The sequence below is a fragment of the Neoarius graeffei genome, chromosome 10, assembly GCF_027579695.1.
Source record: "Neoarius graeffei isolate fNeoGra1 chromosome 10, fNeoGra1.pri, whole genome shotgun sequence".
Classification (NCBI taxonomy): Eukaryota; Metazoa; Chordata; class Actinopteri; order Siluriformes; family Ariidae; genus Neoarius; species Neoarius graeffei.
Genome location: NC_083578.1, coordinates 93,400,320 through 93,544,498, shown reverse-complemented (window position 1 = coordinate 93,544,498; position 144,179 = coordinate 93,400,320). Strand labels below are relative to the sequence as shown.

Here is a 144,179-nt window from a genome sequence, read left to right as displayed (position 1 = left end):
CTAACCCTAACCCCTAACCCTAACCCTAATTTACCCTATAACCTAACCCTAACCCTTCCGAACAGACCCTAGAGCCAAAAAACCAAATGGTCTGATATGGTCTGGGCAGACATTTACCTTATTTACCCTATAACCCTAACCCTAAATTATCAGTAAATAAACAGGCTGCTCGTTGAGCCGAGCATTAGGTCTAATAAAATATATCCAGGGTATCTGCACATTTTTCAAGTACAAATTTAAAGACTTTTAAGACCTTTTCAAGACCTCTAAATGGAAAAATTATGTCTGTACCATGGCAAAGAAAATGATAAATACGACAACTTAAAACTGTTCTCTGCAATAGTTTTTTTTTTTACTAACTTTAAGAAGAATGCACACAATTGGTGAACAACAGGGTGCATCAATGGCAACTGCTAGACATGCAAACAGCTGAAGCAAAGTCGTGTGTTTTGGGCCTGCAGAACTACTGTAGCAGCAAGGAGAAGACTGGGGTTTACTGGAGAAAACACCATGAATCATTCCAAAAACGAAAACAATAAACAGCAAGTAGAACCAGCTGAACAACCTTAGCCGGCATTATTTCAATCCCCAAAGATTATCTTTGATGATGTGTGATTTTGTGTCCGACAGCAAAATCAGTCTGAGTGTCGTACAATATACAGCTGGCTGAGGAAGTTCTTGAGTATCTCTGCATTATAGCAGGTAACAGCATAAACCTGTTTATGCAGTCATACAATCATCAGAGCATTACATTAAACATAGAAAAACAACTGTCACCTTTCATAACCATTATCAATCAATGTGTTGTAATAACTGTAAACTAATTATCATCAGTGCAAGTGTTATATCAATGTTCATTATTCAAAAATAATCATTAATTATTATCTATAGAGGTTTTCGACCCACGTGACCGTTGCCATGTCAACAAGTAGCCGGCGCCATTTTGACGGTCACAAATATGGCGACTACCAGTAGCGATACACTGTTGATCATGACGAAGTCTCATTGTCGAGTATTTTATCCGGCCTAGATGACGCGAGTAAGAAGCGATATCACCAGAAAATCAATGATGCTGGTGTACGTGATCCATACACGTTACCAGGCTATCTTTTTCTGGCTTTGCAGCGCTGCAGCGTGGGTGATCTTCCTGACCTGCAGTCAGGCGTGTGGGGAAATACCAGGGAAAAAACATAAAAGAAAAAGGAGCGAGATGCAGAAAACACCTTCACTATCCAGCGACGTAGGGCATTTACAGGGCGAGCAGAGGGAGAGGTATTTGCAAAAATTGAGGTTAGCAGGCTTAGAGAACGACGTTTACCTGCTTCCACCAGGATTGTTCACTGACGTACGAAAGTACACGAAGCCCTCGTCTTTACCTGACTTCGGCCCACATGATCTGTATACCTATGTCGTTAAAAACCAGGCTGGGTAACATGCCTACATCAGTGGGTCATCCCTGGAGCCGGTGGTCGCCATCTTATTACAGCTAAGGTTTGTTCACATTTTCATTTACTTTCGGTCCTCAGGATAAACAAAATGTTATTAAATGTCATTGAAATAACTTCTTAGTCTGTTGAGACATGGCCCGTTATAAATTTGCTGTTACCAGGCAATGACCAAGAACTGTATTATTAGGGTCGGTGTCTGTGTTGTAGCAGTTTACTAGCAGCTAGCTGTTAGCACTAGCTAATGTCAACAACATCATAGCTGGTATGTTACTGTAGCAATGTTTACGTTCAGTCATTTGGATGACTGTTAAAACCTTTCAGTCTCAAGTTTTTCCTTTACTGTATTTACTAGTTTACCGAGCTAGCGCACTCGCTCCCAGCCTGCCCGAGCACGCTAGCTCAGTAAACTAGTAAATACAGTAAAGGAAAAACTTGAGACTGAAAGGTTTTAACAGTCATCCAAATGACGGAACGTAAACATTGCTACAGTAACATACTAGCTACTGTTGTTGACATTAGCTAGCTTGACCTTCAAAATGGCGGACACCGGGACGTCACGTCACCTGTGACGTCACGTCAAAAACCTCTATAATCCATGAATAATTGTTTGTATTAATAATAATAATAATAATAATAATAATAATAACAACTACTTTTTAATAATAATTTTTAAAAAATTAACTCAATTTTATAACATTTTACAACCCCGATTCCCAAAAAGTTGGGACAAAGTACAAATTGTAAATAAAAACGGAATGCAATAATTTACAAATCTCAAAAACTGATATTGTATTCACAATAGAACATAGACAACATATCAAATGTCGAAAGTGAGACATTTTGAAATTTCATGCCAAATATTGGCTCATTTGAAATTTCATGACAGCAACACATCTCAAAAAAGTTGGGACAGGGGCAATAAGAGGCTGGAAAAGTTAAAGGTACAAAAAAGGAACAGCTGGAGGACCAAATTGCAACTCATTAGGTCAAGTGGCAATAGGTCATTAACATGACTGGGTATAAAAAGAGCATCTTGGAGTGGCAGCGGCTCTCAGAAGTAAAGATGGGAAGAGGATCACCAATCCCTCTAATTCTGCGCTGACAAATAGTGGAGCAATATCAGAAAGGAGTTCGACAGTGTAAAATTGCAAAGAGTTTGAACATATCATCATCTACAGTGCATAATATCATCAAAAGATTCAGAGACTCTGGAAGAATCTCTGTGTGTAAGGGTCAAGGCCGGAAAACCATACTGGGTGCCCGTGATCTTCGGGCCCTTAGACGGCACTGCATCACATACAGGCATGCTTCTGTATTGGAAATCACAAAATGGGCTCAGGAATATTTCCAGAGAACATTATCTATGAACACAATTCACCGTGCCATTCGCCGTTGCCAGCTAAAACTCTATAGTTCAAAGAAGAAGCCGTATCTAAACATGATCCAGAAGCGCAGACGTCTTCTCTGGGCCAAGGCTCATTTAAAATGGACTGTAGCAAAGTGGAAAATTGTTCTGTGGTCAGACGAATCAAAACTTGAAGCTCTTTATGGAAATCAGAGACGCCGTGTCATTCGGACTAAAAAGGAGAAGGATGACACAAGTTGTTATCGGCGCTCAGTTCAGAAGTCTGCATCTCTGATGGTAATGGGGTTGCATTAGTGCATGTGGCATGGGCAGCTTACACATCTGGAAAGACACCATCAATGCTGAAAGGTATATCCAGGTTCTAGAGCAACATATGTTCCCATCCAGACGACGTCTCTTTCAGGGAAGACCTTGCATTTTCCAACATGGCAATGCCAAACCACATACTGCATCAATTACAGCATCATGGCTGCGTAGAAGAAGGGTCCGGGTACTGAACTGGCCAGCCTGCAGTCCAGATCTTTCACCCGTAGAAAACATTTGGCGCATCATAAAACGGAAGATACGACAAAAAAGACCGAAGACAGTTGAGCAACTAGAATCCTACATTAGACAAGAATGGGTTAACATTCCTCTCCCTAAACTTGAGCAACTTGTCTCCTCAGTCCCCAGACGTTTACAGACTGTTGTAAAGAGAAAAGGGGATGTCTCACAGTGGGAAACATGGCCTTGTCCCAACTTTTTTGAGATGTGTTGTTGTCATGAAATTTAAAATCACCTAATTTTTCTCTTTAAATGATACATTTTCTCAGTTTAAACATTTGATATGTCATCTATGTTCTATTCTGAATAAAATATGGAATTTTGAAACTTCCACATCATTGCATTCCATTTTTATTTACAATTTGTACTTTGTCCCAACTTTTTTGGAATTGGGGTTTGTAATAATCGCTACTTATTAGCTATATTAATTAATAATAGAGTAGCAATTATTATAATTCAGTATTATTAATTGCTACTTAATTAATAAGCAGTGATTATCAAAATGTAATTTAATAATAAGTCGTAATTATTATCAACTACTAAATTATACTAATAAATAATAAGTAGTGATTATTAAAATGCTATAAAATTGAGTTATAAGATTAGTTAAAATTATTATTAAAAAAGTAGTAATTATTATTAGTAGTAGTAGTGATACAAACAATTATTCATGGATTATAGATAATTTGTTTTTAATAGTGAACATTGATATAACAATTGAACTGATAATAATAATAATAATAATAATAATAATAATAATAATAATAATAATAATAATAATAATTGTAACGGCCAAAGTAGAATTCATATAAATGTGAATTACAATTTATGTTACATGGTATATATAATTTCATTTGAGTGTGTAATTTCATACAAGTAGTTTATTTCATGATTAAGATGATGAATAATATGTGGCAAGGTTAAAAGAATCAGAATTCATATGTTAAGAATTAGAACTGCCTCACGCTTCTTAAGAATTCATATGTGAAGAATTAGAACAAGAATTAGAACTGTCTCACACTTCTCAAGAATTAGAATTAGAATTCATTCAGCTATATAAGAACGGTCTCGCGCTTCTCAGGGGAGATCTCGAGAAGCCGTGGAAGCGAACAGTTTTTCTTACCTGACCCTCTGACCCTCTGACTCTCTGACTCTCTGATATTGACTCACCGACTCTCTGTATCTTAGAACCTTTGTAATAGTTAAACGAGGATTAAAGTTCAACCAGGCATGCAAACTGGTCAGGGGTGAAAAAGGTGAGAAGGATGCACGGGGACACGGCACGCGCGCAAAAGTACATTTCGTAGTCTACGTTACAAAAAAAATTGCAACCAGTGACATCTTGAATTACATACAGTACAAAATAACTTTCCATAAACGTGTCTTAATAAGTTACTGTTGAGTGGCCGGTAAATTGTACCATTTATTTGTCAGTGGCCGGAAAAGTTTGATATTTTGTGAAGTTAATTTTCACCCCTGTGTACAACACAGTGGGCTATTTACAAAAAGGTATATATTACTGCCTGTGCTATCTAACAGACGTACCCCAGAGGACACACCTGGCCAATCCCTGTCTGTCGATTTTCTTAAAGACATCACCTATGTGAAATCAGGGGCGGATCTAGAAAAATATTTATGGGGTGGCAAGAGGGGGGCAGGAATTTTTGAGGGGTGGCAGCGTATTACAGACATGTATATATACTGAATTTAATCACAGTTTGACGACAAATAGTATGTACACACTACAAAAGGGCACAGACTGCCATTTACAAACTCATACAGATAAACTTAATCTCATGCCTTTATTGTTCACGAAGAACACACATTCTCAGATGAGGTCTATACCGTTTCTGGACAGTTTTATACTGTATATGCAAAAGAACAGACACTAAAAAACAACAATAACAACACTGCTTCAAGTTCAGCATGATTTAAACCATTTACACCAGTGTCACATTTTATAGTTTTTTTCCTCACGCTTTGTAAAGGCTCACCAGTGAGCATAACATGAACTTGTCATGCCTACAACAGCTGAATGCGGCGATTTCCATGTTGCTCAGCAAAACGCTTCACAAATTTATCAAGATCTAATGCTTTTGTGCACTTTGATTCAATGCTGAGTACAGCCAAACTTGATAGTCTCTTTTCTGTCATAGTCAACCGCAAATAAGTCTTTATGAGCCTGAGAGATGAAAAACTTCGTTCACAGGATGCACTGCTCACAGGCAAGACAACCGCTATTTTACACAACCTGAACAACTAAAAAAAAAACAACATCATCATCTTGGTATGGGTCCAAAAACAGTGAACTCCATGAGAGTGGTAGGACTCTCCTGTTCCCCCTTTTTTCTGTCTAGTACTCTCCTCGTCTGATGTAACTCATGTTTAAGATCCTCAATATTTGAATCATAAGCTTCAGCCAATAGCAATGTTTTCCTTGACAGACGGTGAATCAATATTAACTTTTGTGGCCGACTTTACACAAAACTAATGTCAGACCTAGCTAACATTAGGCCAAAAAAAAAAAAAAAGTGTGTTTCAGGTAACATGAAATACTAAAATAAGGTCGGTAGGTAGGAAATTTTTTTTTCTTAATTTGTTTTATTTTGTTCGAAAAAATTAACACAAGTAAACATCTTACAAAATAGTATTTTGGCACAGAATCCTTTATACCACACATCATAATAAAATAAGTGTTTTAAATCTTTAAACGAATAAAAAAAATATCGCAAGAGTTCGAGTTATGATCTGCGGAAGCGTATTGCTGCCACACTCAAAAAAAAAAAAAAATGGCTTAGACTCAAGTAATTACGTGAAAAGATATTGTTAACAGAGTTATCACGTTTTTACAATATATTTATCATGTAATAACAACACGTAATTTCATGATATTTTCATGTGATAATGTGAAAACACCTTATCAAGAAATAACGTGAAAATATGGTTTAACGTCCTAGGCTAGGCTACTTCCATTAAAAGCAGACGGCCTCGCCTAGCCTACTGTAGAACTTGGGTTGAGCAAAAACACCGAGCAAAAACATGGCTGAATCCTGAATGACTCCTATTTGTATAACTAGGGGACTACATAGGCGGCAAAATGTAGTGTTTTTCCCTGCCATGGAAGTGCACTTGTATACTGAAGAGGAAGCAATTTGCATTACAGCCAGGAAGGCTGATAGAAGTGGCAAAACATTTTACTTTTTATCGTTTCTTTCACAACTTGAATGCGTTGAAACAAAAAAATTATGACAAACTAACGCTGCTTACACTAAAATATCGAGGGAAATTTGTAATAAAAACTTTACGGTCGGCAATTTCGACGCGGAAATTCTCGATCGGTCGGGTTACCGGAAACACACCTTTTTTTTGCCTTACATGTATAGTTAGCTAAATAACCTTCTCCAACCTGATTTTTATCCTCTCAAAATCAGCATCGCAACTATGCTAGCACTGTTCATTCATTATAATTTCATTTTTTGATAGATAGTTAATCAGCTTTTACCCCTTTCCTCCCGTGTCTCCTTTCCTCGCGACTCCTGGCTCCCTCGCTTCGCGCCTCTCAATTTTCCAAAACAACCAATCTCTGGCGGTATCTCGTGCTGCATTCGCCGCAGTCGGACATTGGAAATTCGCGCACGTAAATGTCAAATTGGCCGTAATTTTTCTTTGAATTCGTCGCTGCCAACTGGGGTAGCAGCAGGGGTGGCAAGGCTTTCTTTTAGAGTGGCATATGCCACCCCGGTAGATCCGCCCATGGTTATTCACCCCCGAGCGCGCTGGAAACTGTTCCATTGGTATTCAGATTCAGTCGCGAGATGAGGTTGCCAGATCTCTCTATAAAAAGGTGACTTTGCGGTCTGAATCTGTGGAATATTCGTAAGCGAGGACTGGCAACCAGCAGTGGGTTGTGCACCAGCTGATCAGAACTCCAATGGAAAAGAAGCGTGTTAGTAACTGTTTATCTTGATTGGCTGTAACCTTGTAAGTGAAATGTTTGGCAACAATAGCGTTGTAGCCTGCCTACCCCCCAAAAAAATCTCTTCGGATCTACACGATTCACACAAGTGACCTATTTTGGGACCAAAACGGCGAATTTCGCCGAAAGGTGAGGAGTTTGCATGTGTGTCAACTTTCAAGACGTTTCAAGTGGATTTATTGCAAGGCACACGGACACAGAGTGGAAACAGTTACTTTGGGTCAGAGACTTTGTCAGCGTAAGCTATAGCACTTTTCTCAAGGTCTCACTACGAACGAGCCTCTACAATAATAATAAGTATTACTAGTAGTATTATTGTTTATTATTATTAGTAGTAGTATAGTTATTTTATATCAATGTTCACTATTTTAAAAATTTATCTATAATCCATGAGTATTTGTTTGTATTCTACCAATTACTACTTTTTAATAATTATTTGTAATAATTTTTAATAATTTTATAACATTTAATAATCCCTAGTACTTATTAATCACTAATTCATAAGTAGTAATGATTAATAATCAATAATAATTACTACTACTACTAATTATTATTAGTGGTTGTTAATATTATTCTTATTATTATATTAAAAACACTGTTGATAAGTAATAAAACTAAAAAACTTTTTGTACAAATTATTTATACTGTACTATATTTAGAATTATTGTATTTTCTGGAGTTCTTTTTAATTGAGTTTTGAAATAAAGGTTGTTTATATATTTATATTAAACTTAGTGCAATAAACAATGTTAAAGGTGGGGTACAAGATTTTGGAATAACGGTTCCTGCAAGCCATAATTTGAAAAGAAACACGCTTGCCCTCGGGCGGCACGGTGGTGTAGTGGTTAGCACTGTCGCCTCACAGCAAGAAGGTCCTGGGTTCGAAGGTCCTTCTGTGAAAGATTCTCCCAGAATTGTGATGGCACTAATTTATTTTTCCTCTCTGTCAAAACTGAAATGTTTTTTTATTATTATTATTTTATTTTTAATTGCAGTGAGGTGAAATTTAAAGACACGTTTTTCACCAGCTTGGGAAAATAATACAAATCCTCTTTTTCTTCTGGTGGTGTAGTGGTTAGCACCGTCACCTCACAGCAAGAAGGTCCGGGTTCAAGCCCCGTGGCCGGCGAGGGCCTTTCTGTGCGGAGTTTGCATGTTCTCCCCGTGTCCGCGTGGGTTTCCTCCGGGTGCTCCGGTTTCCCCCACAGTCCAAAGACATGCAGGTTAGGTTAACTGGTGACTCTAAATTGAGCGTAGGTGTGAATGTGAGTGTGAATGGTTGTCTGTGTCTATGTGTCAGCCCTGTGATGACCTGGCGACTTGTCCAGGGTGAACCCCGCCTTTCGCCCGTAGTCAGCTGGGATAGGATCCAGCTCGCCTGTGACCCTGTAGAACAGGATAAAGCGGCTACAGATAATGAGATGAGATGAGACGCCCGCCCTCGCCATGTTCCCCCCCCCCTTATAAAGCCTGAGAAATTGGAAAAATAGCTCAAACTTTCTCATTTAAACTGTGTTTTCAGCCCCAATTTTCACTCCACACACATAATTTTCTCAAAAGTAGTAGCCACACTTGTCCTGATTCACACAATATGTCTACCTACACGATAGGACTTGCAGTTTTTGAATGAGAAGCCTGAAAGTGAGGAGAGCACAGCCGCCCAGCCCACAGACTGCCATTATAAACTTAGCAGAAAAGTCACTCGTTTTTAACTCGCTCTAGTGATCTAATTTTTTACACTACAGACAAAAAAAATACATCAGTATGTTCAGGAGAGCCTTGTGGCGCTCACTGTGAAAGAATTTTGTGAACATCTCCTTCCGTTTTCGTGTAAATCCCCGTTGTTTGGAGGGAGCCGCTCTGAGGGAAGACTGCTCTTTTCGTGCGCATTTCTCTGTCTCGAAGCGCAGCGGGTGGGGGAGGGGCTACTCGCAGGCTTCAGTCTGATTGACGTGTCAGTATCCAATCATTTTGAGGTGGTACCTCGATATGATTGGATGGCGTTTTTCCTTTATTTTACACTGTAGACTGGATTAAAATATTTCGTTTTGGGGTCAAACCTTCTATTGTACTGCTTGCAACATGGGTGTGAGGAGCTTTTCAAGCAATATGGAAAAAAATACTCCTGAAAAACATCTCATACCCCACCTTTAATTATGTAAGAAAATGATGCTAATCACTATTATTAGTATTATGTCCTATAAGTCCCATTTTCCACCTGACTCTTGTGCGCATGCGCGAACCCCCCTGCGTTTCACTCCGGAGCACTTGACCTCTAACACGCGCGCGCCTCGTGTCCATGAAAAACCAGTTTCCCAGTCCGCCGTGGCCCCAGCGCCGCAGTACCGTCTTTAAACACATTTGTGCGATCCAGCGCTTTTTAATCGCAAACGATTCTTCTCCTTATTTTGGGGGTATTTGTCATCCCCAACCACTTGTCGTTAAACAGACATCTTCCCATAATTATCAACGCTTTCTAGCGCCCGCGTAAGCTACCTGCGCATCTCTCACTCTTCACAACTACCGCACTGCACCACACCGCACCGCACCACACCCACACTGCCTCCACCGCACCACACCCACCGCACCACACCCACACTGCCTCCACCGCACCACACCCACCGCACCACACCCGCACTGCCTCCAGTAGCCTCCTAATGTTAGTTCTTGGTCTACAGAATGCACAGAACGCACAGAACCAATGCTGCCCCCAAAAGGTACACTGGTCACTTTTAAAATTACGGTTAAAAAAATACCCCAAACCGGATGGAGACATTTCACTCGTTCGGTCCAATATTAAATTTAATACCTCCCTTTCGAAAATTCCAGTCATTCCAAACAATCTAAGACGTTTTTAGGCCTTGAAAACCGAAAGTTTAAGACTTTTTAAGGACCCGCGGGAACCCTGAAATTTATCGCTTCCAAAGCCCACATCCAGATCTACATTTTAATATTGCACAGAGGTTTCACACTCACCTGATATCAAATGTTCTCCACACACACACACACATCATTTTTATCATCCAGTCTTCCTGTTTAACTGCAACTCGCCATTTTTCTCATCTTTCTGGGTTCGCGGGGAAGCAGTGAAAAGTTAAACCAGGTTCATCTCCCCATCTGTCATTCAGACGCTCCAGGATTTCGCGATGTTGCGATTTGCAACTTCAACACAAATTCAACCAATCCCCGTGAATTCAGGGTGGTGTTGCAATTATATCCAATCACCACAACCTTCCCACAAATTTGACCAATCGTTGGCGTCATCTTGAGGTGATGTCGACAAACTACCTTCCGCCTTACTTCCGTGTTTACGTTCAAGAGAAGCAGCATGCGCAGTGTTGCCAGACTGGGCGGTTTCCTGCCTAATTGGGCGGTTTTAAGTGCATTTTGGCAGGTTTTGAACATATTTTGGGCTGGGAAACGTCAGCAGTATCTGGCAACATTGCACGATGTGCGAGTCAGTGTTTATGTAGGCTTAAATTCGGTTACTGAAAGTGTGTTATGTTTACAGTGAAGGACTGTGTGCACTTTACATTTTTTTACTTAATACAAGAAATTAATGGATGCCAACATTTTTGCCAAAATGGTATTTTATTTTCCATTGTTTAGGCAGCTTCAGCATCATACTGTGAGATTCTGTTCAAATTGTTTTTTTTTTTTTTTTGTTCTATGAAGCCTGAGCTATTTATTAGTTTATAATTATTGTTTAATTTAGTCTTCAGGAGAGACTGCCTGCACACAGTACTAGTATTAATAGTTTTTTTCTTACATGAAAGCTGAGGCATTTATATTATATTTTAAGGTAACTTCATGTTGTGCTGTGAGGTTCTATGCACTTTAACTTTTGAACCAACAGGTGCAATGCTGTTGTTTATAGGACCATTTCTTAGTGTCTTTGTTTTTTAATCAATAGTTTTTCAGTAATAACTTAATATTTAACATATCACTCAATTTTAATCACAAAAAGAGAAAATCGCAACAATTTCTCGCAACTTTCACTTCATCCCGCAATGTAATCGCAACGAAAACCTAAAAAACACCGCAACTTTCATCGCAATTTTTTGGAAAACCCCCCGCAACATCAGACATTTTAGCCCGCAACAATCACAAAAAGGCCCGCGGAATCCTGGGGGGACTGGTCATTCCATCTAACAGCACTACAGGTCTCTGGCATTGTTCTTTTAGCTGGAGCTTCTACAGATTTATCTGCAGATGTTTACTGAATTGAGCTCAAACCACTCGTGTCCACTTGTGCTGGTCGTTGGCAAACACAAAGCTCACCAGGCAACATGGCCGTGTAAACAAACCCGCAGTTACGACGATGTCGCGGGCGCGTGCGCACACAGACAAAGGTGGGATCAAACAGTTCCTGTTGCAAGCGGAGGGGGCGCAGCAGGGTCACACGCATGCAGCAGCTCTGCTCAGTCAGTGTGCTGCATGACGTCAAGCTGTAAACACAGGGACCTGCGCTTTATGTGACAACGTGCACGTGTGCATTTGCGATTTTACTCCGGACCAAACATACAATTCTGTGTCAAACTCGAAGAATCATCGGAGATCCTGGAACTGCGTCAGCGGCACTGAAGCAGTGAACTGGGTGAAGGGTTCGGAGTGGCATTCAGGCGTCAAGACGAGCTGAACCTTGTCCCCCACTGTCGTCCAGCTCCTTCCGATGCGCGAATGAAACTCCTCCCCCGCTCATTGCGTCACTGCCATCGGCTTGCTGAAGCATTTCATGGATCTCCGTTACCGATCGCAAATGCTCGCACATTGCACAAACGCGTACAAGCACGTGGTCACATAAACGTGTCCAACACATCTCGCTGTCAACAGCAGGACCTATCACGTGGTATACTGACTCACTCATCACCCTGCGCACGCACCCTGTTAGTTCACAACAGGAACAGTCCCAGCACTTCCTGTATATCCCCAGAACAGGGTGGAAACCTCTCAACGCATCTTCATGTCATCTCAGGGACATTTTCAACTACTCTCACCTCTGCCTTGCTCAGCAGGGAGCTAAATTTACATCCAGATTACTGTACAGCTGCTTTATGACAATATCTACTGTTAAAAGTACTATATTTTACTGTGGGTTAATAAACCCCCAAGTCATATCTGCTTCGTACTTTACCTCTGACTGTCCCTTTCTACGGGTTGTTGGGGGTTATGGGTGCCAATACTTTATGCAGTGCAACAGCAGAACTACAGTCAGTAACTACACACCTATAAAGGGCCATGTTTAATATGGGGCCTGATGTGCCAAAACACCACTCAAGCCTTTCCAATTAAAAGGCAGGTGTCAATATTTAGTTTTATTATCACAATATCAAGCTAACCCTTTAATTGCAGTACACATCAGCTGTAGACTGGATACCTTTAAAAAAAAAAAAAAAAAAGTTGAAAGGTCGAGTCAAAGCAACACTTCTCTCCACCACATTGACTTTTACTGAACTCTTGTCCAGTAAAGAAAATTAAGAGGCTTTATCTGAAAAGTTCAGCCTTCTCACAGGAGCTCAGCGTTTTGAAATGTCCATGACAATATTGTACAAGCAAAAAGGTATAACTGATGATCAGCACATGCCTTCCATGAAAATATACACAAATCCATGTAAACACAAGACCAGGACACAAAGAAAGGAGCCAAATAATTTAGTTGTCAATATATAAACAAGCATTTTTGCCCAAACTATGATGTACAAGCTAACAAAAGCAGTGTAAAACAACTTCCTAAAACGCAGAAGCATTACCAAAGGTTTGTATAAATAGAATAACTTACGATTCTATCTGTACTATGAGTTCGGCACCCCTCTGACAAAGCATAAAACAAAAATTTGCAAAATATGAAAAGTCACGAGAGGAGCTGTTTCATGTGAGCACCTTCGGCAGGAGTGAAGCTACAACAGTCCTTTTGGAACCATTAACAGACCCAAATATCAAAATAAAACAATTGAGGCACATGGTAGTGATTTAAAAAAAAATATATATATGATATGATATATGGGTACATCACAAATTCAGCATTACATGGAGTCAATGCTACAAGAGACAAACACAGGAGTGGGACAGACAGAGGCAAAAACCTGGACTTTTCTCAGAGTCTTTCACTTATAGGTAGTTTGCATTTGTCTCTGATCAGACCGGTGGATTATTTATTACTCAGTCATGGGAAAGGTTCAAGACAGCAGCTGATGTAAAGGGGATCAGTGCAGGAAAAAAAGCTCCCCTCTGTAGGAGCAGTCAGCACAGGTACTCTTCAAAAGCAGTGATGTGTAATACTTATGGGGGGATTAATATAATGTTGAGCTTTACACTGAAGAGAGGCCAAAGTCTCTCATCACGATGTGCTGAAAGAAAAACTGAGGAAAAGGCAACAAAAATGCAGGCAGAGGTCAAGGCCACATATGAAGAGTTCAGTGTCAGTGTGGAACACGTAAACCATGCTGAAGATGATGGTGGACATGATGCTGTTCCTCTGAGGTTTTAGCGGCTACACATCCAGTGGACCATGAATGATGCTCCTTTTATTTCCTTTTTCTTTTTTTTTCCTTTTTTTTTTTTAACAAAGTTGGCCTTGCAGGATAAAATGACTGAATTAAAACAAGGACGGCCCCTGCTGGTTCGTGTCACACGGATTAGGGTTAGGGTGGGTGAAGAGGGGGAGGGGTTAGAGAAAGGGGTGTTTATCATAAAAAGAAATAAATGAAAAAAATGTGATATTGCAGGAGACCAGGAGGTGAAGCAGAGGCAGTTGCATGGCCAGAAAATCCTGTACAGGTTTCTCCACATCTCTCTAATGGCCAGCCAACCAGGAGGCTTCCAAAAGATCACATCACACACTCATGGTCATGGAGGGAGAGTATTGCTGTGGAGGGAAAGACAGACACTAATTACAAACACACTGCTGCTGACAGTGAAGTTAAAATAATAATAATAATTCCACATTAGTCAATTTCACATTTTGCAACTATTTAAAAAAAAAAAAAAAAAAAAAAAACCATAGACTCCGAGACATAGCATCCATGAGCGCTATTCCATTTTCAGGAAGAGCGCTCAGCCCCACCCTCCTGTTTTCTATTGGCTGATATAGCCAGGTATAGTGAATTCACAACCTTACAAGATGAACCATTTAGTGGAATACAGTCAAAGCTGATTTCAGTGACCAACAAGAACGTTCTGTAATCAGACTTTAGGCTTGTAGAGCCCATCTCTACTGAGACGGAAGGTTTAAAGGACTGATGTGTAAAACAGGCGACTCACGTTTTCATTCTGGAAGGAGTGAAGGTAACTGCCTCCAGTATCATCGTCTCTCGGGGTTCCCAGGTTGTTGCTCATGTTGTTCATGTTATTGGGTGAATTCTGTACAGAAAGATGAATTTAGCCAGTTGATAGTTATTGTTCTGTTTCTACAGTAACAGACAAATTCATTAATTATTGAAAACCATTTCACGATCAGAGATGATGTTTGTGAAGCAGAGGTTCTCAAATTCCTCAACCATTTCTTACATTAAGCACCTACATTAGTTACAACCCAATATTATATATTTATATTTTATACTAAGCTATTTGCCATTTTCATACTAACAATTTTGCCAGTTATATTATAGTTATAAAATAATATTCATCAGTCAGAGACACTGATCTACCGTAGATGTGCTTCATGGTTAATATTAATAACAGAGGAAATCACCTTTGGGAGTCCATCCAAGTCTCCAGAACCTAAAGTAGTGAATAAAAACGTATCTTAAATGGACTGGTTCAGTGTCTCATGTTTAAAATACTCACTCTAAACTGTTTTAAATAAATGAATGAATGAAGTGATTTTACCCCCGTTCATGTGCATGGGGTCCATTCCAGCCATCGCCCCAAGGGGGCCCTCTGAACCCGGCCCAATGGGAAACTACACAAAAGCAGGACATATCAAGACCGTGGCAGTGTAAAAACACACTGCATGTTGTACCTCTGTGTGTAGCTATTAAACAGGTGAATGCGTCAAGTGGAAGACTTCAGCGATATGAGATTTATTCTTTTCATTACTCCTGCTTCTGTTCAGAACTATTCCACATCACATGTCTGGTCACACAGTGGCCTCTACCAACCAATCAGTGGACTTTTCCATTTGTGTGTTTGAAAAATAAATTTGATTACCATTATATTTAAGACTAAAAGACTATGATCAGGAATATTCGACACTGCAGTGTCTCCTTACGTTGGTTCTCCCTCCTCCACCTGAGTTCATCATGGTGTACAGGTTTTCACTTGAATTGTTGGAGTCTGAAAGGAAGACGCACATTAGTCTAGCTTTGCTGTTTTTAACTAATTAGTGTTCAGAAGTGATTAGTGATGGTGACAAACACCTGCAGGGCTTGGGACAATTCCTGGGGTTCCTGGGGGTCCACCTCCCTGAGGGCCCTCGAGAAAACAGCACAAAGTTCCAGTTTACATCCACAACATCCTGAACAAACTTGGCTTTAAAATAAATAAATAATTTAAAAAAAAAAAGTGCTTAAGAGTCACTTAAATTGCACACATTAGATACTGAACACGAGTCTGTTTATTTGGACTAAAGGGACACTTTTGGCTGAAAATTCTCTTTACCTCAAGGATTACAAATCCAAAAACAAATGAACAAAAATCCTTAAAATACTGCAATGAACTTTCTGCCCCATGACAGGAGTTAAATCTGGAGTGAAGCGTGTGATAATCACTCACAAGGCAATAGAGATTCATTCACTCACCCCATATGCACCAGGAGACGGTGAGGAGTACGGCATCTGAGAAAGACACACACACACACACACACACACACTTATGACCAGGTTCACATCAGTGGATTCTCTCTTCTTTGATGGCCTGGGCATATTCCGGGATTCTTCGGGTTCAAAAAGTGTGTGTGTGTGTGTGTGGGGGGGGGGGGGGGGGGGGGGGTGCTTCAGGGAGCATGAGGAATCATTTTCCCAACCCTAACCCCACTGAAAGTCTTTGGGATGCTGGAGAAAACTTTAGAGAGGTTTAATTCTCCCATCAAGACAAGAGCTCAGAAAAATTACTACAACTCTGGACAAAAATAAATGATGTTGCTAAAAAGTTTATCAAAACAGTGCCATGGCAAACATGCACCATAAGCAAAGCGCAACGCATTCCAATAAAATATTAGTGTTTGCAACAACGTTCCCACACACTGTTCTGTTGCCACTGCACTGTCAATTTATTGCCCTGTGTATTCACTGTTCTGTGCACTTAAGGCCTTTGCATGCTCTTGCGCCACGGCTTTCGCAGATAGCTTTTCGCAGACAGTTGTAATTTATCGTTGAGCGGGGAGTAATAGGCGTGCGCGATGTTATTCACCGCCACAACGCAAGGGGGCATGAAGTCGCGAAATCGCTAGGAGTAGTTGGTGGGTGTGGTTAGTGGAGTGTTTATCCTCCGGTTACTTATAATGACTAGAACTGGAGTCGTATAGATGTACGTACTTCCTCACTTCCTCGATCAACCGCTCTTCGTGCTGCTCCATCTTCGCTCGTGTTTTTAAAAATGGCGGTCGTGAAAACAAACCAAACCGGGAAAGTAGGGAAGCGGAAGTGCGTGTACAGCGGATGTAGAGTGGACCAATCAGAGCCCTCTTGTCTGCGAGGCTTCTGCGGTGGTCACAATTTTTGGGAGGTGCGCGCAGAGTGTCTGCGAAGGTGGGGGGGCTACGCAGACGCTATCTGCGACACCGTCTGCGAGGACTACATTGTCAGCATAAATTGGCCTTTAGGCCCAATCATCCTCCCCCCACCCCACCCCACGTTTCAGAGTGCTTTCAACGGAGTAGTGGCCCTTCAAAGCAGGGCTACAAGGGGTTGAAATCTTTGCTGAGGAAGTAGGACACCACTCGTTACACCTTCAGTGGCATACGTTACAGAGGTTTCCACAATGCTGTCGCAGATTCCACTATTGATAATAGCAAGGAATCATGTTTACACATCAGCTATTTCAATGTAGTCCTACGCCGATATCAGATGAGTGGGGAAAGTGTAGAAAATATGCTGCTGGATCATTTTTTAAGCTTCATAAACGGCCATGGAAATAAATACCTACCATGTTACTCAAATTGTCATTTACACAAAGTTCTATTGACAACATGAATAGCAATTTTTCCTGAAATGCTCATTAAAGCAGTCCGATTACTTTGCATCTACATGAAACCAAGCTATTCCAATGGATTTTTAAATTTTTGCAGGAATATTTACAAAAATATACATGTATGGGCTTCTCTCCCTGCACCGGTAGCCACATTGCATGTTCCACTGCTTCAGGGGAATTGGGATTGGGCCTTATTTGTCTCGCATTTCTCTCACACTAGGGTGTTTGCACTTGGAGTCTCGTGTACTGTCATAATGAAATGTGTGTTGCACTGTGGTCCTGTAAAAAATTACATCTCGTTCTGAGGTATACCAGCAATATAGACAATGACAATAAAACCCCACCTGACTTGAGGTACGGATTCTCAAAATCTTTCTGTAATTGATTACAAAAGGCTTACAGCTGATATATCAGGAAATATTCAATTAAATGTCTTATACCAACATTAAACGTGAAACAGGAAGCGGACTCACGTTGTTGGCGTTGGGATTCGGCCAGGGTGGTCTGCCGTTCCCCGGACCCCTGAAACAGATCATGAACGTGAAAGAGGATTGCTGAAATTCAGACCTTTAATAACAAATGTTAATTACGTAAGAGATTGATGAACAAATCCAGTTTCCTTACATAGCAACTCCTGGCATTCCTGGACCCATTGAGTTGTGTGGGGGTCTCATCCCACCCCCGAAATTCTGCAGGAGAAATTTACACCACATTTAAAGGAAATACTGAGCAGAAAGTGAACACTGCAGATTTAACTTCACTCGCCCAAGCAAAGTATTTGACTCGATACTCACCACATGTTCTAAAACACACTATATTCACTAGAACTGTTTTGTGAACCATACTGATGCTTTATACACAATCCCTATAATGCCCTGCACTGTGCATGTGAAGGGCCTAGAGTACGGTGTGTGTATGGTGTAGGACAGGTCCACTGTAAACTGATGACATGGTGTGTGTGGTGTTTATGGATGTATTTCCAGAGAAAAGGTGTCAGGAGGTGGGACAGGAAACAAGACCAAGCTTCAAGAGGCTGTGGTGGTGTTACCTGGGGTCCAGGACCCATAGGTCCCATTCCTCTGGGAACATTCATCCTTTGCATCGGTCCTAAAAATAAAGAATTAAAAAAAAAAAATTATAAAAACACAAAAAAAAAAAAAAAAAAAAAAAAAACCACACTTGAATGCTAACTTTATATCAGAAAACACTCTGATGTTAAAGAAAATCCTTGAGAGAGAATGTGCGTGTGAAACTGAGCACAGTCACCCTGAAGACGGGGGTCCATGTTCGGGAGCATAGGCTGCGCTGCAGGGACGCCACCTGGAGGCTGGAGGAGGAAATTACATCACTTGTCAAACAACAGAATTCTGAAAACAAGTCTCCAAAAACTAAAATATTTCCCACACTCTGAGATTAATACTGTCATTTTATACATGGTTGATTAATACCATGTTAACATTCTAATACAATTATTAATACCATGGTGACATTATAACCTGGTGATTAATATTAGGATTATGTCCAGGTGTGTCGTCTGTTACACAATATTTGTAATAAACAATATAAATGTCTAGAATAAATGGGTTAGGGTTCATGAGTTCACCTGGTTGCCCATTCTGATCGGGGGTCTCGGTCCTCCACCAAAACGAGGAGACATGAACGGCTATGACAGAACACCACATGTTAGAACCTGGTTCTTTACTGTAAACCCCCCCACACACACACACACCCCAAACTTCAACTCAGAGAGAAAAGACAATTTCATGAAAGCATTGTCAGAGTATGTGGAGGATCAAACGCTTATTTTAACATCTGACACTGCTTTGCTTTCAGAAAACAAAGAGTGAGAGAGACAGAAAAAAAGACAACACAACGAGTATGCAAAAAGAGAGCTAGAGGGAGGAGGAAGTGTGCAGGGAGGAGCTACCTGGCCATGAGGTCCCATCATGCTGTTAGGAGGCTGAGCGTGAGGAGAGGACTGCGAGCCAGGAGGGCCCTGAGAGAGAGAGAGAGAGAGAGAGAGAGAAAGGCCAACAGACAGAGAGATAGACAGACAGGAGAAGGAGGTGGTGGGGGGACGGTGGCAATTTAGGCACAGTGAAAAGAGAAAAACAGAAAGCAGCAGGATTTCAGCCAAATCCACAAGTGGTGAAAAATGAAACATTGAAGCAAAAACACAACAGCAAGAAAGATTAGTCACCCAGAACTGATTTCTTTCACACACACACACACACGTCTCAGTACATAGTAATAACATATCATTCTTCACAAAAACTTCAAGAAAAATCACATTGACCACATACTAGTATTATGCAAATTAGAAATCTTTCAGACTCCACCCTTTCAAACCATACAGGCCACGCCCCTTCACCTGATAAACCTGCACTGTAATATTGAACTTCACTTCTTTTCAGATTTGATAGCACGCATTTACAGTACAGTGTGTGTACAGAGGACTAATGTCCATATACACTAGGGAGCAAGTCAGAGTCAAAACAACAAATGTATGGCAGTTTTCCAGACACACGTTAAAATTTTAAAAAGCTTCTTTGCGGCTCCTGTAATCAGCTGTATCTGAAAATCATACAGTTAAGCTTCCGAGAGCGTCACTGTGTTTCTACGAGCTTCATATTCCCTGTTCACACATCTTGGGTGAAGTGGACAGCTCCAAGTAAAGGTGTGAAGGGGGCATCCCAAAGACATACTGGGATCTCATTGGGAGGTCGTCCCCTGGAGCAGAGAAGGTTAAGGGCCTTGCTCAAGGGCCCAACAGTCACAGCTTCTCACACCCAAGGTCACTTTACAATGGGGGAGACAAAAAAAAAAAAAAAACACACAAAAACTAAACGAGAGTCCTCCAAAACCTGCTGGGATCCAACTTCAGCAGAGTGCTCCGGTTTTCCCCCACAGTCCAAAGACATGCAGTTAGGTTAACATGGGGCAGCCTTGGGCTGAGGTGCCCTTGAGCAAGGTACCTGACCCCTGACTGCTCCCCAGGCGCTGTAGTGTGGCTGCGCGTGCATGTTCACTGCTTCAGATGGGTTAAATGCAGAAGATGAATCTCACTGTGCTTGAAGTGTGCATGTGACAAATAAAAGATTTCTTCTTCTATATCTCCAGATCAGACCTTTGCTCAGATGAGTTACAAATACAGTTTATTAAATTTAAATATACACCCTGACAGAGGTGGACAGTAACGAAGTACATTTACTTGAGTTCCGTACTTAAGTTCACTGAGCATTTGTACTTGAGTATTAATTTTTTCGGCAACTTACGACTAACTTCACTACATTTGAAAGATAAACATAGTACTTTTTATTCCACTACATTTCTATCAAGGTCCTCGTTAATATAAAGCAGCTTTAAAAGTGGATGTTTTTTTTCCCCTTTTCTTTTTTAAAACGTGATCAGTTTTTCACAGGGGACACCGAGAGCTGATCAGTAATCACAAGGGTCACGTCTCATCCATAGACTGGATAAAATCAAGTTCAGTGATTTCTCAGCAGAATTATTTAACACGATCAGTTGATGGCAGAATGGAAGGAGGCAGTTCTTCTGGGGAATGCATGCACCCACGGTTCTATAGCTAGAACCCATGTTTCAGTTTTCTGAAAGGAATAAAGTTGTTTCATTTTAAACATTTGCTTTGTTTGCTTAAAACGGAGCACATCACAGCCTACAAAAACTCAGACCTGCAGAAGCATATTGAGGTCTGTAAACATTTTATTCCAAGAGAAAGCTTGCAATGAAGTTGTGCTTTTAGAGCTCGTGATAACGTTGCAATAGCTGTGCAGTCTGGTTAGTCAAATGACTTTCTATGGATTTGCCCGCCAGGTTGCCATTGCCATCTCCATGGCTAACGTTAATACGTAGCTAATTAACTTGGACACTGTTAGTTAGCATGTAAAAATGGAATTACACTAACATGAATAACATTAACTTATCTGAAGTGCTTTCAGAAACGTTTTAGCATAATCTTGCCAAATAAACAAAATGTAGAAATCTTTTCTAGTAACCCTAGCTACCCAATATGATTTAGAGTTTGCTCACACGTCAGGTGGAGCTTCACTGACTAGCTTCCTTAACATTAAACCACCATGATTCCACAGGCAGATTCATATGTGCATGAATACAGACGCGCGCGCGTGTGACCTGTAAGATGGACAGTACTATACTAGTCAGTCACAACAAATTGCTGGAATTTTGTGTTTCGATGTCAGATGATGGTCTTGCATTTTTATTATTTTTGTGTCTTGCTTAAAGCAGTGTTGCTGTTGGGCAGTTATTAAAGGATATGGGACATGAAACATAAAAGCACGCTATATCAGTTTCTTTCCATTAAAAATATGAATTAATTGCATCAACAAATACAAAATCATCTATTAAATTCAGCAAAATCGTTATATTCGTGATTATTATATGGCATTTCTGCTCGACTTCCGATATGCATTTTTTGCAACCGGAAGAGCCGCTGTCACGTGATCATACGTAACAAACATTGGGGCACAGCACAAGCGGGTAGATGAATAGAGAAGTGGATGACAAGAAAATTGTCTTTATAGTCTTTAAAGTACATTGGACATCATACATTGGACATCATGGTGTATTGTGCTGCTTATGGTTGCAATAATTCCAATGGGAAATGCCCTGGAGTAAGTTTTTTTGCATTCCCCAAGGACCCGAAGCTGAGGAAAGTGTGGGCTCACCTGCGCATGCGCAGTAGGCTTGGCGCATGCGCAGTAGGCTTGGTAGGACAAATCCAAGAGGTAGGATAACTTTACAGAACACCTGTTGAAAAAACTTTGCACCTACTGTTTCCCACAAACTGTGTTCGGACCATTTCACTGAGGATTCTTTCAACATTAATACTCCGGTACTGAGCGATATTAATTCATGAAACATGAAGTATAAGGATGAGGAAAAAAACAGTTTAAATCGGGAAGCTGCGCACATTTGCGCCAGGCTGCACAAATGTGCGCAGCTTCCCGATTTAAACTGTTTTTTTCCTCATCCTTATACTTCATGTTTCATGAATTAATATCGCTATTTTTTTTAAAAAATCGGATCTGCGCGATTCAGCCGTGAAAAAGGCGGCATCCGCCGAAAGGCGCGCTGTTTGCATCCCTGCACGGAGGCCAGGGGACAGGGCAGGAATATTTTTGTTGATATGAGTGATCCGGTGCGATTTCGCGACCCCCCTGTTGAAGACCTCTGCGCTAAGCGACTGAAAGCCGAGGTAAGGATTAGTATTATAATTTTGGGTGTATCAATTATTGATTATCATAATTCTGACTCGTTTCGCCATTTTGAATGTTTTCATCTCGGACTCTGGAAGCATTGTATCTCAATCAATCTCGAAAAATATCAGCAAAAAAAAAAAACTAGCTTGCAACGGACTTTAGCTAGATCTATGATGAACTTTCAATGTATGATGCAAAAATAATACTTCTTTCAACAGATCATTAGCCTTTGAGCAGAATTGTTTTTAACTTACCAGGAAGTGTTATCGAGCCGACCGCTTTCAGTTTCATGGGGATTGAATGAACTCTCACTCTCACAATCATCTGACCCGTCAGAGTAAAGACAAGATCCATGTTCATGTGAATTTCCAGCTATCGGTTCGAATTGATAGGGTCTAACTCCACATCTCTGTGAAACATCGGGAATGTCACTGTCGATGGTGTCCATTTCGGTAACCTGTTTACATTAGATTCCCAAGCGCTGGCTCCTTGGAAAGTTTTTGTTGCGTCACGGGTCACGTGACCACCTAGCTCATTAACGAATCCTTGTTTTACGCTGATGTATAAAAAAACTTGAATAATGTGATGATTTTCACATTTTTGACACCCTGCAGTGATTTAGATGGCATTTCTTATGTCCTTTATACATAATTATGCCCAGGTAAAAATCCATGTCCCATATCCTTTAAGCTCGAGGTATGGATCTGGGTTTGAAGCAAGTTGGATTGTCCTTTTTATTTTCTGAGCAAGCTGCATTTACAGCTATTCCACTGTCTTCCTGATTAAAGGGCATATTCTGGACCAATTTCATCTCATCTCATTATCTCTAGCCGCTTTATCCTTCTACAGGGTCGCAGGCGAGCTGGATCCTATCCCAGCTGACTACGGGCGAAAGGCGGGGTTCACCCTGGACAAGTCGCCAGGTCATCACAGGTCTGACACATAGACACAGACAACCATTCACACTCACATTCACACCTACGCTCAATTTAGAGTCACCAGTTAACCTAACCTGCATGTCTTTGGACTGTGGGGGAAACCGGAGCACCCGGAGGAAACCCACGCGGACACGGGGAGAACATGCAAACTCCGCACAGAAAGGCCCTCGCCGGCCATGGGGCTCGAACCCAGACCTTCTTGCTGTGAGGCGACAGCGCTAACCACTACACCACCGTGCCGCCCCCCAATTTCATTTGTTTTCTTTATATATGAAAGTATGTCCCTTTACACACTCATCCAGAAGGGTAATTTTGCACAAGGCCATCTGTCTACAGCAGAAAAAAATAAAATAAAACGCGTCTGGAAAAATCCCAAGGGAATCTGGAGCCAGAATCGTGACGTTACCTGCGGAAGCACCAGCAGGCTGCGCGAGCTTGCGCAGTTTCAGTGCACAGCCTGTGTAGACCAAGCGCTCCCATTTCTCTCTCATTGTCAGGTCTTTTGGGAAACGATGAGTACTAATCCCATCATAATTGGTGTTGCTACACCCTCCTACGATACAGCTGTTAACCATTTTAATAATTACATGATAACGTTGAAGAAATTTGCAGAAAACCACCAGGTCGTTTTCTCATAAACAAACCAGCGCTGACGTAGGATTCAGAGGGAGGCGTCCCGCACGCGACGCCACGAAAATCAATGTTTCCCGGGAAATTCAAATGCAAAGTTTTTTCAAAGATGGACCAATTCGCCTCAAATGGCTTGATTTCAACTGAATTTTTCTGGTATTGTGAAAGGTAAAAAAATTGCAGAAAATGCAGAAATGTTACAGATATTTGACCAAAGTTTAATATAAAATAGGAGAATTGCATTGATCTTGCTCCTGAATTTACCCATGATACGCACTTTAACATACACATACATGTGCACACACTGCCAGAGCCGGGTCAGAACCCTACCATGCTGCTTTGTGGGGGTGGGGAGGAGTGTTACAATTTAAAAAAAAAAAAAAAAGGCTCTTTTTCAGTTCAGTTGGGTTTAATTTTGTAATGTTCTACCAGGCGTTTATTCTACAGGTTCTACAAATTAGTCAGTAAATCCAGTTGGTTGCTTCAGAGGCATTAGGTTTTGTAAGCGCTACGGCAATCAAACAACGCATTGACAGAAAATGTACTTCTAATACTTAAGTATTTTTAAAAGCAAATACTTCTGTACTTTAACTTAAGTAAAAATTTGACTGTACAACTTTCACCTGTATTGGAGTAACATTTGACTAGTGGGATCTGTACTTTTACTTAAGTAATGAAGTTGGGTTCTTTGTCCACCTCTGCACCCTGAATACACCAACATAAAAACCACTGCGGGGGGAAAAAAAAAAAGTTTTCACACTCAGACCATCTGCTCCAATTCAGTTTCAGGTGACTTTAAAACAAATCAGAACTTCAATGTTTATACAGCACTGAAAATCTGCCCAGTAAGCAATACAGCTTGACCGTTGTACAGGAGAGAGAAAAAAAAAAAAAAACAGAACAGAAAACAGAGTGTGATTGTGGGGATTGTGTGGTACCTGGAAGAATCCAGGAGGCATCGGACCACCAGGCATGCCATCTCCAGGGGGCATGTTCCCCATCACAGGGCTCGGCGCTGCAGCAGCACTCTACAAACACACAATTTGCCCACATTCATCACACCTCATGAAAATGTGGTGACAATAACAATAGATTTTTATTGACATGAACTCATTCCTTTTCTCATTACACAGTTCAGGAATTTTCAGTACCACAAACTGGAACTGTGCCGTGACACAGGTTCAAGCACGAACAGGAACTCATGGTACCCATGGGCGAGACCAGCTGCACTGTTTTTAATCTGATGCTGTGGGCTTTGTGTAGTCACAGTTACCATTCCAGTCTCCTCCCACTGTGAGGAGTGTGTGTGCGCGCACGCGCGAGCGAGAAAGAGCACAGTGTGAAATACCAAAGCCAGAGGATGCTAACAAGAGTCAAGGCTAACACACACAGGCACATATACGTGTGCCCACATGCGCGCGCGCACACACCCAAGTTACCAGGGTTCATTTGACCTAATCCTGACTTTTGGTTCATGTTGATTTTTCGGTCATTTTTGGCTCCAGTTAAACACTTGATGAACCACACACACACACACACCTTGTAAGATTAAGCCTGTGTCTACCTCTCAGTCTGCTTTTCTGTGGCTTCCTGACAGCCAATCAATCAATCACTCCTTGCTCCACCCATTGCTTCCCCAGAGGGGCCTCTCCCGGGGGAAAAGTCTGAAGGTAACAGCCAATTTCCCCCCCAGGCATCTACCACCCCTTACTCACTCCTTTCCTCCCCCGGTAAGCAGCCAAGCCTAAACACAAGACGCAGACAGGAACAAAAGCCGAGCCAAGCGCAACACAGAGCCTCTTCTGATTCTCTAAACAAAATCAACCCTGCGACCCCCCCCCCTGCAAAAGCACCCCATCTCCACCCCTCTTCCCCCTCCATGCAAATCGAGCTAGAGATAAAGAATATCACAGAGGGATTCGGTTATTTCACCGTCACTTGTACACACTTTACAATTATTATGACTTGCGTGAGCACTCGCGCTTCCCCTCCCAGAAAAATCTTTTAAAAATCTCTCACCTTCAGCATGTTATCGTGCACAAACCGATCTCTACGGTCACACTGAACTCAGCAACAGTGAAGAAACCTCATTTCCTTTCACATCATCACAAAAATGTTAGAAATGCTTGAAAAAATTTATTTGGTTATTAAATGGATGTGACTGAACACCGCTGCTCCCCGAGTCTTATCAGTCTTATCCCATTAACAGTGTACACACACCAAATAAACTGATTACAGACCTGAAAACAAGGCGATCTTTCTCCTGGTTGTTTATACAGTGCGCGTGTGTGTGTGTGTGTGAGAGAGAGAGAGAGAGAGAGAGAGAGAGAGAGAATAATCTGATAACTCTCCAATCACATAAAGATCAGATTATTAGCGTGAAGAAAAACACATTCGGCATCAATGAAAGCAACTCGCACAGCTCATTCCTGTTCAGTCTGATCTGTAATTAAAACCACGCTCATGAGTTGAGATCCGAATCAGAGATCCGAGTCACATCAGACGTTGAAAAAAATCTGCTCCACAGCTCTTCAAAGACAAAATCAATATAATTTACATAAATGCATTTAAGTTCATTTACTTGTTTTTAAAAAGTCTTTGCTAATGTGGTGAGAGAGCTGAGAGCCGAGCAAAAATAAAGACGAGGGAAAATGAAAATGGGTCAAGGTTTCATGAAAATCTGCTGAACAGAATTATAGAATTAAACCTCATATAGAAATTCCCACAATACTGAAACTTACAAAAACCACAGAATCAATCTCTCTCTCTCTCTCTCTCACACACACACACAAAATATACAACATCACTAACAATAATACCATTTACTAAATATCACAATAGGCTGTAGAACTGATCACCACGTGCCTTCACAAAGCGATGATGGCTGCTGGAGATGATCAGTCTGCTCCTCCATGCTTAAAATTTTCTTTCACTGATTTTCAGTAGAAATACTATGATTAAATTTACAGTAAAGTAAACTAAGTTTTTATGAAGCGTTTCTCTCAGCACATTGAAAACAATCCTGCAGTGTAACATCATATGTAACGAAAGTTCCAAAATGACTTTAAACACTCCAGGTGTAAAAACAACCTCACACCTTTTTGGAACAGAATTGCATGCATGACATTTAATTTACTATTTTCAATTAAATTTATTTTCTGACAGAGTCTGTAATTTACACACAGGTAGAAAGTTGTGTTCAAATTCCAAACATAAGGACATTTTTTGCTGTCATGTCTCAAACTTTATGTAAAATAAAAAAAAATTACCATAATGAGAAACAAGTTAGAGTTTAATTTTAATAACTAAAGACCATTTTATATTCCTGCGCGTTTCCAGCTGCTCCTCCTTCTCCGGGAAAATCAAAAATCTGTTATCAGAATATCGTGTTTTTATAAAATATATATAAAAAGTGTGAGGTTCTGTAGTGTCTGCAGATCATTATAACGAACATCTAATCCTGCAGATTTAAAAAACACTTTTTTTGCCTCAATCCTGAGAGCTCAGTGGAACTTCAGCTTCAAGTCACTCCTCCTGCTGAATACACACGAGTTCAAACACTTCAGAAACACTTTCAGTCAGAATTCACTCGATTTATAAATTCATTGCGTGAGGGTTAGGTGTCATTTACCCAGTAAATTTATTTCAAAACATTTTTTCCATATTATTTTCTGTTTATTATTCCTACAGTAAAATACACATTCTGCTTTTCTTGTGTGTAGAAGTAGTAAATTCTAGTACGTGACGGCGCCTCCTAGAGGAGACGATAACCTGACGTACAAGTATAATTACTCTGTGTGAGCCATGACACCCTACCAACTGCAGAGTCTACACCGATGTATAAATCAGTCTTAAGGTATCCGTGTGCGCGTGTGTGTGTGTGTGTGTGTGGGGGGGGGGGGGGGGTGTTTCACCGCGATGAATGTAACACAAACGCAAGCTAGCTAGAATCTGACAACCTGGTGGCGTTAACTGGCATGTGTTAACCAGCACCCACTTGCTCAGTGATGTATGAAGCTCATCCTCACAGTGGAACTGTGAAGAGAAGCCAAGTGCAGTGCTGCTGTGGAGGACAGAAAGTATCCATACTCACATAGTCATGAAAAGCCTTGGCTTCACTCGAATGTTCACAGGAGTCTCTCCGCTCCGGCGCAGCGCAATACAGGTCCCAAAACACACTGTGGGGGAAACACACACACATCAAACTCCAACACCACATCAACACAAACAGTTTACTGACCAACACACACACACACTCACCACCACCAGGAGTGCAGGAACCCAGGTGGATCCCCCAGAGTGATGTTCTTCTCCCATCGAATCTAAACATTAAAAATACGAGGTGAAGAGTCATAATCATACACACTTATTCTACAGTAGTACAACACTGTTAATGCTAGTCACCCAGCATCACAGTACACACACACACCCAGCTCACCTCTGACAAGAACGTCTGAGCCGACTTCTGTGCACCAATGTGGAGCAAATATTCATAAACATACAGAGCCAGCCTGCAAGAGACACACACACACAGCATTACTGTTATATAGAGAAATTCTCAGGTATTAAGAGGCGGGGCTCTGTGCTAATTAGCAGGTATTAGTCTCACCCCTCATTAACATTATCCATCTTTACTGAGCATTTTAATAATAATAATAATAATAATAATAATAAATAATATCTAGAGAAGCTTTTCGTAAAGGTATCCAGAAAACAATGCCAGGAGTATTACTTATGTTTAGCAATTTAACCAAAAACACAAAATTAAACCCCTGCGGAGTTAAAACAAACAAAAATGAATAAATAAGAAAGAACAGTGAATGTCAGGTCTCACACAGCCTGTAGCTGAAAGCAGTCCATGTAAAAACGCACGCTACACACACACACACACACACAACCTCGGCTACATTGTAGCAAACATCAGAGTCTGAATCACTGAAACGCCTCGAGTTCCGCTCACGCGCGGATTAACAGATCCCCGTTTCCTGTAAATCGCCCCAGATTGAAGCGGATTAAAGCGCAGCTGCACTCGGAGAGGAATAAAAGAGTAAAATGGCGTTAAAGCGCAGAATGGCGTCGCTGATTCCGGCTGCTCTCAGCGCTTCATGTGTGCAGCTCTAACAATAGGCTACAGGCACACAGACAAAAACACAGTGAGCCCACAGGCGCCTCGGCGGATCGGAGAGAAAAAGCCTTACTTTTCCCGAGCCTGGCCGTCGGACGGCACCACGGAGCCTTTTCCTTTCGGGAACATGGTTTTCTGCAGGTTTTCCTGCCCGGGAGACTCGCCCGCGTCGCCCTGCTTTACCTCCTTATTCCCAACTATTCATCTGTCAGGATCCCGAACTCTGCCCTCACAACCACACATGCTAACGGGAGCACACACACTCACGCCAAACACACACTGCTCGGCCTCTGATTGGCTCCTTCACGAACCAATCGGAGCGCGAATATTTCTTCTCGTCACGCTCGACGCTGATGTTCCGCGAATCCACAGAAAGAGAAACAGCAGAAAAACAGAGAGATAAAGAACCATAAACAGATAAAGCGCCATTTTTGGCCTTGACATTCATTTAAAGAAAAATAAAAAAATAATAAACAAGAAACAAGGCCAATTAAAAGTAAAAGACAAAATAAATGAAAGCTTCTCCCAGAATTGTGATGGTATTAATTTATTTTTCCTCTCTGTCAAAACTGAAATGTTTATTATTATTATTATTATTATTATTATTTTTAATTGCAGTGAGGTGAAATTTAAAGACAGTTTTTCACCAGCTTGGGAAAATAATACAAATCCTCTTTTTCTTCTGGTGGTGTAGTGGTTAGCACCGTCACCTCACAGCAAGAAGGTCCGGGTTCGAGCCCCGTGGCCGGCGAGGGCCTTTCTGTGCGGAGTTTGCATGTTCTCCCCGTGTCCGCGTGGGTTTCCTCCGGGTGCTCCGGTTTCCCCCACAGTCCAAAGACATGCAGGTTAGGTTAACTGGTGACTCTAAATTGAGCGTAGGTGTGAATGTGAGTGTGAATGGTTGTCTGTGTCTATGTGTCAACCCTGTGATGACCTGGCGACTTGTCCAGGGTGAACCCCGCCTTTCGCCCGTAGTCAGCTGGGATAGGATCCAGCTCGCCTGCGACCCTGTAGAAGGATAAAGCGGCTACAGATAATGAGATGAGATGAGATGAGAAACAGCAGAAAAACAGAGAGATAAAGAACCATAAACAGATAAAGCGCCATTTTTGGCCTTGACATTCATTTAAAGAAAAATAAAAAAAAAAAATAAACAAGAAACAAGGCCAATTAAAAGTAAAAGAAAAAATAAATGAAAGCTTCTCCCAGAATTGTGATGGTATTAATTTATTTTTCCTCTCTGTCAAAGCTGAAATTTTTTTTTATTATTATTATTTTATTTTTAATTGCAGTGAGGTGAAATTTAAAGACACGTTTTTCACCAGCTTGGGAAAATAATACAAATCCTCTTTTTCTTCTGGTGGTGTAGTGGTTAGCACCGTCACCTCACAGCAAGAAGGTTCTGGGTTTGAGCCCAGCGGCCGGCGAGGGCCTTTCTGTGCGGAGTTTGCATGTTCTCCCCGTGTCCGCATGGGTTATCTCCGGGTGCTCCGGTTTCCCCCACAGTCCAAAGACGTGCAGGTTAGGATAATTGGTGGCTCTAAATTGAGCGTAGGTGTGAATGTGAGTGTGAATGGTTGTTTGTCTCTGTGTGTCGCCCTGTGATGACCTGGCGACTTGTCCAGGGTGAACCCCGCCTCTCACCCATAGTCAACTGGGATAGGCTCCAGCTTGACCGTGACCCTGTACAGGATAAGCGGTGATGGATGGATCTTCTTCAGAATCCAGTATGTTCCACATATTTTTCTGATAAAAGACTGAATGGTTTCATGTAATGTGATAAACACTGTGATTTTTTGTGTAAGAGATTCATAGCAAAGCTCCACACTGAAGAGAATCATGTAAAACTTTATCTGATTACTGATGGCTTTTGTGATCGTACCAACGATGAACGTGTCCCACCACAGAGAACCCGATCGTAAGCGCAGGGCAACGTATCTCATAAACGCTTAACCACCGGACAACAAAATGTGTATCTTTATTTCCATGAGATAGACGGGTTTTTATCCAGCGCTTATTATTAATTTGGTTTGTAAAACCAAACATGGGATTATTTACTAACACTGTAGCAGTCCTCAGCATTACGGACAGCAGCAGAGAGTCTCTGACGGTTGCAGATGTGTTTTATTCCTCTTGAACACGAGTATAGTATTGAACACAGGACATCAAACACCATACATGAGCACTGTGACAACTATAAGAAAACAGAATAAAAATAATTAACATAAGATGGTTGTAAACAACTACACAATTTTGCAAAGTAATGTTCACAGACTACGTTCTGAACGTTACACACCTCGCTCCGCTCAACTGAGGGTTCAAACCTCTACAAGTTCACAAAACGTGCACTGTTAGCCTCTGCGCTCAAAGTGTCGTGCTAAACCACAGTTCAACCAGTGCACCAAACACAGACAAAACACACTCAATAAACAGCACACACACTTTACACTGTGCATGAATGACATATCAGGATGACAGACAGCAAAGCTTTATAACATACCATGCTAACCCTCTGATAGAGCCACAGGGGAAATATAAACACAGCAGCAAGTGTCTGTAACATAACAAATACAGCTTTCTGGGCTGACGACTCCACCCAGCACATGAATAATGAGTGACAGCTTATATATATCGGCTTTTAGACAGTGCTGATATATATATATATTAACTAACACGTTAAAGCTAGATAATGCAGTATGCTCATACCCTACACACTAAACATTCAGTCTAAGAAAACACACTACACTTGTACCCTATACACTAATAATACACACTCGGACTCCAAAGGAGTAACTTCTTGTTTTATAACCCAAAATGTTCACCACAATCATTTCCTCCTGATTAGTCAGCATCTGTGTGTGTGTGTGTGTGTGTGTGTGTGTGAATAACTAGGGACAGATCTTCACATTTACATTTATATTCCAAAATACACATTTATATTTTAAAAAAACTCCACAAACTTTACTACAGATGGTCCATACAACACAAAATCATATTCATTAATAAACTCTTCACAATAATTTTAGATAAAGTGAGTTGGATTTTTCAATCTGAATCAAACGCAATTTATTCCAGTTTTCACTCTACAGATTTATTAATGAATAACACTATCAGCATTTTATTTGATGAACTACATTTTTTCTCACAATTAATTAACTTATCCCGTGTCCGCGTGGGTTTCCTCCGGGTGCTCCGGTTTCCCCCACAGTCCAAAGACATGCAGGTTAGGTTAACTGGTGACTCTAAATTGAGCGTAGGTGTGAATGTGAGTGTGAATGGTTGTCTGTGTCTATGTGTCAGCCCTGTGATGACCTGGCGACTTGTCCAGGGTGTACCCCGCCTTTCGCCCGTAGTCAGCTGGGATAGGCTCCAGCTTGCCTGCGACCCTGTAGAAGGATAAAGCGGCTAGAGATAATGTGATGTGTGTGATGTAATTAACTTATTAATTCATCCACTAACTTGTTTAACACAGAGAGTGATGTAAAATCAGTTCCTTTTGTATGTTCTCACCCAGATCATTGATGGTGAATAGGATGGAGAACAGGGAGATCATGGAGAACAGGATGGAGAACAGGATGGAGATCTACAGGAACTCCAGCTGTGATAACTGTCAGGATTAACAGCAGTCCATTAACTCTTTATGTCACACTCTTTATTTTTATTAGTGATACTGATAATAATGTACGTGTGTGTGTGTGTGTGTGAGAGAGAGAGAGAGAGAGAGAGAGAGAGAGAGAGAGAGAGAGAGAGTTATATGTATGTAAGTACAGAGATGATGTACAGTATTTAAGTGTTTGGAGCTGAATAGTGCTCAGCTGTCAAGTGTGAAACGCTGGTAATAGTCTTTAATTAAACCTGAGACACATCCCCTCTTACCTTATCATTTATGATTTCGTGTTTATTTTACTTTTTTGAGGTAAAGTTTAAAAAATATTTCTATTAAACTCTATGATTATACACTGTTTACTTCCCTGTGCACTGTGAGAGACCCTGAAGTGGAATAGATTATCCTTTCACACTCACAGGTGTCTCTTGAGTGTGTGTGTGTGTGCGCGTGCGCACGTGTGTGTCTCAGCTGTCCTAACATAACCAGACCATGCCTGCTGTTCTGTCCAACATCTTCAATTCGATTCAATTCAGTTTCATTTGTATCGCGCTTTTAACAATGGACATTGTCACAAAGTAGCTTTACAAGAATTATATAAATTTTAAGTATAAAAATGTTTCCCTAATGAGTAAACCAGAGGTGATGGTGGTGAGGAAAAACTCCCTGAAATGACATGAGGAAGAAACACTGAGAAAAATCAGACTCAAAAGGGAACCCACCCTCTCCTGGGTGATAAGAGATAGTGTGATTATAAATCTGTACTCCTCTATAACTGTGCGCTGTATCATCAAAAAGTGTGATTGTGTAACCAGGAACTTATGAACAACTTCGAGTCATTTCTAAATTAATTATATTTTAAGCAGGAAGCCTGTTGTGTTGAAGTTGCGAACTGTTCAGTGATGGAAACCATGGCAGTGGGGGTGTGATCGAGCGCCGGTTTGTGAATGGAGAGCAAGGCCAGGGAAGGTGAGTGGCAAAGGGGGCACACCTATGTTGAATTGATGTTTGTGTGTGTGTGTGTGTGTGTGTGTGTGTGTGTGTGTGTGTGTGTGTGTGTGTGTGTGTGTGCATATAGTGAGTGTTCTGCTGAAAAGTACAAAATCAGTAAGTGTCTATTGACATTAAAACTCACCAATAAACCTGCCTGTCTCAGTGTTTCAGCATCCACTCCAATCAGGGAGGTGTTATCCTGGTGCCGAAACCCGGGACGCTGAAGCAAACCGCCATCACTGAGTCCTCAGTGTTGAAAGAGCTCACCCATGCCCTCCTCATCACCCAACAGAAACAGCACCAGGTGCTGGTGGCCATGCACCACGAGCAGGAGTGGTGCGTCGAGGCCTTGCTGCAGGCCCTCAGGAGGATCGCCAGGTGCTCCTGCATCTTGTCGTGTCGACAGGTGCCGCGGCCCCAGAGTCAGTGGGCTTCCAATGCATTACCCTGACAAAAATGGAGCCTCGTGGCAACCCAGAGGCCTTCCTGGTGCTTTCTGAGCGAGCTGTGGAGGCATGGGGATTGCCGGACGAGCAGTGAGCGGCTCGCTTACTGCCACTCCTAACAGCCACACATTCATCAATCCCCTTAGAGTAGCCTATCCCAGTCCATACAAATGAGAAAAGAAAGTGTTCCACAGAAAGTGTCGTTGACGGTTCTCCCCTCCTGTCGGTCCAGCACTGAGTATAATACTCCTGGCCTCCACCCATTGACCCACCTGCCCAACTAAACTTTGGGCACTGCTGCAGTTAGTAGTAACATCATAAACAGTGGCGCTATCTCCATGCCCTTTTACCCAAGAACTACTGCCCATTACCTGAGAGGCATTTAGCAGAAAGTCTTATCCAGAATGACATACAACAGGACCCTGACACACCCAGAGCAGCACAGGGAGCCATTGGGGGTTAGGTGCCTTACTCAAGGGCACTTCAGCCATTCCTGCTGGTCCAGGGAATCAAACTGGCAACCTTTTGGTCCCAAAGCTGTTTCTCTAACCTTTGGGCCATGGCTTCCTTTTCATGGTTTGCCAGCTGGATATAACTTCATCAGCAACTTTAACTATTTTTGGCCCAAGCATGACTTCTGCAGAAGGGACAGCCTCCACCTAAACAGGAAAGGAACAATAAAACTAGTATCAAACATTTCCCATTTTGTTGACTTGTTAGATTTTAACTCTTTCTGGAATATACCTCAGCATGACCCTCTCTACACCTCAGAAAACCTTGTTTGACAGCAGTGAGGGTCCTGCTGTCCTCAACTCCATCCATTTTGGCATATCAATGCAGCGACGTGGCCACTCTGATGGCTTCAACCATCAAAGTCTCTAGGGAACATTACAGTCGTGGTTTCCCGTTGCCTTCTACTGGATTATTATAGAGGTTTTCTCCTCTCAACAATTCACACTCACATTCACACCTACCATTACACCACCATGCCACCGCTGTCCTCAACTATGAATCAGAAAACACTGTTCCTATCATGATTAGGAGGATAAGCTATCCAGCAGGCTCTCCCAATGATGGAATAAACCATGGCAATCTTCAACTATTGGGGAATACTTTACCAAAAGTAAATACTCAGATAAAGATGGCATTGATGAAGATGCAAGATCTGTGTCCAATAAGATATATATTCTTAATGACTTTTTTACAGGGCGGCACGGTGGTGTAGTGGTTAGCAGTGTTGCTTCACAGCAAGAAGGCTCTGGGTTCGAGCCCAGTGGCTGACAGGGGCCTTTCTGTGTGGAGTTTGCATGTTCTCCCCGTGTCTGTGTGGGTTTCCTCCAGAGGTGGACAAAGTACCCAACTTCATTACTTAAGTCAAAGTACAGATCCCACCGGTCAAATGTTACTCCAATACAAGTGAAAGTTGGACAGTCAAATTTTTACTTAAGTTAAAGTCCTGAAGTACTTGCTTTTAAAAATACTTAAGTATTAAAGTAAACTGTGGGTGGTAGAAAAGGGCAACTGGACTTGCTTGAAGATTCTTGAAAACGTTTCACCTCTCGTCCAAAAGGCTTCCTCAGTTCTGTCTGACTAATAGGGAGTATCAGATATTTATCCTCTCCTGGCTCAGAATCAGAATCAGAATTCTGATGACCAGCTCATCTAAGGTGTCACTGAGGCATCATGTTGGTGTGGGTCGCTGGAGGCTGGGTGTGAATGGCGAGTCATTAGGGTGATCAAAGGATTGCCCGTTAGGGTGATCAATGGCAATCTGACTCTCTCTGTCCTCCTGTGAGTCCCCGAAAACAGCTGGGTCCTGGCGTACACCCAGCCGTCTGGGAAGAGTGTCCAAGACCACCTTGTAGATGGTTGACAAATGATGTCTTAGACCCCCACCTCTGTTCAGTGATGGCCGTTCCAGGTTTACAAAAATGGCTTCTTTGACTCCTCGCTCATACCAACGATCCTCTCTGGCTAAAATGCGTACGTCACAATCCCGAAATGCGTGTCCTTCATTGTTAAGATGAATGTAGACAGCCGAGTCCTGGCCTGAGGAGCTGGCTCTCCTGTGTTGGGCCAAGCGCCTGTATAGTGGTTGCTTCGTCTCCCCAATATACGAATTTGTGCAATTCTCACTGCACTGAATTGCATACACTACGTTGTCCTGTTTGTGTCTGGGTATTCTGTCCTTAGGGTGGACCAGTTTCTGCTTCAGGGTGTTATTGGGTCTGAAATGTACTGGAATGTTGTGTTTGTAGAAGATCCTCCTGAGTTTCTCAGATAGACCAGAAATGTAGGGAATGACAATGTTCTTGCGTTTGTTCCTGTTATCATCCTTGTCAGTTATGTTCCTTTTTATGCTCTTTAGGAAAGCCCAGTTGGGATAACCGCAATTCTGAAGTGCTTTCTTGATATGGTTCTGCTCCTTCTCTTTTCCCTCTAATGTTGTAGGAATGTTCTGAGCCCTGTGTTGCAAGGTCCTAATGACCCCCAATTTATGTTCCAGTGGGTGGTGAGAGTCGAAAAGTAGGTACTGGTCCGTGTGTGTGGGTTTCCGGTAGACCTCGATACTAAGGCTTCTGTCTTGTCTAATGTGTACATCACAATCCAAGAAGGCTAGATTATTCCCACTGACATCCTCCCGAGTGAAGTTGATGTTGCTATCCACTGCATTGATGTGTTTCGAGAAAGCTTCCACCTCCTGGATTTTGATTTTAACCCAAGTATCATCCACGTATCTAAACCAATGGCTGGGAGCAACTCCTGCAAAAGTGGTCAAAGCTATATGTTCCACTTCCTCCATGTATAAATTAGCCACAATAGGGGACACTGGTGATCCCATGGCGCATCCATGCTTCTGTCTGTAGAAACTTTCATTAAACTGGAAATAAGTGGTAGTCAGGCAGAGGTCAAGCAGGGTGCAAATCTGATCCGTGGTGAGTTTCGTTCTATCCAGTAAGGAGCTATCCTGAAGGAGTCGTTTTCTTACAGATTCGACTGCTTCTGTGGTGGGAATGCAGGTGAACAGAGAAGTGACATAGTAGGAAACCATGGTTTCATCTGAATCTAGTTTGAGGTCTGCAACTTTAGAAGCAAAATCTTGGGAATTTTTGACATGATATGGTGTATTCCCAACCAGAGGAGCCAAGATTGTGGCTAGGTGTTTAGCAATGTTATATGTGACCGAGTTTATACTGCTGATAATAGGTCTGAGAGGAGCTCCTTCTTTGTGAATCTTGGGGAGTCCGTATATGAGAGGCATGGCTTCCCCAGGGTACAATCTGTAGTAAAGAGCTCGGTTGATGGCTTGGTCCTTTTCTAGTTGTTGCAAGCAGCTAACAACTTTCTTTTTGTAACCACTTGTGGGGTCCCTCCTCAATGTTTCATAAGTGGTTGTATCACTGAGGAGACTGGTCATCCTGGAGTGGTAGTCCGCTGTGTTTAGCACCACTGTGCATCTTGGACACTCTTCCCAGACGGCTGGGTGTACGCCAGGACCCAGCTGTTTTCGGGGACTCACAGGAGGACAGAGAGAGTCAGATTGCCATTGATCACCCTAACGGGCAATCCTTTGATCACCCTAATGACTCGCCATTCACACCCAGCCTCCAGCGACCCACACCAACATGATGCCTCAGTGACACCTTAGATGAGCTGGTCATCAGAATTCTGATTCTGATTCTGAGCCAGGAGAGGATAAATATCTGATACTCCCTATTAGTCAGACAGAACTGAGGAAGCCTTTTGGACGAGAGGTGAAACGTTTTCAAGAATCTTCAAGCAAGTCCAGTTGCCCTTTTCTACCACCCACAGTTTACTATGACCTGGATGATTGAGAATCTTCACAGACAAGTATTAAAGTATATTTTCTGTCAATGCATCGTTGTATTATTGCCACAACGCTTACAAAACCTAATGCCGTTACCAAAGACAGAAATGTGAATTCACAAAATGAACACATGCTGTGCATCATGGTGGTTTAACATTAAGCTAGCTAGTCAGTGACACTCCACCTGACATGCGAGCGAACTCTTTTCAAACTCAAAATCATATTGGGTAGCTAACGCTACTAGAAAAGAAAGATTTCTACATTCTGTTTATTTGGCAAGATTATGCTAAAACATTTCCGAAAGGACTTCAGATAAGTTAACGTTATTCATGTTGGTGTAACTCCATTTTTACATGCCAATTAACAGTGTCCAAGTTAACTAGCTATGTATTAATGTTAGCTGTGGACAAAGCTACGGCAACTTGGTGGGCAAATCCATAGAAAGTCATTTGACTAACCAGACTGCGTAGCTATTGCAATGTTATCGCTAGCTCTAAAAGCACAGACAACTTCAATGCAAACTTTCTCTTGGAATAAAATGTTTACAGACCTCAATATGCTTCCGCAGATTGGACGGCGAGTTTTTGTAGGCCATGATGTGATTCATTTTTGGCAAACGAAGCAAACATTTAAAACGAAACGAATCTTTAATCTTTTCAGAAAACTGAAATATGGGTATAGCCATGAGTACGAGCATTCCCCAGAAGAACCATTTCCTTCCATTCTGCCATCAACTGATCGTGTTCAAATAATGCTGCTGAGAAATCATTGAACTTGATTTTATCCAGTCTATGGACGTGACGTGATCCTAGTGATTACTGATCGGCTGTCTCAGTGTCACCTGCGAAAAACCAATCACGTTTTAGAAAAGAAAAGAAAAAACATCCACTTTCAAAGCTGCTTCATAGTAACAAGGACCTTGATAGAAATGTAGTGGAGCAAAAAGTACGATATTTGTCTTTCAAATGTAGTGAAGTTAAAGTCATAAGTTTCCAAAAAAAAAAATACTCAAGTAAAGTACAGATACTCAAAAAGTGTACTTAAGTACAGTACTCAAGTAAATGTACTTTGTTACTCTCCACCTCTGGTTTCCTCCGGGTGCTCCGGTTTCCCCCACAGTCCAAAGACATGCAGATTAGGACAATTGGTGGCTCTAAATTCAGTGCGTTTACATGCACATAAAGAAAATCGAATTTCTGCTGTTGCTCGACTGAAATCGAAGCTCTAAATGGCATGTATACCTTAGCTAGGCTGAAATTGAACCAAACTTGATTTCTCGCAATCGAGCTACACGACCTAGATTATGCGATTGTAGCCGAGCTACTTAGTGCATGTATTGAGGTATTTCACCTGACGTCACAGGGTCACGTGACGCCCCGGTGTCCACCATTTTGGACGGCAAGCTAGCTAATGTCAACAACAGTAGCTAGTATGTTACTGTAGCAATATTTACGTTCAGTCATTTGGATGACTGTTAAAACCTTTCAGTCTCAAGTTTTTCCTTTACTGGATTTACTAGTTTACTGAGCGAGCGCGCGATGGCTCCCGGCTCGGCCGGAGAGCGCGCGATGGCTCCCGGCTCGGCCGGAGAGCGCGCGATGGCTCCCCGCTCGGCCGGAGAGCGCGCGATGGCTCCCTGCTCGGCCGAAGAGGGCGCGATGGCTCCCGGCTCGGCCGGAGAGCGCGCGATGGCTCCCCGCTCGGCCGGAGAGGGCGCGATGGCTCCCGGCTCGGCCGGAGAGCGCGCGATGGCTCCCGGCTCGGCCGGAGAGCACGCGATGGCTCCCGGCTCGGCCGCCGAGCGCACTAGCTCAGTAAACTAGTAAATCCAGTAAAGGAAAAACTTGAGACTGAAAGGTTTTAACAGTCATCCAAATGACTGAATGTAAACATTGCTACAGTAACATACTAGCTACGATGTTGTTGACATTAGCTAGTGCTAACAGCTAGTTGCTAATACACTGCTACAACTACACCGACCCTAATAATACAGTTCTTGGTCATTGCCTGGTAACAGCAAATTTATAACGGGCCATGTCTCAACAGACTAAGAAGTTATTTCAATGACATTTAATAACATTTTGTTTATCCTGAGGACCGAAAGTAAATGAAAATGTGAACAAACCTTAGCTGTAATAAGATGGCGACCACCGGCTCCAGGGACGACCCGCTGATGTAGGCATGTTACCCAGCCTGACACAAAATATTTGTAGGCATCCAAACTCTTATACGCTTTCAGATCAATACCTGTGTATGGCGATGGGTTTTTAACGACACAGGTATACAGATCATGTGGGCCGAAGTCAGGTAAAGACGAGGGCTTCGTGTACTTCCGTACGTCAGTGAACAATCCTGGTGGAAGCAGGTAAAAGTCGTTCTCTAAGCCTGCTAACCTCAATTTTTGCAAATACCTCTCCCTCTGCTCGCCCTGTAAATGCCCTACGTCGCTGGATAGTGAAGGTGTTTTCTGCATCTCGCTCCTTTTTCTTTTATGTTTTTTGTTTGTCACCTTCCTCGCATTCAAACTGATTCGAGCCGTGCCGTCCAAAATGGCAGCATCACATGACTTGGTCACGTGAGTGAAATACCTCAATACCCTATCGAGCTACGTAGTCGAGCCGCTTACTTCAGCACTGCCCCTTCCGGAAGTGACGAGTGACGAGACCACAAGCGGGAAACACAACAGCCTCGGTCGGCATGACAACGAATCATGACAACGGCATGAATCTTTTCTTTTTGTGGCATTGTTTGCACTGTTAAAATCTAGCTCACTTACTGTATCACCAAATACATCTGTACAGCTGTTGCATAGCTGTGAATTGTGTACATAAACAAGTCATTGTATTTGTGTGTGTGTGTGTGTATATATATATATGTCCAACATCTGAAGAATGTCAATAAAAACAAAACAATTGAACTTTTTGTGTGTTTATTAAGACATAAGTTAAATTGTAAGCAAAAAAAAATATTTTTTTGTAAGCAAAAAATGGACTTTAGAAAAATATTATTGTTCAAAATAAGTTGTCTTACAAAACAGTGGTCTGCGCCAGACAGTTTGTAGTCATACAGTCTGTTAGAGCAAGCCTAACAGCTTGAACACGGAACTGCCAGTGTTGCCAGATTGGGGGGTTTTAAGTGCATTTTGGCGGATTTGAACATGTTTTGGGCTGGAATACGTCAGCAGTATCTGGCAACACTATAGACCCTTCCCACTGACGTCACTGGAAACCGGAAGTAAACAAACCCTGCGCCATATTGGAAGACCAACAAACTCGTGATTAGGGGGAAATAACGGCAGTGCGCGGAATTTAAACCCACGAGGCACTTGATTCATCATAAACCTACAATGGTAAACTTTTATGCTGTGTTAGGGTGTTCCAACAAAGCTGATGGGAAAGGTGAAAATAAGTCTTTCTACAGAATACCAGCTGTGATTGAGACACAAGCAAACCAAGGAGCTTTCTGCCAGGAGACAGAGAATAAGTGCATTACTGAGTGTCTGTGAGCAAAGGAGAGCCTGAACGTTGCAACCTCCCTATTGGCTGTTTATTGGCTGTTTGTAAAAATGTATCAATTGTTGCCCTTCATCGCGGACTCGAGAGACGAGACCTGACGAGTTAGTTCGTTGGTAGCAGAACAAAATGTCTGGACACAAATCGGGTTTTCAGAAAAGGAAAGAAAATAAATGCAGGGTCGAAAATACAAAAAAGGAGGCAGAAAAAGCAAAACAAGTTAAGGTAGGACAAATGGTTACTTTTCTGAGGCAGCCCGCCGTGGCTGCAGGCTTTCAGTTGTGTCATTGAATGGTTACTTTTCTGAGGCAGCCCGCCGTGGCTGCCTGCAGGCTTAATTATTATAGCCCATTTAGTTAAAATAGTTGATATAAAATGTTTATAGTTATAGTTATGTGATGGTTGTCCTCAGTGTTCGAACTATGCCGATATTTTCGGGGGGTCCCTTTTTTTCCCTGGGGGGTGCTTGCGCTTGCGCTTGTCTCGGAGCGCGGATCTCCAAACACGAGAAGCCTATCTTACGCACATATCACGCGGACTCCACAGCTCCTCACACGCATCGCGTCTGAAGTCATAACTCATCAGGGGAAATCGTGTCCGCATTGGCATGTTCAAAAAACAACCTCGCGTCAACAATGATACCGCACGCAAGAAAAAAAAAACAGTCAGGCTACTCAACAACCAACCTGGCAGCAGCAGTCGTTGTCATATCGGTTTATTTTATCTTTGATGTAAACACAACACTTCGGATATGCAAATGCTTCCCGTTACACACGATTGCTATGTCAATAAACATCATTTTGCCAATATTTTAGAGACCCCCCAACATTTCCCAAATCATGTTTTCAAGGGATCTCATGTCTGTTTCAGGGGATCTCGGATCCCCCAAGTACCCCCGTAGTTCGAACACTGGTTGTCCTGATTTAGACTGGTGTGTTTTTTGTTTTTTTTGGGGGGGGTGGTTGTGCGATGTTGCACCCGGGTCCAGATTAGGGCAGAACCGGCCCTGGCTACATTTCAGGTGTAGTTTGTTTTATGTATGTATGTACTTGCATAGATGTGTACTTGGTCTTCCAATATGGCAACTACCGAAATCTCGCGGCGCGGTGATGTCATGCGGGAACCCTCTTTCGCTCTTCTTCATGACGACAACCGGAAGTGTACCAACATGATGGGGCGTGTAGCGCCACATGTGGCTCGGGTGCACAATGCACCTCATAACAATAGCCCGATTTGACTTGTGCATGTAGGATTGGATTTCTCTGGCACCCCTGCTGGGACCCTTTGCTCGATTACCGACAGTAGCTCGATTTGGATGTGCATGTAAATGTACTGACTGACTGTAGGTGTGAGTGTGAGTGGTTGTTTGTCTCTATGTGTCAGCCCTGCAATGATCTGGCAACTTGTTCAGGGTGTACCCCGCCTCTCGCCCATAGTCGGCTGGGATAGGCTCCAGCTTGCCTGTAACTCTACACAGGACAAGCGGTGATGGATGGATGGACTTTTTTACATCCTGGGAAATAGACCTTCTATCCTTAACTGAAACATGGCTTGATATCAACGAAATGAGTCCTCTTGGAGAACTTGCTCCTGCAAACTGTGACTTCATTAGTTTGCCAAGGAAGACGGGACGAGGTGGAGGAACTGTGATGATATTTAAAAACTCTTTTAAATGCCAGGAGCTCCTGACTGAAGAATACTCAACCTCTGACCTTCAGATGATGAGATCTGAACTTGCGAAGCTACTGATTTGCGTTTTAGTGACTCACCCTCCAAAACTTAACTGTACGTCGCTCTGGATAAAAGCGCCTTCTAAATCAAGTCAAGTTTATTTGTATCGCGCTTTTAACAACAGTCATTGTTGCAAAGCAGCTTTACAGGAAATTATAGACTTTAAACAAGACAATTTTGTCCCCAATTTAAATGCCTGTAAATTGCTAAATGCCTGTAATGTAATGTAACTAGGAATTTATTAATGAATTATCAGATTTCCTTTTATTAATTATACTTAAATTCAATAGAATTTTGATCCTGGGTGATTTTAATATTCTTGTCTGTTGTCCTTCCAAGCCTATGGTTGTCGAGTTCACTCAGTTACTGGACTCTTCTAATTTGACTCAATATGTAATGGGCCCTACTCATGAACATGGTCATACTCTTTATCTTGTGCTATCATTAGGTCTTTGTATTGACAGCATTGACTTTGAAGATCTTATCAGACCATAAACCAATTATTTTCAATTTCACATTACTGTGTCAACCTTCTGCAGCCAGAGCCTTGGGTCATCCCGTTCGCAGTATAAACTCCTCTACAGCTGGACACTATCATGCACATCATCGCATCACTTCACTGCAGTTGTTAGTTCTAAATCTAACACAGAGGAATTAGTTTCAATTTTTAATTCTACCTGCTCAGCTATCCTTAACTCTATTGCTCCCTTAAAACTCAGAAGAACTAGACTCGAGTCCCAGCTATGGCCAAATGATAGAATACAGGCTTTAAGGCAGAAGTGTAGGAAAGCTGAGAGAAAATGAAAAAATGACAAGCTGCAAATATCTTTTTGAAAATGTCACTTTCTAAATTTCAGGAAACTGTTAGGAAAGCAAGAACAAAATATTTTGCAAATATCATTAAAAAAAATTCCCACAGACTGAATATTTTGTTTAGCACAGTTAGCCACTCGTGTGGCTCATGGCCCTGAAGCAGCTGCTGAATCATGGGAGAGTTTCTTAAACTATTTTATTGATAAAATAGAAAACATTAGGTCTCATTTCACTTGCCCTGTTACGTACCTCTCTCTCCACCAGGCATGCACAGACACTTTTAATCACTGTGAACCTGTCACATCGCCCTGCCTAAAAGATATCATCTCCCGTATGAAACCTGCCACATCTCCCCTGAATGTAATCCCCTTAAAACTTAAAAAAAAAATTTGATGTCCTGCAGCATTGTGTTTTATCCATTATAAATTGTTCATTGGTTACCAGCAGTGTTCCTCAGTGCTTCAGACAGGCTATTGTCCAAGCGCTTTTAAAAAGACAACATCTACAGTGGTGCTTTAAAGTTTGTGAACCAAGTCACAGTTTTGATCTATAAACTGATCTGTGAACTAAAATAAATTATACACAGGTGACCCGTCACTGCCGAAGTGTAGCTCTGTTCATATCCATGCACTGGAGATATACAGTGGTGCTTGAAAGTTTGTGAACCCTTTAGAATTTTCTATATTTCTGCATAAATCTGACCTAAAACATCATCAGATTTTCACACAAGTCCTAAAAGTAGATAAAGAGAACCTAGTTAAACAAATGAGACAAAAATATAATACTTGGTCATTTATTTATTGAGGAAAATGATCCAATATTATATATCTGTGAGTGGCAAAAGTATGTGAACCTCTAGGATTAGCAGTTAATTTGAAGGTGAAATGAGAGTCAGGTGTTTTCAATCAATGGGATGACAATCAGGTGTGAGTGGGCACCCTGTTTTATTTAAAGAACAGGGATCTATCAAAGTCTGATCTTCACAACACATGTTTGTGGAAGTGTATCATAGCATGAACAAAGAAGATTTCTGAAGACTTCAGAAAAAGTGTTGTTGATGCTCATCAGGCTGGAAAAGGTTACAAAACCATCTCTAAAGAGTTTGGACTCCACCAATCCACAGTCAGACAGATTGTGTACAAATGGAGGAAATTCAAGACCATTGTTACCCTCCCCAGGAGTGGCCGACCAACAAAGATCACTCCAAGAGCAAGGTCTGTAATACTTGGCGAGGTCACAAAAGACCCCAGGGTAACTTTGTTAGGGTTTTGCTGGGATTCGAACCTGGTTCGTTGGTGTGATAATCCAGCAAACCCCCACTAGGCCACCAGGGGGATGACTCAAATGCAGAGGCGTGAGGCGGAAGTAGAAAAAGAATCAAAAGGTTTATTTAAACTATATACACTATATACAGGGCAAAACAAAAGACAAAAAAAAACCAAAGAGTATAATCCAAAGGAAAAGCAAAGTGCAAAAATTCAAAAGCTAAGAAGATCAAAAAACACAGTACAAAGGAAACTGGAGATAAACATAACAGCACAAAGACTCCGTGACAAGAGGACTGAGCTCAGGGGTATAAATAGACAAACTAATTAAGGACACAGGTGAAGATAATTAGGCAATTAACACAAACACAAAACACAGGAACAGTGGCGGCCTCTAGAGGCCAAAATAAACACGACATGAAAAGGAAATAACAGCGGCCTCTAGAGGCCAAAACAGTCCTAGTCCTAACAGGACCCCCCCCTCTAGGAGCGTCTCCTGACGTTCCCAGGGCGATCCGGATGGGCCGAATGGAAGTCCCGACATAGTTCTTTATCAAGGACATCCCGAGCAGGAACCCAGCAGCGCTCCTCAGGACCATAGCCCTCCCAGTCCACCAGATATTGCAACCCGCCGCGGACCCGGCGGGAGTCAAGCAGGCGATTCACAGTGAACACAGTCTGCCCCTGGAAGATGCGGGGGGGTGGGGGGTTCCTAGGGGCAGGGGCATACGTAGACGTCAGTACGGGCCGTAACAGGGAAACATGGAAAGTGGGGTTGATCCTCAGAGTCCGGGGCAACTGGAGCCGGTAGGAGACAGGGTTCACCCTGCGCACCACCTTGAAGGGGCCAATGTAGCGAGGAGCAAGCTTGCGGTTCTCCACCCGCAGTGGAAGGTCCTTAGTGGACAGCCAAACACGCTGCCCAGGGCGGAAAGCGTGTGCAGGTCTTCTATGGCGGTTGGCCTGAGTCTGGTTGGTTCTGGAGGTCTGTATGAGGGTCTTCCTGACCTTGCTCCAGGTCTTGCGACACCGTCTCACATATTGGTTGACCGAGGGCACCCCCGCGTCCTCCTCCTGGTCCGGGAACAGAGGTGGCTGGAACCCGAATTGGCACTGGAATGGCGACAGCTTGGTGGCCGATGACTGCAGGGTGTTGTGGGCGTACTCCGCCCATGGCAGCCAGGTGCTCCACGATGTCGGGTTATCCATAGCCAGGCCTCGCAGGGTGGTTTCCAGGTCCTGGTTGAGCCTCTCCGTCTGACCATTGGACTGTGGGTGAAACCCAGAGGAGAGGCTGGCAGTGGCTCCGATGACCTTGCAGAACCCGTGCCACACTCGGGAGGAGAACTGGGGCCCTCGGTCTGAGACGATGTCCTGTGGAAGACCAAAGACTCGGAAGACATGATTAAACAAAAGTTTCGCAGTTTCAAGAGCAGAGGGGAGTTTGCACAGTGGTATGAAGCGGCAGGCCTTGGAGAATCTGTCAACTAAGACCAAAATGACCGTGTTACCTTGTGACTCAGGGAGACCCGTGATAAAGTCGACTGCCACGTGGGACCAGGGACGCCGGGGAATGGTCAGAGGATGCAGGAGACCCTGGGGACGCTGTCGTGGGTTCTTGGTTCTGGTGCAAACCTCACAGGACAGGACAAATGACCTTACTTCCTTCTCCATGTTAGGCCACCAGAAGCGTCTTTTCAGGAAGTCCAGGGTCCTCCGAGCTCCCGGGTGGGCGGTGAGAGGGGAAGAGTGACCCCACTGGAGAACCTTGGCCCGGGCTTGATGTGGGACGTACAAGAGGCCTGGTGGCCCCGTCCCAGGACCGGGGTCCTGGCGTTGGGCTCGTCGGACAGCCTCCTCAATACCCCAGCGGACAGGGGCCACAATCCGGGACACAGGGATAATAGGCCCGACTTCATTCTCCCTGTTAGTGGCAGAGAACAGTCTGGACAGTGCGTCAGGTTTGGTGTTCTTGGAGCCGGGGCGGTATGAGAGGGTGAAGTCAAACCGACTGAAAAACAGGGCCCACCTAGCCTGTCGAGGGTTCAGTCTCTTGGCTTGCTGGAGGTACTCCAGGTTCTTGTGGTCAGTCCAAACCAGGAATGGATGTTGTGCTCCCTCCAGCCAGTGCCTCCACTCCTCAAGGGCCAGTTTGACCGCTAGCAGTTCTCGATCCCCCACATCGTACCGGGACTCAGCAGGACTCAGGCGGTGGGAGAAGTAAGCGCAGGGGTGCAGCTTTCCTTCCGAACGTTGAGAGAGCACCGCGCCGACACCACTGTCCGAGGCGTCCACCTCCACGATGAATGGTTGGGAGGTGTCCGGGAGAACCAGAATGGGTGCCGTGCAGAAGCGGTCCTTGAGGTCTTTGAACGCCTTTTCTGCCTGAGGAGACCAGCCATAAGATCCACCTGTCCCTTTGGTGAGGTCTGACATGGGTGCTGCCACAGAACTGAAGTTCCTGATGAACTTGCGGTAGAAGTTAGCAAATCCTAAGAACCGCTGAACCTCCTTAACGGACTTGGGAGTAGGCCAATCCCGGACGGCCAGGGTCTTGGCAGGGTCCATTTGGAGTTGGCCTGTCCGTACAATAAATCCCAGAAAGGAGACCTCGGGAACATGAAATTCGCATTTCTGGGCCTTGGCGAACAGATTGTTCTGTAGCAGCCTCTGGAGAACCTGGCGGACATGGTGGCGGTGCTCCTGCACGGTCTTGGAAAAGATAAGGATGTCGTCGAGGTAGACAAAAACGTATAGGTTAATCATGTCCCTTAAGACGTCGTTGATTAGGGCCTGAAAAACAGCTGGTGCGTTGGTGAGTCCGAAGGGCATCACCTGGTATTCGTAGTGCCCAGACGGGGTGTTAAAGGCAGTCTTCCACTCGTCTCCCTGTCGGATACGGATGAGGTGGTATGCGTTCCGTAGGTCCAACTTGGTGAAGACGGTGGCGCCTTGGAGCAGGTCGAAAGCTGTGGACATCAGCGGAAGGGGATATCGGTTGCGCACAGTGACCTTATTCAGGCCCCTGTAATCAATACATGGTCGGAGCCCCCCATCCTTCTTGCCGACAAAGAAGAAGCCGGCTCCAGCAGGTGAAGTGGAGGGTCGAATAAACCCAGAGACCAGGGCATCTTTGAGGTATTCCTCCATGGCCTTGCGTTCTGGCTGAGAGAGTGAAAACAGTCTGCCACGAGGAGGGGTAGTCCCAGGGAGCAAGTCGATGGCACAGTCGTAGGCCCGGTGCGGAGGAAGAACGGCGGCCCTGCTCTTGCTGAATACCTCCTTGAGATCCCAGTACTCTGTGGGAACTTGAGATAACTCGGTGAGATCAGGGGGCTCGGCAGGAGACACAGGAGAGCTAGAGAGCAGACAAGAGGCATGGCATGCAGGGCCCCATTCCACAACCTGGCTTGTTACCCAGTCTATGCGAGGGTTGTGGCGAGTAAGCCAAGGAAGGCCTAGAATAACTGGGAACTCAGGTGAAGGAATCAGGTGCAGGGATATTTCTTCCTTGTGACCTTGAGACTGGAGGAAAACTGGAGAAGTAACTTGGGTGACTCTTCCATCACCTAACGCTTGGCCATCGAGGGCAGACACAGACAGTGGGACTTCAAGAGGTGCAGTCGGAATATTGATGCTTTGGGCGAAGTGAATATCCATAAAGTTCCCAGCCGCCCCTGAGTCTATCAAAGCTTGACAAGAGTGGACAGACTCACCCCAGGAGATGGAGACCGGGATGTAGATTCCTTGGCCAGGGAGTCCGGGAGAGAGGGTAGGCCCCGTCACAACCCTCCCTCGGCTGGACGGGGCGGTCCTTTTCCCAAGAGTTCGGGACATGATGCTCGGAAGTGACCAGGCTTGCCACAGTAGATGCAGCACTTGTCCCTCCTTCTGCGCTCCCTCTCAGATGCGGAGAGGCGAGTACGACCCACTTGCATGGGTTCTGGACAGTCACTGAAGGAGGTAGACGGTCTCCAGGTAGAGGTAGGGAGGCTGGGGGGGCTCAAGGCTTGGTGGCGTTCTCTCATCCTGTTGTCCAGATGAATAGCATGTGAGATGAGGGTTTCGAGGTCACTTGGGCATCCAATAGAGGCCAGACCGTCCTTGATGGGGTCAGACAGACCATGGTGGAAGGCTGACACCAGGGCAGTCTCGTTCCATCCACTTACTGCTGCGAGTGTTCGGAACGAGATGGCGTAATCTGCGACGCTTCCTCCTTGCCGGATGGACATGAGCTTTCGGGCTGCGTCGGTACTGATGTCTGCCTGATCGAAGACCCGAAGCATCTCTTCAGAAAACAGCTGGAAATCAAAGCACTCAGGTCCCTGTCTTTGCCAGATAGCAGTAGCCCAGGCTCGCGCCTTACCAGCTAATAAGGTGATCACAAAGGCAATCTTGCGGCGATCCATAGTGTAGGTGGTAGGCTGAAGCTCAAAGGTGAGTTGACACTGGGTAAGGAACTCTCGGCACTCACTGTGCTTGCCGTCATACCTCTGTGGTGCAGGAAGGCTGGGTTCGCGAGGTGAAGAAGGCAGCATTGCAGGAGGCACTGGAGCAGGAGTGGGAGCTGGATCAGGAGCAGGAACTGGATCAGGAGCAGGAGATGCAGGCAGAGATGTCAGCTGTGCCAGGGTTTTCCCAATTTGCTGAAGCAGTTCCTCGTGGCGAGCGAGGGCCTCACGTTGGCTGGTGAGCGTACGTCCATGAGCGTCCATGGTCGCTCCGAAGCGTGTCAAAGCTGCCATAATTCCCTGAAGGTTGGCCGGGTAGACAGTTGAAGCAGCCTCTGCTGAGTCGGTCATGACGGAGTCTTTCTGTTAGGGTTTTGCTGGGATTCGAACCTGGTTCGTTGGTGTGATAATCCAGCAAACCCCCACTAGGCCACCAGGGGGATGACTCAAATGCAGAGGCGTGAGGCGGAAGTAGAAAAAGAATCAAAAGGTTTATTTAAACTATATACACTATATACAGGGCAAAACAAAAGACAAAAGAAACCAAAGAGTATAATCCAAAGGAAAAGCAAAGTGCAAAAATTCAAAAGCTAAGAAGATCAAAAAACACAGTACAAAGGAAACTGGAGATAAACATAACAGCACAAAGACTCCGTGACAAGAGGACTGAGCTCAGGGGTATAAATAGACAAACTAATTAAGGACACAGGTGAAGATAATTAGGCAATTAACACAAACACAAAACACAGGAACAGTGGCGGCCTCTAGAGGCCAAAATAAACACGACATGAAAAGGAAATAACAGCGGCCTCTAGAGGCCAAAACAGTCCTAGTCCTAACAAACTTCTAAGCAACTGAAGGCCTCTCTCACATTGGCTATTGTTAATGTTCATGAGTCCACCATCAGGAGAACACTGAACAACAATGGTGTGCATGGCAGGGTTGCAAGGAGAAAGCCACTGCTCTCCAAAAAGAACATTGCTGCTCATCTGCAGTTTGCTAAAGATCATGTGGACAAGCCAGAAGGCTATTGGAAAAATGTGTTGTGGATGGATGAGACCAAAATAGAACTTTTTGCTTTAAATGAGAAGTGTTATGTTTGGAGAAAGGAAAACACTGCATTCCAGCATAAGAACCTTATCCCATCTGTGAAACATGGTGGTGGTAGTATCATGGTTTGGGCCTGTTTTGCTGCATCTGGGCCAGGACAGCTTGCCATCATTGATGGAACAATGAATTCTGAATTATACCAGCAAATTCTAAAGGAAAATGTCAGGACATCTGTCCATGAACTGAATCTCAAGAGAAGGTGGGTCATGCAGCAAGACAACGACCCTAAGCACACAAGTCGTTCTACCAAAGAATGGTTAAAGAAGAATAAAGTTAATGTTTTGGAATGGCCAAGTCAAAGTCCTGACCTTAATCCAATGGAAATGTTGTGGAAGGACCTGAAGCGAGCAGTTCATGTGAGGAAACCCACCAACATCCCAGAGTTGAAGCTGTTTTGTATGGATGAATGGTCTAAAATTCCTCCAAGCTGGTGTGCAGAACTGATCAACAGTTACCGCAAACGTTTAGTTGCAGTTATTGCTGCACAAGGGGGTCACACCAGATACTGAAAGCAAAGGGTCACATACTTTTGCCACTCACAGATATGTAATATTGGATCATTTTCCTCAATAAATAAATGACCAAGTATAATATTTTGTCTCATTTGTTTAACTGGGTTCTCTTTATGTACTTTTAGGACTTGTGTGAAAATCTGATGATGTTTTAGGTCAGATTTATGCAGAAATATAGAAAATTCTAAAGGGTTCACAAACTTTCAAGCACCACTGTAGATCACAGGGATTACAGTAACTTCTGACCAATCTCAAAATTCTCACTGCTCTCCAAAGTTTTGGAAAAAATTAAATATTCCCAAAGAGTCCCATTCCTGAACACAAATAATATATTTGAAGTCTTCCAGTCAGGTTTTAGGGCTGTTCACAGCACTGAATCTGCACTTTAAAGATAAAAAAATTATTTACTGCTTGCTTCTGACTCCAGGAACTGTGCCATTTTCATTTTGTTAGACCTCAGCGTGGGCTCTGACCCTGTGGATCATGACGTGCTGATTGCACCACTGAAACGTTATGTTGGTATTCAAAGTGCAGCACTCACTCGATTGGTTTGTCTCTTCCCTCAAAGAACGAGCCTTTTCAGATAATATAAGTGAGTTCTTTTCCTCTGTGGCTGCTATTAAATATGGCTTACCCCAGGGGTCTATTTTGGGACCTGTGCTTTTCTCTATATATTTGCTTCCACTCGGAGATATCATTCAGAAACACAACATCAGCATTCACTGTTATGCCGATGATACTCAAACATATCTGCCATTGTGGTGTCATGATTCAGACTCCCTGAACAGGCTTCATGATTGCCTGAAAACATAAAAATTTGGATGCATAATAACTTCCTGTTTGAGCTTATGTTCAATAACTAAATGACAGCAAATCGGAAATTATTTTATTTGGCCCCCTTAAATTGGCAAAAAGCATTATAGGAAGTCTGGGTTCTCCATATGTTAGACCTAATGCCAGAAATCTTGGTGTCATTCCTGACTCTGATTTTACATTTGACAAACAAATAAATGCTGTGGTTTGGGGTAGCTTCTTCCAACTTAGGACAATTTCAAAAATTAAGTCATACCTGTACCTCTCTCCCCAGGACAGGAAAACACTTGTTCATGGTTTTATTTCATCTCAGATTACTGTAATTCACTGTACACTCAGATCAGTCAGTCAGGGTTAGCTCATCTCCAGCTCGTCCAAAAAGCCACTGCACAATTTTTAACCGGTACAAAGAAGAGGGACCTTATCATTCTTGTCCTGGCCTCTCTCCATTTTTACAAGATTAGGTGATTGTAAAGTTTTTATTAAAGATTAATTATCAGAGGGCGGCACGGTGGTGTAGTGGTTATTGCTGTCGCCTCACAGCAAGAAGGTCCGGGTTCGAGCCCCGTGGCCGGCGAGGGCCTTTCTGTGCGGAGTTTGCATGTTCTCCCCGTGTCCGCGTGGGTTTCCTCCGGGTGCTCCGGTTTCCCCCACAGTCCAAAGACATGCAGGTTAGGTTAACTGGTGACTCTAAATTGAGCGTAGGTGTGAATGTGAGTGTGAATGGTTGTCTGTGTCTATGTGTCAGCCCTGTGATGACCTGGCGACTTGTCCAGGGTGAACCCCGCCTTTCGCCCGTAGTCAGCTGGGATAGGCTCCAGCTCGCCTGCGACCCTGTAGAACAGGATAAAGCGGCTACAGATAATGAGATCAGATGAGATTAATTATCAGACTGTTACTGTTAAACTTTAATTTGGAAAAAATACTCAGTATATTGTTCTTTACTTAAATACGCGTGTTGTGATGTCATGAAGCTTAAAGCGAGTGTTGGGAAGTAAAAGTTCTCCTGTTTGTGTCCAAAACCAAAATTCACTTTATTAATATTATGAATGAATATTTATACAGATATTTTAATTGGGTTGTGTAGTTAAACAGCTGTTATGCTAGTTTGCACAGATTTTATTTTATTTACTTTGTGACCAGCATGTCTGTCTATTGGACATAAACCTCGTATCGGCTGGATTTCACCTGATTTCATCTTCTCTGACAGCTGCTATTTCTGAAACAGTTGAGAGTTTATGGATATCCAAGACATTGTTGGTTTACTCTGCTTCCTGTGAGAAAGAACAGAAAAACAATAACACTGGAATAAATAATATAAACTGCGGGTCTCTGAGTTGCAGCATGAACAGTGTTTAAATTGCATGTTTAGTTTTGTACTGTAGTTTCACATTTTCACACACAATGCAGCACAATTACAAGCCGTCAAGTTTATTTCTATAGCGCTTTTAACAACAGACATTGTTGCAAAGCAGCTTTACAGAATTTGAATGACTTTAAACATGAGCTAATTTTATCCCTAATCTATCCCCAATGATGAAGCCTGAAAACAGCTCAGGACATCAGTGCCTGAACTCTGCACGTTCATTTCAGTGTTATGCAGGTATGTAAGGTACCATACCTGTTCTCCAGGTGTGTAAGTTACTGTACCTGTTTGTCAGGTGTCCCTGCACTGTCTGTGCGTGCCAGCATGCTGTGTGTCGATAGCGATGTGTCGTATCCTCTCACGCTGAGTCTCGCTGAGTCTGTGCTCTTTGTAGTGTTTACTAAAGGCTTTAGTCAAAGCACCATGCTGTCGGCTGAAGCATTTCACTGTCTCCTGCGCCATCATGTTCCTCTGCTTCTCCACAAGGAATCTGCGGTACTTCTGACGGACAAGCTGCACCTCCTGCTCCCGTTTAATTCTCTGCAGTTTGAGTGTTTCCTCCAGTTTGTTTCGCTCTTGCTCCTGCTTCAGTAACATCCTTGTCTTTTGAGCCTCCATGAATCCTTCACAGCGACCTCGGGCTTTATCACGATGATTCTGCACCTCCATCACTCGCTTGGCTCACTCCCTCAGTCTCTCCTCTTTCTCTTTCTCCTCATATACCCTTTCTATTGCCCGGAACATGGCAAGGCTCAGGTGGTCATGGCATCAGCCAATGAGGTGCTTCTCTGCAGTGATGTTAGGTGGGCGTGGCTGTGGGACAGTGGGGGGGGGGGAGTTTTGTGTGTGGAAATGGATGATGCCATCCCGGATGACCAATAATGAGAGACGCATCGCAGTTACGGTACATATTTATTCGTTTCTTTGATGCTGCATGCCATGCGCCAGAAACAACACCCCCACATTTATTACGGTGTGACTCTGCTGGGTGCCTGGTGGACAGCAGTGAACCAGCGCTCTCACTTTACAGCACTACTGTAGAGTTACCATCCAATATTATCGCACATAAGAACTAATTGATATCGATCTGCGGTAGGTTTAGATTATCTAAGACTAAGGAAAGATGATCATAATTGCTATTGAACTGTTAATTACATTACAATACTTATGTTTACACGAGTATGTAGAGTCAGAAATCGTTTAGGTAAAAAAGCAGAAAGTGCAAAGATACATTGCCTGCTCTGAAAATCCAGTAGGACTAAAAACCTTTGGGGGAAAAAACCTACTGGAAAAAATCCTCCGTGACTGAATGCAGCGTGTGAGCTTCGAGGGTTCAAGCTGCAATCTTGATATTTCAAACTTGACATCAAACAGTCGTCTGGTTACAACTGTCACCTGTCCAGGTGTCATGTCCGCGTGCCTCAGACAGTAACTCATGCTGAAGTTTATCAGGACTAATTACCATGAACCTGTTCCTGATCAGAGTGCTATCACAGCTCGCATTTATCAGGACTCTCAGTAACACACAGAGTTTGTGAAGTATACACTCAGGGTTTATTGTATTGTTCATAATCAGAATATTGTGATTGTTTTTGTGGTATTCTATAATGATATTCACTGAGTTTGTCTCCATGGTTACTCAGGTGAGGAGTGTTACAAGGTGGTTTGAGGTCCATCAGTGTCCTGTTGTGGAAGGATCTAAAGCTCATCATATCCTACTGCTGGAGATGGAATGGAAGAGAAGGACAGGATCACTGACTCAGAGCTGCTGACATTAAAGCAATATCATGAACACACACAGATACCAGAATGCGAGGATTGCTGATAATCCTCAATCTTCTCATCTCCCTCACAGAACCCACTGGAGTCTCATTCCTCACTAACGTTTTCAGAGGAACTGGCGCGCCACACAATCTGCCACAAGATCACCATTTATTTAAATATACGTGTGTGTGTGTGTGTGTGTGTGTGTGTGTGTGTGTGTGTGTGTGCACTTTACTTACCCCAGACGTCTCCTGGTCAGATGGCCCCTAATCCACTTCTGGATGATGAGTGTTGGAGAAAATGCAGCCTGAACTCTGTTTATTTCTGAAATTATTCCCTGCAGTGTTTTCACCTCACCTGAATCCTGAAATGAAAAGACCTGTCAGTCTCAGTGAGGGAGGCATGGCCTCTCTGTTGGTCTCATTAAAGGAAGTGTGGCCTCTGTATCTATCAGTCTCAGTCAAGGAGGCATGGCCTCTGTATCTGTCAGTCTCAGGGGAAGGTGTGGCCAGTTTACCTGTCAGTCTCAAAGAAGTAGGTGTGGCTTTTCCCCAAAAATGCCTCTAAATTGTTTCGTCTGTAATTTCTGGCTCCTTTGTATTTTGAGACAGATAACTGACACACAGCGTCATACACAATTTTAGAAAATCAGGACAGGATCACCCGCTCCTCTCATCAGTCTGGCCGTTGCTCAGCTCATATTGCGCTGATTAACACCAGATCCCTCACAAATAAGACATTTATTCTGAATGACTTTTTTACAAAAAACATGATCTGGATTTCCTCCTGCTTACAGAGACCTGGTTGAAACCAGGTGAGAACAGCGCCTTCTCGGAGCTCCTCCCTCCCGGCTGTTCTTTTTCAGCACCCCGCGAGCTGCTGGTCATGGCGGTGGTCTGGCTGCTATATTTAAGGAGAGTTTCAGATGCCAAATGTTAACCGCTAATAATTATTCCAGCTTTGAACTGCAGTTGTTTGTGATCGACCTCGCCTGCCCCGTGTTGTGTGCCACAGTCTATCGTCCTCCCAAATTCAATAAGGACTTTATTCAAGAGTTCTGAGTTTTTGTCTGATTTTATTGCAAAGTTTGATAAATTATTGATTTGTGGAGACTTTAATATTCATGTTTGTTGTGCAGCAAATCAACTGGCTAATAAGTTTAAAAGCCTTTTGGATTCCTTTGGTCTCATGCAGTCTGTTAATGCACCAACACATGAGCATGGGCACACACTCGATCTTGTTATTTCTCACAGGCTTTCAGTTTCCCTCAGAGAAATAGCGGACACTGCCATTTCGGATCACCCCCCCCCCCCCCCCCCCCCCCCCCATTGTTTTCGATTTTGCTGCTCCTCCACCTGCCAATAAGCCTGCTTCCTTAGCTCACAGACGCCGTATTTTTACTTCATCGACAGCTGGAGAGTTTGCTGTTGCCTTTAGGGACTCTCAGCTGCATGCTGACAGTGGGCTGGTTTCTTCCCTTTGCCCAGAGAGTCTACTCTCCACTTTCCATTCTACCTGTTCTGCAATTCTGGATTCTGTTGCCCCTTTTCGGCAAAAAAGCATTAAGACCAAGACAGATCCCTGGTTGAATGACCACACCCGTCTGCTTAGGCAACAATGTAGACAGGCTGAACGGCGGTAGAAAAAGGACAAACTGCATGTATCCCTGGGCTGGTTTAAGGGACAGTTTAGCTGCTTACCAGAGATTTCTGAAGGAGGCCAAGTCCAAATATCTGTCTTCCATTATAGCCAATAGCTCTCATCATCCTAGATTGTTATTTAATACTATTGACTCTGTTTTTAATCCACGCCCCACTGTTCTGTCTGATGCCTTCGCCGCAACCTGTGAAGAGTTTGTCTGTTTCTTTACTGACAAAGTGGCATCAGTCAGACAGAACATCAGGAACATTGATACGTCCCTTGATGATGTGGATGCTCCTCCTACACAGTCTGCTGTTTTCGACCGGTTTGAGACTATTTCTCTGTCGTTTTTCACGAAGGTGGTTAGTGGCATGAAACCCACTAACTGCCCCTTAGATGTCATTCCAGCCAAGTTTTTGATGGAGGTTTTTAATTCTGTTGCGTCAAGTTTGCTTGTTTGTATAAATACTTGTCTTAATTCTGGGTCTGTCCCAGCTGCCTTTAAACATGCTGTAGTTAGGCCCCTCCTTAAAAAAACACATCTTGACCCTTCTGTTCTGTCCAATTTTAGGCCTGTCTCCCATTTGCCTTTTCTTTCTAAGGTTTTAGAAAAAGTTGTTTTTATTCAATTACAGTCATTTTTAGAGAGAAATTCTGTTCTTGATCAATTCCAGTCTGGTTTCAGATCCCGACATAGCACTGAGTCAGCACTGTTAAAGGTGCACAATGATATCGCTCTGTCTGTGGATGCCGGGAATCCTGCCATGCTGGTGTTGCTCGACCTCACAGCGGCCTTTGATACAGTTGACCATGTAGTCCTTGTATCTCGCCTAGAGCAGTATGTCGGCATTCGTGGCACTGCTCTCCAATGGTGTAGGTCATACTTGGCAAATAGGAGCTTCGCTGTGATGATTGGTGACCTCTGTTCTTCATATGCATCCCTCTCTTGTGGGGTGCCACAGGGCTCTATTCTCAGCCCTATTCTGTTTTCTTTGTACATGTTACCTCTGGGATCAATTATAAAAAAACACAATCTGTCTTTTCACTTTTATGCTGATGATTTGCAGATATATTTGCCCATGAGACCCAATGAAAATACGGCGCTTACTAAGTTACTGGATTGTATTACTGATGTAAAGCACTGGCTGGCACGGAACTTTCTGCATTTTGAACGACAGCAAAATGGAATGTATTTTATTTGGCACTTCACCCACGTCAAATGTTTTTACAACAAATTTTGCTACTCTGGCCCCCTTTTTTAAACCATTCGTACAAAATCTTGGGGTAACGTTTGACAGTGGGCTTAAATTTGATAAACAGATTAGTTCTGTTGTTAGAACGAGCTTTTTTCAACTCCGTCTTTTGGCCAAAGCGAAGCCGTTTCTCAGTCGGCAGGATCTCGAGAAGGCAATTCATGCATTTATCAGTTCAAGACTGGACTATTGTAATGCCCTGTATGTTGGCCTCAGCCAGTCTTCAATTTTACGTCTTCAACTTGTACAGAACGCTGCGGCCCGATTTTTAACAAGCACGTCTAGACGTGAACACATTACTCCTGTGTTGTCGTCACTCCATTGGCTTCCAGTCCATTTTAGAATTGATTTTAAACTTCTGTTGTTTGTTTTTAATGCCATCAATGGCCTGGCTCCCTCTTACTTGTCTGAGATTTTAACTATTCGTGATCATGGTAGGGCCCTGCGTTCTTCGGGTCAGCTTCTGTTAGAAGTTCCAAGGTCGAGATATAAACAGTGGGGTGATCGTTCTTTTGCTGTCGCTGCTCCCAGACTGTGGAACAATCTGCCCCCCGACAGTCGCACCACTATTGATCCCGGCCTTTTTAAATCAAAGTTGAAGACCTACTTTTTTAGATTGGCGTTCAATTCTGACTAGGGGAGTCTTGTTTTTGAGGGGTGCTTTGTTTCGTCTGTTTTATTTCATGTACTTCTGAAAGGCTTTTGGTAATCTGCAGCACTGTGGCACCTTCCGCAGTCAAAACTTATGTTTTTATGTGTTTTGGTGTTCTGTTTTATGGCTTCGACGTAAAGCACTTTGGGTACCTTTTGGTTATTGTAAAGGGCTATATAAATAAAATTTGATTGATTGATTGATTGATTGATTGATTGATTGATTGATTGATTGATTGATTGATTGATTGATTGATTGATTGATTGATTGATTGATTGATTGATTGATTGATTGATTGATTGATTGATTGATTGATTGATTGATTGATTGATTGATTGATTGATTGATTGATTGATTGATTGATTGATTGATTGATTGATTGATTGATTGATTGATTGATTGATTGATTGATTGATTGATTGATTGATTGATTGATTGATTGATTGATTGATTGATTGAGGATGAGATAAAAATATGCAGAACTTTTTCCAGACTTGTATTTTAGATAAAAGATTTAATTTTAGCACTAACACTAATGTGATGTCAGACATAAATAAAAAAGAAACAGATAATAAAAGAGGATTCGTGTGAGTGTTTAATGTGAGTGTTAAAGTCACTGTGTTTGCTGATGGATACAGACTAATCGATAAATTTGGCCTCATGGCTTTAAATCTGAGAGGAAGTTGCCAGTTTTCAATGATCTCTTCATCCGAAATCACATGATGGTCCAGGGCCTTCAGGCTGAAGACGCTGTTAATGACGTAGTGTCTGTAGTTCCTCCTCCGACTGAGTGGTGTTTCATACAGCGTTAAAGCGCTCAGAGATGGAGAAGCACTCAGACCTGAGACATCACTCATCACAGAAATATCGTTATCATGGAGAAACAGCAGCTGTAAATCCTTTAGATTCTTCCAGAATGAAGCGTCAGGTAGCTGAGTGATCTGAACACATACACACAAATCTTTAAAACTTAATCTTAGAGATTAATCTCTTAAGATTTTATGTTAAATTGTAAATGTGCCATCTAAATGGCATTTTTGGACTTTATACTTTATTTTTGTAATTTATGCTTTTTTCCCTCTGTAAAAAGTTTTAATGTGTGTAATTGCATAGTAATAATAATGATGTAATATTTATGCACATTAATCAGTGTGTTATTAACCCACCGCTCTCCTGCCTGGACACACTGAGTTAATGAGGTTGTGAGATGAACCTTGTTGCCTTTGAGGTCCAGCTTCAGTAAGTTCACACACTGCCGCAGCGGTTCGATGTCGATGATGAAGTTATCACACAGCACACACGCTCTCAGACTTCTGAACACACACACACACACACACACCACTGAGACTGTGTAACTGGACAGCACACCTCTGCATCACCACGCCATCCTGATCACCACACACTGAGGACAGACAGGGGGAGGAGGATGACAATGATGATAATGAAGATGTGTGTCCATTTTCCAGATTTAAAGACTGATAGCACTTCGGATCCGTCTGATGTTCAAATACTCTGATGTTCTCCATCAACACCTCCCTCATTTTCTCCACACAGAGCCGGAATAAAGGTCAGTTTACAGTCAATGCATCAACAACAACTCTGTACAACTCTACATAAACTCTACACTGCACTTCTGAGTGTGTCTCTGGACAAGGTCTGGTAGTAAATGAACATTAAACACTTTACTGGTCACAGCCTCTGAATCCTGACACCGAACCCGGACAATACAACAGCCATGGTGCGGTTGCCATAGCAACAGTTTGACAAGGCGTTTATTTTTCTTCCGTTTCTTTCTTTTTTTGTTCACTCAAACCTTTTTAAAAATATAACACAACAGCATTTAAGTTGTGAATTAATTACATAATCACAAAATTATCAAAACAAGATAACGAAACATCCGGTTATGAACCAGGAAGCGGAAATGTCAACACGGCAGTGGCGTTTTGCGTCTCACTCGTATTCCGTTAACCCCGCCTCCTTACCACTGATTGGCTAGTATACCTCACACTGCCGTTTAGGATTGGTTCAACGCGAAAACATTCACCAATCGTTATCTGATTTGTCGGAATAGTGGTTGTTAAAAAAAGAAAACACAACAGTGGACGGAAGTAGGGATTCTGATTTACACGGATGAAGTTCGTAAAATTCATAATGACACATTAGTTAATAGCTGATTAACAAATAAATGAAACAAATAAAACGTGTCTCAGCCCTGATTCTTATCGCTAATGATTGATGCATGTCTCTTTGTGCTTATTTGACTTTTAGCTTGCTGTAACTGAGCACAATGGCAGAGCAAAGAGAAAATAAACACAGAAAGAACCAGGAACTGATCAAATCCACCAAAGACAAACTGGATACATTCAAAAGAATAAGGGGTAAAGATCATCACTTTAATGTGTGTGTGTGAGAGAGAGAGATTAAAGGTGTATTTAAAATCTGTGTGTTTCTCTGTGTAATTAAAGGTGTAGTGTTCAGGTGTACTTCGTGTTTGTGTGTGTTCCAGGCGCTGAGGTGAAATCTGGTGGGTTTTGGGACCTGGTGGTGATCACAGCAGTGGATGAAGATCAGAGATGTTGGTATGAAGTTCAGCTCCAGGAGAAGATACGCAGGCGTGAGCTGCCCCTCAGCGTTTATCATGTGATTGCAGATCCTCCAGGCTACAAGATCGGCGAGTACAGAAGCAGAACATCACCTGAAATACTAATTAATCCTGCATTATTAAAATAACGTGTGTGTGTGTGTACAGGTAATGGAGGCTCCACACTCCATGTTCTGCAGCTCCTGAGTGATGAGTATGGAGAGTCTTTGTCCAGATTCAGAGTCCTCCTCATCCACGCTGGTGATCACCTTAAACTCATCACCTGAAACCTCATTCATTATAAACTGAACAATACACACAGTTTCTTACAGAATGTTCCTCAGACTGATGGATTCATCAATTTATTAATGGCTTATTAACTTCAGTGAGGATGAAGAAGTGTGTTAGAGCAAATGATCAGAATAAAAGGATTAAAGGAACAGTTTATAGCCTCCAGTTTACAGCCTCTGTGTTAAATGTGTGTGGCTAACCCTAACCCTCCCACAGGGGCGTCTCCCCACGTGTCCAGAGTCTCACAGAGATTCACTGATGTGTTTTCTCACCCTCTATAACACACTTATCTATAAACATGTGCAAAAGCAAAAAGCCCAGAGAAAAAAACCTTCACAGTCAAAATTACGTTCCACCTCACTCTCAGGTAGGGGGTGTGGCCTAAAGTCTGAAGGTGAAGGTGGTGGTTTATGGATTTAATGTTTATATTTAATTGTAATGATAAAATTTAAATCAAATGTTTCAGGTCAGAGTAGGGTTAAAGCACATGTCTGAGGTGTTGATTTATAAAGTGTCCACAGTGCCACCAGGTGGCTGTTCAGGTGATTAAATTTTTTGGAGAAGCATTTTTCAAACTGTTGGAGATCAGGGGGCTCAAACATTTGCAGCCATGAACTCCTTCCACAGTGAAAGAATTCCCAGATATGCCCTTCATGATCAGAGCACAGATTTATAAATAAAAATAGGGCAAAAATGTCCTGTCATGTTCATTTATTTAAGCCATTAAGCATGCGCACTTTGGTTTTATTATTGTCTCATTCATTCTCATCTCATCATCTCTAGCCGCTTTATCCTGTTCTACAGCGTCGCAGGCAAGCTGGAGCCTATCCCAGCTGACTACGGGCCAAAGGCGGGGTTCACCCTGGACAAGTCGCCAGGTCATCACAGGGCTGACACATAGACACAGACAACCATTCACACTCACATTCACACCTACGCTCAATTTAGAGTCACCAGTTAACCTAACCTGCATGTCTTTGGACTGTGGGGGAAACCGGAGCACCCGGAGGAAACCCACGCGGACACGGGGAGAACATGCAAACTCCGCACAGAAAGGCCCTCGCTGGCCACGGGGCTCGAACCCGGACCTTCTTGCTGTGAGGCGACAGCGCTAACCACTACACCACCATGCCGCCATTTTATTATTGTAATAATTTTAAGAATTATTATCATTATTAGGGCGGCACGGTGGTGTAGTGGTTAGCGCTGTCGCCTCACAGCAAGAAGGTCGGGGTTCGAGCCCCGTGGCCAGCGAGGGCCTTTCTGTGCGGAGTTTGCATGTTCTCCCCGTGTCCGCGTGGGTTTCCTCCGGGTGCTCCGGTTTCCCCCACAGTCCAAAGACATGCAGGTTAGGTTAACTGGTGACTCTAAATTGAGCGTAGGTGTGAATGTGAGTGTGAATGGTTGTCTGTGTCTATGTGTCAGCCCTGTGATGACCTGGCGACTTGTCCAGGGTGAACCCCGCCTTTCGCCCGTAGTCAGCTGGGATAGGCTCCAGCTTGCTTGTGACCCTGTAGAACAGGATAAAGCGACTAGAGATAATGAGATGAGATGATTTTTATATATATATATATATATATATATATATATATATATATAAAATATAGTGTATGTGTGTGTGCAGGTGGATGGAGTCAGCGTTTACCCCACGCCAGTGCTCTGGGGAAGATCTTCATGGCTCTTCCACTGGGAGATCATGTGTATCAGATGTTGGATCTGAAGCTGCTCATGTATGTGGACTTTCCTGCTCACATGAATCCTGGCGTGTTGGTCACATGTGCTGATGATGTCGAGCTCTACAGCACCATCCAGAGGGTGGAGTTTAATAAACCTGGCTTCACCGCCCTTGCGCACCCCTCCCCCCTGTCCATCGGCCAGTCACATGGCGTTTTTGTTCTCGAACCTGGAGATGGGCCGCCTGTCCAAAGCTTGGAATATCGAACCTGTCTCCGGTTCCTGCACAAACCGAGTGTGGAAATAATGCAGAGGAGTGGCGCTGTGTTCAAGAAGCATGATGATGAAGTGGTCTACACAGACAGCACATACTACATCAGTTACGGGACAGTGGAGAAGCTGCTGGACCTGTTTCGAGAAATTGGACCTCTGAGATGTGAGATTGACGCCTATGGGGACTTTCTGCAGAGTTTAGGAACCACTGTTACGGCTGAGTACACCAACAACACTGAGAACGTCATGAAGAAGGAGAAAGATCTGGTGGAGGTCAGAAAGAAGATCTTTCAGCATCTCAAAGGAACACAGCTGAATGTTATAATCCTCAACAAGTCCAAATTCTACCACCTGGGCACCATGGAAGAGTACCTATTCCACCTCACTGTAGATCTCTGTCTACGAGAGGAACTTGGCCTCCAGACCATCACCTTCAGCTCCTGTCCTCTGGACATGTGTGAGAATAAAAACATGTGTATCATCCAGAGCATTGTCCACCCAAGTGTGCGAGTGCATGAGGGCACCGTGGTGGAGTTCTCCAGGCTGGAGGATGGGGTCGAGCTGGGCAAGAGCTCCATCATCAGTAGCTGCTGGGTGGACAGGGGTCTCTGTGTCCCCTCCAGTATCTTCATGCATTCGTTCACTGTGTTCTGGGATGGCAGGACGCAATTTGTCACCGTGGCATTTGGTGTTAAGGATGATCTGAAGAAGACGGTGTCCAGCCGTGCAGACGTGAACAGGTTGGAGGTGTTTGGTGTTTCTGTGGGAGATTGTGTGAGTCTGTGGGGACTGAGTGCGGGGGACATCAGGCTCTCAGGAGATGGGTGTGTGTGTAACCTTTGGACCTGCTGCATGTTTCCCGTGTGTGAGGATATGAAGAGCTCGTTCTCCACCACACTGCAGATGGTCCAAGCAGCTCTTGGAGATGGAGTTGTGAATTTACAAAAACACACACTTCTCTCACTGCAGGACATTCTCCACCACAAAGACCTGGAGACCATGCTGCGCTTCAGAAACGATTTGTATGAGGAAATTCTGCAGGAAAAACAAGCTGCATCACATCAGGAATAATGATCTCTGAGAAAAATACTGGTATCCAACTCAATGGAATACATTCCATTGCTCTGTGTATGCGTTTGAGAATTTACCCTCATGTCTGCATGAGTTCCTTTACAGCAGGTTTAAATCTGTACACAGAGAACTCGTTTCTGCTGAAAACTGCATCAGTGAGTGACGAGGAAAATGACGAACTTCAGTGATTTGAGCTCGAACTGAAGTTTAGACTTTTGAGGCCTTGTCATTATCACAAAACAAATACCTGCTAATCAGATATAAGAGTTTAATATTGCTTTAAGTCTCGATAAAAGGCAGACAGCGTGCTGTGGGACGTCCTGTTGTCAGAGACGGGTCAAGGAAGTGGATTATAGTGAGCATATGGATGATGGAACAGAGACATGTGGACGTCTCACCGTCTCCTCACAGGGTTCTGATTGTCCTCACTCTGACTCTCAGCTTGATCACTTAACATGTTTTAAAGCTCTGATGATGTTTATAAATCTGCTCTGATTCTATCTATATTGTAAAAAAAAAAGTAAATAAAATTCTGTTCTATTCTGTCTGTGTTCTTTAAACTGATTATTATCAGCACACACTTAGAACCACACTCAGTTCAATTCAGTTTTATTTCGAGGGAACAATGGATGCATCAATACAGCTTGTCATTTTTGTTCCTCCCTGTTGTAAGAAAAAGTCAATAAAATGTCTCCAGATTCTGTCGTTCTGTCTTGAGTCACTGCAGAGACCCTCAACCCGCCTTGTGGAGACTGGTGGTGATATCAGTGCCTGCTGGTTTTGAGTTTTTCTTCACAGCTCTCACAATGTTTCTGTCATCAACTGCTGTTGTTTTTCTTGGCCAAACTGTTCACTGGCTGGTTGTTAGTCCACCAGTGGTTTCCTTTTCTTTTTTTTCAGGATATTCCAAATTGTTGTACTGGCTATGTCCAATGCTTGTGCAGTGGCTCTGATTTTCTTTTTTCTCTGTGTCAAAATGGCTGCTTTTCTCCCATAGACAGCTCTCTAGTCTTCATGTTGGTTTATTCTATTTAACAACCAAACTTAAAACCAAGAGCAGACATTCAGAGCAGTTAATTGTTTAAACAATCGATTTAGAATAGAATAGAAAGCCTTTATTGTCATCACACAGAGTATAATGAGATTCAGAGCTGCTCCATAAAGTGCACACACACATAGAATAAAAAGAAAAGGTATATACAAAATACAAAAACTACTATTGAACTACTAGTTACTATATACAGACACATTTGTATAGGTCCTGCATGGAGAATACACCCAAGACAAAGCACAGTAGATAAAACCTTAAGGGCAAGTAAAGTGGCTGATAGTAGCAGCATCCAGTGGTGTGCGACCATGTGTAACATAATTACAGTTCAAGTATATTGGCATTTAATAACAGTATATACATACACACATATGCATACATACATACACATACATGCATACATACATGTACATATATGTACACATATACATATATACATATACATATATACACATACATGCATACATACATGTACATATATGTACACATATACATATATACACATACATACATACATACATATATATATATATATATATATATATATATATATATATACACACATACACATATATACACATATATATATATATATATATATATATATATATATTATATACACATATATACACACATATATATACACATACATACACATATACATACACATATACACACACACACACACACACACACACACACACACACATACATTCAGCTCAAGTATATTGGCATTGTTGGCATATTGTGCATAATTGGCATTATAATAACAGTATATACATACATATATATACACATACATACATATGTATGTATGTGTATGTATATACACACATACAGCTCAAGTATATTGGCATCAATATAGTTAACAGGACACACCTGGGCTATAAGAAACACCTGTCAGTCACATGTTCACATATATTCTTGATCATTCGAAAAATGGGTGGATTCAAACAAAAGGTGCCATGTCCGAAGTTATTTAAGACATCCAGATATCAATATCAAGAAATGAAAGCTGAAGTTCTGTTCTATCATTTCATATTCATCTCTCCATCTCAAACCCAAAAGTCTTCTGTGTGTAGCAATAATAAAAGATTTAGCCTTGCTGTTCCAATACTTTCAGAGGGAGTTGTTTATACAGACACACACACGCACCCCTTCATACTAGTGCATCTGAAACAATTAGAATATCGGGGAAAAGTTCAATATTTTCAATCAGTTATTTAAGAGAGTGAAAATGTAATATACTCTAGACTAAATATGCTAATTTATTTTTTTCGCGGTCCGGTTTCCATCAAATCCTGCGCTCTGATTGGCTGGCAAGCGGGTCCTTATCCTACGATATGGACCCCGATTACGGACCTCTGGGAACTTGCTCGTTCACAACAACAAATGTAGCAATTTTTGTCAACATTTATTTTCGCATTTCTCAGGAGAATAGCATTAATTTTACATCATGGATAGCGATAACGACAGTATTCACAGCAAAAGCGCGTTTTACTACCCTGAGGAAGAAGAAATAAAAGAAAACATTGCAGGAGAAAGCTAAAAACCTGTAACTTCCTAACGCCGAGCAAAAACATGGCTGAATCCTGAATGACTCAATTTTGTATAAATAGGGGACGACATAGGCGGCAAAATGTAGTTTTTTTCTTGCCATGTGTAACATGTACTGTTGATGTACATGTCTTATATTATAATATGTACTTATCCAGACAGGACACGGGAGACACGCTACGAGTCGCTAAACCTCTTTTTATTATCGTTCCCGTCAACCACATATACATCCGTTAAGGGCACACCCACTTCCTGTGGGTCCGTCACTGTATGTGTTCCCTGTAGGTACACTGTACACATATGCCTACGCTACATCTCCCCCCTTTAGTTATTGTCATACTCTCAACAGAACATCTTTTGTTTTCAATATTTGTAAACTTGAACAATTAATATATTTTTAACTTTCACTGTCACATTTTAAATCTGAGTATTAACCATTCACATAATTGAGGATTACTGTCACATATTAAACATTCACATAAATTGAGGATTAAACATTCAAGTCTCCTACTTTTCCTTTCCTTTCCTTTTTTTTTTAAAACATCTTGTTGATATATTCAGTATTCTGATTAAACACACAAACAACTTTTTATATATATATTTTTTCCTAGGGGTCGGGGTAGACTACCCGGGTCCCCAAGCTGTGCAGGGTTTATTTTGCCCCGTGAACACAAAACCACAGCTTTCTATAAATTCAGTCTGTTTGGTGGTCTTACGGTCCGGCCCAGTCTAGTCTCTCTGGTAGTCTCTGGAACCACCCTGATGTGGGATCTGTTCCTCCTGAGAGATCCTGAGGGCAGATCTATGTTATAAGACCTGGGTGTCTGAGCTGGACCACTGACAGTCCCTGTTTCTTTTGTGTCCTTTACCCAAACCATTTGCCCTGGTCTGAGCTCTGTTCTGGCCTTTGTGTTGTGTCATTTGTTGAACCAGGACGCCTGTTGGGGCGGCACGGTGGTGTAGTGGTTAGCGCTGTCGCCTCACAGCAAGAAGGTCCTGGGTTCGAGCCCCGGGGCTGGCGAGGGCCTTTCTGTGCGGAGTTTGCATGTTCTCCCCGTGTCCGCGTGGGTTTCCTCCGGGTGCTCCGGTTTCCCCCACAGTCCAAAGACATGCAGGTTAGGTTAACTGGTGACTCTAAATTGACCGTAGGTGTGAATGTGAGTGTGAATGGTTGTCTGTGTCTATGTGTCAGCCCTGTGATGACCTGGCGACTTGTCCAGGGTGTACCCCGCCTTTCGCCCGTAGTCAGCTGGGATAGGCTCCAGCTTGCCTGCGACCCTGTAGAAGGATAAAGCGGCTAGAGATAATGAGATGAGATGAGATGAGGACGCCTGTTGTTCTTTTAAGTCCTGGTCTTTCTTTCTGAAAGCCTGGAGGTCAGGCCACACAGGTTGCAATTTCTCTTGGCTTACCGGGAGAGGTGTTCTGATGTTACAGCCCATCAGCAGCTGAGCAGGGGATGAGCCGTGTGCCAAGGGAGTGGCCCTATAGGCCATGAGAGCCTTGTGTGGGTCTTCTCCCTTTTTGAGGAGAGATTTCACCGTTCTCACTGCCCTCTCAGCTTCTCCATTACTCTGAGGGTAACGGGGGCTGCTGGTTGTGTGTGTGAAGTCATAGTCTCTAGCGAAGGATGCAAACTCCGCTGCTGAGAACTGGGGGCCGTTGTCCGTGATGACAATCTCGGGGACTCCATGACGGGCAAAAATAGACTTCAGCTTTCCTGTCACGTGAGCTGTGGTGGTAGAGGTAAGGTTTGCTACTTCTATGTAGCGCGAGTAGTAGTCAATACACAGAATGTACATGGTATTTTCCCACTGAAAAAGATCCACTGCCACACGCTGCCATGGTCGTTCTGGCAGCTGAGTTGTCAGCAGTGGCTCTGGTGCATTGTGAGCTTCCCGTGCACAGGTTGCACAATTTTCCACCTTCTGCTTAATCTGTTTGGACAGACCTGGCCACCACATGGATTGCTGCGCTCTGGCCACACACTTAGTCATACCTTGGTGACCTTCATGTATTTTATTGAGCATCTCCTCTTGCAGTGTGATTGGGATGACAAGTCTTTGGCCTTTCATCAGTAGTCCATCTGCCACCAGCAGGTCTTGTTGGTACTGCCAGTATAGTTGCAACTGTGGTGGGAGAGCTTTTCTGTTCTGGGGCCATCCTGTTTGCACCATGCATTTCAGTCTTTTGCAGACTTCATCTGCATCTTGTGCTGCCCTGATCTGCACTAACCTTTGCTCTGATGCTGGCAAGTGCTCCAGTACTGCGTTGATGGAGACCCACACATCCTCTTCCAGCTGCTTGTCCTCTGCTGTAGGTGGTGCTTGAATCAGTGCCCTGGACAGTGCATCCGCTGTGACCAATTTCTTTCCAGGCACATGTTCAATCTTGTACGTGAAGCAAAGCAGCCGCAGCCTGAACCTCAGGATGCGAGGTGGTAAGTCATTCAGTGCTCTACTGCCAAGCAGGGAAATCAGAGGTTTGTGGTCAGTCTGTATCAAAAAGTCCTTCCCTATCAGGTAAGACTGAAAACGCTCACATGCCCAGGTCAGTGCCAGCGCTTCCTTCTCTATCTGGGCATATCTACGCTCCGTGTCTGTCATGCTGCATGATATGAAGGCGACTGGCCTCCACTCCCCAGATAGCTGCTTTTGGAACAACACTCCACCCAGCCCGAAGGATGAAGCGTCCACTGCAACTATTGTCTCTCTGTGCAGACAGTACTGTGCCAGTACTGTTGGTGAGCTCAGTTCCTTACGCAGCTCATCAAATGCTCTCTGCTGTGCACTACCCCACACCCAGTCAGCGTCTGATTTGAGCAGGTCTCTCAGCGGTTGCGTGAGTTCTGCTATACGTGGAGAGAATTTTCCCACGTAGTTGACCATGCCCACAAACCTTTTCACGTCCCCAGCATCTTTGGGCGTGGGCATCTCTGTGATGGCTTTAATTTTACTGGGATCTGCTTCGATGCCCCTCTCGCTGACGATGTGGCCCAGGAACATGACCTTGTTGACTGCAAACTGACACTTGTCGTTGTTCAGCGTTAGGCCCTCTTCCTGCAGCCGCGCCAACACTCTGTGCAGCCTGTGGTCATGTTGCTCTCGTGTCGAGCCAAAAACCAGGATGTCGTCAGCATGGCATACAGTCCCTTCTAACCCTGACAGCATCTGCATCAGCTGCTTTTGAAAGTGCTCCGGCGCTGATGAAATACCAAACGGGAGTCTTTTGTAGCAGTATCGCCCAAAAGGGGTAATAAATGTGGTGAGTGGAACTGATTTTGGATGTAAGGGTACCTGCCAGAATCCTGCTGTAGCATCCAGCTTCGAAAAGACAGTCGCCCCTGCCAGCTTGGCCAGGGTTTCGTCAACAGCTGGTAAGATGTGTCTCTCTCGGCAGATGTACTCATTCAGGTGGGTCATGTCTGAGCAGATCCTTATCTTTCCGTTTGGCTTTGGTGCCACCACCATGCCTGCGCACCAATCTGTAGGCTCTTCTATGGGCACAATCACACCCATTTTCTCCATTCTTTGGAGCTCCTCCTTGACCTTGTCATGCAATGGCAAGGGTACACGTCGTGGCAGTGACAGTGCATACGGTTTGGCGTCTTCCTTCAATTTGATTTTGTACTCCCCTGTGAGACAGCCCAGTCCCGTGAAGACCTTGGGGTACTGGTTCTTCATGTCAACCTCCAGCTCTCTTACGCTGTCGACTACGTGCAGTAGCTTTAGGTCTGTGATTGCTGGAAGACCCAGTAGAGGTGTTGCTAACTTTTCTACCACATACACTAGCTGTCTAGTTGTTCTGTCCTTGTACTTAATGACAGCCTTAAACTGACCTCTCACCTGTAGCGGCTCATTGCTGGGTCCACACAGTGGTATGTCTGCTTTGGTGAGTGGGCCATGCAGTCTCTCTGAGTAGGCAGCGCTTGAGATGACTGTTGCCTCCGCTCCTGTATCCAGCTTGAAGGTAAGATCCTTTCCATTCACTTTCAGTGTTTTTTTTCCCTGTTGCAGGTTTCTTTCCTGTGGACACTGCACCCAGGAACAGCACGTCCTCTTCCTCCGCCTCAAGAACTGCACCTACTCTGCCTGACTTGCACACTGCTGCAAAATGTCCTCTCTTCCTACATCTTCTGCACTCTGCCTCTCGTGCAGCGCAGTTGTTCAGAGAGTGTGGCGGCCCTTTTCCACAATGCCCACAGGTTTTCTTTCCTTTGTGGAACTCCTTTTGTCCCTTTCCGTATGACGTCCGCCCTGACTGGTTCTCTCTATATGGCTTTTTCTTGAATTTTAACAAGTCCACATTTGCCTCTCCTTGTTCTGTTACTTTTGTGTCTCTCACTATGGGTTGCTGTTTCTTAATTTCTTCATGTTGCCTAATTGTGGTGACTGCTCTTTCCAATGTTAACTCACTGTCCATTTGCAACTTTTCAGACAGGCCTTGATGTCTAATGCCTACCACTAGCCTGTCTCTGATCATTTCATCCTGCAGAGGGCCATATTGACAGTGCTCTGCCAGTTTATAAACTGCAGAGATAAAGGCTTCTGCCGATTCGCCCAGCTCCTGGCTTCTCCTATTGGCTCTCTCATATATGACATTATATTTGCATATGAAATATTTGTCAAAAGCTTCCTTGACTGCTTTGTAGTTCACAGCATCATCCGTACTCAGGCCAAGTGTGGACAGAATATCATCGGCTTTGTCACCCATAGCATAAACTAAGGAGTTCACCTGGTATCCTTGGTCTTTCTTGTCCAGTCCCGCCGCCACACGGAACCTTTCAAACCGACGAATCCAGTTGGGCCAATTGGAAAAGTCTGAGAAGTCAAAATTTTCCGGTGGACTTATGGAGAAAAGTGAATCCATTTTCTTCTTTTCTCTTCTTTTATTTATTTATTTATTTTTATTTTTATTTTTTCCCCCCGCCGAGCTGTCCTCCGCACTGTCCTTTTACGTCCGTTACTGACACACTCCCCCGTGGTCTTGACTCGCTACTAGCTTGCTGCACTCAGTTTCTACTGCTGGCTAGCCTTCGCATAGCTTACTTAGCTAGCACTAGAGTTTCCCGCGATTCACTTATACTGTTACAAAAAATAAATATACTGCAACTGACCGGCAATTCCAATCTTGCTATCTTCTAAGGCGGGCTTCAGCACTTCTGACACCATGTAACATGTACTGTTGATGTACATGTCTTATATTATAATATGTACTTATCCAGACAGGACACAGGAGACACGCTACGAGTCGCTAAACCTCTTTTTATTATCGTTCCCCTGTCAACCACATATACATCCGTTAAGGGCACACCCACTTCCTGTGGGTCCGTCACTGTATGTGTTCCCTGTAGGTACACTGTACACATATGCCTACGCTACACCATGGAAGTGCACTTGTATACCAAGGAGGAAACAATTTGCATTACAGCCCTGAATGTGGATTCAAAATAGCGGCTCACCTCGGCTCACCTCGGTTTTCCCTTACGGGCGCTCTCGTTTTCTGTTAGAATTTGGTAAAGAAAAAAAGTAAATCTATTATTTACCAGCTTAAGGTCGGTCCATATGGTGAAATACTGTGACCTCTGCCTTGAATACTGAGCTCGGCCAAGAAGGCCTTGGTCAGTACTTTCAAGACCTCAGTCACGGTATTTCACGATACGGACCTCCCAGCTGGTAAATAACATATATATATATATATATATATATATATATATATATATATATATATATATATATATATATATTCTAGACATGAACTAAATGTTTCAAGCAATTTTCAAATTTAATTTTGATAATTATGGCCTACAGCACAAAAAACCCCTCAAAATATGAGAATATTTCATTTTGAGTTTGAGTAAAATTGTATCAATACCATGTATCTCTCGGTCAAGAAAAGTCGATTCAAGAATTTGGGGAAGTTTCACAAGGAGTGGACTGAGGCTGGTGTCAGTGCATCAAGAGCCACCACGTACAGACGTCTTCAGGAAAGGGGCTACAACTGTCACATTCCTAATATCAAGCCCCTCCTGAACCAGAGACACCTTTAGAAGCATCTTACCTGGGCTAAGGAGAGAAAGAACTCAACTGTTACTCAGTGGTCCAAAGTCCTCTTTTCAGATGAAAGTAAATGTTGCATTTCATTTGGAAATCAAGGTCCTAGAGTCTGGAGGAAGAGTGGAGAGACAGAATCCAAGGGGTTTGAAGTCCAGTGTGAAGTTTCCGCAGTCTGTGATTTGGGGTGCCATGTCATCTGCTGGTGTTGGTCCACTGTGTTTTATCAAGTCCAAAGTCAGTGCAGCATCTACCAGGAGATTTTAGAGCACTTCATGCTTCGATCTGCTGACGAGCTTTTTGGAGATGCTGATTTCCTTTTCCAGCAGGACTTAGCACCTACCCACAGTGCCAAAACTACTACCAAATGGTTTGCTGACCATGATATTACTGTGCCTGATTGGCCAGCCAACTCACCTGACCTGAACCCCAGAGAAAATCTATGGGCAATTGTCAAGAGGAAGATGAGAAACACCCGACCCGAAAACCCAGATGAGCTGAAGGTCGCTATCTAAGCAACCTGGGATTAAATAACACCTCAGCAGTGCCACAGGCTGATCGCCTCCATGCCACACCCCAGTGATGCGCTAATTCATGGTAAAGGAGCCCCAACCAAGTATTGAGTGTATAAATGAACAGACTTTTCAGAAGTGGGACATTTCTGTATTGTAAATCCTTTTTTGATTGATCTTAGAAAATATTCTAATAATCTGAGATACAGGATTTCTGATTTTCATGAGCTGTAAGCCATAATCATCAACATTAAAACAAAAAAAGTCTTGAAATATTTCACTATACGAGTAATGAATATAGAATTTATGAAATTTTACCTTTTTGAATTAAATTACGAAAAAATTAACTTTTTCACAATATTCTAATTGTTTGAGATGCACTAGTATACACACATATGGGCGGGCACACACACACACACACACACACACACACACACACACACACAAAGGTTTGTCAAGGTTCAGCTGTCACACATTCCTCCCAGAGCTGCTGTTTATTTTTAGCAGGAAGTCACTGATCCTCTGCTTTATCTTCTCGTCTGTACTGTGTTCAGTGAGAAGTTGTGTTGATCCCAGTCAGACTGTAGTGTTCAATAACAAGTGGGGGTTATCTCAGCAGCATTGTAGTGTTCAGCAAGGAGCAGTATTTATCAAAGTGACATTACAGTGTTCAGTAAAGAGTAGTGTTTATCACAGTGTTGTGATGGGAAATTATAAATCCAGACCCACGCAGACATGTACAGGTAAAAACTATGAACCCGACTGTGAGCTGTTTATAACTGTGTTTGATGATCATAACAGTGTTCAGTGTTTAATACAGTGTTCAGTGTTTCTTGCAGTGTTCAGTGTTGAAATGTTCATTGTTTGTTGACTATAACAATGTGTGTACATGTTCACTGAGTGTTCCATGTTTTTAACAGTGTTCAGTGAATCAGGTTTGTAAATGATCAGTGTTCTGTGTTTGTGACAGTGTTTATTGTTCGTGACTGGATTCACTGTTTATAAAATAATAAATTTAGTGATAAATTTATTATGGATAAAAATTAGTTCATATGTTTAAAGTATTTATTTTTCTGCAAAGCTTCCTTGATGACTGTTGTTAAAAGCACGATACAAATAAACTGACCTGATTTGTTTAACAGTGTTCAGTGATTATAACTGTTTTTGGTGTTTGTAACAGTGTCCCACATCTTTAACTCTGCTCCGTGTTCAGTGAGTGTTTCACGTCTTTAACACTGCTCCATGTTCAGTGAGTGTTCCATATCATTAATGTTGCTCTGTGTTCAGTGAGTGTTCCACGTCATTAACACTGCTCTGTGTTCAGTGAGTGTTTCACGTCTTTAACACTGATCCAGGTTCAGTGAGTGTTCCATGTCGTTAATGCTGCTCTGTGTTCAGTGAGTGTTTCACGTCTTTAACACTGCTCCATGTTCAGTGAGTGTTCCATGTCATTAACACTGCTCAGTGTTCAGTGAGTGTTCCATATCATTAATGTTGCTCTGTGTTCAGTGAGTGTTCCACGTCATTAACACTGCTCTGTGTTCAGTGAGTGTTTCACCTCTTTAACACTGATCCAGGTTCAGTGAGTGTTCCATGTCATTAACACTGCTCTGTGTTCAGTGAGTGTTTCACGTCTTTAACACTGATCCAGGTTCAGTGAGTGTTCCATGTCATTAACACTGCTCAGTGTTCAGTGAGTGTTTCACGTCTTTAACACTGCTCCATGTTCAGTGAGTGTTCCATGACTTTAGTACTGCTCCATGTTCAACGTCTTTAGCACTGCTCCATGTTCAGTGAGTGTTTATCTTCGTTAATACTGCTCCGTATTCCGTGAGTATTGCACGTCATTAACACTGCTCTGTGTTCAGCAGGTGCTGCATGTCTTTAACACTGCTCCATGTTCAGCGAGTGTTCCTCGTCTCTAGCACTGCTCCGTGTTCAGTGAGTGTTCCACATCATTAACACTGCTCCGTGTTCAGTAAGTGTTCCATGTCTTTAACACTGCTCCGTGTTCAGTAAGTGTTCCACATCATTAACACTGCTCCGTATTCAGTAAGTGTTCCACGTCTTTAACACTGCTCCGTGTTCAGTGAGTGTTCCACGTCTTTAATGCTGCTCCGTATTCAGTGAGTGTTCCTCGTCTTTAGCACTGCTCCGTGTTCAGTGAGTGTTCCACATCATTAACACTGCTCCGTGTTCAGTGAGTGTTCCACGTCTTTAACGCTGCTCCGTATTCAGTGAGTGTTCCTCATCTTTAGCACTGCTCTGTGTTCAGTGAGTGTTCCACATCTTTAACACTGCTCCATGTTCAGTGAGTGTTGCACGTCTTTAACGCTGCTCCATGTTCAGTGTGTGTTCCACGTTGTTAACACTGCTCCGTGTTCAGTGAGTGTTGCACGCCGTTAACACTGCTCTGTGTTCAGTGAGTGTTCCACATCGTTAACATTGCTCCTTGTTCAGTGAGTATTCCATGTCTTTAGCCCTGCTCCGTGTTCAGTGAGTGTTGCACGTCTTTAACACTGCTCCGTGTTTAGTCAGTGTTCCACATCATTAACACTGCTCCGTGTTCAGTGAGTGTTCCACGTCTTTAACGCTGCTCCGTATTCAGTGAGTGTTCCTCATCTTTAGCACTGCTCTGTGTTCAGTGAGTGTTCCACATCTTTAACACTGCTCCATGTTCAGTGAGTGTTGCACGACTTTAACGCTGCTCAATGTTCAGTGTGTGTTCCACGTTGTTAACACTGCTCCGTGTTCAGTGAGTGTTGCACGTCTTTAGCACTGCTCCATGTTCAGTGAGTGTTGCACATCTTTAACGCTGCACCGTGTTCAGTGAGTGTTCCACGTCATTAACACTGCTCCGTGTTCAGTGAGTGTTGCACACCGTTAACACTGCTCTGTGTTCAGTGAGTGTTCCACATCGTTAACATTGCTCCTTGTTCAGTGAGTATTCCACGTCTTTAGCACTGCTCCGTGTTTAGTCAGTGTTCCACATTATTAGCACTGCTATGTGTTCAGCGAGTGTTCTTCATCTTTAGCACTGCTCCATGTTCAGTGAGTGTTGCATGTCGTTAACACTGCTCTGTGTTCAGTGAGTGTTCCACGTCTTTAACACTGCTCTGTGTTCAGTGAGTGTTCCACGTCTTTAACACTGCTCTGTGTTCAGTGAATGTTCCACGTCTTTAACGCTGCTCCGTGTTCAGTGAGTGTTCCACGTCTTTAACACTGCTCCATGTTCAGTGAGTGTACCACGTTGTTAACACTGCTCCGTGTTCAGTGTGTGTTCCACGTCTTTAACGCTGCTCCGTGTTCAGTGAGTGTTCCACGTCTTTAACGCTGCTCCATGTTCAGTGAATGTTGCACGTCGTTAACACTGCTCCGTGTTCAGTGTGTGTTCCACATCTTTACTGCTGCCCCGTGTTCAGTGAGTGTCACACGTCATTAACTCTGCTTCATGTTCTCTGATACTCCTTTTCCACCAAAGCAGTTCCAGGGCTGGTTCGGGGCCAGTGCTTAGTTTGGAACCGGGTTTTCTGTTTCCACTGACAACTGGCTCTGGGCCAGAAAAACCGGTTCCAGGGTAGCACCAGCTCTTTGTTGGACTAGAGGAAAGAACTGCTTACATCAGCGGGGGGGCGGAGTTATTAAGACCAACAACAATAGCAAGACCACGAGAGGGCGCCATTTTTAAATAAGCGATGAGATATCATGGATGCAGTAAAGCAGCAGTTATCCATTATTGTTGTTGTTGCTGCCTCTTCTTCTTCTTCTTCTTCTCCATGTTGTTGTTGCTTCGATATTCGCGCCAAGGTTTATGCAAACGCAGCGACATAACTGACGTATACAGTGACTTAATGACGTGGCTCCCCTTCGCACCCCGAGCTATGGAAAAGCAAACTGGTTCTCAGCTGGTTCACAAGTTGAACGAGTTGTGAACCAGCACCAGCACTGGCCCCAAACCAGCCCTGGAACTGATTTGGTGGAAAAGGGGTATCAGTGTTCCACGTCTTTAGCACTGTTCCGTGTTCAGTGAGTGTTCCATGTCGTTAATGCTGCTCCGTGTTCAAATTCAAGATTCAGAGATTCAAAAATTCAAATATTTTTATTGTTAATTCACTCTATATCCAGGACATATAGGAGATTTGAAATGCTGTTTCTCTCTCCCCTTACTTGTAAAATCGGATAAAAATATGTATATTAATATATAATAGAGCTAAAAATACACTCTAAAATCAAACAATGTACAAAATAGCAGTAGTGCAAATACAGTACTATAACTGTAACGGAGAAGGTGCTTAGAAGAGCAGCTTATGAGGTGTACATGGACAGTAGTGCAAATGAGCAATAGCAGCAGATACAACAATGATGCGAATGATTGTGGTGTGATGTGCAAGCGTATGAGGTCGGGTTCTTGTGTAAGTGAATGTGTTACAGACCAGGGGTAGGTAGTGGACAGAGTTCAGCATCCTGACAGTCTGGTGGATGAAGCTGTTCAGCAGCCTTGTGGAGCGGGCCCGGAGGCTCCGGTACCTTTTCCCTGAGGGCAGGAGGCTGAAGAGTGAGTGTGAAGAGTGGGAGGTGTCACCAGCGATGCTGATGGCTCTGCGGGTGAGGCGGGAGTGGTAAATGTTCGTAAGGGAGGGCTGAGGGGTACCAATGATCTTACTGGTCGTGTTCACTATGCATTGCAGAGTCTTCCGGCAGGAGGCAGTGCAGCCTTCATACCACGCAGTGATGCAGCCAGTGAGGACACTCTCAATGGTGCCCCTGTAGAATGAGCAGATGATGAGGGGTGGGACTTGTGCACTCCTCAGTTTGCGGAGGAAGTAGAGGCGAGTTTGATCCTTCTTGGCCAGCGATGTGGTGTTGTTGGACCAGGAAAGGTCCTCAGCAATGTGCACCTCCAGAAATTTGGTGCTGCTCACCCTCTCCACTGCAGCACTGTCAGTGGCCAGAGGGGGATGCTGTGAGTGACCTCTCCTGAAGTCGACCACAATCTCTTTGGTCTTCCCCACGTTCAGGAAGAGATTGTTGTCTTTGCTCCACTGGACCAGTTGGCTCACCTCATTCCTGTAGTTGGCTTCATCGTTGTTAGTGATGAGGCCCACCACAGTCGTGTTGTCTGCAAACTTGATGATGTGGTTGGTGCTGTAGATTGGTACACAGCCATGGGTCAGCAGGGTGAAGAGCAGCGGGCTGAGCACACACCCTTGTGGGGCCCCTGTGCTCAGCATGATGGTCCTGGAGGTGTTACTGCCAACCCGCACGTTCTCTAACAGGTCCTCCCTGTAAGAATCCAGCACCCAGTTACAGAGAGAGGTGTTGAGTCCCAAATTTCCGAGTTTTTGTATTAACTGCTGGGGAATGATTGTGTTGAATGCTGAACTGTAATCCAAGAATAGCATTCACACATAGGTGTTCTTTGAGTCCAGGTGAGTGAGGGCTGGGTGGAGAGCAGCGGAGATAGCGTCCTCTGTGGACCTGTTTGACCTATATGCAAACTGGAATGGGTCATGGGAGGGAGAGAGGATGGACTTGATGTTCTGCACGACCAGCTGCTCAAAGCACTTCATGACAATAGAAGTCAGTGCTACGGGCCGATAGTCATTACAGCTGGATGGGAGGGAATTCTTTGGCACTGGTATTATGGTTGTGGCTTTAAAACACATGGGGACAACAGCTTGGTTCAGGGAGATGTTAAAGATGTCAGCGAGGACATCCTTGAGCTCCATGGCACAGTCCTTCAAAACACGACCAGGTATGTTGTCTGGTCCAGCTGCCTTACGTGGGTTGATCCTGGAGAGGGTCCTCTCCACGCTGGCTGGAGCCAGACATATGGCCTGCTCATCTGGGGGAGGAGTGGTCTTCTGTGCTGGTGTGTTGTTTTGTGTTTCAAAGCATCCAAAGAAGTCATTGAGGCAATTTAGCAATGTGTTGTCACTTTCACAGGTCCGTGGTGGGGGTTTGTAGTTTGTGAGGGTTTGAATGCCACGCCAGAGAGACTGTGAATCTCTGGTGTTGCTGAAGTGTCCAAATATTTTCTTACTGTACTGACGTTTTGCTTCCCTGATGCTGCGGGACAGGTTGGCTCTGGCTGTTGCTAGTCCTGTGGTGTCACCGGCCCTAAAGGCTGCGTCCCGAGCCCTCAGGAGCCTGTGAACCTCTCCTGTCAGCCAAGGCTTCTGGTTAGCATGAACAGTGATGGTTTTACAGTGAGTGACATCATCAGTGCATTTTGCAATGTATGCTGTGACAGCCTCAGTGTATTCCTCTATGTCTATGTGGTCATTGTAAGTGGCTGCTTCTTTGAAAATGTCCCAGTGTGTAGTGCTAAAACAGTCCTTCAAAGCATGGGAGGCCCCCTCTGGCCACACACGTACCTGCTTTTGTGTTGGTCTGATGGCTGTCACTCTGGGTCTATATGCAGGTCTCAGCATGATGGTGATGTGATCAGATACCCCTTTTCCACCAAATCAGTTCCAGGGCTGGTTCGGGGCCAGTGCTGGTGCTGATTCACAACTCGTTCAACTTGTGAGCCAGCTGAGAACCAGTTTGCTTTTCCATAGCTCGTGGTGCTAAAGGAAGCCACATCATTACGTCGCTGTATACATCAGTTACGTCGCTGTATACGTCATTACGTCGCTGTATACGTCAGTTATGTCACTACGTTTGCATAAACCTTGGCGCGAATATCAAAGCAAAAACAACGCAGAAGAAGAAGCAGCAGCAACAACAACAATAATAATAATGATGGATGGCTTCGCGTTTGTACAGCTGCTGCTTCTCGTCGCTTAAAAATGGCGATCTTTCGCGGTCTTGTTATTGTTGTTGGTCTTAACAACTCCGCCCCCCCCCCCCCCCCCCGCTGACGTAAGCGGTTCTTTCCTCTGGCCCAGCAGAGAGTTGGTGCTAGCCTGGAACCGGTTTTTCTGGCCCCAGAGCCAATTCTTTGTCAGTGGAAACAGAAAACCCGGTTCCAAACTAAGCACTGGCCCCGAACCAGCCCTGAAACTGCTTTGGTGGAAAAGGGGCAAGAGAGACCCAGGTGGGGGAGGGGGTAGGCCTTGTAAGGGCCTTTGTGGGTTGTGTACACTAACTCCAGTAAGTTGTCTCATCTTGTTGGAAAGTCCACATGTTGATGTAGTTTGGGCAGTAAAACCTTAAAATCTGCATGACTGAAGACTCCTGCTGTGATGAGGAATCCGTCTGGGTGCACTGTCTGTTGTTCACTGACGGTCTGGTAGAGTTCATTGAGTGCCTCGTTCCTAACGTTGGTGTTAGTGGTGGGAGGGATGTAAACAGCAACGAGCAGAATCAATGTAAACTCCTTCAGTAGGTAAAAGGGTCGGCACTTGATGATGATAAACTCTGCCAGTGGAGAACAGTGTTTGTGCACAACAGTAATATTCCAGCACCAAGCATCGCTGATGTAAACACACACTCCACCGCCGCGGGTCTTGCCTCCTTCCGTAAAAGCTTGGTCAGCACAGTAGCATGTTAGCCCGGCTAGCTGGATAGTGGAGTCCGGGATGTTGTCGTTCAGCCAGGATTCCGTAAAGATGAAAACACAGCAGTCTCTCACATCATGTCGTTCAGATCTCATGAGTTCTATGTGGTCTATTTTGTTGTCTAGTGAGTGTACATTGGCCAGAATGAGGGATGGTATTGCGGGTCTGTGTGGGCTAGCAGCTAACCTAGCCTGGATGCCTACATGCTCGCCACGCTTCTGTTTCCTCTCACACCACTTCCGGTGCCTCCTTTCTAAGTGAGACACAGCAGGTGAGTTTGATGATGTAGTAGTCTGGTGGAGAAGACCCAGGCCTCGAAGTTCCTCTGTGACTTTCTGGTCCAAGACGAGATGTTTGGTTTTGTTTCCTATAGCCAGAAACCAGTGGCGACGATATCTTGTGAGCGACGTCATTGGTGCACTACTCGCACACGTGCGTAGACATAAAGCACACAGACATACACTAGAACACACACTTTTAGACACTAAATGCGGAGAGGGGCCGTTGCGTCCGTTCGCGCTGCCATCAGTGAGTGTTCCACGTCAGTAACACTGTTCCGTGTTCAGTGAGTGTTCCACGTCGTTACCACTGCTCCGTGTTCAGTGAGTGTTCCACGTCGTTACCACTGCTCCGTGTTCAGTGAGTGTTCCACATCGTTAACACTGCTCTGTGTTCAGTGAGTGCTCCACCTTGTTAACACTGCTTCGTGTTCAGTGAGTGTTCCACGTCGTTAACACGGCTCTGTGTTCAGTGAGTGTTCCATGTTGTTAATACTGCTCCTTGTTCAGTGAGTGTCCCACATCATTAACACTGCTCCATGTTCAGTATGTGTTCCACGTCATTAACACTGCTCCGTGTTCAGTGAGTGTTCCACGTCGTTACCACTGCTCCGTGTTCAGTGAGTGTTCCACATCGTTAACACTGCTCTGTGTTCAGTGAGTGCTCCACCTTGTTAACACTGTGTAGCGGGTTTAACGTGTAGGTGGAGCACAGAAGATGGCAGGACAGAGATCAGGAAGAATATCATGTTTTTATTGCCGCACTTTTCAGTCGGGCATTCAAATAAGCAACACTCGGAGATTTACACACACACACACTCCGTAGTCTCCTCTCGGCAAGCTCCCCTCTGCTCTCACTCTCCCTCCTTAAATAGGGCACGGTTTACTGGGGAGAACACACACAAAACACAGGTTAATTACACTCAGGTGTAGCGATTCTGCCACTTACCTTCCCCAACTCCGCCCTCCTGTCACAGACCGGCGCTTGACCACGCCCCCGCTGCCACACACTTCTTCGTGTTCAGTGAGTGTTCCATGTCGTTAACACGGCTCTGTGTTCAGTGAGTGTTCCATGTTGTTAATACTGCTCCTTGTTCAGTGAGTGTCCCACGTCATTAACACTGCTCCGTGTTCAGTGAGTGTTCCACGTCATTAACACTGCTCCGTGTTCAGTGAGTGTTCCATGTCGTTAACACGGCTCTGTGTTCAGTGAGTGTTCCATGTTGTTAATACTGCTCCGTGTTCAGTGAGTGTTCCACGTCATTAACACTGCTCCATGTTCAGTGAGTGTTCCACGTCATTAACACTGCTCCATGTTCAGTTTCAGGAGAAAATGAACATCTCCATCACTGTGTTTGTGTGCTGTGAGGCGATGGTGTTAATCACCATATCACCATGCTGTCCACATTATATACATCAGATATAATGTGATATTATTCATGTTTTTTCCTGACCCTGTGTGTGTGTGATGATGATGTGGTGAAATATCTGAAGACACTTCAAAGCAAGTCAAAGTGGCTGAGTTTTAAAGCAAGAACATAAAGAAAATTAAACTTTTTCAGTAACTGAAACAGATAAATCATTGTGTTTAATGTGTTCAGATCTCCTCATTTGCACAGTGTGCATCCAGACCAACAGTTTCTTCAGACAAACAGAAGAACATTTGTTCAAATCAGAGCAAACTTTATACTTTTGTGTCGTTTGCCAGTTAGAATAAAATTTGTTGAGAGGTGTGTCAGGGGCTGGGGCTAAGAATACTCAAAAATTTTCATTGCTCAGGATAACAGCAACAGAAACAAACCTTTTTCAGATTCAGATTCAGAATATTTATTGTCATTGTTACAAAAAAGAACAACGAAATTTCGTTTGGAGCATCCATACAGCAGAGTTGATAAAGTGCAAACCCATAAATAAATAAATAAATAAATACATACTCCCCTAAGTAACCCAGTGTAAGCATTTGACCCAGTATTTTATGTGTGTATCCACTCTGTGTGTGTGTGTGTGTGTGTGTGTGTGTGTGTGTGTGTGTGTGTGTGTGTGTGTGTGTGTAAAAAACTGTGGCTACAGATGAGTGGAAGAAGAAAGTGAGTGAGTCGTACTCTGTGATTATGGAGAAGCTGGATGATGATCTGAAGATTAAAGATGAAGAATATACTGAACTCAAACACGTGTTCAGGTGAGAAACGATTCCACAATCTTCTCCAGATTTAACACTAATTAATTAAACTCATGAAATGACATTAAACCTTTCTATAACTTAAAATTCACAATATAATCCCAAAATGAGTCCTCTAAAGGGAACATTATGAAAAACTCACTTTTTCAGTGCTTGTGCATTGTACATTTGGGTCTCTGGAGCCGACCAGCTCACACACTCTGAAATCACACACAGTCTGTTTCTTTTGTGCTGCTGATCTTCAACAAGCTGTTCAGATTTCTCTCCCCTTCTACATCACAAGGGGAGAATAATCCCGCCCCCTCGTCTGAGTATCTCCACTCATGGCTTGAGAACTGCCTTTGGGAATGAATATGAGGAAAATGCTTCCTGACTGGCTGGCAGAAGAGGGGGTGGGGTGAGCAGTGGCTCATTATCATTTAAAGGAACAGAGACTTGACTCATGCCCCTTTTCCACCAAAGCAGTTCCAGGGCTGGTTTGGGGCCAGTGCTTAGTTTGGAACCGGGTTTTCTGTTTCCACTGACAAAGAACTGGCTCTGGGGCCAGAAAAACCGGTTCCAGGCTAGCACCGACTCTCTGCTGGGCCAGAGGAAAGAACCGCTTACGTCAGCAAGGGGGCGGAGTTGTTAAGACCAACAACAATAACAAGACCGCGAAAGATCGCCATTTTTAAGCGACGAGAAGCAGCAGCTGTACAAACGCGAAGTCATCCATTATTATTATTATTGTTGTTGTTGCTGCTTCTTCCGTGTTGTTTTTGCTTCGATATTCGCGCCAAGGTTTATGCAAACGTAGCGACATAACTGACGTATACAACAACGTAACTGACGTATACAGCGACGTAATGACGTGGCTTCCCTTAGCACCGCGAGCTATGGAAAAGCAAACCTGTTCTCAGCTGGCTCGCAAGTTGAACGAGTTGTGAACCAGCACCAGCCCTGGAACGGATTTGGTGGAAAAGGGGTATCAGTCGTTCTGAACAGCGCTGTTTAGACAGGAAGAGGGGGAGCTGTGGGGCTGTGAGCTTCATCCCTGTGAGATTTTGACAAAAGCAGGGCACAGACATTTCATTAAGACCTCTGGGAACTGGGGCAACTTGTGGAAAAGGGGTATGATATGTCACCTTCACAATGACAGAATGTGAAATGTTCCAGGTTCATGTGCTGCTTTGTCTGTAACTCTGTCTTTGTGTTGTGTTTGTAAATGTTTTCAGTTCAGATGAAGCTTTTAACAAAGTGAATCTGAACTATCGCTCAGAGACCGGACTGTCCCTGCTCCACCTGTGCTGCATCTGCAGAGGTACCAGCCAAACAACACACACACACACACACACACACACACACACACACCCCTAAAGTATTATGGTATAATGATATCTATTGTTTCATGTATCACTTTCCTGTGTATTTAGTAGTCAACATCACTTTTTTCACGATAAAGAGTAACAATATAAAGAAAAGGTTTGTGACCATATCTTTAAAATCTATATGATCTAAAAACCCTGATCAGCCATTATCACATGACTTAATGCTATAACTGTTAATGAATCTGTAAATAAACCAGTAAAATATCTAACCTCTGTAATCACAGCTGCTACTGTGTCAGGACTGAACCTCTCTCTGATCCGCTCTGATCCAGGAAATAAAATCCACATCCGCACTCTGATGCTGAAGGGACTGCGAGCCTCCAGACTGAGTCGCAATGGATTCACTGCCCTGCATCTGGCTGCTTATACAGTACACACACACACACACACACACACACACACACACACACACACACACACGTAATAAGCACATAAACTCATAAAGCAGGACTTTCATCTGAAGGCATCTTCGAAGGAGATTCATTTGGAACAACCTTTTAGGACAGAATTTACAGTAACATGACATCAGCAGGCCGTGAAACTCAACCAGAGAGTTCGCTAACTGGCTAACACTGGGCTGCCAACTCTCACGCAATGAGCGTGAGGCACACGCATTTGACTGTCTTCACACGCTCACACGCCATACCTCCGATTTCTCACGCTAGAAAAAAATCTAGTTTATCTATCTGATCTAGGCTACCTATTGCGTTGCGCCAACCACTGTGATTGATCAATTACGCCTTACGCACGGCTAAACAGGCAGAGAGGGGTTCCCTTCTGTACACACTCCCCTATGATAGGTGGCGCATCTAATGATGCTGCACTCGCCGGAAGTTGGATAATTGCCTACCATCCATTTAGAGGAAGAGGAGAGAGAAGAAGGTATCCGAGTTGAAGACGGGTGTCTCAGACAGGTTTGTACATATGCACGCCAATGTGTGGTGTTACTGGCGTGATTATGAACTTATATAAAGTTTCTGAATCGTTTTAGCCTATAAGTGTTGTGAGAATATTTAATGCCATATTGAGAGCTGTGTACTAGGCATGCTAAATCATTATAGGCCTACTGCCGTGCCACAGCCTCTATCTTCCCCAACAAGCAGCACGGGAGAGCACCTCCTTAGCACACGTTTATTAAGGCGCATTTTTAGTTTGTTTACTGTACATTATCATACTTTATGACTTTATTTGAAGCCATACTGAAAATGTTGTAAAATAAAGCAAGTAAGAGATAATATTACAAATGCAAGAAGAGCCATTAGCCACCATACCTATTGTTTATTTACAGGGTATTTATTTTTAATTATTTATGATGTATGTAATTGCTCAGTTAAAGTAAATAAAGCATGGTCACCTGTAATATCAAAGAACTTGACCGTTTTGCTGTAGGCCTGCCTACCACTCAGAGCAGGTCAGATTCAGAATAAACACAAGACATTTGTCCTCCAGGAAAAGGCATGTTGTTGTGACTGCATAGATTTATTAAACCAACATGACTATTTGAATTCTTTCAAAGGTAAGATGTCCCGAAGGGTAAGACCACTGGCAGAACAAAAGTGGAATATTTTATTTTGACAGTCCAGCCAAGCCAGAAAAGGCAGACAGGACAGACAGAACAACAGACAGAAGAGCAACAAACAGGGCAGACAGAAGAGCAGGTCTATAGGGCTACAGGAACATTGGCAGTCATCTGTAGTTTTCTAGTGTGGGGGCTTTTAAGCCAAAACTTGGTGCTTTTGTTGGCCACAAGCTGAAGGCCTGGCAAGTCAGGGTGTGTAAAATCCACCAGAATGCAGGAACATCTACTAAATCCAAACTCTCAACCCCCCCCCCCCCCCCCCCCCCCCCATTGTCCATCTCCAGTTGGACGACCCACAAACAAAACACCAGAATGCAGGGGGACAAGTGAATATCAAACTGAATACAAAATTCCCACTTACTGCATGGTGTGCGGAAAAATTTTGCCGTCAACCCCCCCCCCCAAAAAAAATCTCACTCCAAGGAATTTTGAAAAGTTGGCAGCCCTGGCTAACAGAAGCCTCACAATTCATATCGGATCAAGTCACAGGGTTATAAGATGGTACAATGTTTATTTCCCTATAACTTTAAAAAAAATCTAAGTGAAAAAAGGCCCCAAAATCCTATTTACATAGAAAATCACTTTTCTGCTAAGTTTGGTCCACCATCTTTTTTCCTCATTGCCTGAGGGAGCTGCTGCACAGATTTATGGGTAACATCAAGTCCATATCCATGTTTCCTTCAGCTGGGCTCAGTGTGAAGACATCTGAGAAGAAACGAAATGAGAGTTTCATCCGTTTAAAATGGTCCTTAATGCCTCGCTGTCCTGTGAGACATCTTTCTGAGACTTAATTTTCCCTGATTCAAATTCTGTCTGTCTCTCTGTCTGTCTGTCTCTTCCCCCACCCCCTAGGACAACGCTGAGCTGGTTACAGCTTTGTTGCACGGTGGTGCAGATGTTCAGCAGGTGGGCTACGGGGCGCTCACGGCTCTGCACATCGCTACTATAGCAGGTCATCATGAGGTGGGTGGAGCCAGAAATGTACAGGATTTACTTTACACACACACACACACACACACACACACACACACACACACACACACACACACACACACAGCAGTGAATATGATCCATAAGATCAACAGTATCAAAAGGGTTTAACTCAATATTCAGTAGATGCAATGAAGTCAGAGTGTGTGTGTGTGTGTGTGTGTGTGTGTGTGTGTGTGTGTGTGTGTGTGTGTGTGTGTGTGTGTGTGTGTGAGAGAGAGAGAGATTAAAGTCAGTGTGTTTGGTGTTTGTTTTTTGAAGGCAGTCGACATTCTCCTGCAGCACGGAGCTTATGTTAATGTTCAAGATGCTGTGTTCTTCACACCTCTGCACATCGCAGCTTACTATGGCCACGAGCAGGTTCACCCCCCACTCACTCACACACACACACACACACACACACACACACACACACACACACACACACACACTCTCTCTCTCTCTCTCTCTCTCTCTCTCTCTCTCTCTCTCTTCTATTTTTGTGGGGACTCATTGACATAATCCATTCCCCTACCCCTTACCCTAGCCTTAACCATCACAACTAAATGGCTAACCCCACTTCACCCCACCCCTCACCCTCACCCTCACTCCACCCCTCACCCTCACTCCACTCCTCACCCTCACCCTCACTCCACCCCTCACCCTCACTGCACCCCTCACCAGTGTTGGGCACGCTACTTTCAAAAAGTAATTAGTTATAGTTACTAGTTACTTTTCCCAAAAAGTAACTGAGTTAGTAACGGAGTTACTTTGTCATAAAAGTAACTAATTACCAGGGAAAGTAATTATTCTGTTACATTTTGTGTTACCCCCCCCCCCCAAAAAAAATCAAATTCAATTAGTGTAATCATAATAAAAGTGAATGTTAAATGTGTTTAATGACTGAAATTGACACTTAACAGAACCAATTAATAACGTTATCTACACTATATTAATATTTTTGTGGGATAATGTGAGATAAGACATCTATCAAATTTAATATATTTTTGTAGTTATTAAAATTGTTATGTTACTAATTACTGGCCACTGACGAGGACAAATGCTTTGTTCCTCGACATAATGTGCATTGCACGTAGACATTTTTGCCTTTTATTTCAAGTAATGAAAAGCAATGCTGTATTTCCAGTTTGAAAGTGCAGTGCTGGGCTGACCGCTCGCCATCGCTCTGTCTTCTGATTGAAAGTGTGCGCAGTAGTGCAGTAGGCGGAGCCTACCTACATATGCTGTCCAAATCTACTCTGATTGGCTTACTATTGCCGTTGTCTCGCATCTCCCCGCCCCACACTAAAGCAGAGGAAAGAAAGGCTGAACAAGCAGCGTGACAGATGAGAAAATAAAAGTAACGCATAGTATTTTATTGTAAGTAACGGGAACAGCGTTATAACGATGTAAAAAGTAATTAGTTAGATTACTCGTTACTAAAAAAAAGTAACGCCATTAGTAACACCATTTATTTCTAACGCCGTTATTCCCATCACTGCCCCTCACCCCACCCCTCACCCTAACCCACCCTCACCCCACCCCTCACCCTCACTCCACCCCTCACCCTAACCCACCCTCACCCCACCCCTCACCCTCACTCCACCCCTCACCCCACCCCTCACCCTCACCCCACCCCTCACCCTCACTCCACCCCTCACCCTACCCACCCTTACCCCACCCCTCACCCTCACCCTACCCCTCACCCTCACTCCACCCCTCACCCTAACCCACCCTCACCCCACCCCTCACCCTCACTCCACCCCTCACCCTAACCCACCCTCACCCCACCCCTCACCCTCACCCTACCCCTCACCCTCACTCCACCCCTCACCCTAACCCACCCTTACCCACCCCTCACCCTCACCCTACCCCTCACCCTCACTCCACCCCTCACCCTAACCCACCCTCACCCCACCCCTCACCCTCACTCCACCCCTCACCCTAACCCACCCTCACCCCACCCCTCACCCTCACCCTACCCCTCACCCTCACTCCACCCCTCACCCTAACCCACCCTCACCCCACCCCTCACCCTCACTCCACCCCTCACCCTAACCCACCCTCACCCCACCCCTCACCCTCACTCCACCCCTCACCCTAATCCACCCTCACCCCACCCCTCACCCTAACCCTAACCTAAACCTCATTCTAACATGAACCCTAAAACTGAGTCTTAACCCTCAAACAGCCCTTTGAAGAAGTGAGGACCCGACAAGTACAAGTACACACACACACACACACACACACACACACACACACACACACACACACACACACATTTTACCATTAGATGTTCTTGGTGCTAATTTCAATCAAGTACCGATATCCACGCCACTGGAGCCTTTGTTACTGATGTCTGATGGGAAAAACTCAGTTCTACTTTTGTGTTCCTGAAAGTTCCGGTACTGTATTCAGTGGACAAATGGGCCTTTTGCCTTTTCATCGTACCATATTGGTCAGTTTCTTGTTTTTTTCCACTGGTGTCTGTAAACTACTGGGTGACAGGCTGGTGTGAAGAAGTGGAGTTACTGTCAACCCCAAAGTTCATGATTCTCCTCTGACAGCTCGTCCCCAAGTGTTTTATTCCTTTTATACCAATAGCAATTTACCAAACATTTTTAAAAAATTAAAAACAGACACATTAAACTTTTTATCCATTTAGAGTTAGATCTAACATTATGGAACGTCAGTGAAATGAGTTACTTCCTGTCATCACTTGCGTTATAGCAGCTATAAACAGTCATTCCCTCAGCAGTCTCTCTTTATTCTCTTTCTTGAAGTTTATAAGGAAAAAAAAGTGTAAACTCCTCTGTCCTGAAAAGGTTGGAAAACTTAGTTACAGCTTTACCTCTGTTACAAAGTGATGACAGTGGAGACTCCTTCCAGAAATGTTTAATAAACATCTCAGAGAACACGTCACCAGATCAACGATTACACGTTTTCCTCTGCCGTCCAAGCTCCGGTGTCTGAGCTTCTGACCAATCAGATTCCAGAACTCAAAGGTACTGTGGTGTAATGAATAATATATTATAAATTATATAAATTTAAACTGTAAATTATTCATAAATAAAATATATTTTTAATTTTAATTATATTAATTGGAACAATACATTTACAAATCTAATAAATTATAAAATATTGATAAAATTATACATTTATAAATATAATATTAAATTTTCTGAGTTCGATGCCTACCTGTGACAACCGGAGTCATTATAAACACTGGTTACAGCAGAAGGGTTGTGTGTTCGTCCTGTTGGATGTGAGCAGGTGTGTAAGTTGTTGCTGAAATTCGGAGCAGACGTGAACGCGAGTGGCGAAGTGGGAGATCGTCCACTTCACCTTGCCACTGCGAAAGGTTTCCTCAACGTCATCCGGCTGCTGATGGAGGATGGAGGCAAAGTGGACGGTAAGAGTCATGACTCTATTCTCACACTGTATGTGTTCCAGTGCTAAGATCAGGAACTAATAACATTTATGGCATTTGGCAGATGTCCTCATCCAGAGTGACTTACATTTATCTAATTTATACAACTGAGTTGTGGTGGGCTAAGGGCCTTGCTCAAAGGCCAAGCAATCACAGCTTGGCAGTGTTGGTATTTGAATTTACAACCTTCTGATCAGTAGGCCAATATCTTAAAAACTGAGCTAGCACTAATTACCACCAAAACATGTTTGTGAATGTGTGCGTTGTTAAAAGTGCAATATAAATAAAATGTGTATCACCAACATTGGGATGATAAATTACAGCGAGAGGATTCATTATCTCTCTCTAGTCGCTTTATCCTTCTACAGGGTCGCAGGCAAGCTGGAGCCTATCCCAGCTGACTATGGGCGAAAGGCGGGGTTCACCCTGGACAAGTCGCCAGGTCATCACAGGGCTGACACATAGACACAGACAACCATTCACACTCACATTCACACCTACGCTCAATTTAGAGTCACCAGTTAACCTAACCTGCATGTCTTTGGACTGTGGGGGAAACCGGAGCACCCGGAGGAAACCCACGCGGACACGGGGAGAACATGCAAACTCCACACAGAAAGGCCCTCGCCGGCCCCGGGGCTCGAACCCAGGACTTTCTTGCTGTGAGGCGACAGCGCTAACCACTACACCACCGTGCCGCCCAGCGAGAGGATTGTTCAGTTAAAAATAACATTCTGTCGGAGCATTTTTAATGTTAGAACTCATTTAGAAAAGAGAACACCAGAATATTCAGGTCAGTGTTGTTTTTCCTTTCTGTAGTAAATGCTCAGGATAACGAAGATCATGTGCCGCTGCATTTCTGTGCACGATTTGGCCACCATGAGGTTGTGCGTTTCCTTCTGCAGGGAAACTTTAATGCCCAGCCGCATTCCATCAACATCTACGGGGACACGCCGCTGCATCTGTGAGTCTGACAGCTGGACATGAAACCCATTTTAGTCCTGGTTCAGTGCTGAGGTTCTGCACACTTCAGTGCTCACAGGGTTCTAATGCACCTAAGGACCGACTTCCTAATAATAATAATAATAATAATAATAATAATAAAAATAATAATAATTACATAAATACACTTTTTTTTAGCTCAAAGTAAGTTAAAGGTCAAGGATAAAGGTCATTTTGAGAATTTTAGGGTGATGTAAAAGTGTTTATTACTGAAACCTGGCATTTTTAAATTTAAGGTGGAAAGGGAATTAGTGTTATCTCTAAGGTTCACTCCCACTATCAGGAGAAAACCTGGACACAAACCTCATTTATATGTTTACTTGCTGTTTTGTATTTTTCTTCTTACCTTTTGTCATGATTTTCTCCTTAACTTGGTCTTGGCCAGTCCCCACTCACAAGCCGACCATACGACTGCTGCCAAGCGGGGATGATGAGGACTAACCCCTGCTTTCTCCAAGACCATGTGAAGCAAGTCATTTTTGAATTGGTGCTTATGTTGCATCACAGGGTAGCAGAACAAACTTGGAGGAAAGCGCTATCTGATTGGCTACTGTCACTCTGAGTGACGGAGGGAGAGAGAGAGTCTGGGATTTGAACTCCTGACCTCCAGATGATAGGGCAAACCCTTTTCTGTTATGCTGCCCAGCAGTAAATCTAAAATGGGCAATGAGACCCAACATTGTTAAGAAGATTGTTTAAATATTTGTAGCCCTCTAGCATATTATTTTTATGTTATATTACAAAGGTGTGATTGACAATATCTGCTTTTTTAGGCGAGTCATGAGGGGCTCAGTTGCGGTCAATGTTTTTTTTTACTGCAGTTCACCTCTAAGGCAGCAGAGGGCACTAAATATACCATGCTGCTGCTTTAACTGCTGATGTATTTGACTGATAAAACCACAGTAAAGTTTCAAGGTGTTTGAGTGATTAAGAGCTGCTGGTGTACTCGTGCTGGTCTGTGCTTTATAAACAGGGCATGTTATAACGGGAAGTTTGAGGTGGTGAAGGAGCTGGTGCAGCTCACAGGAACAGAAAGCCTGTCCAAAGAGAACATCTTCAGTGAAACGGCGTTTCACAGGCAAGAAAAATAATGCAAAACGATCTAAAAACTTGCTGTAGAGGAGTTAGAGCTGATGGTCCATGTCTGATCTGCTCTTTCTCTGTAGTGCCTGTACATATGGTAAAGACATGGACATGGTAAAGTTCCTGATTAGCCAGAATGCAGTTAGTATTAATCATCAGGGCCGAGATGGACACACAGGTACAGCTACAGTTACATTTATGGACACATTACTGTTTTAACTGCTTTTCATTTTAAATTTCAGTTCACTTTCCCATCACGCTCTAATTCACCATTCTTCACATCTTCTTGGTTACATCCAAATGTCAATGTTAGTGGAAGTGTAAATATGAATGTTAGTGTAAATATGAATGTTAGTGTAAATGTGAATATTAGTGTAAATGTGAATGTTAGTGTAAACATTAGTGTAAATGTCAGAGCAGGTATAAATGTAAAAGCCATTTCAGTGAAATTTATTTAGATGAAGTTTTGAATGAACATTTATATATTTAGTGTATATTTAGAATTTACCCAGAATACTGTACACTGTCATAATTTCACAGCTGAAACCACAGACGTATGTTTGTTCTATGGTAGGTCTACACAGTGCCTGTTTCCATGGACACATCCGCCTTGTTCAGTTCCTGTTGGACAGTGGAGCTGACATGAACCTCGTGGCGTGTGACCCGAGTCGCTCCAGTGGAGAGAAGGATGAACAGACATGTCTGATGTGGGCCTACGAGAAAGGTCTAATACACTTCACACTGGAGCCAAGTAAACTTCAATAAGGGCACTAGTTAGTATATAGTGTTAGTGTTTTTGCTCTGTGTTTAGGTCATTCAATAAGGGCACTAGTTAGTATATAGTGTTAGTGTTTTTGCTCTGTGTTTAGGTCATTCAATAAGGGCACTAGTTAGTATATAGTGTTAGTGTTTTTGCTCTGTGTTTAGGTCATGATGCCATCGTCACACTGCTGAAACACTACAAACGTCCTCTAGAAGACTCACCCTGTAATGAATATTCTCAGCCAGGAGGGGGTGCGACACACAATACACACACACATACTGTACACACACGCACACACATACTGTACACACACGCACACACATACTGTACACACACGCACAGAGTTTACTGTTGGTCTGATTTGTAGATGGATCATACGTTTCTGTTCCGTCTCCACTGGGGAAGATCAAAAACATGACAAAAGGTAACACACACTATCTATCTATCTATCTATCTATCTATCTATCTATCTATCTATCTATCTATCTACATACATACAGTGTCTTGCAAAAGTATTCAAACCCCCCCATCCCCACCCCCCTTGGTGTTTGTCCTGTTTTGTCGCATTACAAGCTGGTATTAAAATGGATTTTTAGAGGGTTAACACCGTTTGATTTACACATGTTTACCACTTTAAAGGTGAAAATTATTGTTTTATTGTGACACAAACAATAATTAAGATGAAAAAACAGAAATCTGGAGTGTGCTGAAGTATTCACCCCCCAAAGTCAATACTTTGTAGAACCACCTTTTGCTGCAATTCCAGTTGCAAGTCTCTTGGGATATGTCTCTATTAGCTTAGCACATCTAGCCACTGGGATTTTTGCTCATTCCTCAAGGCAAAACTGCTCCAGCTCCTTCAAGTTAGATGGGCTGCGTTGGTGTACAGCAATCTTCAAGTTATGCCACAGATTCTCAATTGGATTGAGGTCTGGGTTTTGACTAGGCCATTCCAAGACATTTAAATGTTTCCCTTTAAACCACTCCAGTGTAGCTTTAGCAGTACGTTTAGGGTCATTGTCCTGCTGGAACGTGAACCTTCGTCCCAGTCTCAAACCTCTGGCTGACTCAAACAGGTTTTCCTCCAGAATTGCCCTGTATTTAGTGTCATCCATCTTTCCTTCAGTCCTGATCAGCTTTCCTGTCCCTGCAGATGAAAAACATCCCCACAGCATGATGCTGCCACCACCATGCTTCACTGTAGGAATGGTGTTCTCAGGATGTTGGGTTTGAGCCACACATGACGTTTACCATGATGGCCAAAAAGATCAATTTTAGTCTCATTTGACCAGAGAATCTTCTTTCATGTGCTTGGGGAGTCCGCCACATGCTGTTGGGCAATCTCCAAACGTGTTTTCTTCAGCAATGACTTTTTTCTGGCCACTCTTCCATAAAGCCCCGCCCACTCTGTGGAGTGTATGACTTAAAGTGGTCCTATGGACAGATACTCCCATCTCCGCTGTGGATCTCTGCAGCTCCTTCAGTGTTATCTTTGGTGTCTTTGTTGCATCTCTGATTAATGCCCTCCTTGGCCGGTCTGTGAGTTTTGGTGGGCGGGGCCTTCTCTTGTCAGGTTTGTAGTGGTGCCATATTCTTTCCATTTTGCTATAATGGATTTAATGGAGCTCTGTGGGATATTCGAAGTTTGGGATATTTTTTATAACCCAACCCTGATCTATACTTCTCCACAACTTTGTCTCTGGCCTGTTTGGAGGCTCCTTGGTTTTCATGTTGCTTGCTTAGTAGTGTTGCAGAGTCAGGGTCCTTGATTTATACAGACATCATGTGACAGATCATGTGACACTTTGATTGCACACAGGTGGCTCTTAATCAAATAATTATGAGACTTATGAAGTGAATTGGTTGGACCAGCTCTGATTTAGGGGTTTCATACGAAAGGGGGTGAATACCTATGCACAGTGCAGACTTCTGTTTTTTTCATCTTAATTATTGTTTGTGTCACAATAAAACAACAATTTGCACCTTTAAAGCTGTAGGCATGTTGTGTAAATCAAATGGTGCTAACCCTCCAAAAATCCATTTTAATTCCACCTTGTAATGTGACGAAACGGGACGAACGCTATGGGGGATAAATACTTTTGCAAGACACTGCTTTTGTGTTCCCACCCTAACCCTTCTAAGTAAGATCAAAACAATAGGTGTGTAACTACATACTCACTACCGTGGAGTCGAGCCCATGCACTCTAAAGCTAAGACAGCTAAGCACTAGCTAGAATTATTTAGTTATCTGCCCAGAAAATTGACACGTCCGCTAACCTTGCTCTATCTTGCAATTGCACTCACTAGGCAAGCTTTCCTTTTCTTTCCCGCTGGCTTTTAGCTGGAGGGAGAGCCGAGTCCACCATGTTTGCCCATGCTGACTTGTTTTGGTTAAAAGTAAGTCAAACACGCCCCACAATGGTCATGTGATATTGCTGCTCACTTGCTTCGGTGATTTCCAGAATCGTAAAATGCGGGACACTTTTTATCTCGGCAAAACATTTACACACAGGATACACGGTGTGTGTGTGCAGCAGCGCAACATCTCAAAACTCCAACAGAAACAGAACATTTTACCCAGAATTTAACTTTGCAGTCAGAACCTTTAACTTCTTGTTAGTGATGATGATTGACTGCAGCTGGAAGCTTCTCTGTGCACAACATTAAAAGGGTTTATTTGACACTCACTGGATTGACCAACACACAGTACAGTGGGAAAGTCCAAGAGTTCAGTGCAGATCTGAGAAAAAGGATCAGAGATTTACACACTGAGGAATGTCTCCTGAAGATGTTTCAAACAACTGCAGATTCCAAGATCATCAACTCAAACAATTTTACATAAATACAAGTTACTGGGAGGTATAGACAGGTTGTCAAACCACTTTGCTGGATGAAGACTCAAACTGTCCCCCTCAGCCGAGAGGAATTTGGTTCAGATGGTCAGGAACAACCCAGGAACCACCAAGGCACAGACCTGCCATGAACTGGAAGTTGCTGGAACACAAGGGTTACTGTCTACAGTCAGGTGAGTTTTACATTCCCATGGACTGAGAGGCTGCTGCTGCCCAGGAAAGAAGCTCCTGCTCCAAAATCCCCCCCACACACACAACGGAGAGAGAGTGTGTGTGTGTGTGGGGGGGGGCAGCATCTATACATCCCAGTTTACCAAAACACTCTCTACCTGAGGGCCCTCCAGATCTACTCCTTTACCTCATAAAAGCTAAAAACAGCTATAAAACTAAACCAAGTCCTGAACTCAACCCTGCTGAAAATATGTGGACTCTGCTTAAAAGTTGGGTCTGTGGCAGGAAACACACAGATTTAACTGAACTACCAATTCTGCCAAGAGGAGAGGACAAATATCCAACCAGAATTCTGACTGAAGGTGTTCATGGCAAACAAAAGTGTCTGATTCAGGGGAAACTCACAAAGGGACATTTAACCAAATATCAGGTGGTTGTATGTACAATTTTGACACAGAAAACCCAAAGTAAATTAAAACTTGTGCACCATAGGCTTGTTATATTCTTGTTTTTTTTCCTTTTATAGATGTATGTTATACAATCATTCTGCCAGAGAAACAGTACACACACACACACACACACACACTCATAAATAAGCATCATATAGTGAAACAACACATTTGCAAACAACACATTTTAAGCAATAACAGCTTTACATCTGAACGTGTGTGTGTGTGTGTGTGTGTGTGTGTGTGTGTGTGTGTGTGTGTGTGTGTGTGTGTGTAGAGAAAGCTGATGTCTTGCTCCTCAGGGCGAGTCTCCCATCTCATTTCCACCTGCAGCTCTCAGAACTGGAATTTCATGAGATCATCGGCTCAGGTGAGTGACATCATCACAGCGCTGACATCATCACAGCGCTGACATCTTCGTGGCACTGATCACTCTTTTACAATTTTACACATAACAGTTTCTAAATTATTCATGTCTTCTCTGTTGTAGGCTCCTTTGGGAAAGTGTATAGAGGAAAATGTCGCAACAAGATTGTAGCCATTAAACGGTCAGTGACGGCATTTAGAGCCACCTAAACACTAAAGAACAAATAAACACCACAGTGACGTCATCACCCCATACTGATAGCAGTGTGGGCAATGATGTCACTGTGGAGTAATGACGCCATAATGCCACAGTGATGTCATTACACCATGGTGGCATCATCCCTGTTCACAGTGCTGTTTCTGTGCTGTGTGTGTGTTGTAGTTACCGAGCCAACACGTACTGCTCAAAGTCAGACACAGACATGTTTTGCCGAGAGGTTTCCATCTTGTGCCGCTTAAACCATCCGTGTGTTATCCCATTTGTGGGGGCATGTCTCGATGATCCGAGTCAGTTCGCCATCGTCACACAGTACGTCTCTGGAGGATCGCTCTTCTCACTGCTACATGAACAAAAACGGTGAGGAGTGGTCAACACACACACACACACACACACACACACACACACACACACACAGAAGGTATCACATATATAATGCGACGATGACGTGTGTGTGTGTGTGTGTGTGTGTGTGTGTGTGTGTGTGTGTGTGTAATGGCGCAGGCTGATTGACTTGCAGTCGAAACTCATCATCGCGATGGATGTAGCCAGAGGGATGGAATATCTGCACAACCTGACTCAGCCCATCATCCACCGAGACCTCAACAGGTGATCATCATCATCATCATCACTAACTTCTTATCCATTTATGGTTATATTTAATGTTGTGGGATATCACTGAAAGTTAGAAGACAAAAAACACGCATCAAGCTTAAAGTTCCAGCTTTACCCCTGACTGTTACAGAGCGCTGACACATCGAACACTGAGACTCTTGCTATAAAAGTTCAATAAACATCTGGTTACAGAGCGCCAAGGATTTTAAATCCGTTTATGTCAAGCATCTGCTGTATGAGCCCCTATGAATGAGCCGTTGCTATAGAAACGAAAACGTACGGTATTAGAGCAAGAGCATCAATATAAACCTACACTACTGTCAGAGCTGCTGTTAGAGAAAACTAATCAACACCTTCTGACCAATCAGAATTCAACAGCGCTGTGTTAAATGTAAAGATATGGATGTTTTTGTGACTGTTGCTCTTTTGTTTCTTTGTTAGTCACAACATTCTGCTGTATGAAGACGGTCACGCTGTTGTGGCTGATTTTGGCGGTGAGACACATTTATATGTTTTATATTTATACAGTACGTTTTATTCTGTATGAAATAAAATTAATTAATTTGTCAACATATTTCTGTCTATTATTGCATTACTGTGTGTGTGTGCGTGTGTGATGTACAGAGTCACGCTTCCTGCTCTCCATGGATGAAGACAACATGACAAAACAACCTGGGGTGTGTTCACTATCTGTGTGTGTGTGTGTGTGTGTGTGTGTGTGTGTGTGTGTGTGTGTGTGTGTGTGTGTGTGTGTGAGAGAGTGATGACCATGTATTGTAATCACTCATTGTCTGAGTGTCATCAAGGACAATTCTTGGAGTTGGGAAGTCGTCCAAGATGTTTTCTTCTTTGATGACTCAGAAGTCCAATCCTCTTCAGGCATATTCTTCTACAGACGATGAATTCTTCAAGTTTGGAATATTTGAAGATTTGCTTGGGGAGTCTTTCACTGTTCACCTGAAAAACGTGTCCCAAGCATTGAAGTTAGTAACATTTGACGGTAGCTTCAAGACTCAATTGATTGGCACATTCAAGGACTTGAACATTGGTGACTCTCCTCCCAGCTCATGCTGAGGATTCATTGCAGCTTCATTTGATGGAATCTTTCAAGGTTCTTGATGTTACCATGATACACAGTCCATATTTCACAACCGTAGAGCAGTGTGTTGACAACTGCCTGACGGACCATGATTTACATTTCCACTGACAGGCCATGTTGAAGAAAAACCCTTCTGGCGAGTTTTCCACATGCACTGTGAGCCTTCAGTCAGTTGAAGATTTAATTGTCGACATTTGCATGAGTGTTCAAGATGCTTCCTCAATAAAGGAAGGTTACAGTTTATTCTACTGATTGTCTCTGGAGTTTGATGTTGAATAAAATTAATGACAGAGAGATGTTGATCTTCTGTCAAAAGGATCCTGATGGTCATGATCCTCTCATTGATTCCTTCAGGAATGATGTACAGTACTTCTCAACGAGTTCAGATTTGATGGCAAATCTGATTCCATAAACATGGCCATCCTTCGGTTTTCCCTTCTAGAGGAACATGTGATCTTGAGATAACCTTCTAGAATATAGTTTCACTGAGAGCTGCAATATCTATTCCAAACTGGGCAAGTGTTTGAGTGATGAAAGCAGTATGTTGTTCCAGTTGGTCTGATTCCTTCCTGTCATAGAGTGTTTGAATATTCCAAGCTGCAACAAAGAGCGGCATAAAGTTTTAGAATCAGTTCATAGAGAATTTATAGGATTTCAACCACAGAAAGAATGTCCTATTGGGTGCAGTTTCCCAATTCAGGATAAATAGGATGAGCTTTTTGGACCACCTTTTCCAGATCCCTCCCAGGTTTAAGTAAGCAGTGCTGTCCCTAAATAGGGCTACTTTATCACAGATGCAGGACTGAACATCTGTCATCCCATTCATTCGATGAATGACCATGACACACCCACTACCACAGTGCAGATATTTGGACTAAAACCTTCCAGCAACATCTCACCTGTCCTTGTCACCCAATATTCTGTTGCCTAAGGTCTTTTAGTAGAGAAGGTAACAGCATGATGGAAATTCACAAGTTAAAGACTTCAGACACGAAATAAAATAATTCTGGAGCCATTCACATGAATTTGATTCTCCTGAGAAGATGCTTTTGAAACCCATAATCTCAAAAGCATACTTGGCACATCTGCACTCCGGTTCCATGGCACAGAGGTTACCTGAGACAATGGGGAGTTCAGAGATGTTGCATCTGAACTGGATTTTTCTGGACTCTCACCTTCAACCTTACTGCCAGGGGTGGCTCTACCAAGAGCTAAAGCTCTGAATGGCATCACTCTCAGGATCACTGAGTCACGCAAACCCTCCCACATTGGCAAGGTACCGATTCATTGGAAGAGTGTCTGAGTATAACATGAGCAAAGCAGATTTATACAGCACCAGCTCAGTAAGAATGCACATATGTGAAGGGTGATGAAGAAGTAATTATTTAGGAAACATGATGTACTTTAAATAATCAAGTTCACTATGAAGCTTCGACACCATCATTCACTAATATCAGTGTCATGTTCTCGTTGGCTGAGTAAATCAGAAGTTTGTATGATAAGGTATGTAAAAGGAGTTATTATTATTATTATTATTATTATTATTATTAATGCTACTACAACCCCGATTCCAAAAGAGTTGGGACAAAGTACAAATTGTAAATAAAAACGGAATCCAATAATTTACAAATCTCAAAAACTGATATAGTATTCACAATAGAACATAGACAACATATCAAATGTCGAAAGTGAGACATTTTGAAATTTCATACCAAATATTGGCTCATTTGAAATTTCATGACAGCAACACATCTCAAAAAAGTTGGGACAGGGGCAATAAGAGGCTGGAAAAGTTAAAGGTACAAAAAAGGAACAGCTGGAGGACCAAATTGCAACTCATTAGGTCAATTGTCAATAGGTCATTAACATGACTGGGTATAAAAAGAGCATCTTGGAGTGGCAGCGGCTCTCAGAAGTAAAGATGGGAAGAGGATCACCAATCCCCCTAATTCTGCACCGACAAATAGTGGAGCAATATCAGAAAGGAGTTCCACAGTGTAAAATTGCAAAGAGTTTGAACATATCATCATCTACAGTGCATAATATCATCAAAAGATTCAGAGAATCTGGAAGAATCTCTGTGCGTAAGGGTCAAGGCCAGAAAACCATACTGGGTACCCGTGATCTTCGGGCCCTTAGACGGCACTGCATCACATACAGGCATGCTTCTGTATTGGAAATCACAAAATGGGCTCAGGAATATTTCCAGAGAACATTATCTGTGAACACAATTCACCGTGCCATCCGCCGTTGCCAGCTAAAACTCGATAGTTCAAAGAAGAAGCCGTATCTAAACATGATCCAGAAGCGCAGACGTCTTCTCTGGGCCAAGGCTCATTTAAAATGGACTGTGGCAAAGTGGAAAACCGTTCTGTGGTCAGACGAATCAAAATTTGAAGTTCTTTATGGAAATCAGGGACGCCGTGTCATTCGGACTAAAGAGGAGAAGGACGACCCGAGTTGTTATCAGCGCTCAGTTCAGAAGCCTGCATCTCTGATGGTATGGGGTTGCATTAGTGCGTGTGGCATGGGCAGCTTACACATCTGGAAAGACACCATCAATGCTGAAAGGTATATCCAGGTTCTAGAGCAACATATGCTCCCATCCAGACGACGTCTCTTTCAGGGAAGACCTTGCATTTTCCAACATGACAATGCCAAACCACATACTGCATCAATTACAGCATCATGGCTGCGTAGAAGAAGGGTCCGGGTACTGAACTGGCCAGCCTGCAGTCCAGATCTTTCACCCATAGAAAACATTTGGCGCATCATAAAACGGAAGATACGACAAAAAAGACCTAAGACAGTTGAGCAACTAGAATCCTACATTAGACAAGAATGGGTTAACATTCCTATCCCTAAACTTGAGCAACTTGTCTCCTCAGTCCCCAGACGTTTACAGACTGTTGTAAAGAGAAAAGGGGATGTCTCACAGTGGGAAACATGGCCTTGTCCCAACTTTTTTGAGATGTGTTGTTGTCATGAAATTTAAAATCACCTAATTTTTCTCTTTAAATGATGCATTTTCTCAGTTTTAACATTTGGTATGTCATCTATGTTCTATTCTGAATAAAATATGGAATTTTGAAACTTCCACATTATTGCATTCCGTTTTTATTTACAATTTGTACTTTGTCCCAACTTTTTTGGAATCGGGGTTGTATTATAAATGTTAATAATTACCTGGTGTTTGTCAAATTAATCTTTTTTTTTTTGTAAGTATAAAATTTCTAATTCAGTGACTATAACCGGGTGTCACGGTGGTGTAGTGGTTAACACTGTTGCCTCACAGCAAGAAGGTCCGGGTTCGAGCCCCGTGGCCGGCGAGGGCCTTTCTGTGCGGAGTTTGCATGTTCTCCCCGTGTCCGCGTGGGTTTCCTCCGGGTGCTCCGGTTTCCCCCACAGTCCAAAGACATGCAGGTTAGGTTAACTGGTGACTCTAAATTGAGCGTAGGTGTGAATGAGTGTGAATGGTTGTCTGTGTCTATGTGTCAGCCCTGTGATGACCTGGCGACTTGTCCAGGGTGAACCCCGCCTTTCACCCGTAGTCAGCTGGGATAGGATCCAGCTCGCCTGCGACCCTGTAGAACAGGATAAGCGGCTACAGATGATGGCTGGATGGATGGTGACTATAACCTGTGGTTCTCTATTCTGCCATGCCATGGATTTACTCTCAAAAACTATTTAAAACTTTTATTTTCTGGCCCAGATATCGGCTTCACCTCCAGTTTGAAACAAAGCTTTGTATCCACACCCCATTACCTTATAGTACACACTGCACCCATTGGTTCAGAGGGACGGGAACGTGGGGGAGAAACTTCTTGTTTTCACTGCAGTTTGTGTGTCGTGTAGTACGAGGCACTGACTGTTACACACTGCTGCTGTAAACAACACTAAAATGAACAGAAGACTTTTTGATTTTCTGACTCACTGATAAATAATAAAGATGAGAATAAGTGAACTAAAAGTGGTTCTCTGCACACTCAGGCTCTCATGATTGATCATGTGTGTTATGGAGGTGATTGTTCTCATCTGTAGAACCTTCGTTGGATGGCTCCAGAGGTTTTTACACAGTGCACGCGCTACACGGTGAAGGCAGACATGTTCAGTTACGCACTGTGTCTGTGGGAGCTGCTGACAGGGGAGATCCCCTTCGCTCATCTGAAACCTGGTGACTAAGATAAACAGGAAACACACACAGTGTAAAATACATACATACATACATACATACATACATACATACCATGGTGTGTGTGTGTGTGTGTGTGTGTGTGTGTGTGTGTGTGTGAGATTAGCGGCTGCGGCAGCTGATATGGCATATCATCACATCCGGCCTCCAATTGGCTACTCCATCCCGAAACCGCTGTCTGCTCTGCTGATGAGGGGCTGGAACGCCTGTCCTGAGGTCAGAGAGAGTGATTCGTTATTCATAAACAGGATTAAATATCAGCTGCAGTGCTGCAGTGTGTGGAGTATAATAGCATCATGTGCTAAGATTCAGAGAGACATGTTTGATCTATATATTAGACTGATGTTCTGTATAAAGTAGATAAAATGATAAAGTGAAATCACACATCAGTGATATTTGAAACGAATCATTATTCTAATGGATGTGTTTGTTTCATATGAAAAATTATTCTTTAATACAGACTGTGGCATTGAGTGAGGGAGCAGTTCTTTGAATGTGTTCTCTGAAAGATTTTAAACATTTCTGAATATTAAAGCTAGACAGCCTTTCGATTTCGTAAAATCGGTGAAATTTAGTTCCGTCTGAAATGTGGTGATTGTGATATCTGTTTATTTCTGTAATATCTCACAAAATATCAGGCCATTCTGTGGCTGGGAAGTTATTTAATTTGAGGGGATTAAAGCAAATAATGTGCATGAAATCGCTCGCTTGGCGCAGTCAAGCAGACAGAGGAAGTCCGTGTGCGCATGCGCAGGTTTACCTTCTTCTTCTTCTTTTGGGTTTTACGGCAGCTGGCATCCACAGTGTTGCATTACTGCCATCTACAGGTTTACCTTTGAGCGTGCACTGACAGTTCCATCATTCTGTTGCTAAACGAACAGCTGATCACACCGAGGTGCTCGCTGACCGCTGATATTTATTAGTTTGGTCCTGCATTTCCTTTCCTTCGTATATAACATCTTTTCTTCTCACTTTCCGTTACTGTAGTCGGTCTTTTACGTTTCATTTGCATCCTTCATTTTTCTCTCCTGTTTCAAATTTGTATCCCACAATGCCTTGTGTGAACTGGGAAAGCCCACCACGTGATGCATGATATCGTATCTTGAATTGGGTCATGGTGAAGCAGGAAAAAATAGCAGAGAATTTAGGGCCACATGGTCTGAAATTCATTAATTGTTCTATTTTTAAAAAAAACCTAATAAAATTGGAAGTCTGTGATTTGAATTCAGTAGCTTTCAGTCACTAAACAAAATAATTGGGTGTCGGGAAAATTCTTTTTATGACCTACACTTGAAAAATCTGAAAGGCAGTACAGCTTTAAAGTTGAATATTATTTTATTTTCCATGATGTTTTCACCAATTTTGCTTTAAAACCACAAATTCTAATCTTCAAAAAATGTGTAAAATAAAAAAAAACTACAAAATGTTTGTATCAGCTGTAGATGAATGATGGTTCTTGATGCCGTCTGAGGGATCTGAGATCACGGGGGTTCAGATTAGGCTTGAGTCCTTTACACACCACAATTCCTCCAGATTCCTTGAATGGTTGAATGATATTATGCACCATAGAGGGTGAAATATCCAAATCCCTTCCTAATTTTCTCTGAGGAACATTGTTTTTAAACATTTCAATAATTTTCTCACACAGTTGTTGATAAACTGGAGATCCTCGGCCCGTCTTTACTCCTCAAAGACTCGGCCTTTCCTGGAGACTGATTCTGTACCAAATCATGATTACAGTCAGCTGTTGTCATCACCTGTTTCAAATCACATCATTATTTAATTGTTTTACCTCGTTACTCGCCCTAAATTGCCCCATCCCAACTTTTTTAGAATGTGTTGCAGGTCTGAAAAGCAGGAATAGATAGATATTAACAAATGAAATGAAGTTGACCAACAAAACATGAAATATCTCGAGTTCATTCTGTCTGCAATGAAATACAAGTCACAGTACATTTTACAAATCACTGCTTTATTTATTTATTTATTTAGTATTTTCCACACCATCCCAACTTTTTCTCATTTTGGTTGGTATACTCTTTAGAGTGATGTAAACCAACAACATTGTTTTCATAAACATTTCAAAATAGCATAAACATATGGAGAGGTACATTAATGGCATTTAGCAGACACTCTTATTCAGAGCAACATCCAATGTACCTAGAGCAGCAGTTGGGGGTTCAGTGCCTTGCTCAAGGGCACTTCAGCCATTCTTGCTGGTCCAGGGAATCAAACCAGCAACCTTTTTGTCTCAAAGCTGCTTCTCTAACCCTAGGCCATGGCTTCCCTTTAAGAGTGTGATTGTTACAAAATTATAAAATAACAAACTGCACACTTTATTCTTGAACTGTGAGTTGGCCTAGTGCTTAGCGTGTGCACCTCTTGACCAGGAGATCATGAGTTCTACTTGCGGTCAGGTCATACCAAGGACCATCATAAAAATGGTACCTCCTGCCATCCGGCAAGGCACGCTGCAATACAGATGTGAGTAGAGAGTCACACTCTCGTGTTTACCAGAGGACCTGCCCCCCACAGGGCCTAAATTCAGATGTATTGATTTTGTAACTCAGACTGCTAACTGGGAGGTATTTTAATAATAATAATAATAATAATATTGTTATTCTTTCTTTCTCTGTGTGTTTCAGGAGAGGCCAGAGTTCTCAGAGGTTGTATCTAAACTTGAGGAGTGTTTGTGCAACATTGAGGTGAGCTCATATTTGATTCTCAGCTTGTGCTGATGATGCTTTATGTGCTATAGCGTGATATTTAACGTTCAGTGGTGTTGTCATGTGTACATTAATACATGGACACTACGTCTATGTTCCACTCATTTATATTCTATATTATCCACACTGTGTTTACCTTTAAAACAACATAAGGTCAGATTTTTACCTGATGAGATGAGATGAGATAAGAGAGCCTTTTATTATCCCACAAGGGGAAATTTACCTTGTCACAGCAGCAAAGTATATAAAGAGAAAAAGATAAGGCAGTGAAGGAGTAGTGCAAAAGTACAAAAAACAAAAAAAAGATATATATAAAAGAAATAAACTACAATTTTAGAGATAAAAAAATTAACGCGTTTGCATAAATTAACAGGTTTGCAGATATACAGTTAACCTAAGTGTACTACAAAGGTGGTATTGCACGTGTAAGTATTACACAGGTAGTATTGCACAAGTAAGTCGGTATATTGCACAAGAGCCATTTTAACAGTGTGTAGTGAGCAGTTCACTGTAAAGTACTGATGATGATAGTCAGTGCACACAGTATACGTTCAGAGGGGTTTCTATGGATGTAGAAGTGATTTGGACAGTATTGTTGATTATTGTGAGGAGTGTCTGGTGCTGTGCTTGGTGAGGTGCCGGTTGTACAGTCTCACAGCAGTAGGGAGGAAGGAGCTGCTGTATCTCTCCTTCACACACCGTAAATGGAGGAGCCGGTCGTTGAAGGAGCTGCCCAGTGCTGCTGCTGTCTCCTGCAGTGGATGGGAGGTGTTCACCATTAAGGATGACAACTTGGCCAACATCCTCCCCTCCCACACTATGTCCACTGAGTCCAGTGTACAGCCCAGGACAGATCCTGCCTTCCGAATCAGCTTGTTCAGTTTTTTCCTCTCTGCTGTTGTGATACTGCTTCCCCAACAGACAACTCCATAGAATATGACTGATGCCACCACAGAGTCATAAAAAGAGTTTAGAAGTGGACCCTGAACTCCAAAGGTCCTGAGCCTCCTCAGCAGGTGGAGTCTGCTCTGGCCTTTCTTGTACAGGGTGTGTGTGTGATCAGTCCAGTCCAGTTTATTGTTCAGATGAACACCCAGGTACTTGTAGCTCTTAACGATCTCAATGTCCTTTCCCTGAATGTTCACTGGGGTAGGTGAAAAGAACCTCGTCTTGCAGAAATCCACCACCAGTTCCTTGGTTTTACTTGTATTGATCTGGAGGGAGTTCTGTTGGCACCAGTCCACAAAGTTCCTTGTCAGTTCTCTCTACTCACCATCATCACCATCTAGGATATGGCCCACAATAGCAGAGTCATCAGAGAACTTTTGTAGATGACAGGTAGTTGTATTGTATCTAAAGTTCGCAGTGTAAAGTGTGAACAGAAATGGGGCCAGGACTGTCCCCTGTGGAGCCCCTGTGCTGCAAAGAATGGTGTCTGACACAGTCCTTCAGTCTCTCATACTGTGGTCTGTTTGTGAGCTAGTCCATAGTCCACGAGGTAAGATGATGGTCCACCCCTGCGCTCTCCATCTTACTCCTTAGAAGAGTCGGCTGGATGGTGTTGAAGGCACTAGATAGATCAAATAACATGATTCTTACAGTGCTTCCTGCCTTTTCAAGATGAGAGAGAGATCTGTGAAGCAGGTAGATGACTGCATCTTCCACCCCGATGCCTGGCTGGTAGGCAAACTGCAGGGGATCCATAGCTGGCCCCACCAGTGTGTGGAGATGTGCCAGAACAAGTCTTTCGCATCGCTCCTGTGGAGGGCGGCCCCATGTGGACAGTTGGGGGTCGCGCCTGGAGGACGCTCTGAACTCTTGCAGTGGTGCTTTTGTGGCTGAGGACTGCAGTTGACTTGCTGACTATAGGACTGCAGTTGTCGTGAACGGTTTTGTGCTCAGGTTTCTGTCGGTGGGGGGTTTATAGCATCAATGAAGCTGACTTTGTTAGGACTGTTAATGTTATAGTCATGCTGTCTGTTGTTGCCCGGATGGGGATGAGTTCCCTTTTGAGTCTGGTTCCTCTCGAGGTTTCTTCCTCATGTCATCTGAGGGAGTTTTTCCTTGCCACTGTCGCCACAGGCTTGCTCATTGGGGATAGATTAGGAATAAAATTAGCTCATATTTTAAGTCGTTCAAATTCTGTAAAGCTGCTTTGCGACAATGTTTATTGTTAAAAGCGCTATACAAATAAACTTGACTTGACTTTCCAGAGCCTTCATCAGGTGAGAGGTCAGCACCACTGGTCTATATCCATTTAAATACAGTAGGTGGGGTGTGCAGTTTTTGGTATCAGAACGACACACGACGTCTTCCAAAGGACCGGCACTCTTTCCTGTTCCAGGCTCAAGTTGAAAATGTCCCGCACTATTCCACACAGCTGGTCAGCACAATGCCTCAGGAGCCCGGGGTTGATGCCATCAGGACCTGCAGCCTTACTCGCCTTCTTCTTACTCAGTTCCCTCTTGGCTTATTCTCTGTCAAAGGACAAAGAAGGGCACAGCTGAGTGCTCGGTGTTACGCATGGAGGTGTGAAGCACTGAGCTGGAGGTATGATGGTTGAGGGGTGCTGAGAGGGTGAGAAGGAGGTCTGTGGGCTGGGTGACGATGACCAGGGAGAGACAGTAGCAGTAACAGTAGGCTGATCTGGGGGGAGGGCCAGTGCCTGATCAAATCTGTTAAAGAAGTTGTTCAGGTCGTTTTCCCATTGCAAGTCACCTCCAAGCTGCCTAGATTAGATTAGATTAGATTCACTTTATTCATCCCACATCGGGGAAATTCACGTGTTACAGTAGCAAGAAAATGTCAAACAGATAACAAATAAAACTGAAGTAAAAATTAGACAAACGAAGGATTAAATACAGAGGGCTATTTGCATTATCTACCATGAAAAAGTATAGAAAAATTGCCTTATTGAGAGGCTCAGAAAAATTGCACATTACAGGTAGACTCTGTATATATACGGTACACACATATATACATAAATTATATACACACACACACATATATATATATATATATGCATAAAAATAGTTTAGGGCCTATATTAATTGCACATAATTGCATCGATGAGAGATGGCAGAGGTAGTAGTGGTGAAGTAGTGCAAATATAACGACAAACAGGTTATTGGTGCTACGTTACAAGTTGTGGGTGTTCTACAGTCTGACAGCAGCAGGTATGAATGACCTGCGGTATCTCTCCTTCTTACACCGTGGGTGTAGCAGTCTACTACTAAACGAGCTGCTTAAAGCCCCCACAGCCTCATGTAGGGGGTGAGAGGGGTTATCCATGATAGAGGTCAGCTTGGCTAACATCCTCCTCTCACCCACCACCTCAATGGAGTCCAGAGGACAGTCCAAGACTGAGCCAGCCCTTCTGACCAGTTTATTAAGTTTCTTCCTGTCCCTCTCTGAACTTCCACAGCCCCAGCAGACCACAGCGTAGAAAATCGCTGATGCTACCACAGAGTCATAAAAAGTCCTGAGCAGTGTCCTGCACACACCAAAAGACCTCAGTCTTCTCAAGAGGTGGAGACGATTTTGGCCCTTCTTGTACAGGACATCTGTGTTGTTAGTCCAGTCCAGTTTGTTGTTGAGGTGAACACCCAGGTATTTGTACTCCTCCACGATATCAATGCCCAAACCCTGGATGCTCACTGGTGCAATCTGAGGAGCCGTCCTTCTGAAATCGATCACCACCTCCTTTGTCTTGCTGGCGTTGAGGCGCAGGTGGTTCAGTTCGCACCAGGCGACAAAGTTGGTGATGACCTCTCTGTACTCCAGATCGTCCCCCTCTGACACATGTCCAACGATGGCTGTATCATCTGAGAACTTCTGGAGGTGGCAGCTGTCCGTGTTGTAGCTGAAGTCAGATGTGTAAAGTGTAAAGAGGAAAGGACAGAGCACTGTACCTTGTGGAGCCCCCGTGCTGCAGACTACCACATCAGAGACACAGTCACGGAGCCTCACATACTGCAGTCTGTTAATGAGGTAGTCGACAATCCATGCAGCCAGGTGGCAGTCGACACCAGCTCCCTCCAGCTTCCCCCTAAGCAGTGATGGCTGGATTGTGTTGAAAGCACTGGAGAAGTCAAAGAACATGATTCTCACAGTGCTCCCAGTGCCCTCCAGGTGCAAAAGTGACCGGTGTAGCAGGTAAATGACAGCGTCATCCACACCAATGCCCGGTCGATATGCAAACTGCAGGGGGTCCATCTCGCTGTTCACCAGGTGTCGGAGGTGGGAGAGAACAATCCTCTCCATGATCTTCATTAGGTGAGACGTTAAAGCTACTGGCCGAAAGTGGTTGAGCTCCCTGGGGTGTGCAGTCTTGGGAACTGGAACCACACATGATGTTTTCCACAGAAGTGGAACTTTCTCCAGACTGAGGCTCAGGTTGAAAATGTACAGAAGAATCCCATGTACAGAAGAATCCCAATTGGACTCCTTAAGCCCTGAGATGGTTTTAAGGCCCCTCCAGACTCCACTCATGTTGCTTTGCTGCAGCTGGTCCTCCATCCTCCTCCTGTAGCGGTCTTTGCCTTCCCTGATCTTTCTTCTCAGCTTCTTTTGTACCCTCCTCAATTCCTCTCTGTTTCCTGATCTGAATACTCTCTTCTTCTCATTCAGGAGAGCCTTCAGCTCAGGAGTGACCCAGGGTTTGTTGTTTGAGAAGTACTGTACTGTTTTAGTGGGCACAGTGTTCTCCACACAGAAGTTTATGTAGTCCGTGATGCAGCTCGTGAGGTTGTTTACGTCCTCATGGGGCTCATGAAGAACATCCCAGTCTGTAGTGCCAAAGCAGTCCTTCAAAGCCTCATAAGCCTCATCAGTCCAGCTTCTCACCTGTTGTGTATTGACTGGATGTCTGTGAACAATAGGTCACAGCTTCAAATAGCAGCTTCAAAATTATTTTAATGGTACACTGACATAGGGAGAGTGGCTTGTCTTCCATTCCGAGTCTGTGCCTGGTTCACCAGTTATAGCACTCTGTAACTCTGGTGGGGCGTGTCCCTGAGTCCTCTCACAAGACCTGAGTAATGCTTTATGGCACTGCATGAACTGCAGAACACTACGCTTTCAGAATTGGGCAGAGACATTACCCATAAGAAGAAGCTAAATTGGTAAACTCAGTACAAACATCATGGCAGTCAAGGTGAAGAGACCAAAGAACGCACAGTCAGGGGAAACGAGGGAGAGAAACAGAGAAAGTGACTGAGCAAGAGACCAGATTTTAAATCCTGGACTGGATTTTACTTGTTGGCGAGACATAAGAACGATAAAAGTCTGTGAGACAGACGCCAAGCTGGGCTTCTTTTTGTTGAACTAGTCAGTAATATTGCGTTAGCTGCCTTGCTGTGCGTCATGTTGTTGCACTTGCTCGATGTTTGGCTGTTAGCAAAGTTGTCAACTCGCAAGCTTTTGATCATAAGCCAAGTTGGTTCATTTTGACAGAGGTTTAGCTGCTACACAGCAAAATCCCCAGTGTTGAATTAACACCCAGAGTGTTGATTTAACACCCTACTGTGTTTATATAGGTCCAATTGGACACAAATTAACTCAAAGTGTTAATTCAACACTGAGGAATTTGCTGTGTAGCTACATCTCAAGGTGCTAGATCACACTCCGACATCAGTACTGGTAATCGGTGCTCTTGTGGTGGTTTCTGTCTGGCTTTGTTAGTGAGTTTGCCACCAGAGTTTGCATCACTGTGTGTCCGTGGCATCCAGGTTTTGCGAGGTTAACTCAGTTGACTAGCTGTTCTTTATCTGTTAGCATCCCCCAGCATTAGATATGTCAGTGGTGTGGCTATGTTAGCTTAGCATGTTACTATTCTGAGTTGTGTGCCATACTTGTGAAAATTTTGACTTGGAAGACGGTAAATAAAAGTCTGAGCTGTGCGTGTACTTCGACAGTAGCGATTTATCTCACGACTAACAGGAAAACGATGACAATCGGACAGCGGAGTTACGCCCTGCCAACATTATTGATGAAAGGCTGTGATGTCGGCTGTAACTTTATCCGCGTTTCCGTTTCACAGAGATTTGTAGTTTTTGCAGATGACAAAAGCCATCTAACCTCGATCTGTCTCAGGCGAACATGAAAATAGATAAATTCATCTCACGCCAAAGCATTTGTTGAGTCTTTGAAAGTTTGTCACTTTGTAAATCTGTCTCAGTGAGTTTGTAATGATATTGTTCAGTGTGTTGTGTGTCTACATCATGTTGATTCCACACAAACTCCACATTCAGACAGCAAATACTGTCTATGGCCTGAAAATGCAAACAGGATTTCAGCAAAGCTAAAACTTTGTCATTCTTTGGTTATTCTTCTTGTTCATCTCTGATGTCACGATAAATAAAACTGTTATATTTGTGTAAAATCCTGTAACGTTACTCCTCTTTGTCAGTCGACATGATTCTCCATACAGCTGTCTATGATGGGCTCGCAGTGTAATTTGTGTTAATGACAGTGGAGTGAAAGTGAATGACACTCCACATCTGTAGGGGGAGCCCAGGAGCAAAAATAATTAATCTTGTAATAGGTCTTTGATTTTTTTTTTTTTATGCGCTACATCAGTAAACAAGGTCTTGAATGCTCCTTAGAACAATTTCACACTGGACCTCACATAACCTTCTGACACAGATTTCAGTCCGATGTGAGTGTAATGATTGTGTGTGTGTGTGTGTGTGTGTGTGTGTGTAGCTGATGTCTCCAGCCTCCAGTAACAGCAGTGGTTCTTTATCTCCATCGGCATCTTCAGACTGTTTGTTTGGTCGTACGAGTCCAGGTCGAAGTCATGTAGCTGCGCTGCGCTCACGCTTTGAACTGGAGTATGCACTGAACACCCGTGCTACGTGGAGGTACACACACACACACACACACACACACACACACACACACACACACACACACACACTTTCTTTGCTCTTTGGATCTGAATTTATGGATTAACATACGACATGCACTTGGTCCCTCTCCTTTTGCTTTCTGTAGCAATTTACTTGGCCCTGCCCTTTGAAAACATTACATTCATGGATCTTCAGTTAGCACTTTATTCAGTAAGTGTGTGAAGCCAATCCTGGGCACAAACCAGGAGAATACACCCCCACCCACACACTCGCGTGGCCAATCTGCATGTACGTGTTTGGGAGATGTGAGGAAACCCACAGTAACACAAGAACATGTGAAACTACAGAGACACAAACCAGAGCTCAGGATCGAACTCAGGACCCTGGAGCTGTGAAGCAGCACCACTACACACAACAACGCCACATATGGCACCACCAAACACAGCACTGCCGTGACGCCCCCCCCACCCCCACACAGCATCGCCACGACGCCCTGAAAACATTACAGTAGTTTAATATTTCAGTAAACCCTTTAAGTTGTAATCACACACAGCACCACTGGGCCATGAGTCGGCTCAAAATTACATTAATGTTTCTGTGGAGAAACTTCCTAGGATTCAGATTTGGTGACAGCTGCGGAAGTGGATTTTCTGAGCTTCAGATTATTAACGTCACCTATGTGTAGTTCACACCTCTGAAGGTGCCAGACTTTTCTTGAGTAAAGCTCTCAGGACTGGAGTTTCATTTACTTTAGACACTGCATTTATATCAGAGACTTCCTTTAACCCCAATAAAAATCCATAAATATAAAAGTAAATGAATAAAATAAATGGTGAGAATTAGAAAAAGCACAGTGGTTTGGTCACATCTGAATACTGCACTGTTCACTTCAGTATTAGTCAGCTTTACCAGGGAACCCACACACACACACACACACACACACACACGCGTGGTTGCTGGGACGACTCACCAAGGAGATGAAGGACTGCAAACGCATTAAACACATGCATGACCCTGTTCCACTGCTGCGTGTGTGTCATTACTAACAGTCAACAGAGACACAGCTCCAGAGAGACTGTAATTAAAACACAGCGCCTGTTTCAATTACATACAGAAAAAAAAAAAGTGTTTGATTAAATTCATAAAGGGTTTATTAATTTACTTTCAACAAAATGACAGAAGTGGGGAGAGGCCTCAGGAAGAGCAAAGAAGAGAAACAAAGGGTCACTTCACTAAGTGTGAATTTGGAGCTGGAGGACCGAGATGATCCAACACACAGAGCTGAGGGTGAAGCAGCCGAGGGCTCGAGAGGAGTGAATCAAAAACACAGAGAACAGAGTGACTTACAAAGTGAAAGAGGAAACTCAAATACATCCTTTCCATCCAAAAGGCCGGGGGCAGGCTCCCCAGTGTAGCCTCATAACAGGTCAAGCACAACCCTGAGTGTGTAAACGGCCCTTTACCAGGTCAGTCACAGGTGGAGCTAATTAGTACTTACTGAGTGTCTGCTCTCTGTCTCCCTCTGGTGGCAGGGCGGGGCATGGTGGGGCGGGGCCACAGCAGCCTGAACCTTACATTATCTTTATGTAAGAAAACATCACATTTAGTTTCAGTGAAATCTCATCTCATCTCATTATCTGTAGCCGCTTTATCCTTCTACAGGGTCACAGGCGAGCTGGATCCTATCCCAGCTGACTATGGGCGAAAGGCGGGGTTCACCCTGGACAAGTCGCCAGGTCATCACAGGGCTGACACATAGACACAGACAACCATTCACACTCACATTCACACCTACGCTCAATTTAGAGTCACCAGTTAACCTAACCTGCATGTCTTTGGACTGTGGGGGAAACCGGAGCACCCGGAGGAAACCCACGCGGACACGGGGAGAACATGCAAACTCCACACAGAAAGGCCCTCGCCGGCCCCGGGGCTCGAACCCAGGACCTTCTTGCTGTGAGGCGACAGCGCTAACCACTACACCACCGTGCCGCCTAGTTTCAGTGAAATTATGATTAAATTGTATGTGTGTGTGCGCGCAGTTATAAATTGTGTTATAAACTTGAAATTGAGCTTGAGGACAACACACACACACACACACACACACACACACACACAGTGGTCAAGTCATTCTAGCTGTATAGCGCTTTTAGCAATAGACATTCTCACAAATTTATTGTCACATTTATTTTTTTACAGAAAAATAAAGATTTTAAACTGTGAAGATGTGAACTAATAAATGTATTTATCCCTTATGAGCACTCAGGAGGCGACGGTAATGAAAAACTCCCTCAGACACAGTAGTGTGTATGCAGTGTGTATTAGTGTGTTTTAGTGTATTATGATGTAGATACAGTGTGTTGTTGTTGAGCATGTTCTTGTTTATCTGCAGTTCTGGACGGCGTTCCTCCCAGGGTCTGTCTCTGGATGAGCTCAGGAGAAACATGCAGTTCCCCATCGACAGAAATGGTGTGTGTGTGTATTGTGGTGTGTGTATGTGTTGTGGTATGGTGTGTGTATTGTGGTGTGTGAGTAACAATCTGTATGTTCTCTGCAGGTTATGTATCAGATCCCATGAGCACTATGAGGTTCCACTCCAGTAGCAACACCAGCCTTGAGGATGCCAGCTAATAACACACACAACAGATGAAAGTAATGAATAAGGAAACTGACTCTGTGTGTGTGTGTGTGTGTGTGTGTGAGAGAGAGAGAGAGAGAGAGAGAGAGAGACAGACAGACTCTGGTGTTATAACTTTAATCAAAACTAAAGCGAGATAAAAATGTCTTCTTTGTGTTGGTATTAAAACACACATGAATATTAAAAATTGGCTTTAAATATTTTATTTTCTTTTGTTCATCCGGAATGAAAGATGAAGTGTTTTTTTCTTTACAGTTGAAAAATGAAACACTGAACATTGGGTCAAAGGTCAGCTTTAAACTCAGAATCCTTAAAGTTAATTAATAAAAATTTCACATCAATAATGAACACAGCATGAAATTAACATCTAATATAAAACAACAAAGATGAAAGTGCAGCATTTTAAGTTTCTTTTTGAGGTGAGTGTGAGAGAGAGAGACTCAGTATAAATAATTTAATCCGTGTTCAATGGTGTCTGATTTCTGCCTCAATTCAGTTGTGTGAAAAGAGCAGCGGAGAAGAAACCTGCCATGAACCAATGATAAATTATTCTAAATGTACGAGGTTTTTTTTTATTCAACAGATTCAGAAATAAACTGGAATCAGATGTCTGTTATCATTAAATATCTGCTCATTACAATTATCCGCTCATTATCATCACATTTTATTCTTTTTCAAAAATACAACACTTTTATTTACAGAACATAAACACTGACCAAATTAATGTAACTTTATTCAGGTGGAGAAACCCTGAGCAGTGAGACAGAGCTGAGTAGAGAGACAGGCCTGGGCAGTGAGACAGAGCTGGGCGGTGAGATGGGCCTGATGAAGTCATTTCCTAAACTAGTCACTAGCAAGATAATTAAATGGTAAAATAAAGTAATGAGGTTTCAGAGGAATCTGTACAGTTTTGTGTGAAGTTCTCACTCGTTTGAAAACCAGCAGAACAAATTTGTCAGTCTCACATCCAGATGGAGGAACGAACATTTTATTATTAATAATATTATTATTATTTATTGATATTTATTGCAACATTGTCTTGCAGTTTGGGAAAGAAAAAATTACTTGTGCTGAAATATTTTGCTCCTCACATGTACAAAGACAGCGAGCGTTCAGTCGTCTACTGAACCACACGCAAGCTGAGAAACCAGAGAAACAAACCTGCTGATGGCAACTGAGATCCAGCTGATGGAAAGTGAGAGACTTGATGAAGGTGCAATAAAGACAGAGTTAGAATGAAAGCGTGAAAGCAGAAGGTTCTGCTTTAGTAAACTCAGACTGGTTGTACAGTAGCTGTGGTTCTCCCTGCAGATCATGACGGACTTTCACAGAGTCTGGTGGTGTTTATTGGTTGCTAATGGAGGTCAGGATGTTTGGAGAAGATGAGATCCAGGCTACAGGTGATGCTGTGATAAGTCTTAGCTATCTTGGCTAATTTCAATCTTCATTAGTGGTGCTGTTGAAATGTTCATGATGTTATTTACAGCAACATCTTCCTGATCTTCCAGAGTTTGCTCAGAATTAATTTGTCTTCGAGCCACTTCTTCTTCTGATGGGTTGCTAGAGGATGGATAATTTTGACCTTCTGCTCCTAAAGCTTCAGTCTCCATGTTAAAGTTTTCCACCCTCATGTCCTCCAGTTCCTTATGCTCGGTGTTCACTGGCAGGCTGATCTGCTCATCCTTGGCCATCTCAGAGGAGTCCTTATTTCTGTGAGACTCTTTTGGACTCAGTATCGTTTCCTCTATTTCAATGTACACTGTCCTCCCTCCATCAGAGGTCTTTATCTCATCCAGCGGCTCAACAAACGTCTCAAAATAGTTTGAGGCTTGGTGAATGCTAACCCAGTTACTTACCAGCTCTTCGTGATCTGTCTGAGGAACGATGATAAGTTCAGCTTCTCTCTCCTCTCTTTTGAGAGCCAGGACTCTCTCCAGAGGCTGAGATTCTTCTGAAGGAGAAGTGCTGCCTTCTACACTCCTAGTTTCTTCAGCAGGATCAACACTTTTGTCCTCTTTATTATCAGTAACTGACTGAATGTGATTGCCGTCTTCTGCTCTGCTCTGTTCTTCACCTCTACTTTCAAGGTCAACATTCATGTCCTTGGGTTTTGACTCAGCACCTGCAGAAGATCCTGCAGGAGATTTGGCCTCTGATGGAGCTTCATTCTCAGTGACTGTATTATTACTGCTCTCTGATATTAATGGTTTAATGTTCATCTCATCTTTCTGCTCATCTTTTACTTTTTCATTGGTTGCCTCTTGCTGCACATTTTGTTTTTGTTCAATCTCTTCTTCCCCAACTTTCTGCTGCTCTTCTTCTTCTTCGGTTGTCTCTTGTTGTATTTCTCTTTGGTCCTCTTCTTGCTTCTCATTGACATCATCGTCCATTTGTTCATCTTTCACACCTTCCTCTTTAGTCAAGTCTCGATTTATTTGTTCATCATTGGTCTCAGAAGTTTCCTCACTTTCCTCTGGTCCAGCTTCTTCCTCCTTGTCAAGCTCCTCCTGGTCTGCAGTATCAATTTCTACTCCATTTTCTGCTTTGATCTTTCCTGATTTTAATTCAGGACCATCTATGGTTTCCAGTGGAGGTTCATAAACAGTGGGATCAGAGTTGTCTTTCTGTTCCTCTTTGTTGTCTTCTTCTTGCTCCATCACTCTTTTCTGTATCTCTGCATCAACTCCACCAACACTTGTCCTTTCTTCTGCACCTTCACTCATATCCGCTACCTCATTTTCTTCAACCTCAGTTTCTTTTAATGATTCATTTTCTTTCAGCGCTTCCTCATGTTTAACATCTTCTGTGTCTTGACCTTCATGGCCAGACTTCTGTTCATCTTTTAGCTCAGCATTTTTCTCTGCTAGAAGTTCTTCTTCTTGTTCCTCTTCTCTTTTCCCCACATCATCATCTGCTTTTTCCTCTGATGTTTGAACTGTTGGATTGAGTTCTTTTTGGTCTGCCTTATCCTCAGTTATCTCTTGTTTGATTTTCTCTTCATCCTTGTTTCCTTCCTCTGTGTTCTCATCCTCCTTAAGTTGAGGATCCTGGTCTTTGGTTTCCTCCATTCCATCCCTCAAATCTGTTTCAACTCCATCTTGTCTCTGCTCTTTTTCTCCCTCAGTCTCAGATACTTCCACTCTTTCTTCTGATCTCTCATCTTTACCTGCTACATCTTCATCTTTCACCTCATTTACTGATGAACCTTTTAATTCTATTTCTTTATCTTCCATATTGCGTTCAACACATTCTACACTGTCATTTCTTGTCTCCTCAGAATTATTCCTCAGATTTCTTGATTCATCATCAAACATTTCCTCTTCTTCAGCTCTGACCTCCTCAGCAGACACCTCTTCTCCACCACTCAGCCCTTCATCATTTACTTTTTCTGTCTCACTGTTCTGATCCATATTTTCATGACTCACAGATGTTTCTTCAGGGTTCTCAAGCTGAGGCTTGGTGATCTCCTCAATCATGTTCTCTTCCTCCATTGGTGTTGCTCTGGTTTCTTCAGCATTTACTGAATTTTCACTTGTACCCTCTTTCTCTTGTTCTTGCCCAAATGATTCCTCAAATTTCAGCACTTCTCCAGCTGGTGGCTCTTCATCCTCAGGCTTTTCCATCATTTCAGGTTCTTCATTTGATTTATTCTCCTCATTTGTGAAATTATTGGCCTCTTGCTTTTGTCCTCCTTCCTCATCAGTCATGTCTAGCTTTACTTCTGGCTTGTGGTCTTCATTCTCACCACCATTGTTCTGCTCATCTTGTACACATTCATCTTCATTGGTTGTGTTTTGAGATCTTTCTTCTGTTTGGTTGGTGTCTTTTTCTTCTTCCTCTGATCTTGTCTCAGGTTGTGGTGTTTGTGTTTCCTTTTCAAGTTCGTCTTTGGGTTTCTCTGTATGCATTTCTTCCCTTTCAGCTTCTTCCACAGGTTCAGCTTCACTTTCTTCATCAGCTCTCTGCTGGGCCACATTATCTTCAGGCTCAGCTCCTGGAACAAATACCAATTTAATGTTTTTATAGTTTTTTTTAATGCACAGCATCATCATTACAAATGAGTAATTACTACAAATTCCCACGAATAAGAAATGAATTTATTATATAATTTATTAAAAAAATTTAGACAGTTGTCAGAAAACATTCATTATTGATTTATATTTATTTTAGTCATTGAAGAAATCCTCATACACTGAGATGGTTTGGTGGCCCTAACACAGCTGTAGGTGATCAGAGGAACTCACCTGGACCAACCTGTTGGCTCACGACCAACAGCAGCTCGTCTTCCTCAGTGGTGGTGTCACTGAGTTCAGGTTCAGAAACACACTCCGTCATGTTTAAAATGGCTTCTGCTAACTTCTCCTGCACAGACTTGGCTTGGGTTTTATAAAAAAAAAGAACGTCAAAATAAAAATTTTAATAAACAGCTGGATTATTAACACTAATTAACTTTCAGAAATTCAACAACCAAAGAAAATAACAAGGAGTTATTACATAAAAAATTTGACATGCAACAAAAAACTCACACAAAAAGCACAAAATTAAATTTCAAAAGTTTATTTTAAATGTTTATTAGTACACGATAGATTAAACTCATGCCATGCAGCTACCGATCATAAAACTGAACATTACTCTCCTCAGTTCCTCAGATGAAACTTGTACATGTGGGATTCATTTAAACATTGACTCTGTTTTCTCTCTTTATTATTCTGCATCTGAATATTAATCACTGGATCGTAAATGATTCACGTTCTCATATACAATGATCTACAGCTGAGAAACCCAGAGAGATTATTAATAAGTGAAATGTTTATTTTTTATACATTTATATAATTATAAATTATGTTTAATTTATGCACTTTTAATCCCACATATTTATTCCCTCAATCATCATTTCAGCACATCACTGACATCGATAATGAACACATTAAATCTGGTTCTGAGTGAATAAACCATGTGCTGATAATCTAATGATCCACAAGCTATAACACAAAAACAAAAATAAAACTATTATCAAATTAGGTTCCTTAATGAGGAGAAAGTGCGCGTTTTGGAAAAAAAATTGTCAGTCACATCACATACATTTCCCTTTTTATATTCAGAGTTTCATGTTTAAACAATAAAACATCAGATAATTATCATGAGAGAATAATGTAATATCAGCACATGCCTCGAATAAAATTTACAAACACAACAATGTGATAAAGAAAATATAATCATACAGCAAACTCAAAGAACAAAGCAGAGAAACAGATCCTTGCAGAAATTGCACAGTATTTTCAGTCTTTAATTACAAAATATACAAAAATATTTTATTTTCAGAAAAATAATTCGGGTAAAAGTTCTACTTTCCTAAACAGCACAACAAATAAACTACAGCTATAATTACTCAACAAATTCTGTTTCTATTTTACTCTTAATTTCAAACTGAGTAAAGAGCAAAACATCTGAGTGTTAAAGTTTGTAAAAATAATTATGACTCTTTAATCTATTTAAAAGTCCAAAAATACTGCACATTGAACAAAAACCAAACACAAACCATTAAACATGCAAAAGAAACAACGAGCAGCACAAAGTGAAAATGTCGGTGATTCCTGGTGAACATCGTATTTAAATAAAGATGAATCTCAGAAACAAACTGCTCAGTGATGTGCGCTGATAATCTGCCTGATATCCGAGACATCATTTTACAACACAACAGTCCTGGGCTCTGGAGTCTGATTGGTCAGAAGGTGTTGATTAATTCTCTCTAACAGCAGCTCTGACAGTAGTGCAGGTTTATATTAATGCACTTGTTCTGATATGTTCTCGTTTCTATAGTAACAGCTCATTCACGGGGGCGTGTCCAGCGAACACTCCACATAAACAGATTACAATAATCATTGATGTGGTGAACTTCTCTGTAAGGAGACGTTTATGGAACATCTATGGAAGGAGTCTCCATTGTCAGCACAACCTCATCACTCACTCAGCATATAACACACACACACACACACACACACACACACACACACACACACACACACACACGGAGTTTATTAGTTATTTATTAAAAACACTTCAGAATCGTGTCCTGGGCAGAAAGACAAAAGGTCTGTTCTGTTCTGAAAGCAGCAGAAAAGAACAAATCTCCTGATATAAAGCAGAATATCAGCACATGCCTGCAAAATAGCAGCTAATGGCCAAGTTGCTAATTAGTAATTAGCGACCAGGCAACACACACGCCAGTGAAATCCACACAGTAAGAACACGGGATAACCTGAGGCTAAAACTTACCTCGGGCTCCCTCCTTATTTACATCTGCAGCTGTTCCCTCTCTGAGCTCCTCTCTGGGCCCCTCAGCTTCCCCAGGATCGTCTCTGGGTTCTTCAGCTTCTCGGGATTCATTTCTAGGTTCCTCAACTTCTCCAGGTTCCTCTCTGGGCCTCTCAGCTTCTCCAGGTTCCTCAGCTTCTCCAGGTTCCTCTCTGGGTTCCTCAGCTTCTCCAGGTTCCTCTCTGGGTTCCTCAGCTTTTATGGGTTCATCTCTGGGTTCCTCAGCTTCTACGGGTTCATCTCTGGGTTCCTCAGCTTCTACGGGTTCATCTCTGGGTTCCTCAGTTTCTCCATCATCCTTCTTTATGTGTTCCATCTCCTGGTTTTGAGTTTCACCCTCGGTGGGCAGAGACACATTGCTCATCTGCAAGACTTCTCTCTTTTCTGCATCTTTTTCCAATGCTGATGTGGCCATGTGTCTCTCAGGCTTCACCTCCTCCTCTTTCTGTTCTTCATCATACTCATCTTCGTCTTCCTCACTGTCAGACGAGCTGCTGGACAGACCAGAGGAGACGGACGAGGATCCTCTCACTTCTCATGGAAAAGAAATGAAAAGTGAACAGAACTGGAGAAAAAAAATCCTCAACACTGAACATTAGAGCAAGGTTTATAAATTAGTTCCATTTCATTAAATAAATATTAAAACACAACACTGACTGTTTCTTTTTAAATCATTTCTGTTCTCATCTTTTCTTTTCTCCTCCTCCTCTCTGCCAAGTGATGGAGATGTTTCATTTCCCACATCCACGGGACCTTCATCATCAGCCTCAAAGTCTTCCTCATAACCTAAAGCACATCATACACCCCAACACACACACACACACACACACACACACACACACACACACACACACACACACACACACACACGAAGATCTCATCTCATTCTCTATAATCAATAAATTACTTTAGATTAAAAATTCAAGATTCAATGCTTTGTCACATCACATGGATTCATCGCTGGTACAAAGCTACAGTGAAATGATATTCTGCAAATGCGAAGAATGCAAACAACAAACGATAAATACACAGATACAGTGGGTATGAGGTCATGGGAGAGTACAATACAACCCACACAAGAGGATACAAACACTAGCTAATACACATCTGAAAAGGTAGGTCTGAATGTATCTATGTGTAACATCTAGCTGGAACCCTCCCGAGTTTTGACTTCTGGGTAGAAGAAGAAACCTTTATTTGTCACATGCACACTTCAAGCACAGTGAGATTCATCCTCTGCATTTAACCCATCTGAAGCAGTGAACACACACACACACACACACACACAGAGCAGTGGGCAGCCACACACAGCGCCCGGGGAGCAGTCAGGGGTTCGGTACCTCACTCAAGGGCACCTCAGCCCAAGGCTGCCCCACGTTAACCTAACTGCATGTCTTTGGACTGTGGGGGAAACCGGAGCACCCGGAGGAAACCCACGCAGACACGGGGAGAACATGCAAACTCCACACAGAAAGGCCCTCACCGGCCACTGGGTTTGAACCCGGAACCTTCTTGTTGTGAGGCGACCACGCCAACCACTACACCACCGTGACGCCCATAACCGACATAACATCACATCTGTACCTGTTCAGAGTTCACAGCAGTCTTCAAACATGGGCGCCGTGGACTACAACAACCGCACCGCACCGTACTGCACCACACCACGCTCAGTCTCCAGAGTTCTAATCATTCACACCTCTTCCTGATCCACCTGTTCCACAGTACTGAAGGACTCTTAGGTCACATTCTCACTGTGAAGTAACGCTCAGTGATCCCGTGCCTGACTTTACCAGGCCTTTATTGCTCGTGCTTATTATTTGCTTACTGGTTCAGTTTGATTCTTGATTATCCTTTTCAGTCTCTGCCTCTGATAGTCTGTCTGTGCCTCGCCTGACCACTGCCTGTTTACTGACCCTGCCTTTGCTTCACAATTTGGATTTGTCTGCCAGTCTGCCTTCAATAAACTACTTCTTTTACATCTGTCTGTCACCTGCTTACTGGACACATTATTATTATTATTATTATTATTATTATTATTACATAAAAGGCACAAAATTTATTGTGGTAAGAAAGTCTTAACATCGTGTAAGCTCTGAGCCAAGTTTTTGAATAGTGATCTTGTGCATGACCTTGTTTTGCCTCATCTCAACTCTGCACCTTGTCTCACTCTCTGGTCTCAGTCTGGTAGATTTTGATTATTGGTATTTTGACTCTGCTCCACTCACTGACGTTGCCTTGGCTACTGTTATTTATTTATTTGCATTCTGTGTATTTTTTGGCATCAACCGAGACCATGGTAATTGTGATTTTTGTAATGCTAATAAAATTCTAGCATATGGATCTGCACTCAATGTGATTAGGAGTTCAGGGTTCTCATGGCTTGGGGGAAGAAGCTTCTCCTTTGCTTCTCAGTCCTGGCCATGTGGTTGTGGAGGTTCTTTCCAGAGTGAAGCCAACAGGACAGCACATTGTTGCAGTGAATGGGATCCATATACTTTAGATCTTTGCAGCTCTGGACCTGCACCACCTGGTGTAGATATCCTGGTGACCTGTTAAGCAGGCCTCACCACCCTCTTCAGGGCTTTGTGGTCCTCAGCACTGCAGTTCCCATACTCAGTGGTGATGTTCCCAGTGATGCTGTGTGTAGTGACAGTATAAAAACATCTTCTAGATAGCTGAGGACATACGGAACTTCCTTTGTCTTGCTAACATTAACAGGTTGTTGGCCTGGCACCACTGGGACAGCTTCTCCACTTCGTCCACTTCGGCCTTGTCGCCATTCTTGGTGATCACTCCTACCACCACAGTGCGATCTGCAAATTTCATGATCATGTTGAATCTGTGAGAAGTTACACAGTTGTGCGTGTACAGAGAGTACAGGAGAGGGCTCGAAACACAGCCTTGGGGAGCTCCAGTGTTGAGGGAGGGTGTTGAAGGTGAATCTGTTGACTCTCACCATCTGCAGTTAGAAAGTTCATAACCCAACGGCAGAATGAGTAGCACAAGCACAGTCTCGGCTCCATGAGCTTCCTGAACAGCCTGAAGGGGACTATGGCTGTAATCAATGAACAGCAGTCTCACATCGTTCCCCCTTCGCCCGTCTTTGAGGAGTCTCTCAAAGCTCTTCATCACCACAGGCTTCAGGGCAACTAGGTGGGCATCATTCAGCTCAGGTCAGGACAGCCTTGAAGCATGTAGAGGACCATGGATTGTGTAAGGGATGGGTGGAAAATCGTGGTGAGCACTGGGGTGAGGGGTCAGTGCAGGTTTTCAGAACCTTTCCAGCAATACCATCTGGGCCCACCTACCATTCATTCAACATAAAGTTCTTCTCAGACAGCAGGTGCCCAAAACTCTCCTATGGATGAATACATCTCTGCATCTTTAACAGGAGTGCTAGTATTAGCCAGGATGCTAATATTAGCAGCAGTAGTGTCAAGGGATACATAAGTAGGTCTTTAACCAGAATACAATCAGCACTCATTGCTGCGTTGGATGTCCTGTAGTCTGCAATGGTCCATGGTCCCTGCCACAATCGATGAACTGAGATGCCAATCTGTTCTCGTAGCTCCTATTAGCATGCTTTACTGCATGCCTAAGTCTATAGGATGCCGCTTTGCATTCCTATGCCATGTCTCCTGCTTGAAGCACAGCATTATAGTGTGTGCATTCAGTGTGTTCTGGATGGATTTATCAAACCATAGTTTCTGGTTGGGAAAGACCCAAACCATTCTCTTGGGAAAGATATCATCTGTCAGTGTAGCAATGAAGCAAAACACCACTTCTGTAAATATCCTGATATTTCCAGAACTCGATTGAAAAAATGTCCCAGTTGATGTCACTCAGTGGGTTCTGCAGCATGGCATCTGATAGGGCAGTCCAGCGTCTGACTTCTCATGACACCGTGGCTTCCAGTAACATCCTGTGTTTTAAATTCCGGTATGAGATCCTGGCAGTGTGGTCAGCTGTACCAAACGCAGGTTGACAAGTGGCTTTGTAGCTCTTCTTGAATTAAGTGTAGCAGTAGTCCAGTGTCTTTTCACCCCTGGTGGGGAACGTGATATGTTGGCAGAAGCTTGGCAAAACCTGTCTCAAGTTGGCCTTGTTAAACTCTCTGGCTACAATGAAGGCAATGTTAGTGTTTGTTTAAGGTGGGATGGAGACTGCCATGATGAAGACCAAGTTGAACTCCCAAGGGATGGCATCTGATCGTCAGGCATTCCAGTCCAGGAGAACAGGAACGGGAAAGAACAGCAATGTAGCTCGCATCAAACCAGATGTTGTTGGTCATAAAACACAAAACAGACGAAAACTTTGTGAACTTTTCCATTCTGTCCATATGGAAAAAGCAGAAGGACTCTGCAGGATGAATGGAAAGGTCCAGTACTGTGTGGGGGTAAACTGTATTTTGGTGAAACAAAAGATATTGTGGTTCCTCACACTGCACTGGAAACAAACACTCATCTTGATGTTGTTCAGCTTGTTTTCAAAGGACTGTGTATCGACAAGCAGTATGCTAGGCGGGGTGAAGGTTGTGCTCCTGCTCTTACCCTGTTTCACACACCTGAGTGTTTCTCTCAGTGTCTCCTGCATCTCTTTGTGGATCACTCTCTTTGTTTATGTAAGCATCTTGATGGATCTTTTTCAGGCGAAGAGGAATTACTGATAAAAATGTCAAGTAACTGGTAAGTGAGCTTAAAACCGATATTCAAAACTGTGCTGTGGTCATACGTGATGATTGCCAGAGATAAGCGTGCAAAATAAGTTTACAAGCAAAATTAGAATAAAAAAACAAAACGCAGTCTTAATGAAGCAGCCGCAGCAAACACCTGTACACCTGTTCATCTGGCAGCAGCACAATATACAAAATCATATAAATGTATAAAATCAGATCCAGGTAAAGCACTTCCGTTAATGTTCATATCAAACATCAGAATGTGGGGAAAACGTATGTGACTGTAACATGAGAACAGACTCACTGAAACCGGACAGCTGAAGGTTAGAGAAAGACCTGACGATGTTTGTACAGTTTTCAGCTGTCTGATGTTTGAGGTGATCATTAACTGAAACTTCTGACTGATTTCCAAGTGATCATTATCACTGATAAAATATTAACAGTTGTCAAGGTTTATTTGTACACTAAAGTACCATTTTTGTGCTTGTGCTCCTGATTGGTGTTTCTCTTGGTCTCGGTGTCATGTGATTGGCTGGATCCAGACTGTGAGTGTTTTTCCTCTTCTTCCTTGTTTTCCCAGGATTTGGAGACGGGTGGATCATTTCTGATCCTCTTTGGTGGAGTGGGTTTTTTGTCCAGGCCCATCGCTATGATGCACCTGGAGACCATATTGAGTTTATTTAGGGGTGTGGTTTAAATAGAGATGGAGTGTGTGGCTTACCTAAAGACATAGCATGGTTTACTTGTAGTATGGGGCAGGGATTATGTGTAGCAGGGACAGGGTTTCCAATTAGCATGGGATGGGCCTTTGTGGAGCAAGGAACAAGGTTATCTACAACATGGAGCAGGGCTTACCTGTGGGGTGGGGATTATGTATGGCGGGCCAGGATATACCTTTATTACGGGGCAGGGCTTTTGTGTAGCAGGGACAAGGTTTACTTGCAGTAAGGGGCAGGACATACAGTACCAGACAAAAGTTTGGACACACCTTCCAATTCAGTGTTTTTTCTTTATTTTTATGAATTAAAAGTCACTTCCTGTCTTAAAGTAATGATGGATGTCGTTTCTCTTTACTTAGTTGTTCAGTTAGTGACATAATATGGATTACTACAGCTGTGTTATAGGGCTATTTATTTATAGTATAGCTATTATTTACTATTTGACCTCAAACGCATAAAGAAGGTGAGAAACTTGTCCACTAATTACCTTTTGACGAGGCATACCTGTTAATTGGAAGGCATTCCAGGTGACTCCCTCATGAAGCTGGTTAAGATAATGACAATAGTGTACAAAGCGTCATCAAGGTAAACACTGGATACGCTGAAGAATCTAAAACTATCAAACATTTTTTGTTTAACATTTTTTTGTTTACCCCATAATTTCATACATGTTCCAGATGTTATTTCAGAGTTTTGATGTCTTCAATTTTCTTCTACAGTGCAGAGAATACTCACAATACAGAAACACCTGTGAATGAGTAGAGTAGGGGTGTACAAACTTTTGACTGTTATTGTACTTGTGGTAATAGGTGGGGGTAATGAGTAGCAGGGATGGGGCTTACTTGTTTTATGGGGCGGGGCTTAGGATGTAAACTATAGTGTGTAGCAGGTGGAGAGGCTCGGTGGAGAGGGCGGGGTGTACCTGTCTGAGGAAGCTGAACTGTAGCTGAAGAGCTGTTTCACACTCGGTATAATAGTGGGGGTTTCTGTGCTGTGGGGGAGGGGCTTACTGACAGCAGGGGAGGTTCTTATACGTAGCATAGGGCAGGGCTTACATGTAGCACTTAGAGTTTCTCATCTGCAGTAGGGGGCGTGGCTTACCTGTAGCAAGGGGCAGCTCCTTCAACACCACAGAAGCCAAAGTGGGCGTGGCGTCCTCCAAGCCGCGAGTACTTCTTGTGTTTGAACTCACAACAGGAACTGAGACGCTCAACTTGCAGCCCATTCAGGTAAAAGGTCAGACTGAAGGGAAAACCACGGTGACGCCGAGACACGAACTGAAATGTCTCTGATACACACACACACACACACACACACACACACACACACACACAGTTACTGTGAGTAAAGACTGACAGAGTAAAGGAAATGCAGAGGAATAAAAGATGTTTCAACTGACTCTGATCTGTAAATGCAGTGTGTACACAGTGACTGTATTGCACACAGAGTACAGGTGTGTACGCGTCTGTATTGCACACAGAGTACAGGTGTGTACGCGTCTGTGGTTCGTGTGTTTAGAGACTCACCTCCTTCTTTAAGCCTTCCTTTATATACACAGAGATTTTCGCCCCCACAGTGCTGCTGGAAAACTTTCACCTCATCCTTCAGCTCCATCAGGTCATGTGACAGGTGCACACTCTTTCCAAAATACATCATCTTCACCCACACGACGTTCTGAGACCACACCCGCTGGACAGCACCCTCCTGTGGGAGAAGTCCATTAGGACAGTTTCAACTCAAGCTAAAATCTGCTTAAATATGGTCAAATCAATCATTAAAATAAATCAAATAAACTCAAACTCAGATCAGCTTGAATAAACTCAAACTCTAATAAACTCCAAATCATGTTTGTACCCAACCAGGCGTCTCTGACATGCGAGTAAAGAGACGAGCAGCTGAAACACTGACCTTTGTGTCAGGAGCGTCACTGGGAGCCGTAGTGGGTCGTAACCTTCGACCCCGCAGGGTCCCATTTTTTACTTTTTCCTTCCTCTTCAGTGGGGGTACCGGGGTCACAAAGTTATTAATGACAGGAAGTCGATACGGAGAGACAGAGCTGGAGAAATCTGTTAGCGTCAGGTGTCTCATCACATCTCTGTCCAACTACAGTGAAGAAATACAACACCACAACATTAACGACAGTGTGTGTGTGTGTGTGTGTGTGTGTGTGTAAACTCTTCTGTCCTAATGATGTCATTAAACTTAAAGTTCCAGCTTCCCCTCTGACTGTTACACAGCGCTGAAACTGGAGACTCCTTCCAGAAACGTTTCATGAACTCATTTCTCCCCACAGAAAATTTCACCAAATCTACAACTGCACGTTTTTCTTTGTTAAATAGCAACATGTTTTTCTCACCATGCAGCTGATTGGTTGTTCCCCGTCATGAGTCAAGTCGTGGTTTCGGTAACGAGACGAGTTTCTCTTCGTTGATGTCGGAGTGCCGTTACTGTTCAGAGGCTTCAGACGAACAGGACGCTGAGTTTTCTCTGGAGCCGTGTTCGGCCTCGATGAGCCCAACTACACAACAACAACAACAACAACAACAATAACTGCACAATTACACCCATAACAATGACTAACAAAACACTCAGTGTCATTCGAGATCACTTTTGTAAATTTTACTGAAATTATTGATTATAAATTCAACCATAAAGTTGAGATGAAACTCAATGAGTGTTAAACAGTAAATAGAAAGTTTTATAGAGAAAATAAAACAAATGCTTTCTGTCCCACTTGAGACAAAACATCCTCACTGAAGCTCTCTCTCTCTCTCTCTCTCTCTCGCGCACACAGAGTCTCAAAAGGGACTTCATGTTCTGAAAGATTAAAGTGTTTATAATGACTCTAGACTAAAGAACACATTACTCATCCACGGGAGGAAAATAAATGTTCGATACATTGTTCAGGCCTCATTGTGCAAATGGACGTGTTTCACGTGTGTGTGTGTCCTGTGTACCGAGTCGGTGGAGTCAGATGGCTCTCTCTCTGGCCCAGAACTCCTCTGCTGTGTCGGTGGGCGTGGCGAGATCATGATGAGCGGATCATCCTCGTACCGGTTACCGTGCTCCACCTGTCCGTCAACACAAGCCTTAATGTGCAGTGTGTTATACATTGCACTCCACATAACAAAAACAACACATCTCAGGTTCATGTACCAAACACACATCATCACACACATGAACATCACACACCTTCATTTTATTCACTCGCTCTCTCCTGGAAAATTCCTCCAGTTTCCTCCTGATCTCTGTTTGATGCAGACGCTGATCACCAAAAAAAATTAACATTGACAGAATTATTTAATATGATTATTTAATTCTATATCTCTTAATGAACACACACACACACACACACACACACACACACACACACACACACACACACACAACACTGAATATCTCCAACACACACCGTCCTGCTCATGCACAGAGTTATAACACTGATATAAACACCTCATAAACAAAAAAGAGCAGAAGTCAGTTCATGAAAAGTGATTTAACAATGAGATGTTATCACAGCTGATAATAATAATAATAATAATAATCTTTGATGCTGTGACTACTTACCTCACATGTACTCAGTTATGACAGTTTTATGGCAGTGTTATAATACATCAGTCATGCTAAGCGCATAACTCATTAGTGGCATGAAGCATAACATTGAGCATAAATAAACATAAATCTCATACGGAGGTATGAACTCTGTAAAAATGTGGTTTTGCTCAATGTATGACATTTTGTCATAAGCCCTCAGGACTCCCCCCAGGACCCCCATGTCCCCACAGAGCCCTCCACCTCCTCATGCCCCCCTGTGTCCCCTCAGGCCCACCCATATTCCTAAAGCCTCCCCCCCCCATATCCCCTCAGGCCCCTGGGCCCCCTCAGGTCCTGATGTGTTCCCTCACCCCCCATGTCCCAGCAGGTTCCCCTGTGCCCACCCCCCACCCTGTGTCTGCTCAAGCTCCCCCATGTCCCATCAGGTTCTCATGTCCCCTCAACCACCCCATTGCCCCTCAGCCTCCCCCCCCAAGCCCTTCCTATGTTCCATAAGGACCCCATGTCCCGTCAGGCCCCCCCATGTCCCAGCAGGTTCCCCTGTGCCCACCCCCCACCCTGTGTCTGCTCAAGCTCCCCCATGTCCCATCAGGTTCTCATGTCCCCTCAACCACCCCATTGCCCCTCAGCCTCCCCCCCCCAAGCCCTTCCTATGTTCCATAAGGACCCCATGTCCCGTCAGGCCCCCCCGTGTCCCAGCAGGTCCCTGTGTTTGCCCTTAGTGTACCCTGTGACCCCTCACCTCCATGTCCAGCACTCTGTGGAATATGGCCTGAGCGAGACATTCCCGTACATGTCGCTGTTGATCTCTGTGTATGATCTTATACCTGAATTCCTTCTCTGACACAATACGCCCACTCCTGCTGATCTGATTCACACACACACACACACACACACACACACACACACACACACACACACACACATCAGTGTAAGTGACAGAAAGTCGTGTTGATGTTTTCATACACTGACGGTGTTTTACACAGCAGTGACACAGTGATTATGGGTTGGGTTTTTTTGCACTGGAAGCATTTTTACACAGTGATGATGTTTTGATGTGGTAATGTGATGACGTACGAGTCCAACTCTCTGCAGATGTCTCCGTATTCGCGCATTGTTAAAGTATGCAGTCAGGTGTTTGTCAGTCAGACTGTTATACGCTCCAATCAGCCTAGTAACAAAGCACACAGAGTTTATCTTTACACATGCTGCAGGGCATGTACAGTTTTTACACATTTCAGATCAGTATGAGCTCCTGTATAAAGTAATGTCATGAAACACAGTAAAAAAGGATGAAGACATGAAGATCAACCAAACACCATGAACTTACAGGAACAGTTTCTTTAAAAAAATGAACCGCCACATAAATATGTTTGTCGTCTGATGTTTGCTTGTTTTAGCTTTGTACTTGAGATGCAATGCTAAACATGAAAATCTCAATAAATACACACTCGAATCTGCACACGGACTTCAGGCAGAATCATCTCATCTCATTCTCATCTCATTATCTGTAGCTGCTTTATCCTTCTACAGGGTCGCAGGCGAGCTGGATCCTATCCCAGCTGACTACGGGTGAAAGGCGGGGTTCACCCTGGACAAGTCGCCAGGTCATCACAGGGCTGACACATAGACACAGACAACCATTCACACTCACATTCACACCTACGCTCAATTTAGAGTCACCAGTTAACCTAACCTGCATGTCTTTGGACTGTGGGGGAAACCGGAGCACCCGGAGGAAACCCACGCGGACACGGGGAGAACATGCAAACTCCGCACAGAAAGGCCCTCGCCGGCCACGGGGCTCGAACCCGGACCTTCTTGCTGTGAGGCGACAGCGCTAACCACTACACCACCGTGCCGTCCATGGCAGAATCATTAATCTACAAAATGCCTTTTTCAAAGACTATACTCTGACTCTCACACATTTATTTCTGTAGAAACTTTAATGTAAAATAATGCATGTCCTGTGCAGGGGGTTAGTGGTGTTGATCATGTGACCATCAGGTGAGCCCTAAAACATGTGTCAGGTGTAGAGCTGCTTCTGGTCGTAACGTTCAGTTGCTTTTCTCCTCCTGGTTTTTTTCCGACAGTGTTTTGATTTCCGGCCTCGTCGTGTGTGTAGAGGACGGTGAGTGAGCGGATCAGTTACAGGAGTCTCATTACGGATGGATGAGACACTTAACACTCACTTGCCCCCTGTACCTGTGTCTCAGAGACACTGTCAAAAAGGGCTGATCTGGGAACAGGAGAAGAGATAAACGGTGTTCTTAATAAATCCTGTGTGAAAAGCCTGGAATGGCTAAAGCTTTTTAAAATCACTGCATTTTATTAACACCTGAAATTATTAACACAGTTTGTTATTCGGTTATTTGTTTTGAAGCATATGATTCATCAGATTCTATAAAATCTTCAATCATGACACTGACATTAACTTTATTAATTCTGAACCCAATGATGAATCCTGGGAGTTTAAAAGGTGAAGCAGCAGGTCCAGGTTTTATTAAGGGTCGTATTCTGAGTGACGTTCAGCACTCAGTGAGGATTTAATACTGAAATCACACACATCAGTGTTTAGAGCTCAGATGTAACTACAGACTTAAACATGATTCAGACGTTACCTGAGAATTAAAGGATGTACACGCAAGAGGCGATTCGCTCGTTGCCGGGACATTCCCAGCTCTGATTGCCACGGTAACCTTCTGATCTATCCCCACTCTGAATGTTTCTGAGTGAAATAAACAGTAGCTGTGGTTCGTTCACTACAAGACTATAAATACAGTGGTGCTTGAAAGTTTGTGAACCCTTTAGAATTTTCTATATTTCTGCATAAACATGACCTAAAACATCATCAGATTTTCACACAAGTCCTAAAAGTAGATAAAGAGAACCCAGTTAAACAAATGAGACAAAAATATTATACTTGGTCATTTATTTATTGAGGAAAATGAACCAATATCACGTCTGTGAGTGGCAAAAGTATGTGACCCTTTGCTTTCAGTATCTGGTGTGTGGGTGCAATCAGTTAATTATTGATATTAAGTGATCAATCTCGTTAAATCAGTCTCATTAAATTTTGAAGGTCAATAATTAAAATGAATCAATCCCATTGAATCATTTACTTTGACTCACTTGAAGTGAATCATACCATAGAATCAGTCTCATTCAGTGAATCATTTAGTGAATCGTTCAATGAATCATTTAGTGAATCATTCAATGAATCATTTAGTGAATCGTACCATTAATCCTGGATAAATTACCAGACAGCTAGATTATGGTATATTTCCAAATTATTACAATCACTTACCACATTACATAACTTTTATATGCACCCTTTTGAATTCGAGGGAGACTGGGGACTTCATGTATATATTGTTGTTCACACAAATAAACACAGTTTGTTTAATAAATGAATTTATTATACAAAGATAAAAAGAAAAATAATAAATCAATATATACAAGCAGTGAGGGGTGTGTGTGTGTGTGTAGGACTTGACCATGTGTTTAGCCTCGTGTAGCTAACTACACGTGGTGGAGGCCTAGCTAGTTGGTAGCTAAACAAAAGAATGTTATCTAAACAGAACAAAGGATTAGCTCTGTGTTTAGCCTTGTGTTGCTAGTGTGAGTTTGCTAAAGGCCCTATGGCCTAGCTAAAGTGTGTTTGTTAGGCCTTATGAGGCCTACTGAGCACGTGTTGCTAAAGACAAGGGTATTAGCCGTAGCTAACTAAAAGCTAGCTTGTGGATTTCTAGCTGAGGTGTGGTTTATCAGGCCTGATGGCCTGCTGAGCACATGGTAGGCCTTGATTAGCTTTGTGTTGCTAAGCAGACAAAAGGGAAGCTGTAGCTAACCCACTAGCTCATAACCATACTGAATCCACTGAAATCTTAATGACATCAAGATGTATAATAATGAAATTATAATGTTAGTAAGAATAAAAGAGAGAAGCATGCGCAGCCTATCTATTAAACAATTTAGAGAACACAGAACCAAAATAAATCAACACGCTGCGTGTCTAACAGTGTAACAGATAAACCTGGGTTTAAATTCACACTATTTCAAATAAAAGCAAATTCCTAAGACTATCCTAATTATGCCCAAATGCCAAAATCTTACTTAATCCTGCCTTTAGCAAGATATGAAGAACTATTCGCCGGTGTAGTTTCGGGCCTCGCCGTGGGAGCACGTGAGCCGCTCGTGATGGAGGCGGAGAAAACTTTCGGGTCCAGCGGAGCACTTGGGTGGTTCCCGTGGAAAGCAGAGGATTCTTGGTCCGAACCTCAGCGTTCGTGAGGAAAAGTCTCTGATCAGAATAAGATGCACAGCGCTTTTGAGTTAAAAAGGATTCAATCGCTTCTTAACTTTTGACTGCCTGGGCTGCAGTCGTGACGTCACTTCTAATGCAAGTAAACCGGTTGTAACTCAGGTTGAGTTTAAAGATCGCGCGACTCTAGAGTTTACCTTCGCCAAGGGTAAGAACGAAAATCGCGCCGAGTGATGGATCTTGCAAGAAAGAAGACGTCTTTCTGGGTGGAGAGCGCCTCTTTATACGTCCAGATTCATCGGAAGCCAGACGAGAGAGACAAAGATGGAAGCGTTGTCCCATTGTTTTATGCGTGCATGTTGGACTGACGTAGATGATCCCGCCCACGCGTGACGTAGGTCACACGGAAGTGGACTGGGAATTGTAGTTCTGACACAAGATGGCGGCATGATACCTACAGGTGTGACCCCCTTGTGCAGCAATAACTGCAACTAAACGTTTGCGGTAACTGTTGATCAGTCCTGCACACCGGCTTGGAGGAATTTTAGCCCGTTCCTCCGTACAGAACAGCTTCAACTCTGGGATGTTGGTGGGTTTCCTCACATGAACTGCTCGCTTCAGGTTCTTCCACAACATTTCCGTTGGATTAAGGTCAGGACTTTGACTTGGCCATTCCAAAACATTCACTTTATTCTTCTTTAACCATTCTTTGGTAGAACGACTTGTGTGCTTAGGGTCGTTGTCTTGCTGCATGACCCACCTTCTCTTGAGATTCAGTTCATGGACAGATGTCCTGACATTTTCCTTTAGAATTCGCTGGTATAATTCAGAATTCATTGTTCCATCAATGATGGCAAGCCGTCCTGGCCCAGATGCAGCAAAACAGGTCCAAACCATGATACTACCACCACCATGTTTCACAGATGGGATAACGTTCTTATGCTGGAATGCAGTGTTTTCCTTTCTCCAGACATAACGCTTCTCATTTAAACCAAAAAGTTCTATTTTGGTCTCATCCATCCACAAAACATTTTTCCAATAGCCTTCTGGCTTGTCCACGTGATCTTTAGCAAACTGCAGACGAGCAGCAATGTTCTTTTTGGAGAGCAGTGGCTTTCTCCTTGCAACCCTGCCGTGCACACCATTGTTGTTCAGTGTTCTCCTGATGGTGGACTCATGAACATTAACATTAGCCAATGTGAGAGAGGCCTTCAGTTGCTTAGAAGTTACCCTGGGGTCCTTTGTGACCTCGCTGACTATTACATGCCTTGCTCTTGGAGTGATCTTTGTTGGTCGGCCACTCCTGGGGAGGGTAACAATGGTCTTAAATTTCCTCCATTTGTACACAATCTGTCTGACTGTGGATTGGTGGAGTCCAAACTCTTTAGAGATGGTTTTGTAACCTTTTCCAGCCTGATGAGCATCAACAACGCTTTTTCTGAGGTCCTCAGAAATCTCCTTTGTTCGTGCCATGATACACTTCCACAAACATGTGTTGTGAAGATCAGACTTTGATAGATCCCTGTTCTTTAAATAAAACAGGGTGCCCACTCACACCTGATTGTCATCCCATTGATTGAAAACACCTGACTCTAATTTCACCTTCAAATTAACTGCTAATCCTAGAGGTTCACATACTTTTGCCACTCACAGATATGTAATATCAGATCATTTTCATCAATAAATAAATGACCAAGTATAATATTTTTGTCTCATTTGTTTAACTGGGTTCTCTTTATCTACTTTTAGGACTTGTGTGAAAATCTGATGATGTTTTAGGTCATATTTATGCAGAAATATAGAAAATTCTAAAGGGTTCACAAACTTTCAAGCACCACTGTATATCTCCAGTGCATGGATATGAACAGAGCTACACTTCGGCAGTGACGGGTCACCTGTGTATAATTTATTTTAGTTCACAGATCAGTTTATAGATCAAAACTGTGACTTTTTTCTGGTTTCTGTAGCGCTTTGTTACAACACAGTTGAGTTTCTCTGCCTAATTAACTGTAGAAACATCTAGTGAACACAGTAACTGGCTCCATCACTGATTCTTCTCATCAAACATCTGAATCTTTATAAAGAAAACTGACTGGCGAAATGTTTGACCAGAATAACAAACCAGAAATCTTGGTGTTATAAATAAATCACATTCTGGTGGGAGATAAAGTCCTATAAATTACGTCATGCGGCTGAATGATTTCATTCTAACTCTTGTGATTTTGATGTAGAAACCAAAGTCATGGATGTTGTCTTCTGATGGTAAATGTTTTGGGGAACTGAGTGCCGCGTCATCCTTCAGTCAACGGTATCCTTTCACTCCTGTTGGTTGTCGCCTCACAGTTGAGAGCAGTTTAACTCGGGCCCCACCCACTTCGCATCACTACGTCACTGACTTTCGTTGACTTTACATGACTGCTTGTTGCCACATCGCCATGAATCACGTCCTGCGTGTACGCCCTGTTACACACATGGAGGTGGAGTCTAAAACAGAGGCTTGTCTCAGTTTTGGCTGAAATGTTTGTTTTGGATGTAAATACACTCAAACACTGTGGAATGTCACTTGACACATAACCATGACACTGCTGTACTGAATTACTATTTCTCATAGAATCATATGCAGATTAATGACGAATATCATCCCATTAAAATGCATGAAATGTACATTTTTTTACATGAAGGACAATGGGAGGAGAAGCGTCTTAATCAGAGACATCATTGATGTTGAGTTGGAATATTTTTATGGATAATATGTATGAATCTACACAGAGCTTTCAGCATCGCGGGGGGTGTGTGTTTAAAGTCTGAGGTTTGAACGCTGTTGAAAAACTCTGTCTCAGACACTTCACTTCGAGACAGATCTGAAAACCTCGCAGGTGTGAACTACACACAGGTGACTTCAATAGTCTGAGTGTGAAGCTCAGAAAATCTGATTAAGCAGCTGCGTAACCAGACCGAACACTGGGAAGATATCGGGGTAACTTTTGGACTCTGAGTTTGACCCTGACATCAGGAAATGTGCCTCTGACTGTCAGTAAGCTTCAGGGTGTGAACACGAACACTAACGGGGTGGGGAATAACGAGGGCTGTGATTTATTATATCTACACTCGACTCTAAAGAACCTGCCTGAGGGAAGGAGACGATGTTCCAGATCGTTTTCTGAGGTTAATGTGATGTAGTGTATGATGTTCTGCAGGTTGGTGATGTTCCTGACTCTCAGTGTGAGGTGATGTTCTGATCTAACCCTTCAGATGGACAGTGGGTCACTGCCAATGGCAATGATCAGAACAGGATTGTAAACCCTTCACAGCACAGTGAGCTCTAGAACACCTTCATCAACACAACTTTGTGATAAAACAGTGCAAGTGTGAAACACTCTCAGCTCGACCTGCAGTTCCAGGCTCTCATTCTCTGCAGTGTTTGCTCATCTCTAGAGTAACAGTGTTTTCTTTCTCTCTCTCTCTCTCTCTCTCTCTCTCTCTCTCACACACACACACACACACACACACACACACACACACAGTGCGTGCTCAGTAAAATGCAGTACAGTACTTACCCCGGGGGTAAATGGCTCATGGTTTAATTTATCAGAGCTGCAGATCCTCCTCAATACCGCGACCCGCTAATACACACACACACACAACACACACACTCTCTCCACACACACTCTCTCTCTCCACACACACAACACACACACACTCTCCACACACACACACACACACTCTCTCTCCACACACACAACACACACTCTCTCCACACACACTCTCTCTCTCCACACACACAACACACACACTCTCTCCACACACACACACACTCTCTCTCCACACACACAACACACACTCTCTCCACACACACTCTCTCTCTCCACACACACACACACACACACTCTCTCCACACACACTCTCTCTCTCCACACACACACACACACAACACACACTCTCTCCACACACACTCTCCCTCCACACACACACACACACACACTCTCTCCACACACACTCTCCCTCCACACACACACACACACACACACACTCTCCACACACACTCTCCCTCCACACACACACACACACACACACACTCTCCACACACACACACACACACACACACACACACACTCTCTCTCCACACACACTCACACACTCTCTCTTCACTCACACTCACACACTCTCTCTCCACACACACTCTCTCTTCACTCACACGCTCTCCCTCTCTCTCTCTCTCCACACCTGATTCTGCTGCACTGAGACACAGATCTGATCCGCCGCCTGAGCTGCACTGATGACAAGCCGCGTTGCCATGGAGACTCACGTGACCACAACGCGCTCCCCCTTTTTTTTTTTTTTAACTCAGGACTATGATCACACATCCGGTGCGCGCGCGCGCACCAAACCCCCTCTCTCCAATATCAAATAAATCATTCAGTAAAACAGAATCTGTCACGCTTTAACGCTTTCATAACACTAACAATAATCACATCAAAATTAAAAGTATACAACACCAAACAAGTATTACATTTATATGATGATTATTTTCATTTGAGCAACGCTGTCGAAAACCCGGAAACATCCATCCATCCATCCATCCATCCATTATCTCATCTCATCTCATTATCTGTAGCCGCTTTATCCTGTTCTACAGGGTCGCAGGCGAGCTGGATCCTATCCCAGCTGACTACGGGTGAAAGGCGGGGTTCACCCTGGACAAGTCGCCAGGTCATCACAGGGCTGACACATAGACACAGACAACCATTCACACTCACATTCACACCTACGCTCAATTTAGAGTCACCAGTTAACCTAACCTGCATGTCTTTGGACTGTGGGGGAAACCGGAGCACCCGGAGGAAACCCACGCGGACACGGGGAGAACATGCAAACTCCGCACAGAAAGGCCCTCGCCGGCCCCGGGGCTCGAACCCGGACCTTCTTGCTGTGAGGCGACAGCGCTAACCACTACACCACCGTGCCGCCCATCCCCATCTGGGTGATAACAGATAGCGTGATTATAAATAACTCACTTCCATAACTGTGTCCTATAGAGTCTCAAAGTACAACTGTGTCAACAGGAAGTCTGTTTTGTTGAAGTTATAAACTGTTCACTGATGGAGACTTGAGTGTAAAACTGTTCATGACAACTGCAGTCCTAAAGTTATCACAGTGATTGTTGTCCTAAACCATTGGGGCAAAACTGTAAGTGTCCAGAGCGTCTTCTTATGTCTTTAGACTGTCCATACGGGGTGATTCATATGAAGATTAAGCTCCATCACCAACTGACTCACTGCTCTCCCAAACACCTGAAGTGGAATCAAGCAGCTGAGGAGGCCTTTTCCAGACTCGAGACTGACTTTACCACAGTCCCATCCTTAAGCCCTTAATTGTACAATCTTTTTAAATTTTTTTCTACAAATAATTTTCCAGTATCCTCTTCATTTTTATTGTACTGTCACTTTCCTTTTTGTACTCTCCACTTTAGCTTTCCTTTTTCCGTTTTTTCTCTCTCTCTTTTTTCAGAAGAATGCCGAGACCGGAAGCTTTCTTTTTTTTTCTCCTCCTGCGTAAAGACCACAAGCAGAGGCCATCCACATCGGATCTGCTTTAATATCAACAGATCTTTGATTAAGGTACGTGAATCCTTTCATCATGGCACACCTTCAGCTTGTTCAGTGTGCTGAGTGCAGGACGTTTAGTCATTCTTCCTCCGTCGCTAGTGACAGCTTTATTTGTGATAACCGGGTGCTCCGGTTTCCCCCACAGTCATTTTAAAGTATAGACGCTGTGTGAGACGGCTGCCTCTCCAGTAGCTCTGTAGTTTTTAGCTCTTTAAACCTCTTTTTTCCACCTTTTTTTTACTTTTCTGCTCTTCTTACAAAGACATAGTGTGTTTAACTATATAACATGGATATTTTTAACTTTAACACGCAACCAAGAGCCAGTTTTCTCTCTTATTCGAGAGAGGAGCTGCTGGCCCTGAAAACAATGGGACGAGCCGGGATACGACACCCCATCCCAGCCGAGCTGAGGAGGAAACCCAGGGGCTACAAGGCTGGAGCTAAGCTAAAGGCTAGGCTAGCGGACAACCGGCGGCACTACAAACCATCCATTCCCTCCGTTATCATGGGGAATGTGAACTCGCTGCCGAATAAAGTTGACGAGCTTTCCACTCTGAACAACCAGCAGATTTACCGGGAGAGCAGCTTATTTATCTTTACGGAGACATGGCTAACACACCTTGTACCGGATGCGAATGCGGACCTGCGGGGATTCACTGCTGTGAGAGCCGACAGAGACACTAACACATGCGGGAAAAGCAAAGGTGGGGGACTCATCATTTATGTTAACAACCGCTGGTGTAACTCAGGACATATCTCCGTAAAGACAATTTTATGTTGCCCGGACTTGGAGCTGCTAGCCGTTAGCCTGCGGCCATATTATCTGCCGAGGGAGTTCAGTCACGTGATCACCATCTGTGTTTTACATCCCTCTGAGGGCAGACGCAGCCGCTGCATGTGAGAGGATTCACTCTGTCACAGCAAAGCTGCAGACACAGCACCCTGAGGCATTTATCATCATTTCTGGGGACTTTAATCACGCTACTTTAGACTCTACTTTGGCTGCTTTTTACCAGGCTGTGGATTGTCCAACAAGGAACAACAGGACAATTGACTTGCTGTATGCTAATGTGAGGGATGCATACAGAGCCACACCCCTCCCCCCACTAGGGAAGTCTGACCACAACCTTGTTCTTCTACAGCCGAAGTACACCCCCCTGGTTCAAAGGCAGCCTGCAACAACTAGCTCCATCAGGAGGTGGTCCCCTGAAATGGAAGATGCCCTCAGGGACTGTTATGACATCACAGACTGGGATGTGCTGCTTAGCCCACACTGTGAGGACATAGAGGGGCTGACACACTGTCTAATGGATTACCTCAACTTCTGTGCAGACGTGGTCTCCCCCACTAAGACTGTATGGTGTTACCCTAATAACAAGCCATGGGTAACACAGGAAGTCAAAGCTGTCCTCAACAGGAAGAAGGCTGCCTTCAGGAGCAGGGATAGGGAGGCAATGAAAGCAGCACAGCAGGAGGTGAAACGCTGCGTGAGGGAAGCTAAGGACAGCTACAGGAGAAAGGTGGAGCAGAAGCTGAAGGAGAACAGCATGAGGGAGGTCTGGGAAGGTGTGAAAACCATCACAGGCCACAATACAAAGACCAGAGTCATTGAGGGGACGGTGGAGAGGGCGAATGAGTTCAATGACTTTCAATCGGTTCAACCAGTCCAAGTCCCCCCCCCACCCTCCCCCTCACTGGAGCCATCTCTCCTTCTTCCCTCAACACACCTCCCCCCAGTCATCACAGCAGTCCCCTCCTCCCCCACCTCAACACAGACTCCTCCATACATTACTGCAGACCAGGTCAGAGGTCAACTGAGGAAGCTTCACCCCAGGAAAGCAGCAGGCCCGGACAAGGTGTGTCCCCGACTACTGAAGACCTGCACTGCTGAACTGGATGAACCACTCCAACACGTCTTCAACCTTAGCCTGCAGCTGGGGAGAGTGCCCACCCTCTGGAAGACATCATGTATCGTTCCAGTTCCCAAAAAGAATCGGCCCAGCGAGCTGAACGACTTCTGACCGGTGGCACTCACTTCACATCTGATGAAGACGTTGGAGCGGCTCTTCCTCAGCCTCCAGGTACAACATGCCCAGGACTGTCTGCAGTTTGCGTACCGGGCAGGTGTCGGTGTGGAAGACGCCATCCTCTACCTGCTACACCGAGCCCACTCGCATCTGGATAAGGGAAATGGCACAATGAGGATCCTCTTCTTGGACTTCATGAGTGCCTTCAACACCATCCAGCCCCTACTGCTTCAGAACAAACTGAACAGGATGCGAGTGGACCCCTGCCTGGTCACCTGGATCTCCAGCTACCTCACTGACAGGCCGCAGTACATCAGGCTGAAGGACATCACGCCTGACACTGTAATTAGCAGCACCGGAGCACCCCAGGGCACGGTGCTGGCCCCTCTTCTCTTCACCCTGTACACCGCGGACTTCTGCTACAACTTGGAGCTGTGTCACATTCAGAAGTTTGCTGATGACCCAGCCATCGTTGGGT

General features: G+C 43.5%; 5 protein-coding genes across 8 annotated transcripts; 2 read left to right on the top strand and 3 right to left on the bottom strand.

Moving 5' to 3' along the window:
• Positions 1-12,970: 12,970 nt before the first annotated feature.
• ssbp3b (single stranded DNA binding protein 3b) lies at positions 12,971-29,663 on the bottom strand. 3 transcript variants are annotated; one of them, XM_060932687.1, is made up of 18 exons: positions 29,468-29,663; positions 28,708-28,780; positions 28,530-28,591; positions 28,363-28,447; positions 25,208-25,297; positions 19,389-19,457; positions 19,065-19,124; positions 18,728-18,788; positions 18,510-18,568; positions 18,086-18,150; positions 17,935-17,983; positions 16,072-16,107; positions 15,691-15,736; positions 15,543-15,607; positions 15,161-15,233; positions 15,024-15,052; positions 14,594-14,692; positions 12,971-14,198 (listed from the first exon to the last, which is right to left on the bottom strand). In XM_060932687.1, the coding sequence occupies exons 1-18, from the start codon at positions 29,521-29,523 to the stop codon at positions 14,166-14,168; spliced, it is 1,110 nt and encodes a 369-aa protein (XP_060788670.1). In that variant the 5' UTR covers positions 29,524-29,663; the 3' UTR covers positions 12,971-14,165. The 3 variants fall into 3 exon arrangements, with proteins under 3 accessions (XP_060788670.1, XP_060788669.1, XP_060788671.1); XM_060932686.1 differs by having other exon boundaries at positions 15,691-15,745; positions 29,468-29,662; XM_060932688.1 differs by lacking the exon at positions 19,389-19,457 and having other exon boundaries at positions 15,691-15,745; positions 29,468-29,661.
• A 23,819-nt stretch (positions 29,664-53,482) lies between these two features.
• On the bottom strand, positions 53,483-60,928 carry lrriq3 (leucine rich repeats and IQ motif containing 3). The gene is given in 9 exon segments (XM_060930987.1): positions 53,483-53,747; positions 54,124-54,152; positions 54,155-54,794; positions 55,397-55,554; positions 55,645-55,753; positions 55,843-55,967; positions 59,767-60,090; positions 60,363-60,485; positions 60,487-60,928. Coding segments are annotated over 9 exon segments (1,899 nt in total). The 5' UTR covers positions 60,691-60,928; the 3' UTR covers positions 53,483-53,560.
• Positions 60,929-61,218: 290 nt separating this feature from the next.
• fpgt (fucose-1-phosphate guanylyltransferase) lies at positions 61,219-65,586 on the top strand. Its single transcript, XM_060932684.1, has 5 exons — positions 61,219-61,284; positions 61,418-61,527; positions 61,656-61,820; positions 61,899-61,991; positions 63,646-65,586. Exons 2-5 carry the CDS (start codon positions 61,437-61,439, stop codon positions 65,037-65,039), a joined length of 1,743 nt encoding a protein of 580 aa, XP_060788667.1. The 5' UTR covers positions 61,219-61,284; positions 61,418-61,436; the 3' UTR covers positions 65,040-65,586.
• Positions 65,587-74,762: 9,176 nt separating this feature from the next.
• On the top strand, positions 74,763-116,670 carry tnni3k (TNNI3 interacting kinase). Of its 2 annotated transcripts, XM_060932682.1 has the most exons (25): positions 74,763-74,952; positions 84,063-84,171; positions 85,386-85,471; positions 85,811-85,908; positions 87,970-88,080; positions 88,369-88,467; positions 91,360-91,498; positions 92,336-92,480; positions 93,492-93,596; positions 93,685-93,779; positions 94,176-94,325; positions 94,529-94,615; positions 94,732-94,788; positions 98,114-98,206; positions 98,327-98,384; positions 98,585-98,779; positions 98,924-99,028; positions 99,476-99,528; positions 99,659-99,711; positions 104,175-104,307; positions 104,432-104,541; positions 106,971-107,030; positions 113,757-113,914; positions 116,295-116,371; positions 116,460-116,670. In XM_060932682.1, exons 1-25 carry the CDS (start codon positions 74,913-74,915, stop codon positions 116,531-116,533), a joined length of 2,490 nt encoding a protein of 829 aa, XP_060788665.1. In that variant the 5' UTR covers positions 74,763-74,912; the 3' UTR covers positions 116,534-116,670. The 2 variants fall into 2 exon arrangements, with proteins under 2 accessions (XP_060788665.1, XP_060788666.1); XM_060932683.1 differs by lacking the exons at positions 104,175-104,307; positions 104,432-104,541.
• A 1,063-nt stretch (positions 116,671-117,733) lies between these two features.
• On the bottom strand, positions 117,734-139,910 carry erich3 (glutamate-rich 3). Its single transcript, XM_060932678.1, has 15 exons — positions 139,626-139,910; positions 132,882-132,975; positions 132,547-132,672; positions 131,442-131,513; positions 131,207-131,320; positions 130,606-130,767; positions 130,158-130,352; positions 129,776-129,953; positions 129,351-129,537; positions 128,004-128,188; positions 123,513-123,641; positions 123,061-123,389; positions 122,817-122,892; positions 120,785-120,916; positions 117,734-120,534 (listed from the first exon to the last, which is right to left on the bottom strand). Exons 1-15 carry the CDS (start codon positions 139,643-139,645, stop codon positions 117,959-117,961), a joined length of 4,575 nt encoding a protein of 1,524 aa, XP_060788661.1. The 5' UTR covers positions 139,646-139,910; the 3' UTR covers positions 117,734-117,958.
• Between the last annotated feature and the right edge of the window lie 4,269 nt (positions 139,911-144,179).

Excerpts from the sequence above, each read along its gene's own strand:
- erich3 (XM_060932678.1), bottom strand. The coding sequence starts at position 139,645 with ATGAGCCATTTACCCCCGGG. Across the intron at positions 123,390-123,512 it reads AAATGATTTAAAAAGAAACA|AAGTGAGAGGATCCTCGTCC; the intron begins GTCAGTGTTGTG and ends CTTTTCCATGAG. Across the intron at positions 120,917-122,816 it reads AAATAAGGAGGGAGCCCGAG|CCAAGTCTGTGCAGGAGAAG; the intron begins GTAAGTTTTAGC and ends ATAAAACCCAAG.
- tnni3k (XM_060932682.1), top strand. The coding sequence starts at position 74,913 with ATGGGAAATTATAAATCCAGACCCACGCAGACATGTACAG. Across the intron at positions 84,172-85,385 it reads GAACTCAAACACGTGTTCAG|TTCAGATGAAGCTTTTAACA; the intron begins GTGAGAAACGAT and ends AAATGTTTTCAG. Across the intron at positions 116,372-116,459 it reads GTTCCCCATCGACAGAAATG|GTTATGTATCAGATCCCATG; the intron begins GTGTGTGTGTGT and ends TGTTCTCTGCAG.
- fpgt (XM_060932684.1), top strand. The coding sequence starts at position 61,437 with ATGGCAGAGCAAAGAGAAAATAAACACAGAAAGAACCAGGAACTGATC. Across the intron at positions 61,528-61,655 it reads TACATTCAAAAGAATAAGGG|GCGCTGAGGTGAAATCTGGT; the intron begins GTAAAGATCATC and ends TGTGTGTTCCAG. Across the intron at positions 61,992-63,645 it reads AGTCCTCCTCATCCACGCTG|GTGGATGGAGTCAGCGTTTA; the intron begins GTGATCACCTTA and ends GTGTGTGTGCAG.
- ssbp3b (XM_060932686.1), bottom strand. The coding sequence starts at position 29,523 with ATGTTCCCGAAAGGAAAAGGCTCCGTGGTGCCGTCCGACGGCCAGGCT. Across the intron at positions 28,592-28,707 it reads CTCAGACGTTCTTGTCAGAG|ATTCGATGGGAGAAGAACAT; the intron begins GTGAGCTGGGTG and ends TTTAATGTTTAG. Across the intron at positions 14,693-15,023 it reads ACTTGGATGGACTCCCAAAG|AATTCACCCAATAACATGAA; the intron begins GTGATTTCCTCT and ends CTTTCTGTACAG.